The sequence below is a fragment of the Hemicordylus capensis genome, chromosome 1 (genome assembly GCF_027244095.1).
Source record: "Hemicordylus capensis ecotype Gifberg chromosome 1, rHemCap1.1.pri, whole genome shotgun sequence".
Lineage (NCBI taxonomy): Eukaryota > Metazoa > Chordata > Lepidosauria > Squamata > Cordylidae > Hemicordylus > Hemicordylus capensis.
In genome coordinates, this window is record NC_069657.1 from 26,910,946 (window position 1) to 27,055,124 (window position 144,179).

A 144,179-nucleotide genomic window follows, 5' to 3' on the forward strand; every position below is an offset into this window, starting at 1 on the left:
CCCTGTAAGGGTTGGCTTTGAAATGGGGCTAACCCCCATTCAGATCATGGGACAAGGCAGCATTTGGTGCCTTGCCTCAGACAACTCAATACTTTGTGCCGGCCCTGAGGTCAGGCCCACACAGTCTGGAATCATCACCCACCTCACCAGGGGCGGATTAAGCTTTTTGCCACCCATAGGCAAAAAGACTTTTGCCACCCTTTTACCGTAAACAAAAAAGGTTAGCCTTTTTTGTAATAAGATAAAAGGAGGGACTTTCTCCTTGCCCACTCCACCCTTGCTGTAGCTGCTGCTGCCCATAGAGAAGGGCAGCAAAATTTGGGGGGGGGGGGCAAAATTTGCTGCTGCTCAAATTTTGCCACCGTAGGCAAATGCCTACTCTGCCTCTCTGTTAATCCACCACTGCACCTCACCCTTGCCCAGGTTTTCCACATGCAGCTCACTATCGTTTTTGGTGGGGCTTACAAAGACCTGGACAGTGCCCAGTCATTTCTCCCACAAACGGTGATAGCAAAAGGCCCACAGCGATCATGGAAATCAGCTGTGCGTTCTCTCAAACTGACAAAAGAAAACCTGCTCATCACCAAACAATTCCTCATTAAGAAAGCAAAAAATAATAGAAAATTAAAAAATATATCTGCCCCCCTTCCCACCTATCATTCATTCCTTATAAGGGAAAATAACAAGGCAGATTTTGGTCTCACCGGTTCCTTTTGTCAGCATTTCTTGCAATGGATCCGCTCCAGATCAGATTTATTTTCCAGCCATCCCAAGGCCTCCAGCTATGAATGCAATCCTTAATTAAGGTCTCTTCCTAGGCAACATGTTAAATTTTACTGCTGTCCCTCCAGGACAGCCAAACATTTTTGTATTACAAAATGTTGGGAGGCTCTTCACTCATCACTGAGTGACACAAAGAAGGGGCTGAGAGCTATTCAGGTACTGTTGCACAAGGGTTATATAAGTTTCTTACATAGCTGATGTGAATGAAACTGGCAGCATTTGTGTTCTCTGGAACATTGACAGGTAGGAAATATTCAGGCACTTGGGAAGTAAAAGGACAAATTCCACAAAACCAAATCAATGTTTAGAAAATATGATGTATCTCATTTGCACCATATAGCCTATAAATCGTTAATCTGAAACTTTGATGGTGTGATTCATACCCCGTCTGCATCAAAAAGTGACCCCCTCAACAGGGCACCATCAAACCCTTCCCCCTCATATAGACTGGCACAAGCTTTACAAACAGAAGGTCCCAGATTTGAATCCTGGGAAAAGACAACAACCCTATTCACATGTTGTGTTCAATGCATGCACAATCTCGATCTATTTAGATATTACATTGTATGCACATACAGGTGTCTGTACACATGTACATGTTTTTGTGTGATCCATTGAACAATGTTGGTTCAACAGTCTACAGACCCTCTCAAATGCAGAATACAGATAGGAAGTGTACTGCTATATGTGCGTTGAACATAATGAGGTGGTTCCCATGATCAGTGGGAACTGCCAGATGGGGTTAAGCAGGGAGAGCGGGCTTAGCCTACTCTCCCTGCAGACAAGCGTCCGCAGAGCTCTGGGCGGCCGGATCGGCCACCCACATGACTGCCAGGATCAGGGGCCGTGTGGCCCCCGGAAGTTCAACCATGCCCTGCGTGAGTGTGCAGGGCATGTTGTAGAGACCCCTGAGCTGGGAGGCTGCTTTTTAGCCTCCTGGTTGGGGGTCTACTCGTGAGTTGCCATGGCGCAGAGCTGCGCCATGACAACACACGATCAGAAAGCCGAGGTTAGCAGAGCGCTCACTAACCTGGGCTAAGGGGAGGGTAACTTTAGCAGTGGAGTGAGACCGGGCTCAGCTGCAAACCCGGTGGTTCTCACATGCGGGCAAAACCGGGCTAGGCTCCCTTAGCCCAATTTCGCCCAATCATGAGAACCACCTCAGTGTGTGTATACATGTGTAAGCTGCACATGGATCGTAAGTGCGTTGAACATAACATATGAATAGGGCTTCCATGTACAGTATACACACCCATAAAGCTCTGTACACAAACACAGTTATTTGCACAAAAATGTGTACATGTGTACAGATATCTGTACGCATGTACAACATAATGAGGTCATTCACACAATCAAAAACTGTTCTACTCAGGTTTTGAGAGCTGTGTGTGCCCCCAATCTTTGGTTGTGTGGAAGCAAGGTAGGAGGAAAACATGGGTAGAAGTGATTGTATGGAAGCAAGGTAGGAAAAAAAAACACCTGGGTAGCTTTTCCTCCTACCTCGCTTCCACACAATCACTTCTATCCAGGTTTTCCTCCTACTTTGCTTGCACACAACTGATAACTGGAAGCACACACAGCTCCCAAATCTGGGTAGAACACAGTTTTTGATTTTGTGAATGACCTCATTCTCTGAACAGGACTAAGGTCCTTGTCTGGAACCCTGAAACGCAGCACCGGCTCAGTGACTTTCCATGCTTGAGGTGAATGCAACATGCCACTTACATAAGAATAGTTCAGCATCCTGTTTCGCACAGTGGCCCACCAGATGCCGCTGGAAGCCACAGGCAGGAGTTGAGGGCGTGCCCTCTCTCCTGCCATTACTCCCCTGCAACTGGTACTCCCTTGAGGCTGAAGGTGGCCCACAGCCCTCTGACTAGTAGCCATTGATAGACCTCTCCTCCATGAAGTCATCCAAACCCCTCTTAAAGCCATCCAGGTTGTTGGCTGTCACCACATCCTGTGGCAGAGAGTTCCACAAGTGGATCACGCGTTGTGTGAAAAAGTACTTCCGTTTGTTGGTCCTAGACCTCCTGGCAATCAATTTCATGGAGTGACCCCTTGTTCTAGTGTTGTGTGAGAGGGAAAAGAATCTCTCTCCCACTTTCTCCACGCCATGCATGATTTTATAGACTTCTATCATGTCTCCCCGCAGTCGTCTTTTTTCTAAACTAAAAAGCCCCAGGTGTTGTAGTCTTGCCTCATAAGAAAGGTGCTCTAGGCCCCTGATCATCTTGGTTGCCCTCCTCTGTACCTTCTCCAGTTCAACAATGTCCTTTTTAAGATGTGGTGACCAGAATTGTACGCAGTACTCCAAGTGTGGTCGCACCATAGTTTTGTATAAGGGCATTATAAAGTTAGCCGTTTTATTTTCAGTCCCCTTCCTAATGATCCCTAGCATGGAATTTGCCTTTTTCACAGCTGCCGCACATTGAATAGACACTTTCAACGAGCTGTCAACCACAACCCCAAGATCCCTTTCCTGGTCCGTCACCGACAGCTCAGATCCCTTGTTATAGTCCATTCATAGGTAAAGGAAGTGGACAAGTGTGATGCTGAAGAATCAGTGGAAGAGACCGAGTGCGCTTTTGCTGGAGCAGTGGCAGGGCTGGCAACGAGGAGAAACAGAAGGGTTGGTGGGCAAAGGGCCTGCAACAGGAAGCAGTGGCATGGGTCAGAGGGCAGAGAGTATCTGGGGAGGTGAGGCTGGTGAGGGTGAGGGGGAAGAGGGGAGGTGATGATTGCTGTCGTCAGAGGAATGGAAATGAAAAGTGTCAGGAATGCTGTCCTAATATTACTCCATGGAAAGAACACAATATTTTGTTCATTGTTATCTTAACCCTGACCTTAGCCCACGTGCATAGCAAGGTTGGAGTGGGCCATGGAACACAAAGTGAAGATAGGCCCCTGCCATCTTGAAGGACCCACTCTTTCTTCTTCAGAGAGGCACAAGGCAGAGAGCAAAGAACACGCCAGTGGGCCCTCCTCCCTCAGGGGCCCAGGGACATTTGTCCCTCCTTGTTCAATTATAGCTATGCCCCTGCCCTTACCCTTCCCTCTGTCCAAAAATGACTGCAATTTTACCCTCATCGTTTGGCGGTAGGGATAAAGAAGGGGGGGGTCCAATCTAGAAAGCCATGAGTGCAAGTATGCTATCACCTTTTTTCCATCTCTAGAGGTGTAGACATTGCCAGAAATCACTATGAGCATTTGCCTCCTGAGATGGAACTGGTTGCCATAATTGGTGGGCCTGGCTCATGGACAAAATGTTTTCTTTTAGGAAGTACGAACATGTGGACATATATTGTCATAAATCCTAAAGAGAACATTGTTCACTCTGGGAATGCCCTAGCTGCAATATTCATATCACCAGACTAATAGGTACACTCTGAGATATAGAGAATGCTCAGGGATTTCTAGTCTCAGGCATCTGGCAAAATGCCCTGGACTGAGGCAACTGTGTGTCCACCCTTTTGGACTTACACTTGTATGGTCAAGCACCGTGGTCTTTACTGAAGTCTTACTCAGCCAAAACTCCCCTTGACTCAATGGGAAGCTTTGTCTGAGTCATTGCTGAGTAAGGTTGCTGAGTAACGCTACCTTTGGTTAAATGGACTGGATGACCTGATGGGCTTTTCCATCTTTGGTTTTAGTGGGCAAAAGTAGGAGTGCTGGGATAATAGGCTGGAATATTAGGAAAGACAGCAATCAAGGTGAGGTGCCTCAAGGCCTTCAGTCATAGAGCATCGTCATTTTGTCTTCACTGGTACAGGGAGGGGCTCATTAGGAAGTTTTTGTTTCGTCCGAAACAAGTTGTACTCAGCACGGTTTCCTTAGATGTCGGCCGTTGCTTCAGCCCACACAGATGTCAGAGCCTTAGGCTGTTTTTGATGGCTTCCTTACCTGGCTGCACCCCACACAGCAAACCTATTAAGTAGACAAGATTAGATTCAGAGTCCATCTTGGTGCTTCAATGGAGCTCTGATTCAAATTGCTTTTTTAAGGGGGAGGACAATTGAGAACTAAAACTTCAGTGCCCCCCTCTGCTCACATCTCCTCTTCTCTGTTTACCTTACAGGGCTGAATGAGAAGCCAAAGGCTCCCAGTGGTGAGGGACCAGTAGCTGAGATGCATGGATGTTCTTCTAAACATCGAGGAAGAGGTGTTTTAAAAACAAACAAATAAAAAACAAACAAACAAACAAAAAACAACAACACCAAAATCTGCAGTCCTGGAAAGTATCAGGGCTTCTTAGGGGATATAGTCTCAGAGGCTTCTACAATGGCCTCTGAAAAGACTACATTTCCCAAGAAACCCTGCATCTTTCCCAGGATTGCAGCAATTTTGTTTTGCTTTAAAAAAAAAATCTTCCCTTGCTACTGAGAGTATCTCACTTCTTGTTCAGCCAAGTAAGGTAAATAAATACAAGTAGGGGAGATACAGGGGAGGGGAGGAAGCTTTGAAGGCCAGTTCTGAATGAACTTAACCAGATCTGGCTTAGATTCTATCCTGATGTGATCCAAAATAGATTGATTCATGCCAAACAGGGCTTACTGGAGTCGATTTGCTTTGGAATTGGTTTGGCCTACACAACTTCAAACACCCCTAACAAACTGCAATAGAGACTACACTAGCACAACCTGTTCAGTCTGTGATCACTTCGAGCTTATTTGTATATGCATGTCTCTCATGTACTTGCCAAGTGTACCATTGAACTGACTCTATAGAAAAGCACTGCATATGAAGCAGCATGGAAGCTCTATCTGTACTGTGAGTTCTGTGATGGCCAGGCAAGTCACTGTTTGACACTGCAGTCATTTGTGATGAGCACACATTTGTAAACCAGCCCTTAGCCTGGTTTGAATGTGCATGTGATGAAGCAGTTGTCAGCACATGCCACCACCACATGGACACATGCTGATATTGGGTCGCTGAAAATGGTCTTGTGGAAAGTGAGAGTTGTGAAAAGGAAATGGGTACCCTGGCATGATATAGATACACAAGATGCTACCTCCATACTGAAGTAAAACAGATCTGGTTCTGGTCAGACCCAGATGGGAAATTGCCTTGGAATGCCACCTTGAATTCCAGCATGGAAGAAAGTTGGGACATGTAATAAAATACGTGTGATAACATACGTAATTAATGTTTAAAAGTGTGATAACATCTATATATTTAATTCCCTTAAACGTACCCGTTGCTAATCCTATGCTTGGCAGCTCTCACGAGAGTTTGCAAGCAGCTGCAGGATAGGATAGTGATGGGGGACAGGGGAGAAAATAGCAATGCCGGCCAGCGGCTGGAGGTGGCGGCGGCGGGCCAGTGGGAGCAGGAGGCGGATGTGTGCTGGCTCAGCTGCCGGGAGCAGGAGGTGGCTGCTGCCGGGAGTTGGCAGGCGGGAGGAGGTGGTGGGCCAACTTTTCAGCCGGCCCGCCAGCCAGAAAGCTTGGGGCTGGAGGTGGGGTTGAGAAGCGGGAGGGGGTGAGAAGCGGGCCGGCTAGCCAGCCAGAAAGCCAAGCGGGCCAGTGGGGCGGGGGAAGGCAGTGGCCATGGGTGGGCTGGCTGGAGGCACAGATGCTCAGCGCCTGGCCCAGCTAGTATGTAATTAACGTATTAAAATTAAAATAAAAGGTGGGATATACATGCAATAAAATAAGTGTAATATCTGAGCAAAGAGGCATCTTTTAAAAGTGGCGATTCTCTTTATTGAGCAGGGGGTGAGCAACTGGCCCTATCCATCCCCAGCACAGCATCCCTCCAGTGGCTGTTGCTGGTGTCTATCTCAATGTTTCTTTTTAAGATTGTGAGCCCTTTGGGGACAGGGATCCATTTTATTCATTTATTTATATCAATGTAAACAGCTTTGGGAACCCGTGCTGAAAAGCAGTATATAAATATTGGTCGTATTCGTAATAACAATGTAATAACAATGTAATAACAATGTAATTAATGTATTTTTTAAAAAAAATCAAAGGTCGATTCGTAAGATGTGAGGGAATCCCACTCTGTAAAACTGGGATTCTTGAAGGGTCCAAGTGCAACAAAGCCTTATGGGTGATGCAAGTACTGAAGCCATACTGAAGTTAGTATACATTTGGGCATCTGAGTTCCACTGGATGTAGAATTACTGTTTGTAGAACTCTGCTGAGTTCTATTGTATGCGCATGACAGAGAATGGCGCTACCTGTTCACTGCTGCCCCCAATGGCAGTCCAGTGCCAAGTAGCCCAAGTGCTGTAACCCGCCTTGCCTTGCCACCTACTGGACCTTGTGGACTCTTGTTTATAGTACCAGACAGGGCCATATTCAAATAAATGCAGTTATTACATTCAGGGGAGGGAGGGTGGGCTGGGGTGGGAACTCACAAGTCTCAGATCTGCCTCCCGTCTCATCGTGTGGGGCAGCTGGAGTCATTTCTCTGCTGCTCCCAGAGAAAAGTCTGTCTGACTGACTTCTACAGGGAACTGTGGCGTCAGATCTAGGAGGAGCTTCATGACAAAGATTGCTACTACTGGGGCATAAATGAGATTAAGCTTTCAGTAATAAGACCTGCAGCCGACAGTCTCCATCCACAGAGCAACAAGGATTGTGTGCAGGTGAGAACAGGTAATCTTTGTAATTGCAAATGGAGAAAAGCTCCCTGTGTCAACTCAGACCGGTGACTAACCGATAAAGAAATAGCCCTAATGCTCTCATGTCTGAAAGCTGATGCACAGGTTGTTTGTGCCAAAGGTTTGTACAAAAGTTCCAGGTCCCTCCCCCTCCTCATCTTAATGAAAGTGGCGGGAGGGGGGGGATCACTTTAAGGAAATCTTCAACTTGGAAATAACTCTGAGCTGTGCATCTTTGCCTAGGGCACATTTTTCAATGTTGAGTAATGGCTTTTCTCACAATCTACCTTTCTTATTAATTCCTATAATGTTACACAGCGAGCCAGAACACCCTTAAAGGCGACGACAGTATCTGGAGAACCTTCTCTAAGTCAAAGAGGGCTATCATTGTTCTATATGTTATATTGCTATCATTCTCCTATAAAAAACAAGAGTACTGGAGGCCCAAGGGAGTGAATCTGAGCCCCTTTCAGGCATCCGCTTTGCACAGATTGGCTGTGTGGGGGTGGCGGAGCAGGTCCCACCCCAATCTATACCTTTTCACTGGAATACCTGAAAAGAGAACGAATGTCTGCGTGGAGGTTCTGTGCAACTGTAGTTATGGATGTACTGCTGCTGCGGCTGCAACTACAAATATTGATATACCGCTTTTGAGCAAAAGGGCACAAAGCAGTTTACACAGAAATGAATGAATGAATGAATGAACAAGCAGATGGCTCCCTGTCTCAAAAGGGTTTGCAGTCTTAAAGGGAATAGAAGTACACACCAGTAACAAGCACCACGGGAGGGATGCTGTGTGTGGGCTGGATAGTTGCTGCCCCTCTGAAGCCCTAGTGCTCTCCCCCTGCTAAATATAGGAGAATTTCCATTTCAAAAGGCACCTGGGTCTAGGTTGAGAGGTGGAGTCTGTTGCCACAATGCTGCTGGCTCTGGCACAAAAACAAACAACAGAAAAAGTCTTCTGTTGCTTCCAAGACATATTTATAGATACCATTTACCTTTGTGGCGCAGCGGGGAAGTGCTTGACTAACAAGCAGAAGATTGCCGGTTCGAAGCCCCGCTGGTACTATATTGGGCAGTAGCTATACAGGATGATGCTGAAAGGCATCATCTCAAGCTGTGAGGGAGGAGGCAATGGTAAACCCCTCCTACCAAAAGAAAACCACAGGGCTCTGTGGGTGACAGGAGTTGAAATTGCACACTTTACCTTTACCTTTACCCAATTCCAACCTGACGATCCATGCTAGACGCTGGCCAACATGTTACACAGCAGTACGTTGGCAGCAGAAGGGCTGCACGGTTGCAAAGAGCCTTCAGAGTTCCTGTGTCAAGGCTCCTCGTACAGCGGAGCGGGTGCAGAGGGGGAAGGGGAGGTGATTTTCATGTCTTTCCTCTCGCTGCAGAAGATCTTCCCACTTGCATAAATATGTGACTGAGGGTGGCACTATTTCAAAAATCCCTGCGCCTTTATGCAGCTACACAGTGTTCACCACAACTTTGCTCATTGGGCAAATGCATGGGGGCAAATGCAGTGTCCATCAGAATGTTAGCCTATGTCTATAGTATAAACCAAGCACAACATAGATCCTAGGGGCTGAATCTGATCCATGCAGTGCCTTGGTATACATCTGAACTGAGGGCGATGAAGCAAGCTGGGAGATGGCTGGAACGTAAGTGGAGGAAAACTCCGGGTGAGTCTGAGCAAACTCAGGTTAGAGCTCATTATTGAATTACCCTGTTAATTCTCTTGGATCTCCCAGCAGTTTTCAATACCATTGTCCATGGTATGCTTTTGAATAGGCTGGCCAAGTTGGGTGTGGGAGGGCACTGCTGGGAGGTGGTCCCACTCCTACCCTGAGGCCCATTTCCAAAAAGTGGTGCTGGGGGTTTACTGCCCAACCACTTGGCAGTTATGCTTTGGGGTTCCGCAGGGTTCCATGCATTCCCCTATACTGTTTTACAGCTACATGAAACCACTGGGAGAGGTCATCTGGAGATTTGGCCTGAAGTGTCATCAGTATACGGATGACACTCAGTTGTATCTCTCTTTTTCATCAGACGCAGGTGAGGTGGTGATTGCCCTGAATCAGTGCCTGGATGCAGGAATGGAATGGATGGGGGTGAATAAGCTGAGACTCAATCCAGACAAGACAGAAGTTCTGTTGGTTGGTAGTTGGTTGGTAGTCTGGTAGCCACCCAGAGACGTATAGCCGCCCAGAGACGTATGTTTGGGCGGGATATTAAATAAATAAATAAATAAATAAATAAATAAATAAATAAATAGTTCCTCTGCCCGAGTGAATGATGCCCAGCCTGTTCTAGATGGGGATGCACTCCCCGTGAAGGACCAGGTTCACAGCTTGGAGGTGTTCACTGATCCAGCACTGTCGCTAGAGGCTCAAATGGCCTCTGTGGCTCAGAGAGCTTTTTATCAGCTTCAGCTGATACAGCAATTGCAACCTTACCTGGACTGAGATAGCTTGACCACAGTTACTCATGCTCTAGTAACCTCTCGCTTAGATTGCTGCAATGCATTCTACATGGGGCTGCCTTTTAAAACAGTCCGAACACTGCAGCTGGTACAAACTAGGACTGCAAGATTAACAACTGGGACTGGACATTTTGAGCAGATTACATCAGTGCTTCATCGACTGCACTGGCTCCCATTCTGTGCCTGGGCCCAATTCAAAGTGCTGGTTTTAACTTTTAAAGCTCTAAATGGCTTGGAGCCAGGCTACCTGAGAGAATGCCTTGCCCCATATGTCCCTACCCGGACCTTAGGATCTTCTTCAGAGGCCCTCCTCTGAGTGCCCCTGCCAAAAAAGGTGAGGTGGGTGCCCTAGTAGAGGGCATTTTCGGTGGTTGCACCCCATTTATGGAATAACCTCCCCTGGCTTCATCACTTTGTTCTGTTAGATGCCAGGTAAAGACCTTTTTGTTCACCCAGGCCTTTTAAATTTAAATTTTGATTTTTAAATTTGATTTTTAAACTGATTTTAAAAGGGGTTTTAAATTGCTTTGTATTGTATTTTGCATGTTCTTTTATCTGCCTTTTGTTCTGTTATGATTCAATGTGTTATGTGTTTTTATTTTATGTTTTAATGCTGTGTTGTGAGTCGACCAGAGAACAATTTGTTATGGGATGGCTAATAAAGATTGTTGTTGTTGTTAGTATTAGTATTAGTATTATTATGCTATTTACACACAGTCTACCAGATAGCATTTACTAGATTTGGTATTTTGATTATTGGGCCCTTTCCAAGGGTCTAGGATAACTAAAGAAGAATTAACGATATCGTCATAGTATTCATGCTGTCCCGAGTACTGTGGCCTTCTGTAGTTGATATGTTGTAATTTTATTGATGCCCAAGGTGTTGAGATGGTGTTCAAGTTTGGTACTGCACCAAGGGCAACAACAACTATTGGCACCACTATTGTTTTCTTTTCCCAGAGCCACTCAATTTCAATCTGAAGGTCCTTGTATTTAGTTGTTTTCTCCAGTTGTTTTTCGTCAACTCGTCTATCCCCTGGAATTTCAGTATCAATTACCAGAACACGATTCTTCTCAATGACTGTCAGATCTGGCATATTGTGCACTAAATGTCTATCAGTTTGTATTCAAAAATCCCAAAGGATTTTTGCCTCCTCATTTTCTGTGACCTTCTCAATCAGATGATTCCACCAATTCTTGCTGGCTGGCAATTTGTAATTCTTGCAAAGTTCCAGTGGATCATCACAGCAACTTTATTGTGTCTTTCCTTATAATCAGTTTGCGCGATTATAGTAGTCCAGTAGTCCACCAGGCACTACTTTGAAGGTGGAGGGGCTTGTGAGCTTCGAGGATGCATAGGGCTATGCTGGAGCGTCATCCAAACCAGAGAGGCCTCTGCTGAGAAGCCGGACTAAATGTGCCTCATCCCATAACCATGGTGAGAACAAGAAAAACAAATTCTATACCAGATCGGTCATCGCCCGGGTCAACAAGGGCCACGTCAAGTGCTAGAGTACCTGAGCACTTGTCAAAAAATGGGTTACAGGACTCAGGATCTTCAGCTGAGCAACCAGGGCTGGAGACTGTAGAGCTACTGGAAGAGCAACTCAGAGTCGAAAGTATACTGTCACAGAAAATATTATTTTTGTTTACACAGTCAGACAGGTGTTATTGACTGGTTTGTTTTATCCAGACACTGAGTCCATCCCAAGTACCTGGGATGGCTGGATTTTATTATCAATGATGTTGCAGTTGTTATTATAGATATCATTGCAGAATATAGGCTGTTCCCAGTAAAGTTGCTTTTTGTAGTTGGCTGATGGTAATTTCTGTGGCCCCTATGGTGTTGAGGTGCTCTATCATCATCATCATCATCATCATCATCATCATCATCATCATCATCATCATCTTTCAGCCACTGTGCTACACAAGCCTTTAACTTCAGGAAGCCTTTAAGATCAGTGTGGAACTAAATAAAAGGGGAATTTGTCTTCACAATCATTGGTCAGTTTCTTGGTGAGTGTTGTTAAGTTAGAAACCTAGGAATGAGATGAACCAGCTCTTAAAAGTTCATGATAAATATACATACAGGCATATATATATTTTCTTTCAGTGTCTTGCACTTTAGAGAGTGACAGTTTTGCAAATTGCTAGTAAAGAACTTAAATGTCTAATTAGATCTTGAAGATGTACAAGAGTTTGAAGAACGTGATTGATGCCCGCAAAGGTACGGTTTCCTAATGGAGCCGTCCTGACAGCAATTGCAGAAGCCCATTTAACGGCTGATGCCTTGTTGTGATCCATGTTGTCATTTTTTCATTACTGATTAAAATTAAAAATCTGCTTGGCAAATCCATTGTAAAAAATTTCCTTCATGAAAATCGACGGGTACAAATTATTTTGTCAATCGCCTGGCAATCAAAATGTGAGCGGAGATTGTTTCATGCCTGTTTTATTTTATTTATCCCTTATTTTTCGCTCACACCAGTGATTTCTCATAAAAAAGTTTTTAAAAGCATAGGTGGCAGCATTGGCAACAATTAAAAAAAATACACGAAAGCCTTATGTGTATGTTTTGATTAAATGTTCTTTTTGTGTTTTCTTCCTTTATCTTAAGCGGGGGGGGGGGGAGGAATTTTCCTTATTCTAGAACTTATCCTGTACCACATAATTGTCTAATGCTGTGTAATGATAGGTGAATAATAGTAATAAAAGTCTTTATTAGGATGGAAATCTGCTTTGAGAAATGCAAGCAAAAAACCCCCTCCTTGTCTAAAATGCAAACATGCAGAACGGGGAAGAAAATTTCTGATACTCTCTGCAGCAGAATTCTTTCTCTCCCCACACCCTTTCATTTTAATAGAGTAAAAACAAAATCCTTGAAAGGGTCGAGGTGGCATTCAACCGTCCACTGTAGCTCCGTCCTTAACACCAGTTCTGTGTGAATACATTAGCAGCTGATAATGATCCCCATGCCATGAACAGTTACATCTGCTAATTCTGCATATTATGTATGTATGTATGTATGTATGTATGTATCTGTCTATCTATCTATCTATCTATCTATCTATCTATCTATCTATCTATCTATCATATTTTTAATTCCACCTCTTATGTACATCTCTAGGCGGTGTACAAAATTTAAAATAGTTAAAAATCAACGCATATTAAAATATACGAGACACAATTAAAACAAGAATATAAAACAGTTATTAAAATAAATTAATAAAATTATTAGAATTCTAATTAAAAGCTTGCAAGAACAGGATAGTTTTGAAGGTCTTCCTGAAAACAAATAGAGAAGGAGATGCTCTTATTTCAGTAGGGAGCATATTCCAAAGCCCTGGGGCAGCCATAGAGAAAGCCCAGTCCTGAGTTGCCATCAGATGAGCTGGTGGCAACCGTAACTGGACCTCTCCAGAAGATCGTAACAGGAGGCAGGGTTCATGACAAAGGAGGCACTCTCTTAAATAGCCTGGACCCAAGCCATTAAGGGCTTTATAGGTAATAAACAGCACTTCTCATTTCACCTGGAAACATATTGGCAGCACGTGCAGTTCTTTCAAAACCGGTGTTATATGGTCCCTTCGTGTTGTCCCAGAGACCAATCTGGCTGCCACATTCTGTTCCAATTGTAGTTTCCAGACCATGTACAAAGGCAGCCCCACATAGAGTGCATAGCAGTAGTCAAGCCACAAGGGCACAAGAATAGGCCTAGTTTGTTTTCTTCTGGTCAGCACATCAATAATGGGGAAAACCGACAGAAAAGTTATTAGATGACAAACAGAGCAAGGATGCACTGGTGCAGCAAGAAAGCAGCATACCAGAACTTCCAACTAACTGCACTGGTGCAGTGGGAAATACGTCTCTGAAAATATGTCACTGAGGACTGTGTAACCCTTAGGGACATATTTTTAGGTGGCACAGAGGGCTTCCTGGGGAAGGGGAAGGCATAAAAAATGGTCTTTCCCCTGCTGCACCAGTGCAGTTAATTGGGAAGTTCTGTTATAGGCTACTCTCTCATTCACTAGTGCATCTTCCTCTCAGTTCTGTATGTCAGCCACTGTTATGGTCTATGTTGTTTGGTTATTCCAAAAAGAAAAAGAGTCATTTCTTTCTGCTGATTCTTGTATGGAGCCAACATCAGGGGTTGGAAGCTGAGGCAGTGGGCCAGGGCCATCAAAGGGGCTATGACTGCCCTCTGAGGCACTAGATGATGGCCACTGAGAAACACTCGGAGCCAGTACTGCTACCACCACTGATAAGATGAACCTCCCTCAACTCTTGTTGAGGTTTACTTTGTGGCAGTGGCCAGCTGCTAGAGTGGTCTTCGGCAGCTGTGCTCCTGGTGTCCGTCCTGCAGCAATGGGGATAAGCACATGGCATGACTGGCAAACAAAGATGGGGAAAGAGAGACCCACAATGCTGAGGGCCGACTCAGACCAGGCACTGTCACTGTATAGCGAATGATAATACTAATAGTAATACTAGTAATAAGAAGGAGGAGAAGAACAACAACCGATCATTAGCTCCTTAAAAGCGAATTGTTCATATTTCCCAGAGCACCTGTGATCACAAACTTCATCTTGCATAGCTTCTACCCAAGAGCTAAGTATGTAATGTGTGCTGTCAAGTCGATTTCGACTCCTGGCGCCCACAAAGCCCTGTGGTTTTCTTTTAGTAGAATGCAGGAGAGGTTTACCATTGCCTCCTCCCACTCCATATGAGATGATGCCTTTCAGCATCTTCCTATATCGCTGCTGCCCAATATAGTACCAGAGGGGATTCAAACTGGCAACTTTCTGCTTGTTAGTCAAGCAAATCGAATGAATGAATGAATGAATGAATGAATGAATTCCCTCTCCACCTCTACTGATATCTCTTCCTCTACTCACTTGATGAAGAACATGGAGGAAGAGGAAGAAGAGGAAGATGAGCAAGAGGAGGAAGAGGAATGCTATTCAGCTATCTTTTTTTAGTATTTTGAATGTGAAGGTATTGATCTTTAGCTTCCCTTTGAGATCTGCCTTATAGATACACCCCACCCCACCAGTCAATCTGCTTTTGTTATACTTTGCCCTTGGTGTCTTTGTAGCAGTGTGAAAAATTGTGACAAGACAAACTATGGCAGTGAATAACATTCTCTTGCAGAGGTGACCCAGATGTGCAGTTCTGTCTCTTTTGAACCTTTCTTTCCCTTTGTGTATATCTGTTTGTGCAGGGTTTTAAAAGTGAAATGCAAAGATGTTCAGGATTCCCAGTTGTGAGGTCAGGGTGGTGGTGCAAGGGGGAGAGAGTGTGTTTTCTTTGCCAACTGTTGATAAAGTTGCATGCCGTTGTTGACGCATAGTCAAAGGACTATGGGATTTGCGGCTCCTTTCCAGACAATTGCACTGCATTTTTGCTGCTTCGTTGGTTTGTGTTCGTGGTGTGGGTAATAATGGAAGACAATCAGTTGAAGAAGAAGAAAAACACAAACAAACAAAAGGGCAACCCCAAAGCCTTGGATCCCTAAAGAAGGACATGGGGGCCTGTTTTTAATAATGATTTTACAACTTTGAGAGACACCAAGTAATACTAACTTATGTCACTGTTTATTCTTGCCTTGCCGTTGAGGAAAATGTTCAAAAGGGAGGGGGTAGGCAGGGACAGAGTGTCAACTTCAGCTTATTAATGAATATGATTTACGTGACAGAAGCTTCCAGAATATTCTCAGGGCACATGAACAGGCACCATGTAGAAGCTGCTTCTTATTGCTGTGTGTGGCAGCCACCTCAGTGCAACAAGCTGTTCTTGTGTACCAGCTCTCAATCAGTGGTTCACGTCCCCCCCCCCTTCGGGTCCCCCTCTTCCCTCTACGGAGATTCAGAGCATAGTTCAAAAGTCCTCTCTTTATAATCAAGTTTTATTATTATTATTATTATTATTATTTTTAACAGGAGCAATGTATTTTTCAAACATTTGTTTTGTCTCTTTGGCTGACATCCAGATTAACGCTGGATGCAATTGCTCTCCTTCTGCTAAAGAGAAGAGAAACACTGCTTTGAAAGGTGCCTTTTTTACACAGTTATCAGGGGTGTCACAGAGGCACAGAGGGAGGTCTTTCTCTTAGGGCTGTGCAGTCAGATAATTCCAACAGTAATACTGGGTCCAATAGTGCCACTGGCAGAACTGTTGGGGTTACCTCCACAAATGACTTTAATAGGTCCTATTGTGTCAAAAATGTTGGAATTGGTTTTCTATTATGTCAGATTTCCAGTTATAATTTCTGGCATAAATCAGATAATTTCCTTGTTGGGATTAATGGGAAATTTAAAAACAAACAAACCCCAATAGCTCCTGAATGGCTGGGCAGAGAGCTTTAAAATTTCACATGGTGGTAGTACATGACGACAATACTAGGTGTGTTTAATTTGAAAGCAATCAGGCCACTTGTTTTTTTAATGATGTGCAGCAAAAGAATTTATTTATGTATTTATTTATTTATTTATTTGATTGATTGATTGATTGATTTGTATACCGCCCTTCCAGAATGGCTCAGGGCGGTTTACAATTAAAAACAAACCACTAAAACAATAAAGAGCTAAAACAAAAATTAAAAACAATATAACAATAGTTAACAATTTAAAAACATTTTAAAACAAGAATTAAACAACTGCAGTAATTAAAAATTAAAACCCCCAAAACTGGGTTAAAATATTAAAACCGATTTTAAAACCCTGGAAAGCCTGGCCAAACAAATACGTTTTAAGGGCTCTCCTGAACGCTAATAGAGAATTCAAATTACAGATTTCTGCAGGGAGCGCGTTCCACAGCCCCGGAGCAGCTATAGGGAAGAATTCCCACTGTTTCTTGACAGAGTTTCACCATCAAGGCAATGGTAAAAAAATCCTTTAAAAAAATGTGATGTGCAAGGGTGTATTTACATACAAAATGTAATTATTATTATTATTATTTGGCATTTATGTGTCTATTCACTAGTGTCTATCTGCTGCCTGTGGTCAGTGCAGGGCCCCTGTGCATAGCTTTGGTCCAGGGCCTCCTGTTACCTGAAACTGACCCTGGATTTGTGCGTGCAAGGAGGATGAGTGAATGGCCCTCCTGTGTGTCTCTAATATCTAGTTCTGCCCTAACAAGAAAAGTACACCCAGCGTTTGATGCACATGTGTCAAATTGCTCTTCATTTCCTCTCTTTAATATTCAGACAATGCATTAGGGAAACATGCATGGCTTTGAGTTTTTTGAGCCTGTAAAAAAAAAAAGAAGAAGAAGAAGAGTGTGAAACCACAAAGCATTGTGTTTTTGCCACTTTTGTAAGCTAAAAAAAATAGCCAAATGATTTAAACCGTATTTGACAAAAAGCATGCTTCTCTTGCGTTGAGATTGTGGGTGCCAAGTTTCTGATCCTGGCAAAATTTTTATAGTCTGTGATGTTAACCTCTGAAAACCAAAGCATGTGGTGGAAACTTAGCCTACAGAGGGGTGAGGAGGTGTTATTCATTTCGCACCTAGGAAAGCCAGCCGGACTAACCGCTGACTTCAGATGCGTTATGCAGAGGCCTGCGTTTGTTGGTTTCAAGTCATTATGCAATCACTTGTAATAGTGCTGGCCCAGAATGGAATAGCTGTAGCAACCTGCATTGGTGTAGCTCCATAAATGTGATGTCAGTGTGGTTTTACTTTTATGAACGCTAATCAGAACACTTACGCAATTTAAAAGCTGCAGCTAATTGTGGTGGTATTTGGTGGTTTTTACACTAAGCCAGGACTGCACAACTTTGGCCCTCCAGCTGCTGATGGGCTAAAACTCCCATCATTCCCTGTCACAGTGACTATTCAGAGGGTTGCTGGGAGTTGTAGTCCAATAGCAACTGGGGGCAAAGGTGGCTCCAGAGTTGGGGACATGGATGGGTAAATGCCCCCTCAGAGAATGGTCAAACATCCCCACCTGACCCCCATTTCTGTGTTAGAAAACTAACGTGTGGGTCACAGTTTACCTACCCACACATGCACTCTGCCTCCTCAGTATTTTTCCCCCCTGGTCCCACCATTGGCTCGAGGGGCCAAATTTGTGCAGAATAAGCTAAAAGGATGAAGCTGGACCTTTAGGAGAGCAGGCCTGGGGTATTTCATAAAATTATATACCTTTTGAGTCATGGGATCACAGAAAGAATGAAAAGGTCCATCCTCCATCCTCCTGCCAAAAGAGAGAACCATTAACACATCGGAACAATCCATTATTTCCAACCGGCTTTAATGTCATTTGTGCAGCTTGAAGAACTTGTTTGCACAAAACGTTACTAGGATAACGTACCATTGCACAGCATCCAGCCTCCCCCACCGCCGTTAAGGTGGTAATGTAATTATATTAACTTTGATTATTTGATTGCATTTTATTGGGGTTTTTTATTTGGCAGAAAGGTGATACAGCAGTCTTAACACAAATATAGATAAATGGCTGCAGCAACAGTGCTGCCCCCACCAGATGCCCATCTTCTAAATACACCTTCAACATCAAATTGTCACCTCCCCAACCTTCTTTCTCTTCTGCAGCTTCTGTTTTTATATGTGAGACAAGCTCCCCCCCCACCTTGATTTTTGCATGCAGTCTTTCTCAATGCAAAACTGAAACATTCCCTTTGGTTTTCTTTATGCCTGAATTATCATAAACAATGAGCTGTTTACTTATCCCCTGGTTAGGGGAATTTTTTTCTGCTGTTCTGGAGCCATCTGTCAATGACTCAAAGCTTTAACGTGATTAAAAGATAGATGGTTTAGACAGTGATGGTAACATTCTCTCCTCTTTGACCACTGCTTTTGGCCCTTGCTTTTTGCTTTTTGTTTCATTCTGGATGACAGTCAGGTTATAGGTTAAAACTTGACTGTAATGTTGAACTTGTAAGGAGTATTTTTGCTCTCCTCTTCAGGTCAACACCAGTTTTCCTTGCCCCTATCCACTTTTGAGTGATATATAAAAAGTGTGTGTGTGTGTGTGTGTGTGTGTGTCACAGCCAGGAGAGTTTATATTGAGTCTGGGGAGCCTAAAGGTGCATTTTGGGAATGTGATGTATGCAATATAAATTAAATGGCTTTCAATTCTATTTTCAGGAGACAACAACAAGATGAAGTTTTGTAGATTTACATGAGGGACAGGAGATTCGTTTCAGGACAAACAGGAGCCATTTTGTTCTGTTGGGCATCCGCCCAAGCCAAATGCAATACAGTGAACCAGCCCCCAGGAAGAGGAATAGCATTTCATGCTTTGGGGCTCCTTGGATCTGCTTTATCTCCTTAATCTTTGGAGATGGGGCCGCAGCTCGGTGGCAGAACATCTGCTTTGCATGTAGAAGGACCCAGGTCCTGTCTCTGGCATCTTCAGGTAGGACTGGGGAAAACTCCTGCCTGAAACTGTGGGGAGTCACTGCCAGTCAGTGACGACAATTCTGAGCTAGATGGACCAATGGTCTGACTTGGTATAAGAGAGCTTCCTATCTTCCTAACCTTGCTTTCAATTCCTGCCTACACTGCAGTCGGGGATGGGGAGAAAATACATGGCAGGAGTGGGCATCATATCTCCCACCTTGACTGATTCTTGCCCATGCCCAACCATCAAGGGAGGGGGAAGAGGAGGAACTGGCAGCATCAGATCTGCTAAACAGACACACTCTTGCCTATGGGTTGGTTCAAAAGACACTTTGTCACCAACCCATCCACATTAAGGACGTGTGTGCGCCCCGAGCCTCCCCCACTTCTAGAGTGCGAGGCACCAAATGTTGCCTTGCCCCGTGACCCCAGTGGGGGGCCTGCTCCTTTTCAGAACTGATCTTTGCAAGCTTGGAAAGTGGTGTGGGAGGCAAGGAGGAGGGAAGGTTGCCAGAAGCCTCCTCTTCTTTCCTTGTGCTTCTTGTAAGCTTTGCGAGGAGCCTGAGGAGAGTTTCTCTTTGCAAAGCTTGCAAGGCTCAGATTGATTCCAATGATGCAGTGCGTGTGCATTTGGGGGGAGGGCATCTTGTCACCCTGTATGTGCTCCAATAATCTGCCACCAGAGCTGGTCTTGTGAATGGTCCTCTTTGCTAAGCAGGGTCTACTCTGATTTGCATTTGAGCACTGTAAGATATTCCCCTTAGGGGATGGAGCCGTTCTGCATGCTTGCTTGCAGAAGCTTCCAAGTTCCCTCCCTGGCATCTCCAGACAGGGTGGAGAGAGACTCCTGCCTGTAACCTTGGAGAAGCTGCTGCCAGTCTGTGTAGACAATACTGAGCTAGATGGACCAATGGTCTGACTCAGTAGTAGGCAGCTTCCTATGTTCCTCATTGCCTCACTTTGCCTCATGAATGGGCTGCTTCTGAGAAAGATAATTACACAGAAAAATGAAGAGGGGCTATTTAGTTTAGAAAAAAGATGACTGTGGGGAGGCATGATAGAGGTCTATAAAATCATGCATGGTGTGGAGAAAGTGGAGAGAGAGAAATTCTTCTCCCTTTCACATAATACTAGAACCAGGGGTCATCCCATGAAATGGATTGCCAGGAAATTTAGGACCAGCAAACAGAGGTTCTTTTTCACACAACACATAATCAATTTGTGGAATTCTCTGCCACAAGATGTGGTGACAGCCAACCACCTGGATGGCTTTAAGAGGGGTTTGGATTACTCCATGGAGGAGAGGTCAATCAATAGCTACTAGTTGGAGGGCTATAGGACACCTCCAGCCTCAAAGGCAGGTTGCCTCTGAGTACCAGCTGCAGGGGAGTAACAGCAGGAAAGAGGGCATGCCCTCAACTCCTGCCTGTGTCTTCCAGCGGCATCTGGTGGGCCATTGTGCAAAACAGGATGCTGAATTAGATGGGCCTTGGGCCTGATCCAGCAGGCTATTCTTATGTTCTTATGTAAGAGCGACAGGAAATGAACCTTTTATCTCCACTGCACACCTTTAATGTATATGCATATATTGCTGAGGCAACATTTTGCCCCAAGTAATGTTTGGCTGCTACATGACAAAGACCGATGTGAAAAGGCTATATGATATTTGCCAAATGTTTCTGGGTATTAAGGCAATTAAGTGGCTTTCAGCCAAAAAGTGACCCCTGGATTCAATGTTTGCTGTAGCACTGGATTGCATATCCGTGAAATTCAATGTCTCATACCTACTGGGGGGGTGGGGGGGAGAAGAAGAAAAAAAGAAGAAAAGAAAAGGAAGGAAAAAACACACACGTTTAATGTCACATACTAAGCTGATCTAAATGAAAGGCTTCTATCCTAACATTTAGTTTTTATAGAGCTTGTTACTACAGTAATAGAATTCTCAGCAAATTTCAAACTGAAATTTCCATCTGAAGTGTTTTTGGAAGGCTATTATTACCGACCTTCTAATTTCCACTGTAGCTAAGCATGTATTAATAACAAGGAGAGGTGAGGCAACTGCTGATACGTCCAATGGTGCTTGACATTTAGTAGATGAATTAAAGTTTACAGTCCAATTGGTTTTTAACCAGTAATATTAGAGATCTTTGTTGCAAGCTTTTCTTTTGCCATTCTGTTCTCCCCCCTCCCCTTATTATAATTAGCTGTTTCCATTATTTATATTTCTCTCTGCTCATTTGCCTTGCATTTGACGGCAGCCCGAGTGACAAGCATTGTGGACGGAGCAGCCAATCTGCCTTTTGCAAAATCACATTCTTGAACACAAAGAGCTTGGGTTAAATTCTGTTCTGATGTATACCCTTAATAATCAGGACATAAAGAGACGGAAGGCCTGCATGTTCAGTCTGAAATCCACCACAGATTTATTTAATAGTCCTTCCTCATCGGCAGGAACCCTCGGAGCTGTAGTTCTAAGAGAGGGATTAGGGTTATCGAAGGAAGAATTCCCAGCACCACCACAAAACTATGTTTTCCAGGACTCTTGAGGATCGCCCATGGCAGGAAGAGGAACATATAGGGTTGAGATATTCAAGCTTCCCAAATCCGGCTGGCCTCATCTGCATCAGATGCAAACTGTGCGGCAACTAATTTGCATCTCATTTGTTTATTTTTCAGATTTGTATACTTTCCCCTCCTTCTCTGCCCTCCCATGTGATCAGATCCAGAGTAAAATCCGGGCAATCTGGGCAGCGCATTTGAAATCCGTGTAAATCCAGGTGGAATTTAGCAGCCGGGTGGAGGAGCCAAAATCCAGGGGCTACCCTAAATTCCGGGGGACAGGGCAATCCTAGGAACATAGGAACATAGGAAGCTGCCTTCTACCGAGTCAGACCATTGGTCCATCTAGCTCAGTATTGTCTGCACTGACTGGCAGTGGCTTCTACAAGGTTGCAGGCAGGTACTCTTCCCACAGTGGCCTCCATCCCCTAAGGGGAATATTTTAGTGCTCACACATATAGAGACTATTCACATGGGCAGCCAAGCCCAGGCTTGGTCAGTTGATCTTGGCACTGATCGAGCCTGATCCTGGCAGTGCCTTATCCCCAAACCAGGGAATTTATCCTAGGATTTAACCTGGGTTTAAGGGTGCAAGTGCGCCCTTAAATGCAGGTTCAGGGTCATGTGTGCACGAGGGAAATGCACACACAGAGCCGGCAGGCAAGAGCGTCCGGCTGAGGAAGGATCCCTCAATGCACCGCATTCCTGCTACATTGCACTGAGTGATGCCAGAGGACAACACCCACTAGTGGCCAGGAAATTTAGGACCAACAAACGGAAGTACCTTTTCACACAACGCATAAGCAACTTGTGGAACTCTCTGCCACAAGATGTGGTGACAGCCAGCCACCTGGATGGCTTTAAGAGGGGTTTGGATAACTTCATGGAGGAGAGGTCTGTCAACGGCTACTAGTCGGAGGGCTATAGGCCACCTCCAGTCTCAAAGGCAGGATGCCTCTGAGTACCAGTTGCAGGGGAGTAACAGCAGGAGGGAGGGCATGCCCTCAACTCCTGCCTGTGGCTTCCAGCAGCATCTGGCGTGTGAAACAGGATGGTGGACTAGATGGGCCTCCTTGGGCCTGATCCAGCAGGGCTCTTCTTATGTTCCTACTTCCTCCTCTGGCTCCATGCTCTCCCACTTGCCGCTATGCCACTTGTGTGCTGCAGTGAGTGCCAAAGCGATCGGGGAAGGGAGATCATGTTTGGATCTCCTGCCTGCCTCCCCTCCAGCCCCCTCCAGTGCTGGCCTGTTTGTTCATGTGCATGACCTCATAGTCTCCCATTCAAATGCAGACCCTGCTTAGCAAAGGGGACAACTCATGCTGGGCAAAGAGGCACCTTTTTAACATGTGATTCTCTTTATCGAGCAGGGGGAGAGTGACTGGCCCTATCCATCCCCAGCACAGGACCTCCAGTGACTGTCGCTGGTGTCTATCCTATGTTTCTTTTTAGATTGTGAGCCCTAAAGGGAGAGGGGTTGATCTTATTTATTATTTATTATTTCTCTATGTAAATTGCTTTGTTCACTTTTGTTGAAAAGTGGTAAATAAATACTTGTTATTGTCAAGGTTGTTGCTAGTACAAGAGCAACTCTCATCTCATAAAAATGTGACCAGAAATGCCTAGTGCAGATGTGCTCCAAGGGGTCAACTGACCACCCACGGAAGCTGATCAAGTCTCCCACACTGCGCTGGAACCCCCACCCCGCGTACTTTGTTACGATGCTTGCTTGGATCACGTGCACCTTGGGTTGCATGTCGGTGAGGCACTTCACACGACACATGTGACGTGCCTGAGGGGGTTCTGTGGGGAGAGCGGGCTTATTCCGCTCTCCCCACAGATGAGCAGTCGCTTGTAGCTCGGCGGCCGGCTCTGCCACGGATCTGGCAGGGGCTGCGGGGATCGGGGGCTGCATGACCCCCAGATATTCCAGGATGCTCCGCGAGAGTGCAGAGACCCCCAAGCCCGGGAGGCTGCTTGCAGGGGTGGGTGGGTTCTGCTTGTGTGCCACCGCATGCCGCAGCAACACATGAGCAGGAAAATGAGGTGAACGGAGCACTCGCTCCGTTGACCTCATTTAAGGGGAGGGGGAATTAGGCGGGCTAGTCGCCTTGGGAGCAGCAGGCTCACCTGCAAGCCCAGTGGTTCCCACAATCCCTGGAAAGCGGGCCAAGCTCCCTTAGCCTGCTTTCCGGGGATTGTGGGAATAGCTTCAGTATATGAAAACACGGGGAGCTGCCTTACACCGAGTCAGACCATTGGCCCATCTAGCGCGGTATTGTCTGTACTAACTGGCAGTGGCTCTCCAGGGTTCCAGGGAGGAGTTTTCCCCTGAGAATGGACTGGGACCTTCTGCATGCAAGCTTGATCCACCAACACACTCAGGAGAGTCAATTGGGCATAGCTAGGGGAGAGGGGACCCCTGTTCACCCCTCTCCCTGGCAGCCCCTCAGACTGAGGGAGATAATAAAGAAATTAGGGCGGGGTGGAGCTGGGTGCCCTCGGGAACTGGGCCCCCTGGGGTCTTTGAATCCATCCGCTCAATTACTGTGACACCCCAGAGAGTAAACTTTGAATCTAAGCGGAATGACTCGTTCCTTGGGGGGAAGTGTTTTGCCTCCTACAGTTGACTCTGCTAGTCGCCAAAGCAGGCAGCTATCCTCCTGGTAGCATGAGTCCTCCAGAATTCCTGGCACTAAATCTGCAAACATAGAGAACGATCGCAAAGTTGACCACCTAATGGGGAGCAAGGAAGTTGGGAGGCTGCCTGGGGAGAAACCTCAGTCCAGGATTGCAAAGTAGCCAGCTGCTGGGCAGACACTGCATTCTAAGGCAAAGCTAACACCCTCTGTGTGCTGACAGTCAGTTGGGGGTCACTGGGTTCTAGGGCCGTCTAGGAGCAGGGGTTAGCCCACTGCAAGCCCATCAGTGGCGCTCTTTGGACTGGACTTCCAGGTGGATGTCCAGTCCCCTGCAGGCGTGGGGGGCCTCCATATGCTGGCCTAGGGGGCCTCCAAATGCTGAGTGGTCCACTAATTTAAGCGGCAGGATTGTCCATGCAGAATGTGGTATCTCTTTGCAAGTCAGCGAGAAGTATCTTATTCAGAATATCTTCTTTTTTTAAAAAAAGAAAGTTAGTTTCCAGCTTTCCCTGAACATGTTCTGGTATAAAAAACAACGCATTGCTGCTTATCTGTTGTCAGCAGCAGCAGGGGGCTCCCAAAAAGGCCTTTAGGTCCAGGCTCCAAAATTACTTAGGTGCACCTCCGTCTAGAATGGCCCAGCCTCAATGAGTCCACTGAAGGAGCTAGAGACTCCTAGGGGAATCTCATACAGAGCAGTCCACAGGCAGCTCCACTTCTGGGTCTGGTCTAGTCTAGTGCTTCAGCTCCATGACGACTTAATGATTCAACCTGCAAGTTCCGTGATTTGCTCAGGGAGAGAATGCAGCTTCTGGCCTTGGATAGAGACAGGAGACTGAATGCAGGCACGGACACTCGTCTGGGCAGTTTCAGGGCAGGAATGAGCAGCCACCACAATCCCACGTCTGAAGTCAAGCACTTTGCAAAAAAGGCTGAAGGAGCAGAGACTATGTACAGGTTTTTCCTTTGGGGGGTTCCTTCAGGGGTAAAATGCGGGGGCTGCAAAGGCTGGGAAAGAGTTTACCGAAGATAATCTTTTGATGAACTTTTATGGAAAGGCCAGGGGAACGGCACGAGTATTATTCAGGTCAAGATGCCAGGAGAAAAAGGCTCTAATATGCCAAATCTAATTAAGGAACTCTGGAGTTACTTTGAGTGCATTTCTGGATGCAGTTTGCTGAGCTGCTGGGCTGTGACTATTGTCCTGGGACTCTGTTTGTTTCAAAATGGAAATTTAGCCTTATTTAGAACGCAGGATTCTTGGGTGTGGTCTCTGCCTCTCTCAGGCTCTCTGTGTTGGGGATGTGATTCCATAGGCATCCACCAATATCTCCTATTTCCTACTAGGGACATTAGGAATAGAAGAACTGAGTGTGCCTTCTTGTTCCTCTCTATAGTCTTGCATCTCTGCTCTAAGGCTCTTTTGATGGGTTGACAGATATTCTTTGGGCATTCTCTCTTCTCAGTTCTTTCTGAGGGCATTCACACGAGCAGTCCTACCTGGGCTTACACAGCCCTACTTGGGTAGGGTTGCTAATGTGGAGCACTGGAATCGGTCCCGGTCCCAGAGCTGGCCTCCCGGGTAGCCCAAGTTTTTTACCTGGTAAAAAACCAGGCAAATCCTTCTACCCCAGTACCCTTTAGCCCAAGCAGCCACAGAGCCGGGCAACTAGAGCACCCAGAAGTGGGGAAATCCCCCAAAGCACTGAGTTCCTCTTGCAGTGCATTGTGGGATTTCTGGAGGCTGAGCTGCATTTCCATGGCTTCCAGATGGCCATGCCTCTCCCAGCAGCACTGCTTGTGTGGGCATGCAAGGAGTGCTGCCAAGAAGAAGACAAGGATCATCTCAGGGAAGGTAGGTGCAATCCTGCCTTCCCCTACCACCCTCCCCAGCCCCGGACCATTAGGTCATGTGTACAAACTTTCTGTCTTCTTTCTACTTCCTTCCACCATGAGGTAGCTAGCACAAGGTGCAGGCTTTTCTATCTACATTTTAAACTTCTTAAATTTGTCTCCGGATCTCTTCTGTGAGCTCTGTTCTCATCAAAACTGGGTTTCCCTGATAAATAAGGGGTTGACTCAAATTCTCCCCTGCACTCTGCATCCATTTAGGGATGCATGGTGCTCTCTCTTTGACCTAAAATGGAGGACTGCCATCCCATTTTTGTCTCTGCAATGGTCTCGCTTCAGTGTAGTGGCTAAGTCCAAAATGGAGGGGAGCTGTTCTGTAAGAACTCCAAATGGCCCCCTCCCTTCTGACTTCTTTCTGACGGCGCTCAGAACTGTTTTATTTTAAAGGGCACTGGGGTTATGTGGTGTTTCTTGCTGGTTATTTATCCTGTTTGTGTTCTGCTTTGATTGTATACATTCTCTTTATTGAGGTTTGAAAAATTTGTGAGCCTCTTTGATTACCTTTTAGATGGAAAAGCAGGATACAGCTGATTAAAGGTAAAGTGTCCCGTCGAGTTAGTGTTGACTCCGGGCGACCACAGAGCCCTGTGGTTGTCTTTGGTAGAATACAGGAGGGGTTTACCATTGCCATCTTCCACACAGTGTGAGATGATGCCTTTCAGCATCTTCCTATATCGCTGCTACCTGATATAGGTACCAGTGGAGATTTGAACCGGCAACCTCTGGCTTGCTAATCAAGTCATTTCCCTATTGCACCATTAGGTGGCTGAAGGTAAAGTGTGCCATCAAGTCGATGTCAACTCCTCGTGCCCACAGAGCCCTGTGGTTGTCTTTGGTAGAATACAGGAGGGGTTTACCATTGCCTCCACCTGAGCAGTATGAGATGATGCCTTTCGTATCTTCCTATATCACTGCTGCCTGATAAAGGTAATTCCCATAGTCTGGGAAACATACCAGCAGGGATTCAAACTGGCAACCTCTGGCTTGCTAGTCAAGTCATTTCCCTGCCGCTCCATTAGGTGGCTAATACAGTTGATTAGGGAAGAATTAAATAAACAATGAGAAGGGGCCGGTGGTCACTCTAATTTTTTTCATCTCTGTGAGGAATGAGTTTTGTTCTGTATGGCAATATCAAGGCAGTGTGTGTGCACCTGCATTCAGACTAGGGCCTTCAAACCTGATTCAACCTGAGCGGGATCTAAAATGAACTGAGCGGACATCCAAAAACTTGTGAGTGCATGCATGCACACACGCCTTAGAGGGAACGGGGAAGGGGCTGGCCTTGGTGTATTTTGTTAGTCTCAAAATTCAGTGAGACTTAGTGGTAAGAAGGTGGTTGAAGGACCCTCAAATCCCCTTGTCTATTACATAGGAACATAGGAAGTTGCCATATACTGAGTCAGACCCTTGGTCTATCTAGCTCAGTATCGTGTTCACAGACTGGCAGCAGCTTCTCCAAGGCTGCAGGCAGGAATCTCTCTCAGCCTTATCTTGGAGATGCTGCCAGGGAGGGAACTTGGAGCCTTCTGCTTTTCCCAGAGCAGCTCCATCCCCTGAGGGGAATATCTTACAGTGCTGCTCACACATCCAGTCTCCCATTCATAGGCAACCAGGGTGGACCCTGCTTAGCTAAGGGGACAAGTCATGCTTGCTACCACAAGACCAGCTTTCCGGCCAAGGCAGGTTCATAGCAAGGCTGGAGGGGGCCTTAGGACAAAAAGTGACGATGGGTGCCTGTTTCCCCATCTTCTTCAGAAAGGGGTAAGGGGGGAGAGCAATGGGCAACCTTTCACTTTGCCATTAAGAACCTCCCCCTCCCTCAAGGGTCCAGGGACATTTGTCTCCCCCTTTTTCGATTATAGTCACATCCCTGGACCAAGGGTAATTTCTGCTATGGGTCTAGTGAAATTTGAGCGGGCCCTCGCTCTACCCTCAAGTCTCCTGTCAAGTAGAAATGATACATCCAATGCGGGTCTGGAGAGCAACAGAATAACAGCTATATGACAGCTGTCTTCAGTGAATCTTCTGATTCTGGTAAAAAGGCAGCAGTATGTGAACACGTGGGCGGAAGAGCTGTCTCTGTCCTTAGCTCCATCCCGTCCTTCACAGATACTTGGATAAGTTAATTATAAATTGCTATTTAATGACATAACTAGGCTCCCTGATTCCCACAGCATGGCAATCTTTGACGAAAATGCAGCTTCTCGGGGTTTCGCACCTTGCTGAGGAAATATAATGCCAAGTATTGGTGCGGGTACATATTACCTCAATCCTTCTCAAAAGGCAGCAGCTGACACAGGATGCCACTGGGGGCTCTTCACACAGAACATTGGGTGCGTTCCTAAACATGTCAAGTGGTAGGAGAGGAGAGCTGGTCTTGTGGTAGCAAGCATGACTTGTCCCCTTGGCTAAGCAGAGTCCGCCCTGGTTGCATATGAATGGGAGACTAGAAGTGTGAGCACTATCAGATATTCCCCTCAGAGGATGGCGCCGCTCTGGGAAGAGCATCTAGGTTCCAAGTTCCTTCCCTGGCAGCATCTCCAAGATAGGGCTGAGAGAAAGTCCTGCCTGCAACCTTGGAGAAGCTGCTGCCAGTCTGTGAAGACAATACTGAGCTAGATAGACCAAAGGTCTGACTTGGTATATGGCAGCTTCCTATGTTTCTATGTGAATGTGACAAAAAGGTGTTGGAAAACATGTGTATCACACAGGTACACTTGTCTGGCAGGTCCAATGGGCTGCAGTTCTCTGCTGAAAATGCAGACTCAGTGTCAAACCCAGGTTTGTTGCTGTGTAATGTGTGAAACAGTTCAAAGGTTGCAATCCCAAGCACACTTGATGGATTGGATCCAAAGTGGATCTTGTGCAAATAAAGGTCACTTCTGTTCACACAAGGCAAGGGTGGCACTTTCATGAGGCAAGGTGAGGCAATTGCCTCAGGTGGCAGATTATTGGGGTAGCAGCAGAGCAGTGAGATGCCCCTGTATGCGGCCATCAGAGCAGCTCTTTGGGACCATCTGACCATTGCAAGCTTTACAAGGAGAGCCTTTTCTCAAATGCAAATCTTGCAAAAAGCAGGAGGAGAGACAAGGAGGCTGCTGTTAAGCTTCTCTCCTCTCTACTCACTCTGCCACTTTCAAAGGTCAGTTTTGAAACAGAGCTAGCCCACACCAGGGTCATGGGTTAAGACAGCATTCCATGCCTCACCTCAGGTGCTGCAATTTCTGTTGGAGAGGAGAAGTTTAGTTCACCCCAATTATAGCAGAGCAAGTGTGTGTGATATATTCTATCTAGTAATCCTTTGTGTTTTGTTCTTTGGAAATTTGTCCCAATGGGGGTCCTATAGAGTCAGAAAGGAAAGTGGGGGGAAGGGGAAGGAGAAACTGGAGTGGTTTTTGTAATAAAGTCTTAATTAAATCCACATGAGATTGTTTTGTGTTTATGAGGGAAGCAATTTTAAAATGTAAGAAGAAGCCTATTAACAGCAAGTAAGGTTTATTGGGGAAGTTACATACTTGGGCAGAGAAGCCTGTGTTCCTGAGCTTTCCATCTTCATAGTGGAGAGAGAGAGAGAGAGCAAAGTGAGCAAAGAGACATCTTTTAAAAGTGGTGATTATCGTTATTTAGAAGGGGGAGAGCCACTGGCCCTAACCAACCCCAGCACAGCATCCCTCCAGTGGCTGTTGATGATGTCAACCTTATGTTTCTTTTTAGACTGTGAGCCCTTTGGGGACAAGGGACCATCTTATTTATGCATTTTTCTATGTAAACTGCTTTGAGAAATTTGGTTGTAGAGTGGTATATTATTATTATTATCTCTTGTTTGCACAGTCAAACAGGTGTTATTGACTGGTTTGTTTTATCCAGTCATTGAGTCCTTCCCAAGGACCTGGGATGATGATGATGATGATGATGATGATAATGATGATGATGATAATGATGATGATGATGATTAGAGAGAAGCCGCATGGCTAATAGTGTGAGAGCAAGAAGGAGGAGCTGAGACCCTTGAGAGTACAAGTCTACCAATCAGAGAAAGCCAGAGCCCAAGGAGAGACAACAAATAAAGGGGAATAAAGAGGGAGACAATTCATTGCTATCTCTACTCCTAATGCCCCTAGTGGTCATGAGGATAGACTGTGCAAACTGGCTATGCAACTTGAACTGTACTGTATCTCCAACAAAGTCTTGGGCGACCCCTGACACAAGGAGGGATTTTTGCGGATCCGTCCTCCCTCTTGTAGCTCTCCATGATGCATACTATCTGTTGTGGAGGAATCTCCAACTCTCAGGAGCAGATTTATCAGGAGGCGGGGGTACAGGGTGGGGTGGTGGTGCTATATTGAGGAGGGGTGCAGAAATCTTTTTGCATGATTTCCTTTTGCTCACACTCCTTGGGAACCAAGCAGTTGAATTCAGTTGAACTTCCTTCTGAATAAGCATCTTTAGCATTGTGTCCTAAAACTCAAGGTGTGTGTGCCTTTTCAGCAGTATGCAGTTTAGGATGATCAAGCATTCAGAAACCTTTTTATGGAGCTTTCCTGGAAGCAGTGTAACCCTTGTAAGATTTGGGCAGGCATTTGGTGACTGGGAACAACAAGTACCATTCATTGCAATTTGTATCCCACTTCTTCCAAGGATTCCCAAGTGGTATACTCAGTGTTATCCCATTCCAAAAGGTATGTTAGCCCAGTAAGCATCATAGATGAGCAGTAAGTTGAACCTCGGCCTTTTTAATCTTGCACTTTGTATTCATTTCACCATTCCAGCTCTGAAGAACAGGTGAGATGGGGGATGGGGGCTGTAGCTCAGTTGCAGAGCATCTGCTTTGCATGCATAAGGTCCTAGGTTCAATCCCTGGCATCTCCAAGTAGGTCAGGGAAAGACTGCTGTCTGAAACCTTGAAGGAGCCACTGCCAGTCAGTGTAGATGGACCAAGGGTCTGACTTGGTATAAGGCAGCTTCCTATGTTCCTGTGAGTTTAGTCCAATGGTTCTAGCTGGCAGAAAGCTACACAGAGAGGGGCAAAATATATAGACAGAAATATAGGAAGCTGCCTTATACCGAGTCAGACCATTGATCCATCTAGCCAGAGGCGTATCTAGGGGAAATAGTGCCTAGGGCAAGCACTGAAATTGCACCCCTGGTCCAAGCATCTGACACCCATCTTTCAGATAACTTTACCATAATATCAGCTGAAAAATACAAGTCAAGCTCGTCAATCTTTTAAAATTTCAAAAACTATTTAGCAGTGGACGTAGCCAGACCAAAAAAAATGCTGGAAAACTACAAATTTCAGTATGCTGGAGCTCAAGAAATACCCAAATACTATGTGGAGGTGTACTTGGAAAACTAAACAGAAGTGCCTGTCTAGTTCTCTACTATGCATTGTAGCATCACTATTACATAAGTTTTAAAAGTAAATGGAGAATTTGGCTTTTCCCAGATATTCTGAAAATAATTAAAGGCTATGCAGAGTAAACTGTGTCACTGCTTGGAATATATTCTAGTATTTCAGAAAGACAGTTAAAATGAGAGAAAGAGAGCAAGAAACTCCCAGTGGGCCTTAATACTAAGGATTTCACACTGATTCAAAGACAAACTCACCATTAATAGCCATATTATTAAGATGCCACATTTAACTCACTTATCATAAGAAGCAAAGTAAGAGCAAATGAATACCATCCTAGCTCATAAGCTTCAGCTCAGTATTCACAAGCCCTGATTCTCTGTATATAGTGCCAAACTGAATATGTGTACAGTGACTTATATTATATTAAATTAATTTTTTTTACCTGTAGCCCCTTTGGGGCACTACCTATAGGCCGTGGGAGGGGGGGGGCATCTGCAAAGGTTACCCCTCCCACTGCTGGCCTCTAGGGCCTCGCAGAGACCATTTGAACATGTGCTGTGGCCATTTTAAAAAATAATTGTTTTTTTTTTAAAAAAATGGCTGCTGAAAACAAAATGGCCACCGCGCATGCTCAAATGGCCTCTGTGAGGCCTGGCATGGCCTAGGGCCTCACAGAGGCCATTTGAGCAGGTGCAGTGGCCATTTTGTTTTTGGTGGCCATTTTTATATTAAAAAAATAATGTTAAGAATTTGCGCCCCCCTTCAAGTGGCGCCCAGGGCACGTGCCCTGCCTGCCCTACCCTAGATACATCCCTGCATCTAGCTCAGTATTGTCTACTGGCAGCCTCTTCTCCAAGGTTGCAGGCAGGAGTCTCTCTCCCAGCCCTATCTGGAGATGCCAAGGAGGGAACTTGGAACCTTCTGGATGCAAGCAAGTAGATGCTGTTCCCAGAGCAGCCCCATCCCCCAAGGGGAATTAGGAATGTGCTCAAAACACGATTAGAATCGTGGGCACATCCTTTTAAAAATGTGGGCTTACACAGCCCCTTTAAAGCAGAGGAGAGCAGGTCCATACCTGCTCCTCCACTTATTGCAGCCATTACCATAATCCTGATGTTCCTTTGAGCTATGCTTGCTCACTGGCTGGGCAGCTTGCAGCTGTCCCTGCATGACACTGCCACACACATGGCCACCACACATGAGTGAAGGCCATGTGTGAGGCAGTGTCACTGCCGGGGACAGCTGCAAGATGCCCAGCCAGTGGCAAGCATAGCTCAAGGAACATCCGGATTATGGTAATGGCTGCAATAGTGGAGGAGCAGGTATGGACCTGTTGTCCTCCATTTTAAAGGGGCTGTGTAAGCCCTCATTTTTAAAGGGACATGCCCTTGATTCAGATGCTAATTGTTATTTTGGCACATCCCTAAGAGGAATATCATATAGGGCTCACACATGTAGTCCCCCATTCTACGGCAAACCAGGGCAGACAATTCATGCTTGCTACCACAAGATCAGCTGTCCAGTATGTGTAATATAATGCTGTATTTTTAAAACATTTGTCATTGTTTATTGTGAGCCTAAAGGATAGGGAGGGGTATACTTGCAGACAGACAAAGAAGCAGAATTCAAAACCTACATAATTGCTTTGCAGCTGATCCATGATTTTCAATATATATGTTCTTGAACTTCTAAATTTGACATCACTGTCCTCACCCATTCATACATATTCGAGCCAGTAAATCCAGCTGTTGACTCAATAAAAATGTGAAGCACGTAATGCTCCGGTTATCAGAGATTCATAGAAATGTGAGGTGGAAAATAACAATTGTCATACAGTATATCTCCCTGTTACGGCAGGAGCATTCTCTACTATATTAGGTGTTCTACTGCTCTGACCTTCCTGTTCTTAGAAGCCAATAGAAATGAACATTCCGTTATTATGTATTGGTTATCCTTTTGTGTAAACATGCATGGTACTCATCCTATCATTTCTTATAGATGTTTTTGATGGCCTACGTCTGCATATTCACAATGATTAAAGCATTGGGTGGGTGAATGGTGGTCTCAAGTTTTCTGAGCTATAAAACAAAAAATGGGAGTGTACATGCCTATGGAAATCAAGTTCCATAGCTCTATAGTCTTGAAAAATATTTCTTGAGGAGAGTGAAAAATTGGCTCATAGATTGGTTTAAGAAACAACACCCACATTCAGTAGCTCTTGTTAATGTGTACTTAATTCTATTCTGGTTGATCAGAAAAATCTTATACTTCAGAATCCAGATATTGGTGAAATATGTCACATAATAGCTGGTTTGGTTTAGTGAACCGCCTGGAGCCTCTGGAGTCAGGAATATATCAATCAATCAATCAATCAATCAATCATTATTCTAAATCAGCTATCAACAAAGTTATAGTGAAGAACTGCACCAAAGCTCTCCTTTTTAGCTGCTTTAATTGTTGATTGCAGCAGCATTCTAACCTAAGTTGGACCACATTCAATGCAGCCTAGGCTGGGTTCAGACATAGCACAGAACTGCGGGTCCAATGGACCTGCGGTTCCGCACCCCCTACCCCTGCTCTTCCATCCATGTTCAGATAGTGAGACTGCAGAGAGCTGGGAGAGTGTGCTGTGTGGGCTTCCTTCTTGACAGAAGGACAGCACACACAGTCAATTAGGCCAGAGTGAGGGAGGAGCTTCCTCCTTCCCAAACTGCGGTGCCCGTGTTCGAACCAGAGTTAAGGGCGGCAAAATTCCACTCTGACCAAAGGTACAGAGTGGAGTTTGGTGAGGGGAACCACAGGTCCCTTTTCACCCTTAACTCCAGTTTGCTGAGTTCAGAAGTGCAGTTTCGGAAACTGGAGGTGAGGGGACCTCCGTTTCCCTAGTAAGTCCGAACTCAGCCCTAGCATCTCCCCCAGACTTCATTTCTTCATTTCCATGAAAAAGAGGACTGTTCTTGAGGACAGGTAATCTTTCTGGTACTTGCGCACCCCCACATGCAGGTTGCCTGGCAGATCTGGCCCACTTTAAGCCAGCCACCAGGTCTACTGGTTCCCAGAGACAAGGACTACCAGTCCAAGCAAAAAACCCAGCAAACAGACATGGCCTGGCCACCTTTATGCCAGTGGGCATGGGAAGCCAGGTCTACCTACAGCCCACAGGAAGCCCTGGGTAGACCTGGTCTCTGTTGCTGCAGTGGCCAGGTCTACTGGGTAGGTGAGGTGGGTGCATCTTTGCACAAAACAATGGGTGGACCTGGCTGGCCAGTGCTCTGGACGCCAGGGCTACTGCCACTGCTGCCCCTGGCTCATTCAAGTTAAACTTGGCCTCTGCCACTTCAACAGCTGAGTCTACTGCCACCACTTCAGTTATCCCAGTCAAGTCGATTGGAAGACCTGGCCTCTGCACAATTTATTTAATTTAAAAGGTGATGGGGACCGTGTCCTAATTTTTCAGGTGGAAGATATTTTGGTCCTAGCAAGCTTCCTTCCACATGGAAAAGGGGAAAAAAAACCTGGCCGATAAATAACCTAGTGGGCCCTTTTAACCTAGAACCAAGGAAGTTTGTCCATTTATGTCCATAAGCCTCTAGGAAAACGCTATGTTAACTAACCTTGTGAGGTTAATAAACAGGCAGGCATCGCCTGTAACTGAACCCAGGTTGACTAGAATAAGGCAAATACAGATTTATGCCAGTGAATAATTTGCATACAGTGTGCAAATCCATATACTTTAAAAAACCTTTTTCTACCATCAGCACTTACTGTTCATGTGTGGATTAGATAGAAGTGTCCCTGCTGCGAAGAGCTTCCTGAGCTCTGCAATTCCATTGCACAAGGGTGGGTTTTGGGGTGGTTTTTTTTGATGATCTCTCATTTCCTGGAAATGCCCTATGCCACCCAAAAATATGTCCCTGCGAGCTGCTGAATGCACAGATATCAGGGGACTGACTCAGATGTTAGGGAAGAGGGTCATAGAAATATAGGAGCATAGGAAGCTACCTTATACCGAGTCAGGCCATTGGTCCATCAAGCTCAGTATTGTCTACACAGATTGGCAGCAGCTTCTCCAAGGTCGTAGGCAGGAGTCTCTCTCAGCCCTATCTGGGAGATGCCAGGGAGGGAACTTGGAACCTTCTACATGCAAGCATGTGCGTGCTTTTCCCAGAGCGGCCCCATCTCCAAGGAGGAATATCTTACAGCGTTCATACATGTAGTCTCCGATTCAAATGCAAACCAGGACAGACCCTGCTTAGCAAAGGGAACAATTCATGCTTGCTACCACAAGACCAGCTCTTCTCCCCTCAGAATATGTGGTCCTGCTCCCCCCATGCATGCAGTGTACAAGTGGAGTAAGAGTATTTCCTTCCTTCCTTCCTTCCTTCCTTCCTTCCTTCCTTCCTTTCTTTCTAACACAAAAGAGATCCAAGGTGACTTACAGTAGTTCCCACCCCGCCAATCATAAATGTAATGAAACAACATTATGTAAGTAAAGCAGACAGCCACAGCTGATACCAGCAATATCACTGCCAGTGGACAGTGTGCACTATCCTTCAAAGCTCTCCTGAAAGCCGTGCCTGGACCATTCACTGAAGGGCCAACAATGCATCAGCTACATGCCATGGGCCGGCAGGGACAAGTGTCAGGTGAAAGAGAACCCTGAAATCCATTCTGTCTCGGCAAGCCCCAACTAGGAAGTCCCCACACTAGAGAGATTAGCAATAGCAATAGCAATAGCACTTACATTTATATACCGCTCTATAGCTGGAAGCTCTCTAAGCGGTTTACAATGATTTAGCATATTGCCCCCAACATTCTGGGTACTCATTTTACCAACCTCAGAAGGATGGAAGGCTGAGTCAACCTTGAGAGCCCCTGGTCAGGATCGAACTTGTAACCTTCTGGTTACAGGGCGGCAGTTTTATCACTGCGCCACCAGGGGCTCAATTAGGTATCACTCCCAATTAAGGTATCACTCCCAATTAAATTAGATTAGGTATCACTCCCAATTAAAGATCAATAAGGCCTTTAAAGTGATTTATAAAAATGGATTAGGAAGAAACTACTGTGAGTAAAATTATGATGTGCTCCTTTGTATTGATGGGTCCTTTATGTCTAAACACACATTAACTTGGGCAGACAATAAAAATTAATCCTCTTCTTTTGTGAAATGGAAGGTCATTTTCCCCTACCAGCCCTAAGGGGGGGATGATGTCATTACGCATGCTACGAAGACATTTTATTAAATCTGACTTGGCTGTTTGTATGAAAGTAAATTAGTGACATCGATATTGAGGCAGAAAGGGATTTTATGCCACAGGAACTGCGAGTATATTATTTATAGAAAATATCTCGCAGAATGGATGCACAACTAGGAATGAAGCTACTGCATTAAAACTAGGTGAAATAACTGGCTTAAATTAGTAAAACCAAGGAGTTCTAAGAACATAAGAACACCCCTGCTGAATCAGGCCCAAGGCCTAACTAGTCCAGCATCCTATTTCACATGGTGGCCCACCAAGTGACTCTGGGAAGTCCTCAGGTCGTTTCTCCTGCTGTTGCTTCCCTGCAACTGGTATTCAAAGACATCCATATGTACGTTGTATGTATGAAGCTGCTTTATACTGTGCCAAACAATTGGACAGGGATTTCCCCTAGTCTTAGCTGGAGATGCCAGGGGTTGAACCTGTGATTTCTGTATACAAAGCATGTTCTGTCCTAATGAACTACCACACCAACTTCTGTAACCTATGTTATATAGGCATCATCATCATCAATTTTATTACAGCCTTAAGCCAAACAGAAAAAACAAAAACAAAAAGAAAAGAAAGAACATACAGAAGTGCAATAAATAATGCTATATAGGCATAACCTATAACCCACACACATGAGAATTGTGGGGTTTTCTACGTAGTTGGTGTAAAATTGCTGTTTTCCAGCAACTTCAGGTGAGGACTTTCAAAATGCAAAGGTCCTCACTGAATCACAATACCACCCCACTCTTGCATACCATTTCTGGAAGAAAGATAAAACAGGTAGAGCTAAATATATTTTCCCCCCTTCTCCCCCTGCCCCGTGAATTTTGATGCTGAATATTCTCTTGATATTCTGTGGATGTGCCAATATTCGGCAAATAGCAAATACATCATACAGTGTATGATACAAAATGATTAATGGAAGGGAACTCAAGTTAAGGAGAGCAAGTTTCCTGGGGGGAAACTGTTTTCAGGGGATTTGCAGTAACAGTCAGTAGTATTTGATGATATTTGACAACTGATATGCAGTAGCAGTCAGATGTAACAGTATTCACTACGTACATAGTCAGTGTTTGACAATATCTGAAGTTAATGTGCAGTAGCAGCAGAATTTAAGAGGATCCATCATTTTAAGTCAGTTTTTAACAATATTTGACTGCTGACATGCAGTAGTAGTATCTGACAACATTTAACATGCAGCTGCCATTATTTGACATGCAATAGAAGCTAGTCAGTTTTATGTTAAATATATTTATTTAGTCATTCAATAGAGTTTTGTCCTTACAGTGGGAGTCACAATGTGAGATTGCTTTCAAGCCCTGCTTGTGAACTTCCTGGAGGCATCTGAATGACTACTGTGGGAAACAGAATGCTGGACTTGTTGATCTTTGGTCTGATCCAGGAGGGCTCTGCTTATATTCTAATTTTATAGGTTCTATTTCCTTGTTTCGTTACTTTCCAGCATGGGGGTGTGGTGATTTACTCCTCAGACTCAGGGCTGCTCAACTTTGGCCCTCCTGCAGATGTTGGCCTACAACTCCCATAATCCCTGGCTATTGGTCACTGTGGCTGGGGATTATGGGAGTTGTAGTTCAAAAAGAGCTGGGGGGGCCTAAGTTGAGCAGGCCTGCCTTACACCATAAGTATGAATATGGCAATTTAAGAAGTGCAAATCTTTGTGTTGTTCCAGTGTATTTGGCAGTCACACACTAGTGTCACAAGCACCTATTGGATGGTGACTATGACACCACTTTCAGGCATGTCATTTCCCTTTCCCTCGCCTAGCAATCTATTCTGGGTTTTCTCCCTTCCCCTTCCCCTTCCCTGCCCCTTCCTTAATGTTAACAAAGCACTAGCTATCTGCTGGGCTACCACCACAGGAAGCCACTGGCCATCTCAGAGCACCCTCAATGAATTAGATCAAAAGAACAAATAACTGTAATATGAAGTATATTACTAATTTTTAAAGTGCATTCCCAATCTTGAGAACTCAAGTTATGACATCTGCGGAACAGTCCTTTCAACTAGAGTTTTCTGTTCCGTTATTGAGAGCTAGTTTGAGTGCTATAATGTATATGCTGCATTTTTAATGTTTAGTGATGAAAACACTTAGCACAGTAGATAAGTTGCTCCCCCCTTTATTTACAAATCCAAATAAAATAAATGGCATCAATTTTATTCCTGATAATAGTACATGGCATGAGAGATTATGCCCAGTTCTGCTACCAAAAAATGCTTTGCATATAGTATAGTATAGTATATAGTGTAGTACAGTATATAGTATAGTATATAGTATAGGATATAGTGTATAGACAGAATAAGTTGAAAACCCATATTTCTTCCTTCCCCGCCTGCCCGCAGTCTGTTTTCCCGCCTGCCCCTGCCTTCTTCCTTCCTTGCCCACCGGCAGTCTGCTTCCCAACCTGCCCCCTTCCCGCCATCTTCTTCCTTCCCCACCCATCTTCTTGTTTTCCGAACCGCCCCTGCCCGCCGTCTTCTTCCTTCCCTGCCTGCCCACTGGCCACCTGTTTTCCCACCCACCCACCCACCCACCCACTGCCATTTTCTTTGGCCAGTTGGTGCCATTTGCAACCATTTTTTTGCCCTTCTACCCACCGCCTGGCCGGCCGGCTGCCACTACCATTTTCTTCCCCCCACCCGTCCCGTGGATATCCGGCAGCTCTCCAAAATCTCACAAGAGCTTCCACACATGGGATTAGCCACAAGTATGCCTTAGAGAAATATATATAAAGATTTCAACTGGTTAGAATATCCTAGCAAGAGTTACCATTTGTGTGCCCCTCTGAATTCAGTAACCGACATACAGAGCAAGGATGCAGCAACAAGAGAACAGCCTAAGTGATCTTCCCAACTAACTGCACTGGTGCAGCAGGGAAGTGGCAATTTTTGACACCTGTCTCTGTGCCACCTGAAAATATGTCCCCAAGGCATTAGTTGCACTACTTCCTTCTTGACACAGCCCAGCAGCCACGAATGGATGGGTTGGAGAGGTTTTCACTGTCCTGCTCTGAAAGGACTATTCACTTTTTGTGTCCCTAAAGGATGTGTCCTCAGGGATACATTCCTGCAAGTGAGCAGTCATTTAGGAGGGAGGAGAGAGCATCAAAAATGTCCCCCTCTCACCCTTCCACCGGGCTGTGGGAGAAGCAGCAGCACAGGTTTTCAACCTCTTTGCATCCCCACAGGACTTCTTCCATTGTCCTAGCACCGCAGGACAGTCAACATGTCCCACACTGAACTTCCCATTTTAACTCTCAAGTATTCATTTCCGTGTATATTCTTTGTCTCTATTGATCACATCACAATAAGGTGTGTGATTTATATTTGAGTCTTCCATTAGAACGTAAGAACAGACTTGCTGGATCAACCCCAAGGCATATCCAGTCCAGCACCCTGTTTCACACAGAGGTCCACCAGATGCTTCTGGGAAACCCACAGACAAGAGATGAAGGCATGTCTTCTCGCCTGCTGTTGCTCCCCTGCAACTGTTATTCGGAGACACCCTCCTCTGAGTCTGGAGGCAGCCTATAGCCATCAAGTCCAGCAGCCATTGATAAACTTGTGCTCCATAAATTTGCCTATGCCCCTTTTAAGGACATCCAAGTTGGTGGCCATCACCACATCCTATGGCAGCAAATAGAGGGGCGAGCATAGCATAGTGGTTAGAGTGTTGGACTAGGACCAATAAGACTGGAGTTCAAATCCCCATTCAACCATGAAACTCACTGGGTGACTCTGGGCCAGTCACTTTAACTCTCAGCCTAACCTACCTCACAGGGTTGTTGTGAGGATAAACATAACCATGTACACTTCTCTGAGCTCCTCGGAGGATGAACCGGTGAGGATTCCCCTAAAGGGAATTCCCTAAAGGGAATTCCCTAAAGTTAATTCTAGGGTGCACCGGGGTGGGGGGAGAAAAAATTTAGTATTCGCTTTAAAAATAAGATGGTGGTGGCTGAGTTGGCAGAGGCAGCTGTGGTGGGAATGGCATCAGGGACGCCTTCAACCGTGCCCCTGCTGGCCTTCCAAATGACAGGCCAAGCAGGCTATGGCCCTGTTTGGGCTTCTGTGTACACACAGAGGCATTAGATTGTACATATTCTGCATATGTACAGATGCCATCTGCATCACCACGTGGTGATGCAGATGGCAACTGTGCATGCGCGGATGTCACTCTAATGACCTCCGTGTGATTGCAGAGGCCCAAACCGGGCCGTAGCCTGCCATGTGGGAGGCTGGCGGGGTGTGGGTGGGTGGCTGGAGGAGCCTCTGTCACCACGTCCGCCGTCCCCACAATCTTATTTTTAAAGGCAATACTACGCTTCTCCCCTCCCTGCCCCGCCCAGCCCAGGAATTAACTTTAGGGAATTTCCTTTACTTGTAAAGGGGAATCCTCACTGGATTCTCCTTTAACAAGAATACCCCTCCAGCCGGCTCGGGAGGTGGCCCAGCTCGGCCCAGCTTGCTGTCTGGACTGGAACTGGCCCTGGCTTGAGCCGAACTGGGAATGGTGGCTGGAGCAGTGGTACAGCACACCTTTCCCCCTTCTGTTTAGCCTCGCCTTTTCTTTCCCACCTCTTAAGATGGATAATTGACAAAAGCCGTAAACGAGACAATAACAACTCTGACATGACAAGTAACATGAGGCGCTCATAAATAATTTGCTACGCAAATAATTCCGAGGCAAGAGCCATAGCACACTCAGAAGAAGATCATCCAGACCCAGGCATTGTATACTCTAAGCACAATGTGCAAACCAAGCACCCTGGAGCATACAGATGGCGAGTGTCCAATTTGAACACGTTAATCCAGCCTAAGTCTGAGGTTTTATTCCCCTTCCGTCGAGCTTCAATATGCATCTGATCTGAGGATATTGGATTTTTTTTTTCTTTGAGGAGAGAAATAAATGACTTATCTGGGGAATAAATTCAGTTCTACTCCTAACATATTGCTCACCATATACACGGGGCTGAAATAGGGCTCGCTGTTTCTAATGTAAATCTCTAAAGCTGAACCGTGATAATGAGTTTCTGCATTTTTCTATGGTTGGTAGGTAGGTTGGAGGCTTCCTTGGGAGGGAAAAAAAAAACAAGATTAGTGTTTACCTTCGGAGAAAGGGTTACAGACACAAATACCTTTAGGGTCTGTATCTCCTTGATATGGTAGCAAATACAGGCTACTAGAACACATTTGTTTGGGTTTATATTTGAACAGAATTCTGCAATATGACTTCTTGGGATTCTTGCTCCCAACCACCCCAAGACGGTTTACTTCTGGTATTTGGAAAACGGCCTGCATAGCACTTGTCAGGCAAGGGGGGAGTTTTAGGAACATAGGAAGTTTCATTATCCTGAGTCAGACCATTGGTCCATCCAGCTCAGTATTGTCTACACTGACTGGAAGCAGCTCTCCAAGGTTTCAGGCAGAAGTCTCTCTCAGCACTACCTGGAGATGCAAAGGAATGAACCTGGGACCTTTGGCATGCGAGCAGGCAGATACTCTTCCAATGTGCTATGGCCCTATTCCCTAAGGGGAGTATCTTTGTCCCCTTACTCACATGTAAGCTCACATGTAGTCATAAGAACAGCCCTTCTGGATCAGGCCCATCTAGCCCAGCATCTTGTTTCACACAGTGACCCACCAGATGCCTCTGAGAAGCTCACAGGCAAGCCCCATTTAAAGCCATTCAAGCTAGTGGCCATCATCGCATCCTGTGGCAGAGAATTCCATACATGAATTACTTCTGTCACTCGTGCCCACTTGATTTCGTCCTGCCCCCTGGGATAGCAGAGAACAATTATTTGCCCTCTTTTGTATGGCAGCACTTCTGGTATTTGAAGAATGCTAGCATATCTCCACCTCACCCTCCTCTTTCCCAGGCTAAATATGTCCAGTGCCTTCAGCCTTTCCTCATAGGACTTTCCTCACAGTCACCCATCCATGTGCAAACCGAGGCAGGCCCTGCTTAGCAAAGGGGAAAATCCAAGCTCACTACCACAAGACTGACTCTCCTCCCCTAGACCAGGAACATAGGAATATAGGAAGCTGCCATATACTGAGTCAGACAATTGGTCTATCTAGCCTTGTATTGTCTACACAGACTGAAAGTGGCTTCTCCAAGGTTGCAGGCAGGAATCTCTCTCAGCCCTATCTTGGAGAAGCCAGGGAGGGAACTTGAAACCTTCTGCTCTTCCCAGAGCGGCTTTATCCCCTGAGGGGAATATCTTGCAGTGCTCACACATCAAGTCTCCCATTCATATGCAACCAGGGTGGACCCTGCTTAGCTATGGGGACAAGTCATACTTGCTACCACAAGACCAGCTCTCCTCTCTGTCATGGTGAAGTGAGGCAGTTGCCTCCGGGAGCAGATTATTTGGGTGCTAGCAGGGTGGCAAAATGCACCCCCACCATTGGAGCAGCTCTGGGATAAGCTTTGCAATGAGTGCCTCTCCTCACATTCCTTGCAAAGCTTGCAGGAATCATGTGTGGAGAAAAGAGGGAGCTACTGGACACCTTCCGTCCTCCCTGCCCCCTACCTCACTTTCAAAGCTTGAACGGGTCTGTTCTGAAAGGGGACCGCCCCCCACCAGAGGCATGGGGTAAGGTAGCATTTGGTGTCTCTCTTCAGGTGTCACAGTACTTTGGGCACCCCTGCCACCAGGACAGCTAATATAGCAATGGAAGAAGCTGCCCTTTCAATTGTTTGGTACCAAAGGCACCAAAGGCATGCCTTTTTGACCATTTTCCTGACTGTGGACATCTGCTACTGCAATCCAAAAATACTACTACTACTACTACTACTACTACTGCTACTATTGATTGATTGATTGATTGATTGTTAAATTTATACCCCGCCTTTCATTAAGAAAATCCCAAAGCGGCTCACAATAAAATTTAAAAACACAATTATAAAAAAGACACATTAAAATATTGAGCTAAAAAGTATAAAAACAAATCTGATTTTTTTTTTTAAAAAATTAAAACTCAAGCATAAAAACAGTACAAAATACAAGAAGCAGCAGTGGAGAAAATCATATAAAAGCCTGGGTTAAAAGCCATGATTTGACATGCTTTCTAAAAACTGTGATGGAGACCGAGGAGCGAATAGCCACGAGGAGAGCATTCCAGAGTTTGGGAGCAGCAACAGAGAAGGCCCTGTCCCGAGTGCACGACAACCGAGCCTCCCTCATTGTCAGCACCTGGAGCAGAGCCCCCTCAGATGACTTCATCAAGCGGGCAGCAGGCGGTCCCGCAGGTATCCCGGGCCCAAACCGTTAAGGGCTTTAAAGGTCAAAACCAGCACTTTGAATTGGACCCGGAAACACACTGGTAACCAGTGCAGCTCTTTCAGAATAAGTGTGATGTGATCACACCAGGCAGCTCCAGATAGAACCCTAGCTGCTGCATTTTGTACAAGCTGCAGTTTCTGGATATTCTTCAAGGGCAGCCCCACGTAGACAGCGTTACAGTAATCCAGCCGTGACGTGACTAAGGCATGGGTAACTGTGGCCAGATCTGCCTTCTCAGGGTTCAAATTGGAGGTCCAGAAAGAAAACTTCAGGTTGGTCCTATCACGGAATGGGAGTTGCACACATTCAGATGTAACAGTATGACAACCTCTGGCCCCTTAAACTCCGGTTCCACGTTACGTGTAAATGCAGCCTATATAGAAGATTGCTTCAGATGCCCAGGAACTGCATGGTGGACCAAAATTCAATCAATGCAACTCTGCAGAGCCTGGAAATACATCACTTGTGGATTTTCAGCCACACATAGCTGTTTAAAGCACTGGCCCTAAGCCAGGCAGGAAACTTAAATGAGAAGTACCAAGGACCCCGGACACTCAAACAGAAAAGAGAGCCATTTAGCCTCTTTACTGAAGTCTAGGATTCTTGCTGAGGGATTATTTTTCACAGGCCTCTGTTTTGGCTAACAGGGCCTGGTTTTCTCTCAATGCCAAGCAGCAGATGTCAGGCCTAAGAATTCCGGACAAAAAAATGGTGACCTTGCTGGGTCAAGGCCCATACAACCTGCTTTGCCTCAAGCTGTGTTGAACAGAAGCAGCAGAAATGCACCCCCTGGCAAGCCTGTCTAGGTGACCAGCTATTTTCAGTTCCCCCTAGATGGAATTCCTCGTGAAATTCTGAAGCTCTGAGGGAAAATAAAAACCCTGACAGTTCACTTGGCCTTTTCTTTTTATTTAAGTAAATGAATAAGGCAGCAAAGGTTTTTTTTGTTTTTTGTTTTTAAGAGGATAGATGTCTAAACTATTAGGCAAGTTTAACTTGTAGTAGCAATCTATACCACCAGGAATGTTTCCTACAAATTTCCTGGTAAGGCTGACACCAATTTACAATCTATACTCATTGTTCATATTTAGGGAGCTCTGCCTAAAATAAGTTGTTGTTTTGATAGGGGTGTGTGTGTGTGTGTGTGATAAGAAACAGAAGCCCAATAGATACCATTTTGTGCGTGTGTGCTTTATAAGAAAGAAAAGTCCACTCAGTTATGACTAGATGCTCCTCACAATGGGATCAAGGCTGGCTAAATTCACTTTGCCCGAGGCTGTTGCACTGCACACTCTGCAATGGAGAATGCACCCCCTTGCTTCCCATGTCAGAGGGAAGACCAAAGTGTAGTTCTCAGAGTTTAAATCTGAGAATTGTGTCCCAGCATCCTCTGGAACCTTAACAGTGATCCAGGAGTACAGCTCTCAGATTGCATAGTACTTCCTTGAAACATCTAAAAGTACCAACATCCAAACTTGAGTCAGCTCTGTGTACTGTGGTTGCAGTCAAGAGCTGGTCTTGTGGTAGCAAGTATGACTTGTCCCCATAGCTAAGCAGGGTCTGCCCTGGTTGCATATGAATGGGAGACGAAGTGTGAGCACTGTAAGAGATTCCCCTCAGGGGATGGAGCCGCTCTGGAAAGAGCAGAAGGTTCTAAGTTCCTTCCCTGGCTTCTCCAAGATAGGGCTGAGAGAGATTCCTGCCTGCAACCTTGGAGAAGCCGCTGTCAGTCTGTGAAGACAATACTGAGCTAGATAGACCAATCGTCTGACTCAGTATATGGCAGTTTCCTATGTTCCTAATGCACAATTAATTAATTAATTAATTACATTTGCAGGGCCTGTATCCAGGTTCACTTTAAAAATGAACACAGATACAGCCATTCACACAAACACATGTATGAGTGTATAGCATAATGTCTTAATCGGGTTAAGGTGATTAATGTATGAATGGCAGAGCAAAGCCAGTTGGCACGTCTTGGAGACTGTAGCATCCAGTAGCATCGTCTGTTTGCACCTTCTTTCCTAGTGGCCACTAGAGGCATTTGGAGTAGAAATAGGAGAACCTTTCTTGTTGTCTCTCACTCTACACTGGCTTTCTTTGATTGGTAGGCTGATACTCTCATGGGTTTTCCTCTCCTCTTTCTAGCTTCCTGCTCTGCTGCATTGCCTATAAGCCATGCAGTTTTTTTCTCTCCCTCTCTGCAATGCACTATGCATATAGAAAGCACAGAGACACAGGCTTTTCTATCCAAGTATGTAACTTCCACAATAAACCTGGCTTGCTTTGGAACCTTAAATGTCTGTCAAGATATTCTTTAATGGGCTTGCTCTTCTCACACATGCTTGCTCTGCTATAATTGAGGTGAGCGATATTTCTTCCCTCCCAATCCATGATGCTGCCTCTGCCCTATGCCTAATCATTGGACTTGTGCATAATGTATGATGAAAGCTTCACACATACAGTTGTATTTTGTTGTATGTGCATAGGGCATTCTCCACATGATTTGGCTCCCCAGAAAATAGGATGCCCAGCCACTGAGAAGGAGCCCTACATTTGTACAGGGGTATTCATCTAGGTTCTGTCTATGCAGATGATGCATAGACTATTTATTATTAAGGAATTGCACTGGTTGCCAAGTCGCCACCATGCCCAATTCAAGGTTTTCACATTGATTTATAAAGCCCTGAACAACCTGGCCCCCAAATACCTGAAGGAACACCTTCTCCCATATAGAACTGCCCATCAGTTAAGATCTGTAGGAGAGGCCTTCTTGGTAGTGCCACCATTGTCAGCAGTTAAAGGGGTAGGGGCACCTGAGAGGGCTTTCTCTGTGGTGGCCCCTCGGTTGTGGAATGCCCTCCCCTCTGAGGTGCGCCATTGTGTACATTAAGGAGAATAGTGAAGACACACCTCTTTACCCTGACCTTTGACTAGAGATGTAGTGGTTCCTCCCCTCTCAGGCATTGTATTTTTTTTAAACTGTATTTTTAATTTTATGATGTTGTATTTTAATTATGTTTTATATTGGTTTTATTGTAACCCACTCTGAGACCTTTGGGTATAGGGCGGGCTAGAAATGTAAGTAAGTAAGTAAATCAATCAATCAATCAATAATTAAAAACTATCGGCAAAATCCAGGGCAAAACTGGTGCAATACAATAATTGTAGTAATAAAAGCTTGCTCCTCTCATCCCAGCTTGTTTTGGGGTCTAGTTCACTCACTAGTTAACTCACTCACACGAGCAGCCCAGCCTGGGCTCTTTCCAGATTAGACCTTACAACGGGGTCATGGTGTATCTAAGTGTACTTCTTGTGTTGTGACACGGCACTCTCTACTCTGTCAGCAGAGTGCCGTTCACATTTTGGATGCCTTGCTTCAGATTTAATCGCTGTGATATTGTGCTATAACGTTGTATATGTGTGGCAAAAAAGTTGCTGTATTGTAGGATGTTTTGACTCTGGGGATCATTGTGAATACGATCCTGCCTAGCCAAAGCATTTTACTGCGGTTGTAGTGGGTAATTGCAACTTCCTCTTACAACTTTTAAAAGGGCAGTCAAGACGCATTTGTTCACCCACACTTTTAATTAGGTACTGTTTTAATTGAGTTTTAATGGTTTTAACTTTTAATTTCCATTGTTGAAATGTTTTAATCTTTTATTGACTGGTATAGAAATGTAATAAACAAACAAACAAACAAATAATCTGGAAAGTGCCCTGGTGCTGCCTTGGCTCCAAAGCTTGGGAGTTTACCCCAGGCTTTAACCTGGGTTTAAACAACAACAACAACAACAACAACAATTTATATTATAAGGAGAGGAGAGCTGGTCTTGTGGTAGCAAGCATGACTTGTCCCCTTAGCTAAGCAGAGTCTGCCCTAGTTGCATCTGAAAGGGAGACTAGAAGTGTGAGCACTGTAAGAGATTCCCCTCAGGGGATGGAGCTGCTCTGGGAAGGGCAGAAGGTTCCAAGTTCCCTCCCTGGCTTCTCCAAGATAGGGCTGAGAGAGATTCCTGCCTGCAACCTTGGAGAAGCCCCTGCCAGTCTGTGAAGACAATACAAGGCTAGATAGAACAGTGGTCTGACTCAGTATATGGCAGCTTCCTATGTTCCTATATATCATTTCTCAACAAAAGTTTCCAAAGCAGTTTACACAGAGGAATAAGAAAAAAAAAATAAGATGGCTCTCTGTCCCCAAAGAGCTCACAATCTAAAAAGAAACATAAGACAGACACCAGCAACAGTCACTGGAGGTACTGTACTGGGGTTGCAGTTTACTCTCCCCCTGCTAAACAGTGATAATCATCACGTTAAAAAGGTGCATCTTTGACCAGTTAGCAGGGGTTAACGTGAGCGTGCATTTAACCCCAGGTTTGGGGTAGTGTGTGCGTGGGCTGCAGACAGGCCCCCCCCAAAGAGACAAGCTAGGCAGCAAGAGCGCCTGGCTGAGGGGGGATCCCTTAAGGCACCACTTGCCTGGCGTGTTGCATGGAGGTAGGATTTCCTCCTCTGGCTCCCTGCTCTGCTGCTCTCTGTGTCTCTGATCATGTGCTGCAGCAAGCAGCAGAGCTGGATGGTTGATCATGTGTGGGGAGGCAGGCAGGAGCCTTCAGCCCCACCAGCATTTGTTGGTCATGTGCATGACCTTACTGTGTTCTTGAGATGATGAAGCAACATTAACTACTGCATCCATCCTGCTGCAACGCCACTGGTTGCCAGGTGGCTTCCAGGCTAGATTCAAAGTGCTAGTTTTGACCTGTAAAGTCCGGCACGGCTACACAGTCCTACACAACTTGGGCCTGGGGGAACCTGTTGGGCCACATTCGCCTATACAAATTTGCCAGGGCCCTGCTTACGGCCCCTCCATTGACTGAGATTTGGTTGGCAGAGACTAGAGACAGGGCCTTCTCTAAATACATAAATAATACTGCCTGAAATCCAAATGCTGCAAAACTGCTTAAAAACCGTTCAGTAGTGTTGGCATGAAGTCGTCTGCTGAAAGTAAGACTCGGCAGGATGGTGCCAGAGTATAATGTGGCCACTTCGTGGGCAACTAAAATGGGTTAGCCTCGTTATTCAACCACAGCCATGAAAGACAGTAAGAAATACATATACAAAGGACACAATGGGCTGTGTGTGAGTGTATGTGTAGGCATTGTTCTCCAGATGTAAATTGTTCTTGTATGCTGAGTTTTATCAGGGCAAAGAGTACTCCCCATGACTGAGAACAGCAAATTACATTTGTTATACTTATTGGATTATTGGGAAATGTTCAGAGATGAAGGTTTAAAAATGTAATAAAAGTGGATCAATATGTGTTCAAGGATTTCATCAATCGTGTATTAACAGCACCAGTCCCTTTGACCTTTTTTCTTTACACTATTCCCTTGATCACAGCAAAAAACTGATATAAATTACATGTTATATACATCTCTGTTTTGAAGTCCATATTGTGCTCTCTTTGATCTTCCAGATGGAAATGGGAAGAAGATGCAAGATTGCTAAACTTCTAAGATAAAGGAGCATCTCATATATGGTAAGACCAAAGGCTCACCCAGTTCCATATTGTTAGCCTTTACTGGTCACAAACCTGCAGGGTCTTATCAGGGTCTCATCTGGAGAAGCTTTCTTATTTTGTATCTTGTAATATGTTAATCTAAGCTATGGGGAGGGGGAGAGATGGGCAATAGAGGAGAGGTGAAGTGATGGGTGGGAGTGAGGAAGTCATAGTTCATACACTGGCAGTGGGCTGCCCTGCAGCCTCTGCTTTCCCCTCCCAAAATGCTTGAGCTGGCTTCCCTCCACAATGGTGCGGAGTCTCCAACAGAGGTCTTTCCTATCCCTACCTGCAGATCCCAGGGATTGATCATGAGGCTTCTGCGTGCAAACCATGTGCTGTAGCGCTGAGCAATGGCTACTTCCCGAGGTGCCTGATGGCATGAGGCTTCCCCATCTACTCCACCACTATAATTTTATTTATTTATTTATTTATTTATTTATTGTTAAATTTATATACCACCTTTCATTAAAAACAATCCCAAGGTGGTTTACAAAAGTTAAAAAACATATAATAAAAATGACAGTTAAATATGAAAACAAAAAATATTCATAAAAATATGAAAACAAATCTGATTTAAAATATATAATATACAAACGCAAAAACCGTACACGGATAAAAACACACAGAAGCAGCAATAAAACAATCATGTAAAGGCCTGGGTAAAAAGCCAAGATTTAACAAGCTTTCTAAAAACTGTGATGGAGTCTGAGGAGTGAATGGCCACTGTGTCATGCCCTCAATCTCAGATAGCGAGGAGGAAGGGGAAGCTGACAGCCTTTCAGCTGATGCAGGGATGCCTGGGGGGCAGAGCCCGGCTGTCAGTTCCCAAGAGATTGCTGAGGAAGGTCCGGCTGATGTTTCAGAGCAGGCACAGCAGTCTGAGGCAGCAGAGACAGTGACGGACAGACTAGAAGATGAGCTGTGCAGGCAACCCCCACTGACTCCACAGCAAAGGAGTGTCACAAGGAGAAGAGCACAGCTAGAAACTATCAGGAGGAGTAAATGCCTCCTGCAGAGAGCTGATAAGCCTTGAATCCCTGCCAGCTGAGCGTTATCAGCTTGGACTATAAAGCACATCAACAGCTTTCTGTTAGCCGCTGGAAGACAACATTTGTCAACCCTCGTGTTGACAGCTTTCAGCCCAAGCCTGATATAGAGACCTATTCTGAGCCGTGTTTCGTTTCTGCAGCCCAGTTTGTATTGTGGACTATCTTCCTGGACTTCCCTTCTGGGTGGCCAGATTGCTGACATACTGGGAGAGCATTCCAAATTCTGGGGGCAACAACAGAGAAGGCCCTGTCCCGCGTGCACGACAACTGAGCCTCCCACGTTACCTGGAGCAGAGCCCCCTCAGATGATGAGATCCCTGACACCAAAGTATGAACTGAATCAACTGCACTCTGGGAAGATTCTCCCATAGCACTGGTGAATGTGCGTGTGTTAAAGACATTTAAGATGTTGACTTCAGACCTCTAGTTGTACATTTATTCTGTAAAGGTTAAGTATGCCATCGGATCAGCGTCGACTCCTGGTGACCACAGTGCCCTGTGGTTTTCTTGGTAGAATACAGGAGGTGTTTACTATTGCCTCCTCTCGTGCAGTATGAGATGATGCCTTTCAGCATCTTCCTATATTGCTGCTGCCCGATATTGGTGCTGTAGTGATCCTGAATGTGGAGATGGTATAGGATATAAAGTTTGTATCTCTAGACTAAGCTAGACTTCATTCATGATTCAGTCTTCCTTTTCTAGACTTCTATGAGGATTTAGATAACTGTGTTAAAATCGGTTACTTTTTTTTTAAAAAATGGACACATCAAAAATTTACAGTAAAATCAAAACTCACTACATAATCTAAAACATCTAGAATGGATTTTGTAGCCTTCTCCATTCCTGTTGTACTCGTTGCATTTACTTAACTCTCTTCCATATAACTCAATGGAAACTAAATTTTGGCTAAAACATACTCTCATACTTGCTTCTTCGTTTTGACTTAAGAGCTCAGATATTCTTGTTTAACACCACACAAGCCTCCTGGCTGCTTGAAACACACTCCTCGTCTGTAATATGGGGAGAATAATCTGCCTATTTTACTGGGCAGTCATAAGGAATGGGGCCATAGCTCACAGGTAGAGCATCTGCTTTGCATGCAGAAGGTTCCAGGTTGAATCCCCGGCATCTCCAGGTAGGGCTGGGATGGACTCCTGCCTGAAAACAAGAAGAGCCACTGCCAGTACAGGCCCATACAGGCAGAGCAAGGGAGGCAGTTAACTCTAGATATACAGGCTGCTCATTCGCCCGGGTTGGGTAACTGTGCAAATGTGCAGCCTGTGCACCTGAGGCAAAACAAGGTGATCAGGGTGGGAAGAGGAGAATGAGAACGAGCCACTCCTGCAGATCATTTGCTGCACTCCTCAATGGTCCTCGATGCACTCCTCAATGGCTCAAGCTGTACAGACCATTAACTTGGCTGCTGCCAATCAGTGTAGACAATATTGAGCTAGGTGGACCAATGGTCTGACTTGGCAAAAGGCAGCTTCTTATGCTCCTGTGTTCAGATGGCTGAGACCATGTGCTTTGAACATTTGGAATGAACCATATGAATGTGATACATTAAACACATGAGCTGTTAGAATCTGTACAACCATGGATGCTTGGAGGTTGATTAAAAAAAAAGATGATGATGATGATGATGAAGAAGAAGAAGAAGCTACATTTCTCAGAAATCTATATCTGTTTGGTATCAGTGCTAAGAATACAAGATTATGCTCATGTGGAATACTGAAAGAAAACCAGTCTGCTTACATTTATCGCTATCTATGTATAAATCAGCCCAAGATCTACTGAAGTGAGTGGAATTACACATGCTAATTTGGTCGATTTGGCTGCAGGCCTTAAACCACTCACTCCTGAGTGTTCCTCTTAGAGGCAACTAAGTGGTTTAATGATTGCGGGCCCTGGCTGGAAGCCACATACCACTTACTCTGGAGTAGTCCCATTGGCACTGAGCAATGAGGTTCATTTTTTTCTGCAGTTGTTTGAATTTGGCTTACTAGAAGTGATGGCAGAAAGGAAAGTGAAAATAAAACATTGCATGTAATACTACAATTCACTGGGCTGATTCCTTGATGAAGGACTGACAGCAAAAGTCATGTATAAGACCAATAACTACGGGGAGTTTTAACCAGTGCAAAACTGGACTACAGGGCTGCTGAAGTCAGATTAACATTTCATTTGAGAAAAAGAAGAAGCTCTTATGCCTGCCTGATTCCAGCCCTCAGCATGACTGGGCAAAGGCCAGGGCCCACTGGGGTTGAAAAGCTTTAAATCCAGAATTTATCTTTCAGAAGACCAGGAGGGTGGGTGCATTAAGGAACCCAGAAGGGCAGAGGAGTGAGTCTCTTGCCCCAGGGTTACAAAACCTGGAGCTGGCCTTGCTATTATGAATACTTTTGCAAGCTACATTTAGCTTCTTAGAAGCAAACCTTCATGCAGCAGTTATTGCTGGTCAGTGACCGAAATAAAGCTGTCTATCAATCAATCAATCAATCAATCAATCAATCACTCACTCAATCAATCATGCAGCAGTTCTCATTGCCATTATATTTATTTGATATTTTGAGAACTGTTTGAGAAGAGTCTTCAGCAATTTATAATGATGGTCTAGGGAGGCCATAGGCAGCAGGTTCTTCCAGACTGCAATAAACCACAGGCTGAGAAAAGCTTGCGAGAAAAGTCAGATGACCAGTAGCAATTTCCACAGTGCCACCTGCCAGCCAATTCTTGCTTTCTGAGATTAACTCACCTTTCCCCACATTTGCCAGAAAAGTAGTACCAAAAACTGGTGAGTTAATTTCAGAAAAAAATTGCTGGCCAGCAGGTGGAGCTGTGGAAATTGTGCAAGGTCCCACCGGACTTGTGAATGGGATCCTGTTCAAAAAGATGATGAAAGTCTGGAGGAGTGTCTGGATGCTAAGTAAGCTGTCGCCTAGAACATATAAGCTCTTCTCAATGCAGTTTATTGCCATCTGGAAGAACTCAGGGATCTTTGGTTGGAGAATAGGGATGTTACAAGTTTGTCCCTATTTTCAGCTGCAACATGTTGGACAGGAAGAGATTGTTCTGTTCCATAGGGCTGTGCAGGAGTACATTATTAAAAGATGCCAATTTTAAAAAGTTCTCAACCCATTAAAAATGGCCTTAAGCTCTGTGGAAATGGACAAAGGATGTACAGATGTACATGTGGCAGCAGTGATGTAGCAAACTGATGGTGGCTCTCAGGAGGGATCTGAGGCAGCCCCACCCCCAGCCTCCCTCCCTTTGCCAGACTGCAACATGATCTAATGGCACGAACGTGTTGCCTCATCCCAGCATGAACAGGCTCCAGCATGGTGACATCATTAGACTGTGTTGCTGCCCAGCAAAGGGAAGTAGGCTGGTGGTAGTGGTGGGTAGATGGCCGGGTGGCTGATGGGGGCCACTAAGGCTTACAATGGTGGGCAACCCATGCCCTGGGGGTGGGTTGGAGGGAGGGGTGGCAGTTGTACCACCTCTCCTTATTATATATTATATACCTGTGCGGAAGGGAGTCTGCACCTGCTGTTCCTTCCCCGGACCTTCATACATCCAAAGGCCTGTCTGAAAGGGGGTATACATGAACAAAGTGGCCACCTTTGGATGCAACGTGGACCCATGGTTCCACCCCTCCTCCCCACATTCTCCCATCCATATTCGGATGAAACAGAGAGCTCTCTCTCTGCAGTCCTGCTGACTGCAGAGAGGAGGAGGATCTGGCTGCCGGAGCTTCCTTCTTTAATGAAGGAAGCAGCCAGAGTGAGGGAGGAACTTCCTCCCTCAACTCCAGTTGTAGAAGGGGGAAACTGCGGTGCCAGCGGTCAGATGTAATGCTGGAACCATGAAATTGCTGTTGAAGGCGACAAAACAGAGAGATAATTGAAGGTACAAATTGGAGTCTGGTGAGGGAAACTGTGGGTCCGGGTTTTTTTTGGCTAAACTCTGGTTGCCCACATTCGGAAGTACAGTTAATGAAAAGTGAAGGGACCTTATACTGAGTCAGACCATTGGTCCATTTGGAACATAGGAACATAGGAAGCTGCCATATACCAAGTCAGACCATTGGTCTATCTAGCTCAGTATTGTCTACACAGACTGGCAGCGGCTTCTCCAAGGTTGCAGGCAGGAATCTCTCTCAGCCCTATCTTGGAGATGCCAGAGAAGCAGCTCCATCCCCTAAGGGGAATATCTTACAGTGCTCACACTTCTAGTCTCCCTTTCATATGCAACCAGGGCAGATCCTGCTTAGCTTAAGGGGACAAGGCATGCCTGCTACTACAAGACCAGCTCTCTTCCATTTGTCTCAGTATTGTCTACCCAGACTGGCAGCAGCTTCTCCAAGATTTCAGGCCTATCTGCCTAGCAGGCCTCCAGGGTTGCAGGCTTCTCCAAGGTCTCTCAGCCCTATCTTGAAAATGCCAGGGAGGGAACTTGGAATTTTCTGCCTACAAGCATGCAGGTGCTCTTCCCAGAGCAACCCCATCCCCTAAGGGGAATATCTTACAGTGCTCACATGTAGTCTCCCATTCAAATGCAAGCAAGGGTGAACCCTGCTTAGCAAAGGGGACAATTTATGCTTGCTGCCACCAGACCAGCCTTGTGCAAATGTGGCCATAGACCCAGTACACACCTGAGCTTAAATGGGTTGAGATATACACATTTAGTCCCCTGTGCAGACAGGACCTCAAATGTGGGGAGGCTGGGATGCAGGGCGTGATCCTGACCCCCCTCTCAATGCTTCCCTCCGCACACCCTTGCACCATCTGCACAGGGCTGTGCTGTTTCCTGAAAGAGCCCTTCTCCATATCTGTACATGATAATGAAAACAGCATTACAAAAAAATTCAATTAGATTAGCGGTGACAAGCAACTGCTTGCCCCACCATTCCTGAGCAACAATTTATTCCTAGGGTGGTGAGAGGGACTCGAGCCAGCGGTCAGCAAGCTGACAAATCTGTCTTCTTTGCTGGGTGGCTGTCACTCAAATTGGGCGCCTGCTGATTGTTGTGGCGCTCCCTGCATTAACACCCTGCTGGGATAATTCTTTTTTATCCTTTTTTTTGGCCACCAAGAGGGTCTGCCACCACACTGCTGTTTTTCATCTTGTTAATTGAGTCATTTATTTCTTTAAAAGGTGAAACTTTATCAGGCTTTACGTGCCAAAATGTGAGAAGGCATTTTTAATGATACATCAAATGCTAGAAGCATGTAGGTGCCTTGGTGAGGGGAGAGTAACGCTCTTTAAAAAATGCTGAGAGGCAAGTCAATGAAAACTGCCCAATAGGCACTAACAAAACATTAGTTTATTTTATTCTCAAGCTAGGCGGCAATTGAGCCATATATCAAGTCCTATTTTCTTTCTTATAGAAATCAGCTTATAAACATCAGCTGGGAACTGATTTTTGACTATCTCCTAGCCTCCCCACTCACTGGCTGAGTAGGTACAGTGTCACAGAATGTTCACAAACATTCTACGGGGATAATGAAGTGAAGGGTCAGTTTGGCTGAGGGCTGAACAGCACACAAAGCCTGGGGGCAAGAGCAATCCTGTGCTGTTGGAAATGGGAATTGTAGAATAGGTGCCCAAGAGTTGGGTAGCTGTGGGAAGAAAACCCAGAAGGTAGGGTGACTGAAGGAACAGGGTAGGTAGTGGACTGAAAAAGAGGGATCTAGGGAAGCATGAACAGAAGAATCAGAAGGTTGGATGAGAGAGGGGCAGAAAAGTAAGGGAGTTGAGGAGTAGATAAGCAAAGAATATCTGGGTTGAGGGGGAAATATAAAAGTGGGGAGAAGAGCTGGTTTAATGGGGGGTGGATTGCTGGTCTTACAGTAAAGTGTACCATGACGTTGATGTTGACTCCTGGTGACCACAGAGACCTGTGGTTGTCTTTGGTAGAATACAGGAGGGATTTACCACTGCCATCTCCCACGCAGTATGAGATGATGCCTTTCAGCATCTTCCTATATCGCTGCTGCCCGATATAGGTGTTTCCCATAGTCTGGGAAACATACCAGTGGAGATTCAAATCAGCAACCTCTGGTTGCTAATCAAGTATTTCTCTGCTGCGACAGTAGCAAGCATGAATTGTCCTCTTTGCTAAGCAGGGTCCATCCTGGTTTGCATTTAGATTACATGTGAGCAGAGATTTTGGAGCCTGGACCTAATGGCCTTTTGGAGCTCTCCCCCTTGCTTGAGGCCTGCCCCTGCCCCCCGCTGCATGTTAAGCATCATCCCCCTACACACACAAACACACACACGCGCACCCTGTGACAAACACAGTATCTTTTAGCATGTGGGTTCTCAAGGGCACAAACAGCAACTGAACTCATGTAAGAATATAAAACAGGTATATTTATGCAAATATGCAGTAGCAGAAACATTTCAACACACAATTTAACATATTTCCATCCCACATATTTCTGTCCTCACTCTCTGCTCTGTCTCTAAAGCACCCGGTACAGGTCATAATCACATTCGGCCACCTGGAACTTTTACTCACAGCAGTCTTTATCACGGGTTTACTTGGAGGCTTTACTGCAAACTTGAAGTTGTCTCAAAAAACTGAATGCAAATAGTGGATTTTTAAAACTCCAGATATAAATCGGGCTACATACTAAAACGCAGTGAAAAACCTAAATTGTGTGTGAACTGCTCCCTAACTCCAAGGGACTTCTGGGTAAATTTGGCTATGGAATGCACCCCTTCCATTCTGGAGGAGATGTGAGTTAAAGGGCTTTAAAAACCTGTGTGAAAAACCTCCTGGCACAGTGTGGGCCAGCAGCAACCGCACCACCTAGGGTAGATGAAAGTGGATTTGGGGGTCCCCAGGGGGTGTAGAGGCCCTGGACCTTGCCCTCAAATTCCAGGGGTAAGAGCATCACTGCATGTGAGCACTGTTGGAGCTAGGACCCTGGCAGCATCAGCTCTGGCTGCAATGTCTCATAGTGACCACAGGAGTTTTTTTTAGGGTCGTGGATAGAAGTGCTGGACTCTTTGTTCTTCCATTGTTAGTCTCTGTCTCTCCAGAGATGACTGTTTGTTTTCGTCTCTCCCTTCAGCCATGAGGTACAGCTGAAATAAGCTGCAGGCTCTTCCACATTGGTTTGTAACCTTTTCTTTAAAGAAATCCTTGTAGTTCTTCAGTATGAAAGGACTGTCTCAAGACCTCTTGCTTTGCTGCTTTTTCACCAAACTGGTTGTGCTCTGCTATTTGGGGACTGAACTGTCATTCCCTTCCCTGCAAGCACTGGCTGCTCTAAGGTATTCCTCTTAGGGGATGGGGCTTTAGCTCAGTGGTGGAGCTTTTTGCATGCAGAAGGTCCCAGTTTCAGCCCCAGGCCTTTCCTAGTAGGACTGGGAGAACCTCCTGCCTGAAACCTGCCTGAATGGCAGCACACACCATTCTATGTCAGGTGTACTTGGAGGATAGAACATTATTATGCATTTGCTGTGGCTTCTAATGGTCCTCACTGCACCTCCTTCCTATAGAATGCCCAGTTTTGATTGCTCTTGAGCTCTCATATTCCCCTTGTGTAGGAGAACCTGCCACTGGCCTGTGGCCCTCATGGCAGAAGGTTGCTTTGAAAGGAAATACATGAGATGAAAGAGCACAGATGGCATATGGATCAGTTCAAGGAGGGCATGGCACCCTGAACGATCAGCATGGAGGAGAAAGGGGGTGGGGAATAGAAAGACATTTGCAGGCAGAATAAACAAGCAAGACACTGAAGCTGGCAGTACTGACAGAGCAGAGGGTGTGGGGGTGAGAGCCAAATGAATACGTGACAAACATGATCCTGTAGGAGGGACAAAGCTAGGAAGGGCCTGGAAGCTTGGAAGTAGAAACTAGAACCTGGTATATCATGAGGGAGGGAGATAGCCAAAGAGCATCGAGACTCAGAAGCAAGTAACTGGGCTCAAGATGTTTATAATAAGCTTAGTAGGTATTAGCCAATACCCACTAAGGTATTTTACTGACTCCAATGAGATTTGTGCTTTCCAAATTTTGGAGAACCAAGGTACGTGCCTCTAAAGGACACTGTGCATGTCGTTTTCTGTCCATTTTCTGTACTTGTCAGTAAAGGACACTGTAACTGTTTGGGGAGCAAGGCCAATTATTCTGTCTTGTCTCCTTGTCACATTCTTCTGTGACCAAGTAATGGAGCCCAAGTTGGGACTAGGCCAATGGAGATGGTTCAGTTTGGGGCAGTCAACAGACCTAGCTGGGGGAGCAAAGTCTACCACCTGGTCCATACCCCGAGGCTGTTCTCATGCACAGCCAAGACTGGGTTAAGGCTGCCAAGCCCAGGCTTGGCTGTGCGTGAGAAGCAGTGGGAGGCAAGTGGCTGCCAGTGGCGCTGCGGAGTCAAACCCTCCTGCAGAGCCTGCCTCTTAAATGGGGTTAAGGGAGCAAGCATTCCCTACTACTCGCCAGAGGGCTATATGCCACCTCCAGCCTCAAAGGCAGGATGACTCTGAGTACCAGTTGCAGGGGAGTAACAGCAAGAGATTGGGCATGCCCTCAACTCCTGCCTGTGGCTTCCAGCGGCATCTGGTGGGCCACTGTGAAACAGGATGCTGGACTAGATGGGCCTTGGGCCTGATCCAGCAGGGCTCTTCTTATGTTCTTATGTGATTGTCTGTCAGCACTGGCTACTTGCAGCCGACCCTGAGAGACTGCGGGGCTCCTGGCTGGTGCAATGCATTGTGGGATTTCTGGGGGCCAGGATGACGCACCTGGCCCCTGACCCTCCATGCTTCCAGGGTGTGAGGGAACCGTGGGGTATGAGGCAGAGGGCTGGGAGGAGCAGGCAGATGCTCAGGGCAGCCTGAGGTCCCTGACGCTGCAGCCTGTGCCAGGTGGGGGCACTGACAGCTCACCCACCCATGGCCTCCACCTGGACTGGCCGTTGAAGGGAGACTGGGGAAGCATCCCGGCTGTCAGTGAGATCTTGTGAAATGTTGGGAGCCTCTCACAAGGACCCGCGATGTTCTTACAAGAGTTTGGGCTGAGATCTCGGCTGGGGCCGAGATCTCGTTATAACTGCCCCCAGTGTCAGGGGATTTATAAGGATCAGCCAGCCCATGATAAGGGGCCAGTACCTGAGGAGGGCTCGGATGAGCAAGAGCCCTATGATTCAGAGCGGTACCTGCAGCGGTACCTGCCATAAAGGGGAAATGGTGAATTGAACAAGCCCCTGACAGGTGTCAAAGCTCCCTCCCTGTTGAAAGCTCTGAGGCTTGGCTGTTCTGTGGGAGCCCTTGTGGGGTTGTGGAAGCATAAAGGGGAGAATTGACAAGGGGCAGCCAGCAACCATCTGGGTGGGCAATCCACCTGCCCAGGAAGGACGGAAGAATCATCTGTGGGGAAGGTATGCTTGAGCAGCCTTCCCTACCTCCCGCTGCCAAGCCCTTCTCACTGATCAATGGAACGCGGGCATTCTTGGAAGCAGCATAGCCCCTGTGGGTCTCCAAGCTTGGCCGGTCTTGTTCTCTTGAATCAGAGTACAACTACCTTTCAGGACAAGACACTCTGGAAGTGCTCTGTTAGAGCGGAAACACATTGCTTGACTCTCAGTGACATGTTTCCACTCTAGCAGAGCATTTCTGGTACATTGGCAGGCTCCAAAAAGTATTTGCACCACCAGGGCTAGCCCTGAGGGTTTTTGGCACCCTAGGCAAAGTTTGAGTTTGGTGCCCTCCCAGCCAGATGTACAGAGCCCTGGCATTAACTTGAGCTGCACAGGCTGCTCATCCGGCAGGAGAGGAGAAAGTCTGGGATGGGAGAGAGAGCAAGGCAAGTCAAAGTTGGCTTTGATTGCTCACCAGGGGCGAGCCACCTTTGTGCAAACAGGTTCAAAGAACCCAGGCCGCCAATGGAAAGAAGCCCCTCAGCCCACATGTGGGTGTGGCTCAAGCTCTGGAAGAGCCCTGAGCAAACTCACCCCACCCACGCCCGGGCTCCAGAGAGCCCGGAGAGAACTCCCCCCTGTCTGTTTGCTGCCTGACAGCCTTTATTTCCCTTTCTCTCCCTCCAGTGAGGGAGAGAAAGGGAAATAGATGCTTTCAGGCAGCAAGTGCTGCCTGAAATGACAGGGGAGAGCTTGGTAGGGCTCTCTGGAGGTCGGGCTCTTGGTCGGGCTCCCCCGTGCACGTGACATGGGGCATGGCGTCGAGCTCCGGAGAGCCTGATCGAACTCTCCCCTATCATTTCAGGTGGCGCTTGCTGCCTGAAAGCATCACTGGAGGGAGAGAAAGGGAAATAAAGGCTGTCAGGCAGCAAATGGACAGGGGAGAGCTCGCTTGGGGATCTCCGGAGCCCAGGTCTGGGTGGGGGGAGTTCTCTCAGGGCCTTTCCGGAGCCTGAGCTGCGCCCGTATGCATGATGTCATGCACACAGGACATTGTTAGAGGGGCCGCTGGGAGGGGCCGAACCCAGGCCGCCATTCGGCTGGCTCCGTGCCTGTTGCTCACTCTCTCTCTCTCTCTGTGCTCCCTGCTGCCCCTTTGGAGAGGAGAGCAAATGAACACTCCCAGCAGGTCAGACATGTCAGTGGTTGGAGAGGGAAAGGGAGGCATGTAGCACCCCCCAAGAATTGGTGCCTTAGGCGACGGCTTAGATCTGGCAAGTTGATAGGCCGAACCTGTGCACTGCCCACGCTTGGAGACCAGCATGGGGGCTAGTGCTATGGGGGCACTGCTGTTAGGAATGCCCACACCGCTCCGGATGTCAGGCAGTGTTTCCAGGGCAGGGACCTCTCTAATATACAGTCCCCCTTTACCTTTCTACCCATTAAAGTGACAGGCATTTTGCTAGTTTTTAAGTAATTCAGATGACAAATGAAAGCAACAGCCCCGGTGAAAGCCAGCACTGTGTGAAGAGAGTGAAAAGTCTAGCATTTTATAAATGCCATGAAGAAAGACACAGCAAGGTTTTAAGACAGTTTGCATGGCTTGAGGAGGGGGTGCATATGGTTTTGTGTTTAAGATATTCAGTGTCAGAAAGCGAAAGAAGAGGTAGAAACTGGCAAATCAGTAAGCACTTGAGTAGGAAATTGAGACAGCTATATTTCACTCAATTTCACTTGGCATTTAATAGCAACAATTATAATTGTGGCTAGTGGTAGAAAAAAAAATGCTGCTGGCAAGCACAGAGTCCAGAGATTCAATTCTGTCAACAGTTCATCATGCAACTTCTCCTTCATTTGGGTTACTGAAAGCAGCTCTGTGGAGGTAAATGGTGGGTATTACTCCTTCACAAAGGAATTTAGAATCAGGGTGTATGAATAGGTTGGTGGGTGCTGTTTGGTGCAATGAGAAGAGTGACAAAGTTATACATGTTACAGAAAAGCTAATTTTGCTATATAGCTGCAAGAGGTGGGGTGAGGGGAGGGAGAAGTACCAGAAATAAAAACAGTGGCTGATATCCTGCCCGGTGAAGTACAGTGCAAGGGGAAAGCAATGGTGCCTCTGAACAATTCCAGACTAATTTTGCGTTTATGCAGCAATTTAAAGGACTTCCTCTTTCCCTGGAAGCCCTCTGTGCCACATGCAAATATATCCTTGAGGGCTGTGTGACCCTCAGGGACATATTTATGGGTAGCACAAGGCACTTGCTGGGGAAGGGAGGGCATTGAAATGTGCCCCGACTTCTGAACCAGCAATGTAGCTGAGTTAGTTGAACTTTCCGGAAGCACTGGTGTTTCTCTCGTTGCACAGGTACTTCATTAGTCAGAATGCCAACCACTGAATAATAATGATAAATAAGAGCAATAGCCATTATCCAAAGCACTTGATCTTGATCTGTGCTCTACCACACTTTTGGGGGGTCTGTTTCCTTCTCAAAAACTGACCCTACAGAATGTGCAACCTGTTTCTCATACCCCCAAGACACAGACACACACAGACACAGACACACAGACACCCCTACCTTTCCAGGGTTTTAGCAATAGCAATAGCACTTACATTTATATACCGCTTTATAGCCGGAGCTCTCTAAGCGGTTTACAATGATTTAGCATATTGCCCCCAACATTCTGGGTATTTTGTATGACAGACAGCGGGCAAAATCAGAAAAATATATTGTGGGAGGCCCAAAAGGGGCAAGCTGCTTTTCTAGAGGGCTCCTCTATTATGGACAGCAGGGACTGTACTCTACTGCTGACAGCACAGAAAAACACGCAATTGAGTAATTCATTTTTGTATTAACAGTCACTCTATTAAGTGAAGGTTGTGTTCTGTGTTAACCCCTGCTCAGGTAAGGGGTTCTCAGTTAACCCCTTCAAACTGAGAACCCCTGATAACTGATCCCAGAGGCACCTAACAAAGTGGCAATTCTCTTATATTTATCTGGGGAGAGCAACCGTCCCTATCCAGCCCCTGCACAGCATCCCTCCAGTGGTTGTGGCTGGTATCTGCCTTATGTTTCTTTTTAGATTATGAGCCCTTTGGGGAGAGGGAGGGGAACTATCTTATTTATTATTTAATGTTACAGTTCTTTTAAAACTGTTGAAAAGCTGTTTATACATATTCATAGTAGTGGTAATGATTAGAGTATTTGTTTTATTGTGAAGTTGCTATTGCTATGTTCTGTGGACAGCTTGGGAGAGTTGGGCTAGCACTATAAAAAGAGTGGATTGTTGTACCCAAAAGCATGCACAGGAAAAATGCATAGAAGTGCTGAAGCGATGCACACAATGAACATGAACAATGTAATACACACTTGTACCCCACTACATCCCACCAATGCCAACATCCACCAGTTGTAGCTGGAAGGGACTTTTCACATGACCATTTCAGTGAGGCCATTCACACAATCAAAAACTGTGTGATTGTGTGGAAGCAAGGTAGGAGGGAAAGCTACCCTGGTTTTCCTCCTTCCTTGCTTCCACACAATCACCTCTACCCAGGTTTTCATCCTACCTCGCTTCCACACAACCAAAACTTGGGAGCACACTCAGATCCCAAACCTGCATAGAACAGAGGACCGGGTCTCACGATCCGTGAGATCTGGTTTGGGGCTGTGAGCGGGAAGGGAGCCCTGGGCGGCCAGATCGGCCGCCCACATGATTTCCAGCGCTGAGATGGAGCCAGTGGGGGCTGGGGAGCTCAGGGGCCATGTGACCCCGGAAGCCCCAGTATGCCCTGCATGAGTGCGCAGGGCATACTGGGGAGACCCCCGAGCTGGGAGGCGACTTTTCACCTCCTGGTTGGGGGTCTACTTGCGAGTAGCCACGGTGTGGAGCCGCGCCACGGCTACTCACGAGCAGATAGCCCGGGTTTGCGGAGCGCTCACTCTGCAAACCCGGGCTAAGGGGCGGGCTACAGGAGTGAGTTAGCCGCTCCAGAACCACCGGGCTCAGCTGCAAGTGTGGTGGTTCTGAGGATCAGCAAAAATCGGGCTAGCAGAGGCTAGCCCGATTTTTGCTGATCGTCAGAATAGCCCCAGAGTTTTTGATTCTGTGAATGACCTCAGTGTCTGAACATTGTCAGCAGGACAGCAAGATGTCCCCTACCACTGCTATCCTTTCAGGACTGATCTGACCCTTGCCAGCCTGGCAACTCGTGGCTGTCCTCAAACCCTTGCAAAGCTGGCAGAAAGGACAAGGAGAGAAGAGGAGGCTGCTGGCAGCCTTCTTTCTTCCCCACCTGGTGCCGTTTTCAAAGCTTGCAAGAGTCACTTTGGGAAGGGGAGTGGCCCCCACCAGGATCATGATGCAAGGCAGCATTTGGTGCCTTGCTTCAGGAGAATATCTTGGACCAATTCTGCTGTGGTGGCCTTGTATTGGCGGCGGTCTGACTGCCACTCTATGTATCACATAGCTTTTGCCAATAAACCAGATCCTCCATGTGATGGTAGGTTACCATGGTCAACTTGCAGTGGGTTGACGGAAGCTGGGAATAAGAACATGCCCTTGCTGTGCTAACGTCATTCATGACTGGCCAAAGCGATGGCACATTTAGACCAGTTCATACCAGAGCAGACAGGAACCACTTCCCCATAGTCCAGTCCCACTCTGATTGGCTGACATCCATAGGGAGGAAGCCATTGGCTTGACCAAAGGCTGTGGTTCTTTTTCACTCTAGTGCATTATGAGTTTTTTGTATATATTTTTAGAGTTTATTGTGGTTTTCCAGCATGACTTGAGCATGCTGGAAAGGCAGGATATAATTGTTGCCCATAAATCATCTTGTGCTGCCTCTCCCTGATAGCTAGTGAAGCTGGCATGGGAACCAAGTGTGCCATTTAGCCATCCCATTTGGCTCCCCACTGCAACTGTTGCCACAAGGAAGTGGCTTCTATGTCACTCTGGGAACTTATGACTCAGGCCATAAAATGCTCCATTTGAAGTTTCCAGTGCACTTATCGTCTGGTGCCAGAAATATGCGACACGTACTTGTTCTCTCCCCCTCCTTGTTTGCTCAGCAATGTGGCACTGTATTTATATATTAATTACATTTATATCCCACCCTTCTTCCACCATGGAACCTGATATATCAAATATGGAGATCATGAGCCCTCCAAGACCAGGACCAAAATGCATACAGGCCAATATTGTATTTACATAATTCTTTATTCAAATTGATGCTAAAACATGCAAATATAATTCAATTAAAACATTCCAAAAAACACAACTTAATAGAAGCAATAGTGAAAAATTGAATACAACAAAATATATCGAAATCGCAAATAAGTTCTGAATCTCGCACGATTAATTACAAAAGAATAAATTCTTTGCCAGACACATTTCGACCTACTCCAGATTTTCTTGAGTGGCTTAATGCATCAATTCCAGAGCCAAAGTCTACAAACAACTTGTATAAATCCCCAGTACAGAGGATTCTCAGTTATTGTCACTCTCTCCAGCAGGTTAATATCCCTGTTGTAGAATATATTGATACAACATTTTCAAGGTAGACTCCGAGTTCTGCCAAATTTAGTTCGATATTTTAATTTAAACTTTTATATGTTTTAAATTGTTTTAATTTTTTGTGTGTTTTAATGTTGTAAACTGCTTAAAGACTTTGGAAGTGGGCGATATACAAATATCCTAAATAAATATCACATGTTCTCTCCTTCAGATTCCTATGAAGTTTCCCAGCAAGCATCTATCCAGGCACTGATCAGAGCTAGACCTGTATAGCTTCGGCAAGGTGGCTCACCAGGTGCCCATAGATCCAGAGCTGCATATAGGTCATTTTGGAGCCTGGACCTAAAGGCCTTTGGAGCCCCCCCTCTTGCTGGAGGCCCCCCACTCGCTGTAAGTTAAGCATCATCCCCCTACACACACACACACACACACACACACACACACACACACACACACACACACACACCATGACAAACACAGTATTTTTAACATGTGGGTTCTTGAGGGCACAACCAGCAACCGAACTCACAAGAATATAAGAATATAAAACAGGTACATTTAATTAATCAGATATGTAGTAGTGGGAACATTTCAACACACAACAACATATTCCTATCCCTCATATTTCTTTCCCCACTCCCCGCTCTGTCTCTAAAGCACCTGGCAGAGGTCATAAAAAAGGAGGAGAGCTGGTCTTGTGGTAGCAAGCATGACTTGTCCCCATAGCTAAGCAGGGTCTGCCCTGGTTACATATGAATGGGAGACTTGATGTGTGAGCACTGCAAGATATTCCCCTCAGGGCATGGAGTCGCTCTGGGAAAAGCAGAAGGTTTCAAGTTCCCTCCCTGGCTTCTCCAAGATAGGGCTGAGAGAGATTCCTGCCTGCAACCTTGGAGAAGCCGCTGCCAGTCTGTGAAGACAATACTGAGCTAGATAGACCAATGGTCTGACTCAGTATATGGCAGCTTCCTATGTTCCTATGTTCCTATAATCACACTCGGCCACCTGGCACAGTCTGGACCAGCGGCAACCACACCATCCAGGACAGACTAAAGAGGATTTGGGGGGCCCCAGGGCCAGGGATGTGTGGAGGCTCTGGACTTCAGCCCCAAAGTCCAGGGGTAAGAGCGCTACTGATTAGATCATGTCCTGTAGGGATGCTAACTTGGTAAAGAGGCACCTTTTAACGTGGTGATTCTCTTTATTTAGCGGGGGAAAGTTACTGGCCCTATCCACCCCCAACACAGTACCTCCAGTGACTGTTGCTGGTGTCTATCTTATGTTTCATTTTAGATTGTGAGCCCTTTGGGGACAGGGATCCATCTTGTTTGTTTGTTTGTTTGTTTGTTTGTTATTTCCCTGTGTAAACTGCCCTGAGCCATTATTGGAAGGGTGGTATAGAAATCGAATAAATAATAATATTAATAATAATAATAATGTCCTGGAGGGAAAAAACATTCCCACCTTTCTCCAGGATATTGTTCACATTTCCAGTTCAAAGCCACACCATCCAGCCAGTACTGAGGAGCTGCACTATGGCCAAACTAATCAAGATGTCACATATGTGTGCTTTGTATGTGGGTCCCTCATTCTGGATCAGACTATGGCGTGGGGATTTCCTCGGTCGTGATGGAAATCACCTTCCCTTCTAAAGATGCTCTTTGCCTTGTGATGGAAGCTGACATTGATGGTGTTAGAAAATATACCAGCCAAATGGGCATCGCTGGTCAATTAAATACAGCAGATCCAACATTTGAATGGGAGCCTTTGACTAATGAAACAGAAAGCTCTTGGAAGGCTTATTTCCATAGCATGTTATATAGTTTCAGGTTTTTAATGCTTTCCCTGCTCCGATTAATGCTATGCTAAGGTTAGGTCAACTAGCTGCTGATACGCAAGCTGTATTGCATGTAATAGAGTTCAGAGATACCATTCCAACATGACACTGCTTGCACTAGGTAAGTGAAAAGCTATAATCCTGACAAAAAGCTATGCCTGGAGGCCTTTTCCTCTAGATGATCATGATCATGGCCATGATCAGGTAGGCTGCAGTCCGTAGTAGCCCATCAGGCAAAAAGCTAATGATTTTTTAAAACGTTGCCATTAGTTTTTCCAGAATGGCTTCAGGCCATCAGACAACAGCTGATTTTGAACTCTGCAGATAGCTTCTTGGTCTCTGTTTCGGAAGATCGGTGGCAGCTAGCCTTCTGTTAAAAGGCATCATTGAGCCATCCTCTCTGACAGTATTTTTTTAAAAACAATTAGTTTGACTGAGATAAAAGAAACAGTCTCCAAAGCTAACCCTGCATCGCAAGTGCATAAAATGTTTTTTTAAAAAGAGTTTCTTCCCATGTAAAAACACTGACAAAATACCACATGTCAGTCGCTTTGCTTTAGGAATATAGAAAGCTGCCTTCTACTGAGTCAGACCATTGGTCCATCCAGATCTACTACTACTCAGGCTGGCAGCAGCTTCTCCAAGGTATTGCAGGCAGGAGTCTCTCTCAGACCTATCTTGGAGATGCCAGGGAGGGATCTTGGAATGATCTGCTCTTCCCAGAGTGGCCCCCATTCTCTGAGGGTGTTCACATGTGGTCTCCCATTCAAATGCAAATCAGGGTGGACCCTGCTTAGCAAAGAGGACTACCTTTGCTATTTTAGCATGCTCACATGTAGTCTCCCATTCAAATACAAACCAGGTTAGACCCTGTTTAACAAAGAGGGTCATGCTTTCTACCACAATACCAGCTTTATCTTTACCAGCTTTACCACAATACCAGCTTTTTCTTTATGCTTTCTACCACAATACCAGCTTTATCTCCAAGCCCTCTTCTGTTCATTGTTACTCTTGTCATAATAATAATAATAATAATTATTATTAATTGATATGTCCCAGATTTTTTCTAACTATTTTTAGAGATATTTCAGAAATTTGGAAGTTCCCTTGACGTTATGCAACGTGTGCAGACAGGGAAGGCCCAAGGTATTGTGGCAGCTGAGGCAAAGCACCAATTGCTCACTTGCCCCACATCCCTGGTGGGGCCCAGCCCCCTTTAAAAAATGACCCCTTCAAGCTTTTAAAGTGGCATGGGGGACTGGGAGGAGAGAAGGTTGCCTGCAGCCTTCTCTCATGTTTCTTGTAAGCTTTGTAAGGAATGTGAGGAGAGGAGAGGAGAGGAGAGGAGAGGAGAGGAGATTTTTGTCTTTTTGCTCCACTCCTTGCAAAACTTGCAAGGGTCTTGGTCCCAAAGAGCTTACCCAATGGTGGCAGCAGGGTAAAGCTTGCTGACCTGCTGGCATCCCAATAATCCGTTGTATGAGGCAGCTGCCTCACCTTACCTCATAAAAGGGCCACTCCTACTTACACAAACCATCGATTAAGGACGAAAATAATCTGTAGGATACCATAAGACAGGCAGACCATATGCATCTTATTTGTTTGTTATTTGTCTATGTAAACTGCCCTGAGCCATTTTTGGAAGGGTGGTATAGATATCGAATTATTATTGTTGTTGTTGTTGTTGTTGTTGTTGTTGTTGTTAATACACATCACCAATCGACAATATTCAGATGATGGTGTGTGAGCAAATGTTAGTGATCAATTTTATTTATTTATTTATTTATTTATTTATTTATTTATTTATTTATTTATTTATTTATTTATTTGAAATAGTTCTATGCTGCCCAAAACTCGCATCTCTGGGCAGTATTAGGCCTGACGTCAACGTAAATAACAGTTTAGTCAAAACAATCCAGTTGGCTCATGATAGTGTGTCTACACTCTTCAAAGGCTACTGGACTATTTGACCTCTGGAGCAGCTATGGGTGCAGGCCCATAGCTCAGTAGCAGAGCACATAATTTGCATGCAGAATGTCCCATTCCTTGGCATCCTTGGAATTAGGCGGTATAGAAATTCAATCAATCAGTCAATCAATCAATCAATCAATCTCCAGCTAAAAAGTCCCAAGGAGCAGGGCTGAGAATGACCTCTCCCTGATAATCTAGAAAACGGCTGACCGCACGAGGTAGCTCCATAGGTTCCTTTCTATAATACAAAATAGGGCAATCAACAATACCTTCAGCCCATCAAGCATCACTGCTCTCTAAGCACAAAATTTCAGGGCTGCTCAACATATGTTTGCCTGTATATAGATATTCCAGAATTCTGTCATTAGCAATGGCAGTGTCTACTGCCTCAAAGGAGTGGAGTTACTCTCATTAAGCTACAGGTCGTATTCTTGCCTGACCCCAATAGGAGAGATTAATAGAGCTGATAAGCATGTTATTAAAATGAAGAAAATAAGGATGGTCATTCTAGTCTGAAATATATAAATGAGGCATTTTTGTACTAAAGACATTCATAATCTTGTGAGGAGCTATGATGAGCTAAACAAAGATGTTTTGTTAAAAGCACAAAACGTTTCTTAGGAGAGTGACCATTGGATAATTCTACTTCTCCTCTAACATTTTACACAATGGTAATTTGCAGTTGGTTTAGAACAGTGCACTTCCATGGGGATATGCATATTCATTAGGAACATAATTCCCAATATGGTTCAAACGACAGAGTTCTTCTTCAGAGAAATAATTATTCAGTACGAGAAAGTTATTTATGTACTGGAAAGTTTGACTTTTTAGTTTAGAAAATAGCTGCTATCATGACATGAGAAGGGTTTATAAGATAATGAATAACATGGTAAGAGTACATATATCCAGAGCCTCAATACTTCACTGACTGGCAGAAGTTCTGCTGAGGTTCAGATGAGGGGTCAGGAATTGAACTTGGGAATTGAACCTGGGACCTTCTGCATGGGAAGCAGGTGCTCTGCCATTGAGCTATAGCCTTTCCCCTTCCCTGCTCATATTTATGGGTCACCCAATGAAATTGATTGGTAAGGCTAGACAAAAGAAAGTACTTCTTCATACAATGCATAAGTCATTTATGGATTGGCCAAAAGATGTGGTGATGGCCACTAGCTAAGGTAGCTTTTTAAAAAAGATACTTGGGAAAAATTAATGGAAGAAAGGTCTGTTAATGATTATTAATAATGATAGCAAAATGGAAACTCAGTGCTGAGAGACAAGATATCTCTGATTATTGGATGCTGGAGGCAAAAACAAAATTGTTGTGTCACCATCTTACCATGCTGATGAGCTTCCCAGCGGCACCAGCTGGCTGTTGGTGTTGAAAACGAAATGTAGGAGAGGCTGGACAGTTGGGCCTCATTCACACATAACATGAAACCAGAGGTTGAAGAACCCACAGTTTCAGTTTTAAACCATAAATCACATTGTAGACATTCATCCAACTGTGGTCCGGCAACCTCCGCTTTTAGGAGAGCTGAGCCCCTCCCTCTTCCTGGTCCATCGACCATTTTTCCTGGTCTTACGATCTAAAACTATTTCAATATAGGAGTAATATGGTCTCTTCGAGATGACCTGGAGACCAAACTGGCAGCCGCATTCTGTACCAACTGCAGTTTCCAGACTACATACAAAGGTAGCCCCACAAAAACCACATTGCAGTAGTCAAGTCTGGAGGTTATCAGCATATGTACTACTGTTCTGAGGTTATTTATCTCAAGAAATGGACATAGCTGGTGTATCAGTCGAAGCTGATAGAAAGCACCTCTGTCCACTGTCTCAACCTGAGACACCAGGGAGAGGTTTGGGTCCAAAATCACTCCCAGACTGCATACTTGTTCCTTCTGGAGAAGCCTCACCCCATCCAGAACTGGCAGATCAAATTTGTCTCTGGAGATCTGACCTCGCACAATAAGTACCTCCATCTTATCTGGATTCAGTCTCAATTTGTTAGCCTTCATCCAGTCCATCACTGCCTCCAGGCAGGCATTTGGGGAGGTCATGCTTTCTCCTGATAATGTTGACATGGAGAAATAGATTTGGGTGTCATCAGCATACTGATAACACCCTGTATCAAATCTCTTGATGATCTCTCCCAGCAGTTTCATGTAGATGAGGAGTCCTCTGCATGCGTGCGCAGAGGACTCCTGGGAGCTTTTCATAGCGAAAGGGGGGAAGGGGCGGCAGGGAGGTATCCTGCCGCCCCAATTACTACTAAAATTACGGGCGCCAGAGCGGGAAAGCGGTGGGAGGGGTAAGTAAACCCCCCCGCTCTTAAAGCAACCCTCCACCCCAGTGCCAGACCGCAGTTTGGCGGTTCCGTGCACACCTCTAATTGCATGAGCACAGGTCTTCAATTGCACTCTGCTTTCTAATCTGTTGGATTCGAGTTGAGTGTTTCTCCACTTGTGCTCCAGTCATCTAACTTGCTGCTTGGTCTCCCATAGTTCTTTTGTATACCAAGCAGCCAATTTTGAAGCAGGTCAGAGAGGACGCTTAGGCGCAATCATGTCTACTGCTCTGGTGAGTTTGCTGTTCCAGTTCTACACCAGGGCATCAACAGAACCACCGACAGAGCCAACACTATATTATTATTATTATTATTATTATTATTATTATTATTATTAATTTACACAGTCAGACAGGTGTTATTGACTGGTTTGTTTTATCCAGACATCGAGTCCTTCCCAAGGACCTGGGATGCCAGAATTTTATTATCAATGTTGTTGCTGTTATGATAGATATCGTCGCAGAATATAGGCTGTTCCCAGTAAAGTTGCTTTTTGTAATTGGCTGATGGTGATTTCTGTGGCCCCTGGTGTTGAGGTGCTCTTCAAGGTCTTTTGGAATTGCAGCTAGGGCGCCAGTTACCACTGGGATTATTTTGGTTTTTTTCTGCCACAGCCTTTCAATTTCAATTTGTAGATCTTTGTATTTTGTGATTTTTTCTATTTCTTTTTCTTTCTATTCTACCCTGTAAAGCTGCTTTTTGTAATTGGCTGATGGTGATTTCTGTGGCCCCTATGGTGTTGAGGTGCTCTTCAAGGTATTTTGGAACTGCACCCAGAAAAAGAACTGTAAGACTGTTGGAAAGGACTGTAAGACTGTGTCAAGCTTAAGAAATGGGGTACCGGTACTAATGTTGTTTTGGAGGCTGATGAAGCTTTGTGGGCGAAACGGCACATATCCGGAAGAGCCGTTTGACTTTGATTCATGAATGACATTGATTCATGAAGTTTGTTTTTCTCCACAAGGACTTGCAGTGGGCTTCATCTCTGATCCAGGTCAGCTTATTTATGGAAGCATGCTCGACGGGTTGTCTGCTATCAGCACGTTTGTGATTTTACATCTTCACCTCTGTGCGGACGGTATTGAGCATATCGCCATTGAGGACGTCCACACCTCTTTCTGAGACCATGTCTGACGCAGTGCTTTTGTCATCTGCCACTTCCATTTTGATTTTGACTTTGCCTATTTCATCCTGCAGTCTAATCTTTGCCTGGCTCAGTTACACCTCCTTCTTTAACTTTTGACTGTTATTGCACATGCCTTTGTTTATGTATTCTGCATTATGAGAAGGCAATTTGAGTATTGTTTATTAATGTTATGGATCATTTATTACTGACTTATTACTTCTGAATATATATTTCTAGTGTTTATATTTTCAGTGTTTGGTCATTATTATCTGCATTTTTTTGTTTTGTAGTCACGGTGGGATTTCCCCTTTCCCCTCTTTATTGTTTGTTTCATTCTGTGACTGCCCCTGTCCTTTGCTTTGTTTGTTTTTAGTCAGTCTGTGCGATCTTTTTACAACAGCTGATGAGATGGTCCACTCTTTCATCTGCTTCTTTACAAAGGCAGCACTTGCTGTTTGTTGTGGACTTTTCGACTTTTGCTCTTATTGCATTTGTTCTTAGTGCCTGTTCTTGTGCAGCCAGTATTAAACCCTCTGTTTCTTTCTTCAAGTTGCCATTATTAAACCATTGCCAGGTCTTGGTGATGTCTGGTTTTCCACTTATATTGTGCAAATATTGACCATGCAGGGGCTTATTTTTCCACTTTTCTGCTCGGTTCTTGACTTGTTCTTTCTTGTAGTCCTGCTTGGTTTCAGTGGTGTTGAATAGTTTCTCGTTATTGACCATTTGAAGTGCATCTTCTTCACTGTCCTTGATATATTCTTCAAGGCCTCTTTTCTCCTCCTCTACTTTTTGATGGACTTGCAGCATTCCTCGTCCACCTGAGCTGTGAGGGAGGTATAGCCTATCTACATCACTGCGGGGGTGCAGAGCATGATTGATGGTCATGATTTTCCTGGTCTTACAATCTAGCATCTCTAGCTCTGCCTGGGTCCAGTCTATTATTCCTGCAGTGTATCTGATAACAGGTATAGCCCAGGTGTTTATGGCTTGTATGGTGTTCCCACCATTGAGTTTTGGACTTTAGGATTTTTCTAACCCTCCTGATGTATTCACTTCCCATTTTTCTTTTAACTTCAGTGTATGTGATGTTATCAGCCAAGTATTTGTAATGTTCTTCCTCTTCCAGGTTCTTGATCTTGCTTCCATTGGGTAGTTCTATTCCTTCTGTTTTTGTTATTTTTCCTCTGTGCATTATTAATGCAGCAGACTTGTCTAGTCCAAACTCCATTGCTATATCGCTACTGAATATACGGACAGTGTTTAGCAGTGATTCAGTTTCTCACTGGGACTTTCCATACAACTTCAGATCGTCCATGTACAGCAGATGGTTGATTTTACTTGATGTTTGAGATGTTTGGTATCCCAGGCCTGTTTTGTTTAGTATTTGTGAAAGTGGGGTCATGGCAATTACAAACAACAGAGGGGGTAGTGAGTCCCCTTGGAAAATGCCTCTTTTGTCCAAGTGTCTCGCCATTGATTGTTAACTGTGTACTCCACATGCTCATTGCTTTTTTTATAAATATCTGAATGTTTTTGCTGACACCAGTTGTTTCTAAACATTTCAGTATCCATGTGTGAGGCAATGAATCGAAGACTTTCTTGTAGTCAATCCATGCAACACTTAGATTTGTTTTTCTTCTCTTGCAGTTTTCTAAAATCATTTTGTCAATCAGCAGCGGGTCTTTTGTGCCTCTGGTGTTTGGGCAATTTCCTTTCTGTTCAACTGGAAGCTGTTTGTTAGTTAATAAGTGTTGCATCACTTCATCTGCTATTATTCCAGTTAATAATTTGAACATGGTTGGCAGGCAGGTTATCAGTCTATAATTACTTGGAACTGCACCTTTTGCTGGGTCTTTCATGATGAGATGTATTTTCCCAGTTGTTAGCCATTGTTCAATATCACCTCCTTGCAAAATGTGATTGAACTGTTTTGATAGTTGTTTATGAAGGCTTGCTAGGTGTTTAAGCCAAAAGCCATGCAGTTCATCGTCGCCTGGTGCAATCCAATTTTTAATTTTCTTTGCTCTTTCACTTATTAATTCTGGTGTTATTATTAGATCTTGCATTTGTTGGTTACATTTTTGACCTCTTTCATCCAGCCTGCTTTTTTATTATAATCTCTTGGATTGTCCCATAATTTCCCCCAGAATTGCACTGTTTCTTCTTTATTTGGTGTTTCTACGTTTCTTGCAGTTTCTCCTTCTATGCTTTGGTAGAAATGTCTCTGATTCGACTGTGTTGTGTGATTCTGGCTTCGTATCTGCTAATCTTCTTTGACTGCTGTTATTTGCTGCTTTATTATATCCAGGACTTCTCTAATTTTCCTTGAATCTAGGTGGTATTTTTGGATCAGATACTGTTTGGTGTTTTCATTTTTCAGCTTCTTGTCTTTCATATCTTTCAATTTACTAGCATCTGATCTAAGGCTGGAGATTTTATATTCTAATCTAATCTTCCATTTAGGTGATGTAGTGCTTTCTTTTTTTACAGGTCCACTGATCTTATATCCGAGCTCTTGTGTTGTTACTGTTGCTGCACTGTACATTAGTTGGTTTGTTTCTTGCAAATTATTGGTTGTTATTTCTGCAAGTGCAGCATTGACATCTTTTAATGCCTGAGCAAGTTGTTTTTTGGCAACTGTTTTTAGAGCTGGAAGTCAAACCCTGGTGGTTGTTTGGTTCATGTGCTCAGTTATTTTTTGCTTTAGTTTTTTATTTTTTGCTTTAGTTCTTGTCTTCACATTCAATATAGCCAGACACTTCAGCAGGGATCCTGTTATAGAGCACAACCACTAAGGATGTGCCCGAATCGGCTTGAGCAGCTGCAGCAGCCAGGTGCGTGCCAATGAGCAGTGCTGCAACCACATGCAGCCTTTTGGAAAGCAGGCACTGCACCTGGAAAAGCAGTGGGGTGGTGGAGCAGTAGGTAAGGACATGCTTGCCTGGTTTTATTCATCAAATTTTATCTATCTATCTACCTACCTATCTAATTTGTACACCACCTCAAACTTTCATCTCTGGGCGGTTAACAATAGAGACTGGAGACGGACCTCCTCAAATGACCTCAATGGGCAGTGGGGCTTGTAGTGAAGAAGACGTTCTCTTAGATACCCAGGGCCTAAGCTGTTTAGGGCTTTGTAAGTTGTAACTAGCACTTTTTATTTTGTCCAGGAACCTATTGGCAGCCACTGTAGCTCCATCAGGAACCGATTCCTGTCCCGCCAAAACAGTTTGGATGTGGGCGCTTGAGCTGGTTCAGCGCTGCCCTAAGGAGGCACTGAACTAGACCAGGGACATCCCTAACAGCCACTCCACCTCCGAGCCCATGTCCTCTCACCTGAGCCTCAATAGAGTACCCTGGTGGAAGACGCTGGTACCAGACTTGGCCACCTGCCTCCCTCAACCAAGTCTCTGTGATGCATACCCGATCAGCCCCTTCATCCATAATCAGATAATGGATGATTTCTGATTTATTCTGGATTGACCTGGCATTACAAAGGAGTCGGAAGGGGAAACAGCTATTAAATTTCTGATTTCCCTTCCCCTGTAACAGCCTGTTGACCTGCCAATGTTACTTCTTCTATTCCCCACCACCACTGGGAATATTACAATTTACAATTACATATTGTGTGATAACCTTCTTCTTCTTCTTCTTTTTTGAATAATACATCTCACAGCATCTTACCATTTGAAATTCCAAAAAGAAGGTCCAAATCTAAAGGAAAGACTTAAGAGTACATTCCATTTCAATGGTGAAATTTGTATCTTGGGAGGCAATTTTCAGTTTTTTGTTGCATAATTTGGGTCTTGGTACTTGGCAGCATGACCTGAATACATGAACAAAATCGAAATATTCTGTTTCAGATTCTAAATTTTGGTTCTCAATTTTTTCATTAACTAGGCAGCATTCAAATCTGTTGATATTGCATTGAAACTCATTTCTCACATTTGTTTCAGCTTGAGTATTATTTTGTTAATGTTCTGGTAATTTATAAGGATACCCTTCAGGGATTGCAGAAACGTAGGGTTGTTTTTTTGTTTTGTTTTTAAAGACAGTCCTTGTCTCCAAGAGTGAACAGATGGAAGGTGAATTTAGAAAGGACTGTACCTTTCTTTAAATGTCAGTTATTGTGTTGGATCTCATTATGTCTCTTTAGGACAGATGGTAATGGTTAGGATCTGGACTAGACATACCTTTCATTGACATTGTGATGCTTAGAGAAATTGTCTATCAGCTTAGATGCTTATTTTGGTGATTTGTCATGATGAGAGTATATGCAAATATTGCATAGCACTATATGCAAATCGTAATGATAAAACTGTAATGTTGGCAAATTATCTCTTGTCCATTAAGCAACAATGCTGTATGCAAAATCACCATGTAATAAAAAAAAATGATATTGGAACAAACTGAAACAGAATGTGTCCTGTTCTGTTTTGTTTTTAAATGAAAGGTTTTCATTAAAAGGGCTGGTTATTTGATGGAGTGTGTGCACAAGTAACTTGGGAAAGGTGGGGGCAGCTGACCCTCTTCCAAATTTCTACATATTCATCAGGAGGTCTGAATGAATGGAATCTACATGTGTACAACTCTGTGTGCACATAAGATTTATGAACACAATAGGAACCCTACGTTCCCCTTGCAAGGAGAGAATCTATACATCTATAGTTTGTGCATGCATAATCTCCCTTTGGGCTATGTGCAGAATTTATGGAAGCTGGGGAGATACAGTCCCCGCCCCCCATTCCCTTGCCCATGCATTTACAGCCATGGAAATGTCCTATGCACGTGGCCAGAAAATTCAACTATCTATCTATCTATCTATCTATCTATCTATCTATCTATCTATCTATCTATCTATCTATCTATCTATCTAAAAATAAATCATAAAAATACCAGTACCTGGGTGCTTCCCCCCCTTTCAAAAAATGCCCTATTAATTTGTAATTTTACATGTTATTGGCTACAAGAGGACTACAACTAGAGAAATAAAAACAACATTCTCACTTCTCATACTTTACAGAGAATTTCTTGTCAAATCTAAGGCACTAGAGAGAATGAAAATTCATGTTGAGGAATGCCAATGCCCACCAAGAACCCATGGGAATTATGTCATCAGGAATGTACGGCATATACAGCCACCTCAAAGAATAAAGTTTGGCTTTTAAAACATTGTGAGGTGTTTTCACACTCAAGCATCACACTCTAATGTGGCCAAGGATAGAATGTGGCAGGGCCTATGCAAATGAAGGATGTGGCTATGCAGATAAGGGACTGCCGAGTTCTCACAGTGCAATCCTATGCTTACAGTATATCCTTGGAAGTGCCCTCCCCGTATCCAGTGGGCTTACTCCTTGATCAATGTTTTTAGGATTGCGGCCTCTATGGCTTTTGTTTAGTTGCATGGAGTGAACAACTTGGACTGAAATCAAGGACACCCTTGATTGAGAAGGGGCAAATGTTACCATTCCCGAGGCAAAGCGTTCACCAGAGGTAGGGGATAAGCGCTCGCTCCATTAACCTTGTCTAAGGGGAGGGGTAATTAGGTGGGCTAGCCACTTTGGGAGCACCCAAGGGAACCTTAGTGGTTCCCACAATCCCTGGGAATCAGGCTAAGCTCCCTTAGCCCGCTTTTCAGTGATTGTGAGAATAGCTTCACTGTGTTGGTTCTAAATCTGCTTACCTGGGACTGCGTGGCCCAGATGCTGCTGGTAGGAAAAAAAGTGTCCCTGTAATATACAGGCTCTCTCTCTCTGCACTCATAATGACATGCATTTCAACAACAACAAAACAAAACAAAAGAAAACAACAACATTATTTTGATGCTCCTGTCAAGAGGTTTCCCAGACAGCAGGCTTTACTGTGCGGTAGGGTGGCCTCCAAAGGTCTTTCGGTCCAAAATTACCTATGTGCACGTCTGCATCTGAAACTGCCCTATATGGTGTATGGCATTATCAGGACTCAGGAAATCCATTCATCTGCTTGTCTGTGATGAGTGAAAAATGATGCCTGATGAGTGAAAAATCTCCTGATGAGTAATGTACCAAATATAGCTCGAGGAACCATCTGATGAGTAAAATTTGTATTGGCTGGTAAACTGAGCCAACGTTTCTTGAGTCCTGGTTGTTACTTAAAGTAAAGTTGTGCTGTTGAGTCAGTGTCGACACCTGGAGACCACAGAGCCCTGTGGTTGTCTTTGGTAGAATACAGGAGGGGTTTATCATTGCCTGCTCTCACACAGACTGAGATTATGCCTTTCAGCATCTTCTTATATTGCTGCTGCCTGATATAGGTGTTTCTCGTTACTTATGGCATGTTAATTTATCACAGGACCTTCATTTCAGCAGCGTTTTTTCATATTGGTTAAACAGATCCCTCACTGTAAAAATAAATTATCAATTTTAAAACTTTAGATAATTATGTTTGGTACTTCTCACTTCCGTAAGCAGCACAAAATTCCAGGGCAGCATTTTTCAGGATCAGTTTACTTGTGAGGACTGTGTATTAAAGACAGATGGATGCTGTTTTTGTAATATATTTCTTACCTTACTGTTTTATATATTACTGTTGTAAGATATTTTTTACCCTACACGCTGAATACTAGAATTTCAGCAAACATTAATTCTATAAAGCAACATCAATTTCCCAACGTGCACTTGGACGTTTCCCTTCATGGCTACTTTTCACCTGTCAAGTGTGAAATGCAGGCTTTTGTGTCTTTTACTAGTTACATATCAACTGCCAAACTGTTTGTCTCAAGCCTCCGTCCAAGATGGTGGGGTGTCTCATGGCCAGTACTCACCAGTCACCCAAATCCATAAATATAATTTAAGCAAACATTTCTTAGTCACTAGTGCTCATTAGAGAAGCATCTTTAGCTATTAGCTGTATAAAAGCCTAGAGAAAAGGTCATTTCTCATACCTGAAGAGGAAGCATGTATGTTAAAGCGGGTGTGGGGGGTAAGAGTGGAGATGGGGTGGGTGGGAGTGTCAATTCAAAGGCAATACAAGTGACCACTGAATAAATTCCTTTGGCCTATGTTCACTACTGGCTTAGAAAAATAGAATAGTTAATTCAGTATTACTGGTCACCGTTACCTTCACCCTTACTAGCTGACTGTCTGCCTAAACTTCAACCCTCTTTTCAGCAAAGCTGCACCTTCACCATGTACCTTTCCTATGCAAGCCACAGGGGAAGGTAATTAAATTTAATAGATGGTACCCTCATTTGAAGCCACCCTCAATATAAAGCTGCACAGAGAAGTAATTAAATTTAATAGCGGCCTCTGCTTCTAAACAAGGATCTACACTCTAGTCTATAGACAGTTCTTGGAAAAAGAGCCATTCCATGGGTAGCAGCCTCCTCACCTGAAATATTCATGCTTTTGTAATTGTTCAAATCAAATCTCCATCTACAAAGGAACGTCCTCTGTTTCAGAAATGATGGAATGTGGAGGCGGCTAAGCCTGTTCCCTGATTGGGAGAGTGGGGGTGGGGGGTGGGTGGGGAGAGAAGGACGCCTAACAAAATAAGATTATAAAAGAAGCCCCAAAAAGTCACACTTTAATATTCTACTCTCATTTTCATCAATCACTGAAGCAATACCCCCTAGATCAGTGCATTAACTTGTTTATCTTTTACAACGAGAGAGAGAGAGGGGAAAAACTTCATAGCTTCATCATTCATTCCAGAGTGAGGGGGGAAAAAACAAAAGCCAGCCACCGAAATTTGCATGGTGCTCAATTATACATTAGTGAACATCACTTGGCAATCTGTTCATATCAATTTAATTGGATTTTAATACTGCCTCTGATCTTGTTTTCTAATTAACAGCAGTGCCTGGCAATAAAGCAGAACCATGCACCCAGCAACACCTTTGATCTCAACCATATGGAGCTCCTTCGTGCTCTTGGAAAAAAAGGCTCCCTTTCCTCCGATGCAGGCCGAGAAAGACTGGGAGCCCCCAGATGGCTGTATACCACTCATGACTGCGACTTCATTGATTATTTTCTCTTCTGATTGGTCCTGATTGAAAATAAATAAAACATGCACTTGGAACTGGATGCAAATTGGTGTCACAATCTTTCGGTTATGTTGATCGTTTTTCTCAGCTCCTTCGTTGGATGACAAGCATTTTAAGTAAACATTAATTGACTCAATGGTCTGTATTTAGGAGCACAACTTTTATCACCAGGACCTTGCATTTTTCTCTACAGCTACTGTCCTCCAAGCACAACGTTTTAATTAGGATTGAAAAAAAACCCTAACTGTTCGTTCCTTATCTTTCTGATGCTATCATCATAGGCAAACCATTTAAGCCTGATTTGAGCACAGCGGAGTGTGATTTATATCTGCTTTTTGATGGCTCGCTGTCGACAGGCAGGTCTTTTATTTTTCGTGAATTCTTTTCCTCTCTCCTTCCCAGGTCAAACTTGGAGTGCAGTGTACTCAAGGAGTGCAGATGCTGGCACGTCAGATTTCATGTGTTCTCTCGAGCTAGTGTTCTCATCAGGTTTCTATGATGTGGAAGGAATGGATTAGTAGGGTTTTGGTTTTGATATGTGCAAAAAGAAAGAAAAAGAAAGAAAGAGAAAATGAAAAGAAGAAAGGAGCGGAGAGAAAGAGAGAGATCTGTCCTGAGCCAGAAATTCTTACCAGTGCAGGGACTCCCATCATAGATATGTAGAATACTGAGTCAGACCATTGATCCATCTAGCTCAGTTTTGCCTGGTAGTGGCTGTGGCTCTTCTTTCAGAAAGTTCTAGGTTCACTCCCTGGTATCTCCAGGGAGTAGGGCTGGGAGAGGCTCCTGTCTGTAGCCTTGGAGAGCTGCTGCTAGTCAGTACAGACAATACTGAGCTAGATGGATCAAAGGTCTCTCTGGGTATAAGGCACCTTCCTATGTTGCTCTTTTAAGGGCTTCAGGCAGGGATCGTTCCCAGCTCTGTTTGGATATGCCAGGGAGCGAACCTTCTGCATATATAGCATGTACTCTATGATTGAGTTATGGCTCCTCTGCATTGAATCTGGAACCTTCTGCATAGAAAGCATATGCCACAGAGCATGTGCAATGGCCTCCCCTAGAAGATCCATTTATTGCAATAGAAGGAATATATGATCCTTTTGCAGAATATCTTCATCTATGAGGATGAAATGGGTAGCTGACAAGACAAGAAATCTTGCACGTGAGTACACAAAAGTCTGGTTTGGTGCACCTTAAGACCCTAGCATCTCCAATTAAAGGATCTCTGGCAATACTATCGAGAGAAACCCCTGCCTAAGACCTTGGAGAGCTGCCGCCAGCAAGAATAAACTAAACTGGACTAGATGGACCAATATTCTGACTCCGTATGAGACGTCTTCTTCATACATTCAACACCTGAAGAGGCTTTTTATAAATTAGTGCTGGGCACCTAGCTTCTGCCTTCTGCTGATTATTGCAACCCATATGGAATCCTGCTGAAGTTGTTCATGGAAAAAGGAGAAATGCAGTGAGGAACACTTCAATGTGGGCTTGGAGGGGAGGAGTGAGTTTTGGCGTTCCCCCCGTATTATTTATTTATTATTTATTTCACATATTTGTATACCATCCGCTATCAAAGTCTCTAGGCAGTTTACAACATTAAAACAAAACAAAAAAAATTTAAAATTTAAAACATAAAAATTCCTAATGAAATAGCTGAAAACCACTAAACAGCTAAAAAGCTTGCCTGGTGTGTCTTTAGTTGTTTCCTAAAGGTCAACAGGGATGGACATCTCTAATCTCAGCAGGAAGTGCGTTCCACAGCCCTGGGGCAAATACAGAGAAGGCTCGCCTCTAAGTGATCACCAGATGAGCTGGTGGCACCCTCAGACAAATCTCCCATGAAGATCTTAATAGGTGGAAGGGTTCATAACAAACAAGGCATTCTCTTAAATACTCTGGGCCCAAGCGGATAAGGGCTTTATAGGTAATAACTAGCATTTTGCATTTTGCCCGGAAACCTTTTGGTAGCCAGTGTAGTTATTTTAAAACCGGAGTAATATGGTCTCTTTGGGATGACCCGGGGACCAATCTGGCAGCAGCATTCTGCACCAATTGCAGTTTCCAGACTAGGTACAAAGGCAGCACCATGTAGAGAGTATTGCAGTAGTCAAGCCTGGAGGTTACCGGCATGTTCACCACTTTTCTCTGTGGCTGTACCTCCTGAGAACTTGTTTGAAGGTCCCATAACCATCAGGCACATATTTTTAGGACCCACAAGTGGCTGCAAAGGAAAGGAGGAGATTGCTGAAAAGCACTCATCCCCTCTGAACACATGCAGATGTGCACAACTCATTATTTAGATGTAGGCCACTGCAAGCCCTCTCAGAAGTCCAGAGAGGCCTGGACCACTTCTCGCTTTTGAGGCCCCTAGCCATAATATAAATTAAATATGACGATACACAAACACGGAATAAGACCCTGAAAAAAGAGTGAGTCAAATTTGAATATTTTTAATTTAATAAATGCTTTTCTAGCCTTTTTCTGTGCCAGACATTAGCAAGTATTTATGTATTATTTATTTTTTCTATGTAAACCGCTTTGAGAATTTTGTTGAAGAGCGGTATATATTATTATTATTTCTTGTTTACATAGTCAGACAGGTGTTATTGACTGGTTTGTTTTATCCAGACATTCTTCTTCCCAAGGACCTGCGTCTTCTTCCCAGGGACCTGGGATGCCAGAATTTTATAGTCAATTGTTATAGATATCGTCGCAGAATATAGGCTGTTCCCAGGAAAGCTGCTTTTTGTAATTGGCTGATGGTGATTTCTGTGGCCCCTATGGTGTTGAGGTGCTCTTCAAGGTCTTTTGGAACTGCACCCAGGGAGCCAATTACCACTGGGATTATTTTGGTCTTTTTCTGCCACAGCCTTTCAATTTCAATTTGTAGATCTTTGTATTTGGTGATTTTTTCTATTTCTTTTTCTTCTATTCTGCTGTCCCCTGGTATTGCTATGCCGATTATTTTAACTTGTTTTCTTTCTTCTCGACTACAGTTATATCTGGTGTATTGTGTGGCAGATGTTTGTCTGTTTGTAGTCGGAAGTCCCATAATATTTTTACATCTTCATTTTCTACCACTTTTTCAATTTTATGGTCCCACCAATTTTTGGCTACAGGTAGCTTGTATTTTTTTGCAGATGTTCCAGTGTATCATCCCTGCTACCTTGTCATGCCTTTGTTTGTAGTCAGTCTGTGTGAACTTTTTACAACAGCTGATTAGGTGGTCCACTGTTTCATCTGCTTCTTTACAAAGGTGGCACTTGCTGTTTGTTGTGGATTTTTTTAAAATTTTGATCTTCTTGCATTTGTTCTTAGTGCCTGTTCTTGCGCAGCCAGTATTAAACCCTCTGTTTCTTTCTTCAAGTAACCATTCTTAAGCCATTGCCAGGTCTTGGTGATGTCTGGTTTTCCACTTATATTGTGCAAATATTGACCATGCAGTGGCTTCTTTCTCCATTTTTCTGCTCGGCTCTTGACTTGTTCTTTCTTGTAGGCCTGCTTTGTTTCATTGGTGTTGAATAGTTTCTCGTTATTGACCATTTGAAGTGCATCTTCTTCACTGTCCTTGATATATTCTTCAAGGCCTCTTTTCTCCTCCTCTACTGTTTGATGGACTTGCAGCATTCCTCTTCCACCTGAGCTGTGAGGGAGGTAGAGCCTATCGACATCACTGCGGGGGTGCAGAGAATGATTGATGGTCATTATTTTCCTGGTCTTACGATCCAGCGTCTCTAGCTCTGCTTGGGTCCAGTCTATTATTCCTGCAGTGTATCTGATAACAGGTATAGCCCAGGTGTTTATGGCTTGCATGGTGTTCCCGACATTGAGTTTGGACTTGAGGATTTTTTTTAAACTCTCCTGGTGTATTCACTTCCCATCTTTCTTTTAACTTCAGTGTGTGCAACATTATCAGCCTGGAGAATGCCCAAGTATTTGTAAGGTTCTTTCTCTTCCAGGTTCTTGATCTTGCTTCCATTGGGCAGTTCCATTCCTTCTGTTTTTCTTCCCCCCCCCTCTGTTCATTATTAATGCAGCACACTTGTCTAGTCCAAACTGCATTGCTATGTCACTACTGAATATACGGACAGTGTTTAGCAGTGATTCAATTTCTCACTGGGACTTTCCATACAACTTCAGATCATCCATGTACATCAGATGGTTGATTTTACTTGATGTTTTAGATGTTTGGTATCCGAGGCCTGTTTTGTTTAGTATTTGTGAAAGTGGGGTCATGGCAATTACAAACAATAGAGGGGATAGTGAGTCCCCTTGGAAAATGCCTCTTCTAATCCTAACCTGTCCAAGTGTCTCACCATTGATTGTTAACTGTGTACTCCACATGCTCATTGCTTTTTAAAATAAATATCTGAATGTTTTTGCTGACACCAGTTGTTTCTAAACATTTTAGTATTCATGTGTGAGGCAATGAATCGAAGGGTCTCTTGTAGTCAATCTATGCAACACTTAGATTGGTTTTTCTTCTCTTGCAGTTTTCTAAAATCATTTTGTCAATCAGCAGCGGGTCTTTTGTGCCTCTGGTGTTTGGGCAATTTCCTTTCTGTTCAACTGGAAGCTGTTTGTTAGTTAATAAGTGTTGCATCACTTCATCTGCTATTATTCCAGTTAATAATTTGAACATGGTTGGCAGGCAGGTTCTCGGTCTATAATTACTTGGAACTGCACCTTTTGCTGGGTCTTTCATGATGAGATGTGTTTTCCCAGTTGTTAGCCATTGTTCAATATCACCACCCTGCAAAATGTGATTGAACTGTTTTGATATTTGTTTATGAGGCTTGTTAGGGGTTTAAGCCAATTTCTAATTTTCTTTGCTCTTTCACTTATTAATTCTGGTGTTATTATTAGATCTTGCACTTGTTGGTTACATTTTTCAACCTCTTTCACCCAGCCTCCTTTTTTATTATAATCTCTTGGATTGTCCCATAATTTCCCCCAGAATTGCACTGTTTCTTCTTTATTTGGTGTTTCTACGTTTCTTGCAGTTTCTCCTTTCTTCTTTTTCTTCTTCTTTTTCTTCTTCTTCTTATTATTACATTTATATCCCGCTCTTCCTCCAAGAAGCCCAGAGCAGTGTACTACATACTTGAGTTTCTCTTTCACAACAACCCTGTGAAGTAGGTTAGGCTGAGAGAGAAGTGACTGGCCCAGAGTCACCCAGCTAGTATCATGGCTGAATGGGGATTTGAACTCGGGTCTCCCCGGTCCTAGTCCAGCACTCTAACCACTACACCACTGTGGTATATAAAGATTTGTAGTAGTAGTGGCGGTAGTAAATTTGAGGCCTCCTTTAAGCTTGGGGTCCAGTCGAAGTGTGGTCAACTGCCACTTCCCCTGAGTTAGACTGCAACTTTCCATTCCCACCAACATGATGGAGGTTGGGGCAGAAATATTCTTCCTGGTTAGCATAATTTAGATTGCCCCATATCTTGGCTAAGGGGTACTGATTGCCTAAGAGGATGCTTGCCTAAGGCATACTTTCCCTCCCCTGCTCCAAGTAAACACTTCCCCCTCCTTATTAGTCATGTTATTCCCTTGTTTTGGTCCAAGAAAATAGAAAGAAATGCAGAAGCTGAGGATAAAAGCTCTGTATTTTTATTCCACTTTCGATTTGCTGATAAATTAACAATATGCTCGCTTCTATGGAGTGCAGTGACATTTTACCGATGAAGAAGCAGAGCAGATAAACAACGAGGGTTTCCTGTTGCGCTCGGCGAGGAAGGCTCTTCTGATTGGCTGCTTCATGCCTAGATTACTCTTGTGGTCTCCGTGTGCCCTGGGACTTGTCGCCCTTGTCATCATTAGTATGCTGAGACACCATTTTGATCTTTATTGCAAATTTCCTTCCTCTGATAGCATATCAGAGATGGGGTACAGTGCTGCCTGATTTGCTTGCTAAGCTGCTGCTGTAGCTGGTGTTTTTGGTAATGAACTACACACACACACACCCCTATTGAAATGACCACATTCTCCTACAGTTATTATTGTTTAAAAGCTTTACATGCCTTATTAAAGTTGCCCTGATTATGATGGCATTATTATCTCTATCTGGTTTCATTGACGGTCATAACTCATAATTTTCACACTGAGGCCGAAATTGTTACACTGCAAGTTAAAGGAAGGTTCGCGTGGGTGCTGCAGACCTACATCCCCTTCTTGCTTCTCTCTGGCAGCATGTAGCTGAATAAGAACGTGTGACATGATGTCATTGCTTTCACATTTCCGCACACTCCTGCAAGAGACAGCCAATGTTGCAGTGAGCGAGAGGGAGAGGGAAAGCTCATGCAATGACATCAGATCAACTATAGATTATCAGGGAGGCCCTGGAAAAGGCACTGACCCGCAGTAGCCATGCATCAGACTGTCTTCCATAACTTCCTGCTAACTGGGGCAAAGAGGCACTTTTAAAAGTGGTGACCCTCTTATATTTATCAAGGGGAGAGCAATTGTCCCTATTCAACCAAGCACAGCATATTTCCAGTAGCTGCTGCTGGTAGTTACCTTGTATTTGTTTTAAGCTGAATTATATTTAGGCTTTAAATATTGTTTTTAATTTTTTTAAAAAAAATAATTATTTTGGTTATAAATGATTGTGAACCTTCTTTATATAAATATATTAAATATTTACATAAATGTATTAGATAAATATTTCTTTTTATATTGTGAACCCTTTGAGGGCAGGGAACCATCTTATTTCTTTCATTATGTAAACTGCTTTGAGAACATTTTTGGTTGAAAAGTGATATATATACATATGTTTAATAATATTTTTTTAAATTTAAACTGATTTATGTCATAGGACTCCTTCTTTCCTTTTTGGTTTAATATAATAATTTAAATTGTTTTTCTTCTTTTGATTTTATTTATTTATTAATTATTTCATTTATTTTTTCGCTTATATCCCGCTCTTCCTCCGAGGAGCTCAGAGAAGTGTACATGGTTATGTTTTTTTAAAAAAATTGTTTCACTTATACATATCATAAAGATTGGGATTTGATGTTATAATATTTAATATTTCTGGATTTCTTATATTTATAAATTAAACAATTTATAAAAAATAAATATGCTTCATTACTTCATATAGTAATAATAGTGCATAAGTTGAGTCTGAACTACAATAAAATATTTATTTACTTTTCAATTCATTTCCAAATCCATATTAGGTTTGATACCAGTTCTTTTTATAGATACTAATGGTGCTAAATACATAAAAGTTGTTTTATTGTTTCAGATTATATACAGTTTTCAAAAGGATTTAATGAATGAAATGACTAAATAAATACACCAAACTGGACAAATGGCATATGAACCTTCCCAGATCTTAAGATCAGTTTCTCAACCCCTGCCCTCTGTCCCTGCTCTCTGACCTGCCACTATCTTATGTTTGGTTGGCAGTGACCAGAGACAGGACATTTCTGGTGGTGGCACCACGATTGTGGAGCACTGTTTCTAGAGAAATCTTCCAGGCATAGTTCCTGACCTCATTCAAGAAGGTTATAAAGACTTGGCTCTTCTAGAATAGAGTGGGCAGACATAAGGATTCCGGAAGCTCCCGTCCACTTTTTTGTTTTTGTTTTTGCCCAAACTTTGGACAGTCAGCCAAAAAATGGTAGCCAGCACAAAAAAATTAGAACATTAGAACAGCCCAGCTGGATCAAACTCAAGGCCTATCTAGTCCAGCATCCTGTTTCACACGGTGGCCCACCAGATGCCTCTGAGAAGCCCACAGTCAAGAGGCGAGGGCATGCCTTCTCTCTTGCTGTTGATCCCCGGCAACTGGTATTCAGAGGCATTGTGCCTCTGAAGCTGGAGGTTTTTCAATTACAGAATGAAGGATCATGTTAACATCAACACCTTTTAATTCCAGGAGAAGTTTGCTGCAAGGGAGCAAGACAGTGGCCCAAGCGCTGTTCATGGTTACAGCACTGAAAGGGGTAGGAAGTCCTGCCCCAGCACTGTCTTATCCTGGACCTCACTGCTCATGGTTTCAGAGGCATTGGTGTGAAAAGGGAAGTGCCGTAATGGTGATGGCTGGCCACCACTTCTGAGCATCCCTGCTGTGGAGAGTTTGGTGTGTGTGTGTGTGATTTCAGCCAACCTCTCTTTCTCCAGGCTAACCCAAAGCAAACAGTATACACTTAGAGCAACTGGTAAGCTGCCAAAGTCTCACTAGCACTTTCAAGTTGCTTAATTATTTGTCTCTAACCATATACACAGCCAGAGCACTGCTCTCATCCTCCACACTGATAATTCCTCACACCTGCAAAAGTCATTGAGCAAACATGGAGTCACTTTCCCCTCCTTCTTTAAAGGTAGAATTGGAATGTCGGAAAGTTCCAGAAGATCTCCCTACCTGACTTCTTACCTGACACTTCTACAAAATGTCATTGTAGGAGATGTGGAATATATACACATAGAGGGTATTCTCACGGTCAGTGGACCGGAAAATGGGCTAAGGGAGCTTAAATCGGAGCGTGGGAACCCCTGGGCTCGCAGGCAAACCTGGTTTCCCCAAAGTGGGTCACCCGCTTAACTCCCCCTCCCCTTAGCCCAGGTTAGCGGAGAGGAGCTAACCCGTTTTTTTTTTTTTGGTCATGTATTGCTGCGGTGCAGCTCTGCGGTGTGGCACCACACAAGGAGACCCTCAGCTGGGAGGCTGCAAGCAGCCTCCTGGGCTCGGGGGTCTCTCCAGCATGTTCCAGCATGTTCCAGTTCCAGGAAGAGCCTGGAACTTCTGGGGGCTGCATGGCCCCCAATCACTGCAGCTACCGCCGGCTCCATGACAAAGCCAGCAGTCATGTGGGTGGCCAATCCAATGTACATATGGATCGGCCACCCACATGTACATAAGCCCACTCTCCCCACAAACCTGCTCTCAGCGAGTCTCACTGATCATGAGACTCGCCTCATACCAAAAGATATATCACCTGGTTTCTGTATGCACTTCAGACTATAAATCTTCTGGTGGTTCCATTGTTTTCTCTTAATATTTCTACTATGCTGACTCTACTATTAAATACGCACCTGACAAACTGGCATAGATAGGTGTTTGTTCCGCTTCTATCAGTCTCCTGTCATTCTGATAGAAAGGAAGAGTTTGTACATGTGTTTAAACAAGCTGTCAGAACATTAACCTGTTTGTTATGATGTAATAAAACTCTCTGTCTCTGAACCTTGGAAGTGAATGAAGAGATCTATTATATTTGGAGGTGTTTTTGGAAGCCTAGCAACAAAAGTCCCGTGATGTGCACTTACTGCTCGTTTAACAACAACAATTAGAATTCTGACCTTTGTGGTGGTTGAGAAAAAAATAATCATACTCCATCCACTCTCGCATTATGAAAGGAGGAATATATAAGCAAAATCAGAGAATTCTAAGGAGGGATACTATTGAAGGTCAATTTCCCACATTGAAGTTGTTCTCACGACTGGGAGGGCAGGGTGGTGGGGAAGGCTGCAGAAGCCCACCTTCTCTGCTGACGATCTCTGAGGGCCATCTGGGTGTGCAGATCATGCTCCCAGACAGTCTGCTGGTGCCCCAGGGAGCCTGGAAGTATAGGGGCTGGGATTCATCGTCCTGGCCCCGGAAAAACCCACAATGCACCATGAGGGTGCTCATCAGGGCTTCAGCACCACAATCAGGGCAACGTGGTTAAGGGAGCGCTTGCTCTCTTAACATCATTTACGAGGCGGGCTCCCTAGGCAGGTTTGCTGCTGAGGTGCTGCTGGGAGCCGCAACCCTCCCGGTGGTTCTTATGCGTAGCCAAGCCCGGGCTTGGCTTCCTTAGCTTGGTCTTGGCTGCAAGTGAGAACAGCCTCATTGACTGATTCAGTTCAGCTAGGATTATATTTGTGTAGAAGTGGGTTTCTACAGTTTCCTCTAGCTAGCAGTGGTTACAGTCTTTCCTGTTCCCTCCCCGGAGGTTTTCCAAAAGGCTATTTACTCCTCCTTCACTACACATAGTGTAGGGAGGAGTTCATACAGGGGAGGTATTTACAGTACGGTAACAGCAGTGTTTCCCAATAACACATCAATGTTATTAAACACAGTGAGGCAGTTCCCACGATCAGTGGGAGCTGCCTGGGGATGGTCAGTGCGGAGAGCAGGCTTAGCCTGCTCTCCCTGCAGACGAGCAGACAATCTGCTCTGGGCGGCCGCAGTGGCCACCCACACAACTGCCGGCTCCATCACGGAGCCGGTGGGGGCTGGGGAGTTTGGGGGCTGCACGGCCCCTGGAAGCTCCAGCATGCCTTGCACGAGTGTGCAGGACATGCTAGAGAGACCCCTAACTGGGAGGCTGCTTTTCAGCCTCCTGGTCAGGGATCTCCTCATGAGTAGCTGCGCCACGGAGCCAGCCCGTGGCAACTCATGAACAGAAAAACCTGGTTCACGGAGCGCTCACTCTGAAAACCCGGCTTAACTGCCGGGCTACTTAAGCGGGTGACCCGCTCAAGAACCACCGGGCTTGCAGCCGAGCCCAATGGTTCTCACGATGGGAGGAAATCTGGCTAGCCTCTGCTAGCCCGATTTCCTCCCATTGTGTGAATAGCCTTAGTGTTATTCACTGAAACTATTGCCACAACCACTACGAACTGGGCTAAGGGAGCTTAGCCTGCTTTCCAGTGGTTGTGGGAACCACTGAGCTTACGGGCGAGCCTGCTGTTCCCAAGGCGGCTAGCCCGCCTAAACCACCATTCCCTTAAATGAAGTTAATGGAGTGAGCAGTCCATTAACCTCATTTCATTGTTCGTGTGTCGCCGTGGTGCGTGGTGACATGAGTAGACCCACGGCTGGGAGGCTGCATCCTCTCTCCAGGATGTCCCGTGCACTCATGCGGGGCATCCTGGAACATCTGAGGGCCGCACGGCCCTCGATCCCTGCAGCCCCTGAGCTGGCAGTCATGTGGGCGGCAGACACGGCTGCCCAGCTACGAGGGGCTGCTTGACTGCGGGGAGAGCGGGCTAAGCTTCAGGAGCTTCACATGTGTCGTGTGAAGCGCCTCACTCTATTAAAATTGATTATTATTGAATAAAGTGTTGTTAGTTCACCGGTGTTCGTTTGCATCCTGTGAGAAATATGGTATGGGTTCGCATGATCACTCCAGGGTCGGTAACCAGCATTTAACTACGATTGCAGTGACCATGAGAATATGGCCACGATCACACTAACGTTAGTAACCACATTAAACCTGGATTCAAATGACTGAGGCTATTCACACGTGCATGCAAAACCAGGATAAGGAAGCCCAGCCTGGTTTAGCATGTCCGTGTGTACCCTTGGGATTGGGCCCAATCCTGGGGGCACTGCGGTGGCAAATCCGCCTATGGAGCCATACTTCAAAATTGAGATTGAGGGAGCAGGATTTCCCTTAACTTAGTTTTTCCGGCTGTCCGTCAGCCATGGCTGCAAGTAGCTGTAGCTAGCAGACTGCAGTGCTCTTGGGGAGGGGGGAACCCCATGATGCACCGTGCTCTGGGGGGACGGGGTGATGCGAGCTGATGGGTCCCAGCACCCTGACCCTCAGAACTACCAGCTGTAACCGGTGTTCATCTGGGCGGGTGATCTGCCCACCCACGGAAAGGAAACTGCTCATCTGCAGGGAGGTAAGCTCTTCAGGGCTTCCTCCCTGCCAACCCTATTGCCCTTTTTCATTGGTCAAGAGAAAGGGCTCATTGTGTGAACCAGGCCAATGTTAGTCTGAGTGGTAGCCTCAAACCTAGTGAATCTGGGAGGCTGGATCAAGTTAGCCTTTTTATTGCAGACTTGTACAGAACTCCTGCCAGACCGCAGGCCCCACCCTGCCATGATAACAGATTTAATTCTATAATAAAATCAATGCCTTATCCTTGTGTAAAGGAATGTTGTATAAAAGAATAACATCCTTGAATGATATCTATCTATCTATCTATCTATCTATCTATCTATCTATCTATCTATTTTTACGTTTATATCCCGCTCTTCCCCCGTGGGATATACATGTAGAAATAGAGCCCAGAGTAGTGTACATGGTTATGTTAATCCTCACAATAACCCTGTGAAGTAGGTTAAGCTGGGAGAGAAGTGAATGGTCCAGAGTCACTCAGTGAAGCTCTTCTCACAATCAGTGTGAAGCGCTTTGGGGCTAACTGCGGGGAAGGAGGGTTAACGTTACCTTCCCCACAGACAATCATGGCGTGGTTCCTGGGTGGGCGGATTGCCCGCCCAGACGATTGCCCGCCCAGACGATTGGCAGCTCTCCCATGGGCTGGCAGCTCTGGGGATCAGGGGCGGGGAAGTCCCCTGGAGCCCCCTGGGAGCCCCCCTCCCCCCCAAGTGTGCCTGCCGCAACTGCAAGTGGCCGTGGCTGACGCACGATCATTTAACCCAGTGTTTGGGCCACTTGGTAGTTCTTACGAGCAGCAAAAACTGGGCTGGGCTTCCCTAGCCTGGTTTTTGCCACTCATGAGAATAGCTTCAGTGAGTTTCAAGGTTGAAAGGGCTTTGAAATCAGATCTCCCCGGTCCTAGTCCAACCATGAATGGGGGAGCTTAGTGGAAAGCAGAAATGAAGTCCTTTTTTTTTTTTTAAGACAACCTTTTAGTTGTTTACATTTATATGCCATCATCAAATAAACAGACTGCTTCTATGATGCCCCCACCCTGACTCCCCAAGCACCTCCAAGAGCCTCCTGCTCACTTGAAGGCACAAATTTTAGTGGCAGTCCACTCTACAAAGGGTTAAGGGAAGCAAATAAAGTTCTTAAATTGTTACTAATCCTCCCAATTTGATCTTGTTCTCCCCCCCCCCCACAAGCAGTAAGAGGATAAGTGCAAGTGATAGCCAGATTTATAAATTATTTCTCGCAAGCTGAATGCTTTAAAAGGGAATATAAAAAAACGGCGATGTGTCAGGCAATCCATGGAGGCATTAGCGAGCATAGCTGATTTCTCAGTCTCCCTGAAAGCAGGAGTGCGAGTTTGTAAATCTAGAAACTGAATGAGCAGAATGGTAATTTGTCATTAGTCAGATTAACATGATCAAGGGAAAAGAATAGACGATTACGCACAAAAATACAGAAGGTCACTGATTTGGCCTTAGCGAATAAATACATTCCAATAAAATTATGTCAATATATTTTAGGGATCGGGGCAAGCATTCTTAAGCTGTCTTGCAGCACTGGGAGTTAGCTTTTATGTGGTGTGAAATGCATTGCAATTTGAGAGTGGTTATGTAGGAATATTTTTTCCCCTTTGATTGCTCAGTTTAAACAACATCCAAAACAGTCCTTTTGATTCAATTAAGGTGAAGTCCCAAATTGTTTTTCCTTGGGTTGATTTTATATTAGAGGTTTTTTAAAAGCACAAATTTAACATGGGATTTAACACTAGAAGTACGTCAACCACAAAGCAGCTTGCAGTTACCAGTGCTAATCTATCAACCAATTCAAACATGATATTGTTTAGGCACAGACCTAAGATATTTTTAAAATGTGTACGTTAAAAAATATCATGTGTGATTGTGGCAAACTTATGTTTGGAAAATGTTCTGTATATTGGAATGATGCAAGTTGGTGGGTCACACTCTGATGACATCCCCAAAGGTCCTATTTTAGCACAGCTGTACTGTGGAAGAAGCCTAACCTTTTGTTCTACCGAGCTTCATGACTCTAAGCTCCTTCAGTTAATAGAAGGAGAATTGCATTCACATGAGGACCAGGCCTGCAAATGTTGGCCATCTCAGAGGACTATTGCTCATAGAGGTTTTTGTTAATGTCTACCCCCCGGAGATGGAAAATAGGTGATAGCTTTGTTGCACCTACGGTGTTCCGTGTATTATCATCTCTATCCCCTTATGATTAGGGTAAAAACAACCAGGGGCAAAGTTATAATACGGTAGAAGGATTCAAAGAGCCTGGGTTGCCCAGATCCTGGGAGCCACCTGACTCAGCCCTCCCTGTGGCCAGAACTCATTCTCAGCTGACATTTGCTGGCTAGATGTACGTTTTCTTTGTTCTCTCTGCGAGGGAGAAAATGAACGAAATGTACACCCAGCCAGAAAACGCTGGCTGGGAATGAGCTCCAGAGGCAATGGCGGATTACCAGAGAGGCAGAGGAGGCATCTGCCTATGGCGGCAAATTCTGCCCCCCTCCCCAGGACAGCGGTGGTGGCTGCAGCAAGGGTGGGGGTGGGGGGCAAGGAGAAAGTCCCCCCTATGGCTTAAAAAAACAAACCACGCCACTGTGCAGTGGTGGCAGTAGCGGGGTGGGTGGGGGGCAAGGAAGAGAGAGCTCGCCTTAACCAACTCTTTTTCTTTACCTCTAGTTTAACCCAGGGAGGGAGGGTGGGATGGGGTGGCAGAGGCTGCAGGGAGTGGGAGTGAGGAGCAGAGAGTTACCCTTTTATCGGGACGGGAGGTTGCGAACTCCTTCCAGCTGCCCTCCCTCCTCCCAACTGGTTGCACAGGCCTCGAGAGGTGGGACTTGGGAGTCCCAAATCCCACCTCTCGAGGCATGTGCAGTCACCTGGGAGGAGGGAGGGCAGCTGGAAGGGGCTTGCAGCTTCCCGTCCCCCCAAGAGACAAAGAAAGTCGGAGCTCGTGGCTGCGGTCATGTTTGGTTCAGAGAACAAACTTGGGTCTGGCATCCAGTGATCTCATTGCGGGTCTGTAGTTTTGCTATGTAAAAGAGTTCATCAAAACAAAACCAAAATGGGCCTGCAATTTTTCCTTTTCTGAAGCGGGGCTCCAAGTGTGGTTCCGTGGTGGACAAATTGGGGAGCCGGGGTCTATTGATCTGGAACTGCTTTAAACTTTTGTTGTTGTCACAAGAAGCTTTTGGGGGGAAGCACAAAAGGGTGCTGGGACTTTCTCCTTTCTCCCCACCCCTGATGCCGCCATCATGCATCAGTGGTTGCGGGGGGGGGGGAGGAGAGCTGGTCTTGTGGTAGCAAGCATGACTTGTCCCCATAGCTAAGCAGGGTCTGCCCTGGTTGCATCTGAATGGGAGACTACATGTGAGCACAGTAAGATAGGGGATAGAGCCGCTCTGGGAAGAGCTTAAGGTTCCACGTCCCCCCCACCCAGCATCTCCAAGATAGGGCTGAGAGAGATTCTTGCCTGCAACCTTGGAGAAGCCGCTGCCAGTCTGTGAAGACAATACTGAGCTAGATAGACCAATGGTCTGACTCAGTATATGGCAGTTTCCTATGTTCCTATGCCCCAGGCAAAGAGGGAAAGTTTCCCCTCGAACCCCCCCAACCTACTGCCACCATACAGTGGATTTTTATTTTATTTTTAACAGTCTTTTTGACTGTGGGTGGCAATAAACCAAATCTGCCCCTGTCCAGAGGACTCATGAGGCCCTTTTGAGGCTGTGTCCATGCCCCTTGCATGTGGCATCACATGCAGAGGGGCATGGCCAGAGTTCCAGAGGGCCTGCACGAGGCTTCTGGAGCTCATTCCTAGCAGGCATTTGCTGGCTGGGTGCATCTAATTCCCTTTCTCTCCCTCAAGTGTGGGAGAGAAAGGGAAATACATGCCCCCAGCTGGGAAATGCCAACTAGGAATGAGCTCCGGAGGGTTTGCGGGGGCCCTCTGGAACTCTGGACATGCCCTTTAAATGTGACATCACATGCGAGGCATAATTGATGCATGCGCTGTGTGCACCTGGCAGGGCCGCTGGGACAGGGGCAAACATGGACCCCCTTTCTCCTTGTTTCACCACTAAAACACCATTGCAAAATTGGCTGCTGCAGTCCTGATGGCCAGGACAATAAACACATAGTAACACACTGAAACAACAACAACAAATATTTATATACTGCTTTTCAACAAAAGTTTCCAGAGTGGTTGACATAGAGAAATAACAAATAAATAAGATTGATCCCTTTCCCCAAAGGGCTCACAATCAAAAATGAAACATAATAGACACCAGCAACAGTCACTGGAAGTACTGTGCTGGGGGTGGATAGGGCCAGTTACTCTCCCTCTGCTAAATAAAGAGAATCACCATGTTAAAAGGTGCCTCTTTGCCCAGCATGAGTTGTCCCCTTTGCTAAGCAGGGTCTGCATTTGAATGGAAGACTACAAGGTTGTGCCTCGAGGTGCCTCTTTGCCCAGTTAGCAGGGCTGAAAGATGAAAGTATTGCAATGCTATCATCCATTTTCCAACTCTAGGGGTGTATACCGTGTCAAAAATCATAATGAGCATTCAATGTTAATTTATTGAACACATTGAGGCTCTACACACGTTCAATGTGTAGAACCTCATGGGGTTATGAGGGGAGAGTGGGCTTAGCCCTCTCTCCCTGCAAACGAGCAGTGGCCAGATCGGCCGCCCAGATGAAGGGTGGCTTCAGTGGGGCGCTCCCATGCCTAGCCACAGCTCACTGGGGAGCTCCAGGGATCGGGGGAAGGGGAGTGCTGCCGCATGGCACCCCGGCCACTGGAGCCCCAGGAAGTGGTGATTCTCTTATATTTAGTAGTGATTCAAAGGGTGATTCCCTTATATTTATTTAGCAAGGGCAGAATAACTGGCCCTATCCAATCCCAGCACAGCATCCCTCCAGAGGCTGTTGCTGGTGTCTACCTTATATTTCTTTTTAGCTTGTGAGCCCTTTGGGGTCAGGGAGCCATCTATTTATTATTTATTTTTCTATGTAAACTGCTTTAAGAACTTTGGTTGAAAAGTGGTATATAAATTTTGTTGCTGCTGCTACTGACTTAGTTAGCTGCCCCAAGCAGTAGTGTAATGGAGGGGTGAGATATACATATTGTCAAATAAATAAGTACATAGGTAAATAAAGAAAGAAATATTATTTATGTATAAATGTAGAGCTATACCAGTGACCCATCTGAATGTAGAGTTAGAAACATAGGAAGCTGCCATATACAGAGTCAGACCATTGGTCCATCTAGCTCAGTATTGTCTACACAGTCTGGCAGCGGCTTCTCCAAGGTTGCAGGCAGGAGTCTCTCTCAGCCCCATCTTGGAGATGCCAGGGAGGGAACTTGGAACCTTCTGCATGCAAGCAGGCAGGTGCTTTTCCCAGAGCGGCTCCATCCCCTCTGGAATATCTTATAATGCTCACACATGTAGTCTCCCATTCAAATGCAAACCAGGGTAGAACCTGCTTAGCAAAGGGGACAATTTATGCTTGCTAACACAAGACTAGCTATCCTCCCACTAACCATGAACCCTAACTGCTAGACCATATGGGAGAAGCATGCTGCATATGGGAGAAACACGCTGCATTTCATTGGGGTTACACCAGAGCTGCCTGGTATAGGAGCTGGCTAATATGGTAAACCTGAGAAGGTGCGATAGGACAGCTCAAGAGGTCAGACGCTCCACCTGCCCTCACACCTGCTTCAATGCCCTGTTGCTTGGATTGTTCTTCACTTTTTCTTCCATCGGAATCTAGGGATGTGCAAACAGGTTCAATGTCGACTGTTCGGGGTCTAACTGAACCACCCCCTGTTCGGTCCGACCTCAGAACAAACCCCCTGGGGGTTCATGAATTTATTTATTTTTACACTTACCCCCTCTGGGGAGTTGTCCAAGGCGGCGGGGGTATGTGTATGTCTGCAGAGGTTCTCCCTCCCCCCGCCTCCCTTATTTCAGAAATTGACAGTTTGGCTGCTCTTTGGCTGGTTTTCAGCCTCCCCACTCGGTGCGGTGGCCATTTTGGAGGCTGCTGCACCTGCGCGATAGGCCTCTGCATGGCCTGGGTCATGCCTATTTCTGAAATAAGGGAGGCTGTGGGGGGGGAGAACCTCCATGGACCCGCCCCCTGCTGCCTCGGACAATTAAAAACAACAACTTGTGACCCTGCCCGGACCGAACTGAGGGGGTGGGTGGGTTGAGGGGGTGCTGGACCAAACTGGCCCAAACCTGGTCCAGTTCGCACTTGAACCGAACCGGACCAGCCGGTTCCATGCACACTCTTATATGAATCTTCAAGTTGCAGAATAACGAATATAGATTTTATAAAGAAACCCAACATTTTAATCATTATTTGTGGTTTAATAGTACCAAGATTTATCCTTCCCCCTCCACCGTGGTGATTCACAAATATTTCTCCATTTTCAAAGGCGAAACTGTGGCAATATTATAATGTATCTGGATCATGTTTTCAGTGTTGGCTGCTTTACTATTTCTGACATGGCTCATTTCCTTACACAAACTGTTCTTCTGCTTAGCACTGTTGTTTGAGCATATACAATATCAAGGTGGAAAAATATTGCATGGCTTCAGTAACATTTAACCCTGGCCACAAGACAACACAGAACGGAATCTCTGTTGAATATTTCTCCAGGTGGGTTTGCAAATCTAGAGAATGTGATATGTCTTTAACTCAGTTTCATTTCTTCTGTGAACCACTGAGGCTCAGTGAGGCCGCTAATATTTGTTATTTGGACTAATATCACCAAATATCCACCCTCAGAAGTTTTCTGCTCCCCATCTCAGCTGGCTAGCTCTCCATTCACCCCGGCGCCCTCAAATTCTGTGGCTAGATGTTTCTCTGAATCCTGTCTCCTGTATTCAGAAGGGTTATTCACATGTCTTCTATCTACCTCTTGGAAAATATAAGGCCAAAATACCCATATTGGGCCAGCTTGGAAAATAATCTGTCCACCTGCCCCACTACATGCAATGAAGATAAGGATGCAGGCCAAGCTTACGTGGCCTCCCCCCTCCTAGCCTGCAGGGGTGCCTCTCCCCATAGGGAAGTTCAGCCAAATGGCTCTTCTACATGCAAAAGGAATGCCATTTTAAACCAGTCTTTCTAATGCATTATAGAGATTGAAGCTATTCATACGCACACCAAAAACCGGGCTAATGAAGGCCAGTCCAGTTTTTGGTGCATGTGTGTGCTGCCCAGAACTGTGCTTAGGGAGCCTGCTGCTTAGCCGGGGTTTGGGGTGCAAAGGTACCAAAAAAGCAGGCTAAATGCTCATTTGTCGGTGCTGTACATCTTTGCGCAGCACCTACACACAAGTAGCCTCCAGACTGGTATTGGGAGGCTCCCCAAAATGCTCCGTGCGCCAGGGGTAGGCAGGAGTGGGGAGAAGGATGTGGAGAGGATGCCTCCTACCCACCACGGGCCTACTGCCAGGAACAAGGACGAGGACCAAGCCTGCTTTTCCAGATTAATTTACAGATATTAATATTTGTGTTAATATTCCTGATTCAGGTCCACTGCCTTGTCCTTGAATGCCACAACACTCTCCCTTGGATTCTATAAACCAGAGATTACGAATTAACTTGAGTATCACGCCACTATTTCCCAAAGGATATATGTGACCCTTTCCTGGGTTTCTGCTTCTTTTTCAAGTATTTTGCATCTTTTTCTTCTTTCTTGGCTTGGCTTTACTGTTTTCTTTGTAACGTCTTTCAACATCATCTTCAGAGTTGTCGACAGCATTAGTGTTTTCTTTGGCAACCTCTTTTTCCCTCTCCTCTTCACTGGCATCTTCTTCAGCATCTTTTTAAAAGCTCTGTTGGTTCTCATCCCCATCAGTATACCATGTAGCCATCACTACCAGGGGGGAAAAACCCACCTTAGTTTCCACTGAAGGTACTTAAATAAGTAGACCTAAAGCCAATGAGGCGAGTCTAACGATTGGCAGTGATCCCTGGACAGATGGATTGGCCACCCACACAGCTGCTGGCTCTGTCACAGAGCTGCGGGGATTGGAGGCCGTGCGGCCCCCGGAAGTTCCAGGATGCCCTGCGCGAATGTGCGGTGCATCCTGTAGAGACCCCCAGGGCCAGGAAGCTTCTTTCAGCCTCCCGGTGGGGCTCTCCTTGTGTGTTGCCATGGCGCGGAGCCAAGGTGTGGCAACACATGATAAAATAGACAGGTTTAGTGGAGCGCTCGCTCCGCTAACCTTGTGTAAGGGGAGGGCTCCGTAAGCAGGTTACCCGCTTTGAGGACACGAGGCTCTCCTGCAAGCCTGGTGGTTCGTACGCTCGCCAAAAAGCAGGCAAGACTCCTTTAGCCCGCCTTTTGGCGATCGTGAGAATTGCCTCAATGGCTGACATACAGAGTAAGGAAGAACCGGTGCAGTGAAAAAAGCAAGCTAGCAGCACTTCCCAACTAATTGCACCAGTGCATCAGGGAAGGAACAGTTTTTGATGACCTGTGTAGCCCTCAGGGACAGATTTTCAAGTGGTATAGAGGGCTTCCAGGGGAAGGGGAGGTAGTAAAAAATGGTTGCTTCCCCAGTGCACTGGTGCAGTTAGTTGGGAAGTGTTTTTAGCCTGCTTCTTTTGATGCACTAGTGCCTCCTTGCTTTGCATGTCAGCCATTGATTTGGAAGGAAGCTCCATTCAACTTAATGGGGCTAACCTATAACAACACTGAAGTGCTGGGTCTTCTTCAAAGAGGGTAAGATCTACAGATATTCTATCATATTTTACATTTTAATTAGGATTTGTTCAACTTTACTCAAGGTCATTAATTATCGCCTTATCTATCTATGTTACCTTAGATCTTCTTTCTTTATTCTTTGGCAAGCCAGGAGAATAGCAATTTTCTGCATTTTCACCCTGAAAGACACCAACTATTTCTTCCTGAAGAAATAGTATGATCTAACTTCCACAGATACAGATCTGGAGTAACCATTTCAATTAAATGTCATAAATGAATAATTACTTCCCAAAACTAAACATTTCGATTTAATAGGATACTTATTGTATGTTAATTAAAGATTATTAAAATCATATGGCATGGAGGTTGAAATTTAATATCCATGTAAGAGATATGTAGATAAAACTAAGTGATACATATTTTGTGTCGACTTGTTAAACCTCAATAAATATTGGTATTAATTTATCACACAGTTACCGCTTGACTTAACGCTTGCACAATGGAGAAAGTAAGGTTTAGTCATGGTTCATAGAGCTATATTGTGGGATTCGGTGCATTGCTGTGCCAGAAATTAAGGGGTCATTGTGGAATGTTTAGTGTCTTTGTTCATCGTAATTTGTGCTGTTGTCACTACCATCGTGATCTAAGCCATGAAATTTTGTGGTCATATCTGGGTAGAAGTGATTGAGGCTATTCTCACAAGCATGCAAAACTTGGCTAAGGGAGCCTAGCCCAGTTTTGCATACTCATGAGAACCTCTGGATTCAAGGGCATGCCCAGTGGCTCCACAGCAGCAAATCTTCCCAAATAACTACCCTCTTAAACGAGGCTAAAGGAGAGAGTGCTCCCTTACCCTCATTTCTTTGATCGTGTGTCAGCAGCTGCAGGGGAGGGGGTCTCCCAATAATGCACCACACACTCATGCAGTGCATTATTTGGGCTCCGGGGAGTGGGGCACCGTGCGGCGACACGTCCCTGATCCCGACCCCCGGAGCAGCCGAGCGAAGCGCGGGCAGCCCTCAGGAGAGCCAGTGCTCATCTGGGCAGGCAATCCGCCCGCCCTGCAATGTCCCTGTGATCGTTTGCAGGTTGGTAAGTGCTTTTGGGCTTCCCCGCCGCCAGAGGGTAGCCCTTCTTACTGATCATGGGAAGCGCTTCATAGTGTGGAAGCAAGGTAGGAGGAAAACCTGGGTAGCTTTTCCGACTAACTTGCTTTCACAAAATGGACCGGGTCTCACGGTCAGTGAGACTCGGTTCCTAGTCGTGAACGGGAAGAGCGTGATAAGCCCGCTCTCCCCACTCACGAGAGGGCAGGGAGCCCTGGGCGGCCGGATCGGCCACCTACATGATGGCCGGCTCCGAGACGGAGCCGGCGGGGGTTGGGGAGCTCGGGGTCCGCGCGAGCACGCAGGGCATACTGGGGAGACCCTCGAGCCGGGAGGCTGCTTTTAAGCCTCCCAGCCAGGGGGTCTACTCACAAGTAGCCACGGCGCAGAGCCGTGCCGCAGCTACTCACGTGCAGATAGCCCGGGTTTGCGGAGCGCTTGCTCCGCAAACCCGGGCTAAGGGGCGGGCTACAGGAGCAGGTTAGCCGCTCCAGAACCACCGGGCTCGGCTGCGAGCCCAGTGGTTCTTACAATCACAAAAATTGGGCTAGGATTTTCCTAGCCCGATTTTTGTGATCGTAAGAATAGCCCCAATATATTTTATTTTATTTATATACCGCCCTTCCAAAAATGGCTCAGGGCAGTATACAATCCCTTGACCTTGTAGTCTCTCATCCAAATGTAAACCAAGGCAGACCCTGCTTAGCAATGGGGACAATTCATGCTCACTGCCACAAGACCAGCTCTCCTCCTTCTCTAATGGATAGTGTTGACGGCAGAGCCATCACTTCTAACAGACACAGTTATAATCAACACAATTATTTAGCCTTTCCCTCTCATCAATATTTCACCTTTATCGGCACAGAGAAACCACAGGCGGCATTTTTTTTGGATGGTGCACACAGAAAGACGCACATGTAGCCCAGCTAAGCATTTTGGAAGACTGCAACAGAATTCCGAGAAAAGCCGTTGTGTCATACATTGCACATGAATAGGCTTCTTCCGTATGGCCATTGTAGGACAACTTTTTGTTACAAAATATTGGATGCGTCCAGCATTTCATTTGTAGTTTGAGTTTTGGCTTGTGCCCCTGTTGAATACGTGTCAAAGAATTAGTTGTTCTTGCTCAGGGCAAGAAAGTTTGTTTGATGCTAAAGCCAGGGGATTTCCTTGTTTTCAAAGAGTTGTAATTGTACAATAAGGAACATTTCATGGACCAAATATCTATGTGAATGGACTGGAAGTCCTTCTCTGAATCTCACCCAAAGATGTTGCTAATGCTTTAAAAAAAAAGAATCCCTCTTTGCTCTATGAAAACAGGCAGCTAGACAATTCAGGCTTTATTGGAAAGGAGCATGGTCTGTTTGATGGAGCTGGAGATCTTTTTCTGCAACGTGACTATTGGCAGGAATTGGCCAAGAAGTTGGGCAGGCAGCTTCACCTGAATCCAGACTGGGAAGACACAAGCCCTTCTCTCATGTAATTTTTCTCTGCATTCACAGAGCAGGGGGGTGGGGCTCACAGGCAATGCACCTACTGGCCCTGCCCCCAGAGGCCGTGAGGTCGACCTCACAACTGGCTCTTTCTGAGTAGGAGAAGCATATTCCAGGAAAAGAGGCTTCTCTAGAGCCATGCCTCTCCTACCCAGTGCCTCCCTAACTGAGTAGCCTAGCTTTTGTACCCAGGCTTAAACCCCTGCTGGCCTATCTCAGTGTTTGATCGTATGGGTGATTGTGCTGGCTTCTGCAACCCCTGGGAGCCAGAGGCCATGTTGACTAATGAATCTAGTGGAAAGTGGGGCCAGGGAGAGGTACACTGCTGCATGGCTGAGGATTGCCTCTCCACTGCCTGTGTGGTGCATTGTGGGATACTGGAGGACTCCCAGCTCCCAAATGCAGCCCTGAGGAACACTTGGTGTGGGCGTGTGAGCAGCAGAGCCCAACCAAGACGCCAGTTGTGTGGGAGGAAGCAGGTAGGTTCCTGCCTCCCCTCCAGCCCACCCCTGTTTGATCATGTGAAAGGGCTCAGAGTTTTCAGCCCTCTTGAAGAAAAAGGCATACCCCATGGAATATCAGAGTTCCTCCTGGAGTGGTCTATGCAGGTATCTCCACTTGAGAATGAGGCCACAGTCTCAGCATTTATGGACAAGTGTGATTAGAGATGTGCACAGAACCGTGGTGGGGAGGCTCGAAGGCGGCAGGGGTCTATCTTTAAGAGTGGGGGAGGGTACACTTACCACTCCTGCCGCTTCCCCCCCACCGGCGCCCATGTCTTTCAAAGCACATCGGCAGCGTGCACATCGGCAAAGCACAGGGCGGCAGCGTACCTCCCTGTTGCCCCGTTGCCCTCGTCTTCTGGATATGACTAGAAGTCGCCGACACGCCTGCATGTGCTGGCATGGGCACATGTCACACACACATGCACCCATGTGCCGGCATGCGCAGGTGCGTTGGCGACTTCTGGTCATATTTGGAAGACAAGAGCAATGGGGTGGCAGGGAGGTACCCAGCCGCCTTGATGGTCTTTTAAACACATGGACACTGGTAGGGGGAAAGCAGCGGGAGGGGTAAGTGCACCCTCTCCCGATCTTAAATATAGACCCCCCTGCGGCCTTTGACCGGTGGAACCGCCTGTTCTCGGAACCAGTTTGGAGGCCCATAAAGGGCCTCCGAACCGGTTCCGTGTACATCCCTAGCGGTGATACCTGCATTAATCCCATTAATGGTGTGGAGGCGCAATGTGCAAAGTGCGTGTTTAGTCATCCAGAGTTGCACCATGTGTGCAAGGGTGTGTGTCTGTTTTTGCCAATCCTTCCACTTCATCCCAGAAGTGCTCCCTTTGATCTGGAAGTAGGTTCTTAAGGGTCGCACAGTCCTCAGGGACCTATATCTGGGCTGCGGAGGGTGGGGGTGGGTCGGAGCAGAGCTCAGTGAAAATCGCCCTTCCTCCCTGTGTGCAGTGCGAAGCTGGACTACGAAATGTTGCGGAGGTACTCTGCATGCTGAGCCTCTGTGGATCGAACGATCCTCATTGTTAGTGAGCATGTCAGCTACTGTTTTCAGTGAATGTGGGGAGAATTGCACGAGAAGAGGGCTATACTCTCCAACAGTCCTCTTTTACCAAGGACAGTTCCTATTTTGAGGTACTTGACTCCAGTTCCTAGTTTAGTCCTTGTTTTCTGGTACTTGCGTCCAGTTGCTAATCACAGTCTCTGTTTTGCCTTTGGGGGCCAACGTGGGAGTGCCTTTGGAAACTTTGCAAGTATGGAACCCCCCCCCCCATTGCTTATGGCCGCCATCTTTAACACTGTGCAGCTGACATATTGTGCAAGGAAATGTGGGTGGTTTGGGTGACACCCGGAAACACCTCCGATGGGGCTGCACTGTGTCACACAACTGCATGCACAGAGCCTTACCACAGAGTGCTGCTGCACTACCGTGCAGCCCCATCAGAGATGCATGCGCACAGGGGCATGCGCGGTGGTCAAGCTACCTGCCTTCCTTTGCGCAGCATGTCAGCCATACTTATGCACATATTTTACCATATTTACCCAAATCCAAGATGTGGTCCCCCCCCCCACCACTTCCTTGCTATTAAATATAGGGGGCTCATCTTGAATTCAGAGTCCTCTTTTTTTGGGGTGGATACAGTTATAACCTGTATTTATCTTGTAAGGCACTGTCAACTTTAGAGTCACCTTTTATTCGAGTAAATAGTCATGGTGATCTGGGTTGCAGTGGCAAGGACTATTATGAAGATGGACGGGGAAGCACCGTCCCTTATGGTTTACCACAGCAAAAACAGGTGGAACACGGGTTCACCTGGGCTGCTCCCTAAGCCATGAGGCTGTTAGGAACATAGGAACATAGGAAACTGCCATATACTGAGGCTATTCACACGATGGCAGAAAATCGGGCTAGCCTCCACTAGCCCAATTTTCTACCATGGTGAGAACCACTGGGCTCGGCTGCAAGCCCAGAGGTTCTTAAATGGGTGGTTCTTAAGTGGTGCTCCACAAACCGGGTTTTTGCAATTGTGAGTTGCCATGCCGAGGCTCCGTGCCACAGCAACTCACAAGTAGACCCCCAACTGGGAGGCTGAAAAGTAGCCTCCTGGCTCAGGGGTCTCTCCAGCATGCTCTGCGTGCTCGCGCAGGGCATGCTGCAGCTTCTGGGGTGCGTGACCCCCAATCCTCCCAGCCCCCACTGGCTCGGTAATGGAGGCAGCAGTTGTGTGGGCGGCTGCTTCAGCCGCCCAGAGCAGACTGCTCAGTCTTCTGCAGGGAGAGCGGGCTAAGCCCACTCTCCCCGCTAACCCTCCCTAGGCGGCACCCACTGATCGTGGGAACCGCCTCACTGAGTCAGACCATAGGTCCATCTAGCTCAGTATTGTCTACATAGACTGGCAGTGGCTTCTCCAAGGTTGCAGGCAGGAATCTCTCTCAGCCCTATCTTGGAGAAGCCAGGGAGGGAACTTGGAACTTTCTGCTCTTCCCAGAGCAGCTCCATCCCCTGACGGGAATATCTGACAGTGCTCGCACATCAAGTCTCCCATTCAGATGCAACCAGGGCAGACCCTGCTTAGCTAAGGGGACAATTCATGCTTGCTACCACAAGACCAGCTCTCCTCTGCTGTTCTCATGCAGATGCTGTTCTCATGCACAGCCAAGACCAGGCTAAGGCAGCCAAGCCTGGGCATAACCACACGTGAGAATCGCCAGGAGCCACACAGCTCCCTGCGGTGTGGCGGCGGCAAATTCACTTAGGGAGCCCACCTGTTAGCCAAAGTTAAGAGTGCGCTCACACCCTAAACCCTGGCTAACTGCTCATGTGTCAGTGCCATGCAGTGTGACACAGGAGTGGGCTCCCAGACAGTGCCGGGGAATCCCCAAAATGCACCGCAGACTCATGTAGTACACTGTGGGGTTTCCAGGGGCTGGGACAACACATCAATACAATATGTGCTGCCTGAGGCAGTCGGTGACCATCTGGGTGCACGATCAGCGTACCTAGCAAGGACTGAACAATAATTTCCGGGGCAGGTAAGTTTACGCAGCCTTCCCTGCTGCCTGCCTGCTAGCCTGATTGTGAGAAGGGGCCCCATGGGGCATGTGGAGACCCAAATCTTTATATTATAAGTACAATGGAGATTTCCATGTGTTACCATCAACAAAGTATATAGTTTTGTATTCTGGGTCACTTGCAATTTCCCAGCTCTTTCCCAGCCATATACTAAATGAAAATGCATGATATGGTGACAGCAAACAAATAGGCTTATTAAAGCTACATTTTGCTAATGTTGGTCTATAGTGCTTTGCCATGTAAGTCAGGTTTAGAGACACTAGCATGCATAACATGAAGGCAAATTACATGTATATGGCATTACATTTAATTACCTGAAATAACCTTGTGTGTTGAGTGAAAAATACAGTTTTTATTAACACCATATTAATTATTGTTGCTAAAAGCTGTAATTGACTACTGCTATGTGTGTCTCAGCTCATGACTCAATGGTGACTAAATGTTTTCCTTAGTGCTTCTAAGTGCCTGCACATAACACATGTTTCCTCTTGAAATTGCCAAGGTCCGGTTTCTGCTTCTTGTTTTACATGAGCCAACCCTAAATGTTTGCATTTGGTTAGCAGGAAAACAAGGAAGCATTTGCACTTATGCAGAAGATGGACCCTACATTTTTATCTTTCCCATTCTAGGCCACCTTGATCTGGGTGATCCTATTTTGATAGATTTTGAGATTGTATGATTTATACAATGGGCAAGAATTGTGTTGTGTTCTTTTCAGTATCTTTTACGTTTTGTTGTTTGGAAGTTTGTTCCAGAGGGGATCCTGTAGAGAGTGTGGGGGGTGGAGTCAGAAAGGGAAAAGGGAGGGAATGGAGAAGGAGAAAATGGAGTTGTTTCTGAATAAACTCTTAGTTCAATCTATATAAGATTACTTTGTGTTTGTGAGGGAAGCTGCTATAAAACAAATTGTGCATGTAGCTTCAGTTAGCTAGAAAGTGGGAGCCTGAGGAAGGAATGGATGGTGGAAACATAAAGGCCAGGTTCCACATCATATGTACCTTGAGCTTCCAGCCGCCCGAGACATGGGGGGAACTTGAAGTTGCTGCTGCAGACAATCACATATTTTGGTTTGGCTCAAATAGCTGAGCCGAGCCAGAGGTATACCCCCTGGCTGAACCTCCCAGCAAGGCAGTAGATGCTATCCCAGCCTGCCTTGCTCTGCCCTTTGACTAGAAAGAGAGCCAGCATGGTGTAGTGGTTAGAGTGCTGGACTAGGACCGGGGAGACCTGAGTTCATAGGGACATAGGAAGCTGCCATACACTGAGTCAGACCATTGGTCCATCTAGCTCAGTATTGGCTTCACAGACTGGCAGCGGCTTCTCCAAGGTTGCAGGCAGGAATCTCTCTCAGCTCTATCTTGGAGATGCCAGGGTGGAAACTTGGAACCTTCTGCTCTTCCCAGAGCGGCTCCATCCCCTGAGGGGAATATCTTAATCCCCATTCAGCCATGAGACTAGCTGGGTGACTCTGGGCCAGTCACTTCTCTCTCAGGCTAACCTACTTCACAAGGTTGTTGCGAGGAGAAACTTAAGTATGTACTATAGTACACCGCTCTGGGCTCTGGAGGAAGAGCGAGATATAAAATGTAAATGATAAATAGTAATGAAAGCCTTCCCTATGACATTGCTTTGCAGCCATTGGTCTTGATTGCAAAGAAGGGAAGCTCACTTGAAATGAACCAAAGATTCTTGAAGAGCATCGGATCGCACACACCTCGGGGCAAACTTGGTATGGCAAGCCAACTTCAAAACTTGGTTACACATCTAGGTTTGAGATCCTATGTGAACCTGTGATTCCTGCCTTGGTGTGAGTTCAGACAGTCACAATTAAATTGGTTACTAATTTTTCAAGTAGGTTCCATGTCATGTGTGAACCTGCCCAAAGAAAGGAGTCAAGAAAACAATAGGCGTGGGGGAAACCTCACATTGGCATAGGAAGGAAGATGTTGGGGCAATTCTCACGACCAACAAAAATCGGGCTAGGAGAGCCTAGCCTGATTTCTGTTGGTCGTAAGAACCACCGGGCTTGCAGCCTAGCCCAGTGGTTCTTGAGTGGGTAATCCGCTCGAGAACCTCTGCTAAAAAGCAGGTTTGCTGGAGCGAGCGCTCCAGCAAACCTGCTTTTTAGGCTCGTGAGTAGCCGCGGCGTGGCTTCACGCTGTGCCTACTCATGAGTAGACCCCCGGCCGGGAGGCGAAAAGCCACCTCCCGGCTTGGGGGTCTCCCCAGTATGCCCTGCGCGCTCACACGGGGCATACTGGGGCTTGCAGGGGCCGCACGGCCCCCGCTCCCGCGACCCCTGCCGGCTCCGTCACGGAGCCGGCCATTGTGTGGGCGGCCAATCCGGCCGCCCAGGGCTCCCTGCCCCACTCGTGAGCGGGGAGAGCGAGCTTAGCCCGCTCTTCCCGCTCACCAGGAAAAAACGGGTCTCACTGATTGTGAGACCCAGTCCAAAGAAAAACTGGAGGGCTGGGGACTGCGGCTCAGAAAGCCCGGGGGGTTTCTCCCTCTCTCTCTTTATCAACAACCCATTGATAGAACTAGGTGCTTAACATGGCTGCTGTGCCTTTAAGAGCTGCATAGAAGAGAAATTCTGCCCACTGTGACTTCTGCTGTCACTGCAGCATTGTGACCTGGCTTTCTTAAAGGGACAGCACAGGCCAAGAAATGTGGTGTCTGCCTGGGGGGTGAATGTCACATTTTGATTTGAACTCATGAGCCAATTGTTTGGCCACAGGCTCCTCATTTCTCTCCCTTCATTCTCTCCACACGGCTCATGATTTTTATAATTGATTTCTCTCCTGATGACTTCCAAATGGGTTATCGGAGAGAGAGAGAGAGAGAGAGAGAGAGAGAGAGAGACTGTCTTTTTAAATTCTCCATCTAGATTGGTTGCAGGCCTCTGGGAGACTGTGGTCAAATCTAAAGCCAAGGAGAATTCCCGTAATGAGTACAGCTCAGAAGGCACGGTTTATTTATACAGGGGAAATTATTGAAATCATGTTGCCCGAGACTGGCCAGGCCTATTTACAAACAGTAATTCTAAGATGAGCAATATACTGGGACCTTCCACTACATCTTTAAAAGCTCCACACTCATCCCCCCTTCTCCATGCTAAAGCCCTGGCCCCATGAGACATGCCACATGAAAGATACATTCCTTTCTTGTTAAATTAAAATCTAATCATACTCCACAGTAAACAAGACACAAAGAGCTCACTCGAAAATTGTGGGATGAAAACCAGCATCACAAAAGGCCAAACTTCAGATCTATACTACAGATCTCTCACAAGTGCAATCAGTTAAATGTTTGAGTGCTTGACAACAGCCGCCCCACTAAACTTTTGATCTGCTTGGGATTTCGGCTTTCCTCCATAAATTATGGATCCTTAGATCTACATGTCCTCCATGTTTGCAATGGCAGGTCTCCAAAGGGGAGATAGCTTGGGAAGCAGTGGGGATTTTCTCTCGAAATTTTCAAGTTGTTTCTCTTTTAATGCCTACGCAAAGTGGATCTGGAACCAATTAAATGTGCGCCAGTCACACACAGCCGGGTTTGAAAGGAATAACTTTCACTCTTGATCCTCCTCAGACATGTATCCAATGAGAGGCCATCTGCTTTCCATGAGTTTTCAGCAAGAGCAGAGATCACAACACTGAAATCTCTCCTGGTTAACAGGCTAGCCGGATTGCTAACTATCACTAGATATGGTTCAGCGTCTAAACTTGCTGCACCAGTTCACTGCTTGATGACTATGGCTTCGGGTGATGACTTGTATGTGTGGATGATCAGTCATGCCACTGAAAGAGCTCTTATAGGGTATCACATCACCTCCATCACAATGCTTTTCCCTGGAGTCTATGCCCACATTTTAGTGGCGAGTCAACATAATCATTAAATGATGAACTCAAATGTATGTTATTTATATAAGGATTGGTTGCATTTATATCTTGCTTTTCTTCCATGATGGAACTCAAGTCATAGAGCCCTTCCACACAATCATATGGGGTGGTTTCGGGAGAGAGTGAGGTAAGGAGCTCCTACTCTGGTCTTTCCAGACAAGCAGAAACTCTGTTGGCTCTGCAAACTCAACACACAGGCAGCCATGGTGTATTGAGTTTGAAAACTCCATTTTTGAAATTGGGAACTGGGTCCTCTGAGGAATGAAAGAGCTATTCCAGCATGCATTGCACTACCAGGAGACCAAGAACCCTCAATACATAATCAGCTGTCCCCTATTACAATCATGGCTGCTGTTTCCCCAAGACCTGCTACCAAAGGCAAATGCATCCATATGACCAAAGCATTGTGGTAGGAGCGCTCACTTTTTGTCCTACCTTGGTTAAGAGCAGGGTAGAGGATCTGGATTACCCAGATTTGAGCAAGCTGGGTTGGAGAAATTATCTTGGGTTAACATGGCCACGAATCCTTGGTTATACTTCCCTCTTTTTCATGATTGTGTGAATGAGCTCATTGGGTTCCCAGGCAGCCTCCCATCCAGGCACTGAAACCAGCTTATTCCATTCTTCCATAGCTTCAACAAGGTAGCTTTATCATAGGCCTGGATTCAGACTATGCTCTAAAATGATGTATATGCATGCATGGACTTCTTAACCCCTGTTAACTGAGCAAAGAGGTATCCTTTTAATGTGGTGACTCTCTTTACTGAGCAGGGGGAGAGCAACTGGCCATAAATCCCATTATCCCCAGCTGCAATAGATTGTGGCTGGAGATGAGGGGAGTTAGACACAACTGAAGAACCACAGACTGGACACACCTGACTTACCACATGCCTACTGCTGAAATACACGTGGTTTCCTAAGCCATTCTTAGACAACCCTTTCCCACATGTTGGCTATTGATGGCCTAACTACATGTGACATTTACTGCAAAATGGGATGCATAGAGATGTCTCATAATGGAGGTTCTATCCACATTTCAGGGCTTACATAGGAAGAAACTGAAATCCTGATATACTGAAAACTGAAATTCTGAAATTCTGCATAAATGGAATGTGGAGAGATTTATCTAAAGAAGTTCTCTCAAAATTTCAGGATTCTTCCCCAGGAGAAATATCAAAGAACTTTCTTAGGCATCTCCAAATCCCAGTTTGTGTTATTAGCCCAGACAAAATTAGTTCCCCACCCCTTTAGTGCCGGTAGGAGCTTTTTTCTAGGGTAACGATTAGCTGGATGCTACTATGGTGTGAGAAAGCAGCAAGGGTTAAGGTTTCACTGCTGTCCTTGTCCTGTTCCCCAGAGGCTCAATCTGGTTGTTGTTGAGTAAAGAAAAATGAAGACCATCAGGGCTAATAATGCTTTCAACGTCAAATGTGGTTTGGCCCATAGAAACTTCACAGCTCTCCAAGCTGTTAAAGCTATCATGTAGGGTGCAGTTACAATTGAAAACAGCTACCATCATAAGGTTAAAAGTTTTCCAAGAGTGGCTTTGGAAGAAGGACAGGAACAGAAAGGGTTAGGGCAAGTGTCCTGCATGACCTTTCTCAACTCCCTCTTCTGCAAAACAGATTTTTGGCTACTAATTTAGGTTACCAATATTAGCATGATTGTGTGAACCCATGCCAAGGTGAGGATCTCAGATTAATCCCAGGACATATCTCACCTTGGCATGGGTTCACAAAATCACACTAATGTCAGTAACACACATTAAACCTAGGTTCAAATGACTGAGTTAACCAGACCTATGTCCTAGACCTATGTCCCAGACTTCCATAGGAATAACACCACTTCATATGAAGAGAACCATTTATTTTTCAAGGTTAACTACAATAGTGGGCCCCAGAATCACGACTGGAAACAACAATAGCCATCTTATAATTTCTTCAGAACAGCTTCTTGTTCCCAGAATCATCTAGGAATTCAATGAGGCTATTCCGACAATCAGGAGGAATCGGGCTGGGGAGCCTAGCCCGATTTCTCCTCACTGTGAGAACCACTGGGCTCGCAGGTGAGCCCAGTGGCCTCCAGGCAGTTAACCCGCCAAAGTAACCCTCCCCTTAAGCACTCTGCAAACCTGTTTTTAAAAATCGTGAGTAGCCGTGGTGCGGCGCCACGGTGCGGCTACTCACGAGTAGATCCCCGACCGGGGGGGCTGAAAAGCAGGCTCTCAGCTCGGGGGTCTCTCCAGCATGCCTGGTGTGCTTCCACAGGGCATGCTGGAGCTTCTGGGGGCCGTGTGGCCCCTGAATTCCCCAGCCCCAGTCAGCTCCATGACGGAGCCAGCAGTTGTGTGGGCGGCTGCTGTGGCTGCCCAGAACAGACTGTCTGCTCGTCTGCGGGGAGAGTGGGCTAAGTCCGTTATCCCTGCAAACCCCCTAGAGGCTCTTCACACTAATCGTGTGAAGAGCCTCAGCGGCTCCTTCCTCCAACATTAATTCTGAAATCCCCATCCAGAACCAGTTCACTGCTTTGAGAACTTTTTTTGCTTGAAAAGTGGTAAAGAAATGTTCATAACATCCCTTGTCACATAAGAACAGCCCTGCTGGAGCAGGCCCAAGGCCCATCTGGTCCGGCATCCTGTTTCACACAGTGGCCCACCAGATGCCACTGGGAGCCTACAGGCAGGAGTTGAGGACATGCCCCCTCTCCTGCTGTTACACATCTTGAACATACTCTATGAAGCTGCCCTATATTAAGTCAGACCATTGACATACCTAGGTCTGGTAGTATCCATACCAGAAGTTCTCAGCTAGGATCAGCCCTGGGTTTTTGGTGCCCTTGGCAAAGTTTGACTTTGGTACGCCTTCAGACAAGAAGTCCAAACCCAAGTTTTAACCTGAGCCACACTGGCTGCTCATTTGCCAGGATGGGAGAGAGCTTAGGACAGGACAGAGAGCAATGCAAAGCAGGGTAAGGTTGGCTTTGCTCACTTGCACTTTTCCCCCTCACATCCCCTTCACTCTATCTCTAGGGACAAGAGCAAATGGGCACTCCCAGCAAGTCAGACATATCAGTGGTTGCTTGGAGAGGGAAAGGGAGGCATGTAGCTCCCCCTAGAAATTGGTATCCTAGGCAGCAGCCTAGGTCTGACTAGTGGATGGGCCAAGCCTGTTCCCAAAAATGAGTCTCTAGGTGTTGCTGGACTACAATTGCCATTATCCCCAGCCACAATGGCCAACGATGTGTGTGTGTGTGTGTGTGTGTGAGAGAGAGAGAGAGAGAGAGTGCTTCTTGTGCTACTACTATTACTACGAATATTTATATACTGCTCTTCAACCAATGTTCTCAAAGCAGTTTACATAGAAAAATAAATAATACAAAAATAAGATGGCCTCCTGTCCCGAAAGGGCTTACAATCTAAAAAGAAACATAAGAAAGACACCAGCAACAGCCACTGGAGGGATGCTGTGCTGGGGCTGTATAGGGCCAGTGGCTCTCTCTGTGTGCTAAATTTAAGAGAACCACCGCTTTTAAAAGGGGTCTCTTTGCTCATTTAGCAGGGTTAAAGTCTCTGACACTGATTAGCTGCACTGATATGAAGATATGGAATCTTGTTCACAAACATTCCAACAAAGGCTACTGTGGCTGAGGATGATGGGGATTGTAGTCCAACAACATCTGGAGTCCTATGGTTGGGAACCCCTGATCTGTACTGACTGACGGCAGCTCTTCAGGGTTTCAGATAAGGGCTTTTCTCAACCTGACTTGGACATGCCAAGGGTTGTATGTGGGACTATTTGCATGCAAAGCATGAGCTCTCCTGCCTGATTTAAAGAAGTGGTGATGAAACAGGAAAAAAGTAACATTACAGTCCCCTCCCATCCACACCGAGACCTTTATTGCATGGCTGGCCCTGTCATGGTCTCCACCCCAACAGAGGCCAACACAAGGAAGGACTTTTTAGTGCAATGCATAATTAACCGATGGAATTCATTGGCACAAGTTAGTGCTGTGACCACAAGCTGGGATGACTTTCTGTAGAAAGGGATTAGAAAATGGCAACAAACTAGATGGACTTTTGGACTGATCCAACATGACACTTCATATGTTCTTAATAAGTCACTGGCAATGGCTATAGTGAAGTCACATCACTCCCGCGGTGACATTTCCATTTTACCCTTCTTTCAAAGGCCTCTATAATGCATATCTATTTAATACAATGGTCACATTTTTATACTGAGATGATGTAATGCTCTTAAAGGGGAATAATAAATTATTACTGTTGTATTGGTCGTATTTGTCCAACAGTAAAACTAAAACAGTAAAACTGGAGCAAACCAAGATTAATCAAAAAGGTCTTCAGCAACAGACAAAGTAATGATAGCAGAGGAGCGAGATGGATTTCCCCAGGGCAGGGACCCCGGGGGCTGCCATGAAGAGCCTCATGCATTCCCACCAGCCACACATACAGGAAAAAAGAAAACTGCCATATACTGAGTCAGTCACCTTAAGTGGCGCAGTTGGGAAATGCTTGACTAACAAGCAGAAGCTTGCCGGATCGAATCCCCACTGGTATTATATTGGGCAGTAGCGATATAGGAAGATGCTGAAAGGCATCATCTCAGACTGCACGGGAAGAGGCAATGGTAGACCCCTCCTGTATTACAGGGCTCTGGGGGTGCCAGGAGTCAAAATTGACTTGACAGCACACTTTACCTTTACATATTGAGTCAGACCTTTGGTCCATCTTGTTCAGAATTGTCTACATTGACTAGTGGCGGCTCTCCAAGTTTTCCGGCAGGAATCTCTCCCAGCCCTATGTGGAGATGCCAGGGAGTGAACCTGAGACCTTGATGATCTTCTACTGAGCATTGGCTCCATCCCCTATGGGGGATATCTTAGATCACTCATGTGTCGTCACTCATCCAAATGCAAACCAAGGCAAACCCTACTTATTAAAGGAGGCACTTCATGCTTGCTAGCACAATAACAAGACCTCTCCAGGTAAAGCTGGAGCTTGTTGCAAGAGGATTGATCTTAAAGGCTGGAGGATCAAATGCTATTTGATTACTTTAAAGACAAATTCCTGTGGAGGTGAAGAGGCTGATGAAAGCAAGAAGCAGGGACCTAGGATAGAGGCTAGTGTACCTAACCCTGCAAGGACCACGTATCAGTGTTCTGCTCTGATATCTCCGACCCTGAATTATTTTAAAAAATGTATATTGTCAGGGATTGGCAGCTGGGTCTTCAAGTGCTCACCCGCAGGTGGCCATCCCTTTTCTGATGGGCTGGGACCATCCACACTTCAGCGAAGAAAACAGCAAGCAGGGATTTAGCAAGGTTGGAGGGGACCCTGGGACAAAATGTGATTTTTAAATTATAAATTTTAAAATGTTTTAATGTGTTTTTTAATCTAAAATTTAGATCTTTCTATGAATTTTAAATGTGTTGTATTGTATGTTTTAATTCGGTGCACCGCCTAGAGATTTTTATACTAGGTGGTATATAAATTAAATCAATCAATCAATCAATCAGATGGGGCCGTGCCCCCCTCACCTCCCCACCTTCTTCTTCAGAGAGGTGGGAGAGGGTGAGTGAAGTGCAGGCTGTCACTCAGCTGGCAGGTCCCCCTCTCCTTCATAAGAACAGCCCTGCTGGATGAGGCCCAAGGAGGCCCATCTAGTCCAGCATCCTGTTTCACACAGTAGCCCACTAGATGTCGCTGGAAGCCACAGGCCGGAGTTGAGGGCATGCCCTCTCTCCTGCTGTTACTCCCCTGCAACTGGTACTCAGAGGCATCCTGCCTTTGAGGCTGGAGGTGGCCCACAGCCCTCCGACTAGTAGCCCTCCGACTAGTAGCCGTTCTCCTCCATGAAGGAGAGGTCTACTCTCCTCCTAGATTTCCTGGCAATCAACTTCATGGGATGACCCCTGGCTCTAGTGTTATGGGAGAGGGAGAAGAATTTCTCTCTATCTACTTTCTCCACACCATGCATGATTTTATAGACCTCTATCAGGTCTCCCCGCAATCGTCTTTTTTCTAAACTAAAAAGCCCCAGGTGTTGTAGCCTTGCCTCATAAGAAAGGTGCTCTAGGCCCCTGATCATCTTGGTTGCCCTCTTCTCCACCTTTTCCAGTTCTACAATGTCCCTTTAAAGATGTGGTGACCAGAATTGTACGCAGTACTCCAAGTGTGGTTGCACCATAGTTTTGTATAAGGACATCACAATATTAGCCGTTTTATTTTTAGTCCCCTTCCTCATGATCCAGGGGCCCAGGGACATTTGTACACCCTAGGGGCGGAGCTATAATATGGTGTATGGGTTCAATAAACCTGGGCCACCCAGCTCCTCCTGACTCAGCCCTCCTCCTGAGCCTCATTTTCCAGCCGTGTTTGTTGAGGGTGCACGTTTGTTCATTCTTTCCGCGAGGGAGAAAGTGAATACAATGTGCACCCAGCAACAAACACAGCTGGGAAATGAGCTCTGGGGGGGTTCATGCGGCCCTTCCAGGGCTCTGGTCATGCCCCCTTGCATGTGATGTCACGCACAACGGGGTGTGACCAAGTCCTGGAAGGCTTGCACTAGCTCTGGAGCTCATTCCCATCTGGTGTTTGCTGGTTGGGTGCATGTATTTCCCTTTCTCGAGGAAAGAAACACCTTGGGACACCCTGAAGCATCACTGGCATGTGCTGTGCATGCCTGGATGGGCCACCAGGGATGGGGATGAATGAGGGTCCCCATTCCCTTCCCTAAGTTTCTGATTGATTGATTGATTGATTAAGTGCCGTCAAGTCAGTGTCGATTCTTAGCAACCACATAGATAGATTCTCTCCAGGATGATCTGTCTTCAGCTTGGCCTTTAAGGTCTCTCAGTGGTGTATTCATTGCTGTTGTAATAGACTCCATCCACTTTGCTGCTGGTCATCCTCCTCTTCTCTTTCCTTCAACATTTCCCAGCATTATGGACTTCTCAAAAGAGCTGGGTCTTCGCATAATGTGTCCCAAGTATGCTAGTTTGAGCCTGGTCATTTGTGCCTCGAGTGAAAATTCTGGATTGATTTGTTCTATGATCCATTTGTTTTTTTTCCTGGCTGTCCATGGTATCCTCAAAAATCTTCTCCAGCACCAATGTTCAAAAGCATCAGTGCTAAGTGTCTGGTCCACCCTTATTGAATTATTGCTATGTCCTTGACAGGAAGGAGTGGTTCCCAGTTTCTACAGCAACAAGGCCACATTCAAAGGAGTGTCCCATTCCAGTGGGTTCACTAGAGGAGAAACTTTTGGGAGACATGAGCTCCCCCCCTTGCCATGACTGAGATGTGCCAGGCCCTATTTAAGTTTCTGGTGCCCCATGATGAGATTTGTATGTAAGGAGGAGGGCAATGGGGCCTGGAGAGGTGCGGGATTCTTGTAGCATGGCCAAGGGGACTATGGACTGGAACAAGTTGAAAGGTGAAGCCCGGTGAAGAGAAAACTGCCTGCTCCCTATAATATGCTTTGAGGCTACCAGGGGGTATTTAAACAAGGCAGCCTGGAGGTCTAACATACCCTGTGGAGAAAAGTTCCAGTATGGTATACAGCAAGCTCATGACAACCCTTGAATGTGCTATTTTTAAATGTAAACTGAAGTGGTGTGACTCAACCCATGTTCCTTCAGTAAATACAACAAACCCAACATTCATCTTCAGATTCACGTCTTTTCCAGTATAAACCTCAAAGCATTCCATCTATCTTCTTATACTATAAGACATGCTTTTGTATGAAAAAAAAATCATTGTCAATTGGTCGGTTAATGAATTATAACTAAAAGGTTGTCATTGGGAAACTTTTTGTTTTAAATTATCTAAATTAAAGAAATAGTTCCTTCTATTTTTTTTTTTGGCGTGTATAAAATCATTGCACTTTTCATTTAACAACATAGCTTTCATTGCTCATTATCAGAATCATAAAAAAGATTGAAGTGATGGATTCTTTTTAAAATGCAAAGTGTTTCATGCCAGAAGTTCTGAGAAATGAGATTTGCTTTTCCCTCCCCCTCTATTTGCAGGCATATATATATATATATATAGCTCCACTTTATTTTTATTTCACCCCCCTAAAGAACTATCTCTTCTGTTTATAAATAAGAGGAAGAAGTTGTCCAAAATTGCATTTTCACAAAACAAAGAGGGAAAAAGTGAAATAGTTGAAATGAAAAGTTCTACATGTATGAAGCCGAACAGAGAAGTAATTCACATTAATTCAAAGCAGAGTCGCTTTATTGGATTATGGGCTGATTATGTTTACAAATACATCGCCAGAAGGTTTTTTAATTTTGGGGCAATTTCATTGTTCATAGATAGATATATCTCTCTATAGATACATATCTACAAAATTATGTGGTTATGTGTTTTAAATGAGATACAGCTCCTTCCTGCTTAATGTAATATATGCTCCCATTTTTATGGCACAGTGCGAAAGCTGTGCAATTTTATAACTATTTTTATTCGAAATATCATCATAAGTGAAAGATGTAAACAACATTATGTTTATAGACTGGGTATGAGTTTCCATTCATGGCAACTTAGTGATTGCTGCATCTTAGGCATGCCGATTGCAGGAGGAAAAACATGATCATCTCTATTATGATCAATCCCTGCATTTCCAGACTTCTGCTATGTCCTAAGCACAGGTAGTTATGTTTTGCTTGTAGGGGTTTAAAGATGTTTTGTAAACATTACCAAAATGCCCTCAACCATGCCTTGCTAAAAATAATTCCATCTACTGTAATGAAGTGAGGAAAAAACAGTTCTACAAGTTCTCAAAAGTCTAACCAATTCAAGAGTGTTGGCTTAGGGCAAAACTACAAGTTGCGTTAAGTGCAAAGCTTGGTCCTTCGTGCTTGTTTTTTCAAGTTCAAAACGCGTATTTACCCGAATAGGAAATGACCCTGAATTTAAGATGATCCCCTTAAAAAACAGAGGTTATCCAAAAGGAACAACCCTCTGAAGCTATTCACATGACCACACGAAAGTGGGCGGGATTGCATTAGCCCGCTTTCACGTGGCCATGAGAGAACCACTGGGCTTGCAGGTGAGCCCAGTGGTTCTATGGTGGCTAACCCACCTAGAAACCCCTACCCCTAAACAAAGTTAATGGAGGGAGCGCTCCGTTAATCTCATCCTTTTGATTGTGCATCAGCTGTGGTTGCCTGCAGCCATGGCTGACACACACAGAGTGGGGGGTAGAGGGGACGGGGGACCCCAGGAAAGCACTGCACACTCGCAGAGACACTGTGTGGTGGTGCTCCCCTTTCCCCAACCCCTGGAGCCATGTCTGGGCAAGGGAGCACCTGACCGGAGCAGCTGCTCATCCGGGCGGCTGTCATGGCCCAGACCTCTGAGTCAGAAGAGTCAGAGGAGGAGCGGGATGACTTGGTTGGGAGAGGAGGCTCAGAAGCACAGCAGGAGGACCTGGCTGTGAGAACAGACTCTAGAGCTGAGGTGAGGCAGCAGCAGACAGGGGAATCTGAACAGCTGGCAGAGATGAGAGCTGAGGAGACTGATCAGGAGGAAGCTGGAATTTCACCTGTGTTAAGAAGACATCTCAAGAGAAAGGCTCAGTGGGAGACACGCAGGCGCAAGATCTCACAGGAGAGGAAACAGAAATGCTGAGTCAGGAAAGCCTGATTGGCTGCCGGTTATCTCGAGCCTTATAACAAGCGGACGCTGTTCCTGAGACGGTACTGTCAGCAACGTTGCCTTCCGCAGACAGTGTTCCTCGTACTTAGAATTGTTCACCCTTTCTTGTTTCAGCCTGTCCTTGTTCTGTTCTTTCCTTGCTCCTTTGTTTCAGTTATTGCTCAGATATGTTAGAGGGGGGTACCTAGTTTAGTTTCAAGGGACTTTATTTTGCTTATACTACTTTATCTTTGGCAGTCATTCTTCGCTTCATCCATGCAGCTAAGCTGCTACAGAAGTAGACTCACAGAAGTAGAGCTGGAGGGATCGTAAATCCTGTTGGGTCAGCCGTGCCAACAGATTTACGACAGTGGCTGATCCAGCCACTCAGCAACAAGCGCCTGCTTGTGTGTGGGGAGAGTGGGCTAAACCTGCTCTCCCTGCCAAACCCCATCTGGCGCTTCACATGGGTCATGTGAAGTGCCTCTCTGAATCTCAGACAACCCCTCAATTTCTAACATGAAAGAACTTGGAAAAAACCTAGTCTTGGATTCAGGGAAATAAAGTAGCAGCTATGGGGTGGGGTGAGGGAGATCTCATCAGAATCTGGGCTGCAGCATGGGGTAGGGGGACAATAAGCCTTTGTCCCACAGATAGTCCTGTCTGTTGCTTATTCCTATTAAGTAAAGAGATCACCTCAAAATAGGTTGGCTTTATTTGCCTCTCCTCCCACAATATCCTGCTTATTTGCATCTTCTTCAATAATATCCTGCTCGCAAAGAACATACCTCACACATAGAAAAGTGGCAAAGGCTACCATGTAGCCTGTTAGGAAAAGGTTGTGAATGAGCGTCACCACAGTTGCTGCTCCATGAGCCCTTTCTCACAATCGGGAGACTTGAGGGAGAGTGGGGAGGAGGGATGCTAATACTTATCGCCCTGCAGATGACCCATCTGTATTTGCTGGGCAGGCGGATCGCCTGCCCAGATTATTGCTGGCTGCACCCAGCAGTGTGGAGGGTTGGGAAGCTTCGCTCTACCCCCAAAACTCCCATAATGCACCATGTGAGTGCGCGGTGCATTGTGGGGATTCTCATAACGTAGCCAGGGCTGGCAGATGAGCAGAAAAACAGGGCTGAGAGAGCACCTACTCTCCAGAAGGGCTCCAGAGGCAGATTTGCTGCCACGCTGCAGGTGGGAACTGAGCGGCAACAATACCAATGACAAAATATTTATATACCGCTTTCCAACAAAATTTTCCAAAGTGGTTTTACAGAGAGAAATAATAAATAAATAAATAAATAAATAAATAAATAAATAAATAAATAAATAAATAAATAAGAAAGATGGCTTATTCATAAGATAGATAGATAGATAAGATAAAGATAATTTATAAGATAAAATCAATCAATCAATCAATCAATCAATAAATCAAAACCGGGCTGGGCTTCCTTAGCCTGGTTTTGCCTGTATGTGAGAACAGCCTCCATATGTGCTTCCACCGTTTCTTGGACATTTTGTTACTTACTGTACCTTTTGTCTTTCTTTGCTGCCCCTGACTCAGACCTCTCTGATTCCTAAAGCATGATGCATAGAATAAGAAACCAGGAGGTTGTATATTTGGAAAAGGATGCAGATCTTTCCTTGCTTTGGGGGTCATATGTAAATAAGAGGGGGGGGAAACTCTTTTTGTAAAGTGTTTGGGGATCCTCAGAGCCCAAGCACTGCACCAAGCAATCCTATTATTATATGTAATTGCAAGACAGGATCATACTGAGATTGGATTAAATTCAGAATGATTTTGGAAATGCACAATAGCTTACTATGGCTACATATTTTTTGCAAAATATGTGTGCGTGCATAAACTGTGTGTGCGTGTATAAAACTTCAATTACCACTGAAATGGAAGATATGGAGAACAGATATGGTCTCATCTGACTTGAATGCTTCTCTTTAAAGTTATGTAACTGATTTTGGTAAAGATACTATGATATTTCCTATCACACTATATTTAAGTATTAATGGATTTTTCCATGAAATCTCTATCTCTCTTCTGCAAGGTAACCTTTGCCCATCACACTTGTTTGATATTGTGGGCCTTTCCATGGCAACCAATTGTGATGTCATGCATGGAGAGATTATGAGGTCGAAAAGTGCCCAAAGCAGAGTTAAAAAACAAGAAAATGGGAAAATATGCAGGGGGAAAAAAAGCACACATATTTAAAGTCAAGTATTCAAAAGAAATAGGAAACAGGCTCAAAACTTGCCACAGAACTGAAGAATATGCATTGGGGTGGAGGTGGTGGTCAATCCAATAATTATTTAATTATTTTAAATTGCAAGTCTCTGTGTGTTCTGAGGAGGGGACCCGAAGAAATACCAGATAAAAATCAAATAAACTTGCATTTTTGTACCTTCTTCATTCATTCAGGTAGAATAAATGTGCATTGGGGTATCCACTTATTACCATGTGTTCACGATTACAAACGCAAGAACCCGTATATATTCAGAAAGAGCCCTTTTTGCATACTGCTACACAGGTGAGACTCTGTGTAACAACAACAACAACAAATATTTATATACTGCTTTTCAACAAAAGTTTCCAAAGCAGTTTACATAGAGAAATAATAGAAAGAGAAAGAAAGAAAGAAAGAAAGAAAGAAAGAAAGAAAGAAAGAAAGAAAGAAAGAAAGATTGCTGTCCCCAAAGGGCTCACAGTCTAAAAAGAAGCATAAGATAGACACCAACAACAGTCACTGGAGGTACTGTTCTCGGGGTGGATAAGGCCAGTTACTCTCCCCCAGCTAAATAAAGAGAACCACCATGTTAAAAAGGTGCCTCTTTGCCCAGTTAGCAGAGGTGTCTTATAATGTGCATCTTATAATGGACATACAGATGCTGGAGCTTGTCTTTGTGACTCCTCGCAATTCTACCTAAAGGAACATCCAAAAAGGGCCAATTATGGTCCAGTAATTGCCCATAATTATAATTAGAAACATCCAAAAAGGGCCAAGTATGGCCCAGTTTTGCAACTTGATGGTTTTTGGGTTTTTTTGCAGAGAAGCAGCACTGTGAGAAGTGTCCTAACTACTATGCAACTGCTTCCTTGCAAAAAGCCCACTTGGTACTCAAGAGGCAGCTGCTACAGCTTCTTCTAATCTCCTACAGCTTTAGTAAACTGCTACAGCCATCTTACCTTCAGACTACTTATGTATAGAATATCTGGGAAACAAATGATTACACCCAATATTATTCATCATTGTGATTCCCACTTCAGATCAACAAGATCTCCTCTCCAGTGCTATCTAAACCATTAACCATGCTCACGAATTTTGGCCATAGATTCAATCTCCGGGGACTAATGCTCATAGTGATTTTTGGCAGCATCTACCTAAGGTAAAGGTAAAGTGTGCTGTCAAGTCGACTTTGACTCCTGGTGCTCACAGAACACTGTGGTTTTCTTTGGTAAAATACAGGAGGGGTTTACCATTGCCTCCTCCCGCGCAGTCTGAGATGACGCCTTTCAGCATTTTCCTATATCGCTGCTGCCTGATATAGTACCAGTGGGGATTCGAATTGGCAACCTTCTGCTTGTTAGTCAAGCATTTCCTAGCTGTGCCACTTAAGGTGACAACATCTACCTACTTACCCTTTAAAATAAACAATTGTATTGTTGCACTAACAGCTTTCTCTGTGTTATCACCAGTGGCATAGCAAGATGAGCAGAGTCCCATGTTCACATGGATGTAACATTTAGGTCACATCTAATAGCAATTTCAGGGTGTGTGTGATTTAGATGGGGGGAAATGGAGGGATGGAGGATTAAGCATGACTTTTATTATTATTGTGCAAGATCAGAGACCCCATAGTTGCTTTCAAGAGGAACAACAACATGATTGGGAGATCCAGTAGTCTCCCATCACCTCTGCTTGGGTCCCAATTTAGGTGAAAAAATGTCATTGACTTTCATTGAAACATGTACTCTGACATTGCTTGAAAGAAGAGAACTTCACCTGGCTTGTAAATCCAATGTGGTACATGAAAGCCATCAATCTTGAAAATAGCTGAAGGGAAGGTTTCGCTCAAATTTAATGAGTTTGTTCAACATGGGCCAGGGAAGAGGGAACAGAGAATTGCAGTCTATAAAGTGAATGTTTCCAGACGTTCTGTGCACTCTTGAGCATGGAGAGCAGAAAGGGAAACTCTTTTGCAACACCGACTGAACAGTATGGAAATGGGAGTTAATCAGGCTGCAAGTCTTAAAGCAAGGTGAGAAGAACAGCAAAGCTTCTGATCAACATTACGCCACTGCCCAGAAGTCATGGAGGTGAACTACCCTGTGACTGCCTGCTGCTGGCAAGAATAAAAAATGCATCCAAGAGTTCTCCAAGGTGAATAACCTTCTAGGGTGATAACCTCTGGGGAATATTTTTTAGTAGACCTCCAAGACTTGAATTGCTATGGGGGACAGAAGAGAGGGAGTGCCTTCAGGAGAAAAAGCACTTCAAAGAAAAAGCAGAATACAATAAAAATCTTCCAAGAGCAACCCATCTTCTTCCAACAAGTTAAAATTGCTTTGTTGGAGCCAAAGCGATCAGTGTTGTGCTCTTTCCACTTGCCCTGAGTGTCAACAGGCATGTGAATAAACGTGATCTGGTTGACATAGAGGCTATTCACATGGCTGTGCAAAAATGGGTTAAGGAAGCCCACTCCAGTTTTGAACATGTGTGTGAACCACTCGGATCGGGCCTGATCCTGGCTTCACCATGGCAGCAAACCCGCTTGTGGAGCCACCCCTTGAAATGAGGTTAGGAGAGTGAGTGCTCTTCTAATCCCATTTTGGCAATTACGTGTCAGCCGTGGCTGCTTGCAGCCGCGGCTGGCACACTCGGGGGTGGGGGACGGTCGATCCCGATAATGCACCACACACTTGTGTGGTGCATTATTGGAGCTCCGGGGGGTGGTGATCCCCAGCACCAAGACCCTGGAGATGCCAGCAGGAGCTGGTGCTCATCTGGGTGGACAATCCACCCACTCTAGGAGGCAGAACTGCTCATCTGCGGGGAAGGTAAGTTTAACCCACCTTTCCCACAGACCGTCCTCTAGCCCTTCTCACAGATCGTAAGAAGATCCGCTCATAGTATACTTGGATTTCCAAAAAGCTTTTGACAAAGTTCCCCACCAAAGGCTCTTGCGTAAATTTAGCAGTCATGGGATAAGGGGACAGGTTCATGTGTGGATCGGTAACTGGTTGAAGGACAGGAAACAGAGGGTAGGAATAAATGGACAATTTTCACAGTGGAGGGAAGTAAGAAGTGGGGTCCCTCAGGGATTTGTTCTGGAACCTGTGCTCTTTAACTTATTCATAAATAAGTTGGGGGTAAGCAGTGGAGTGGCCAAATTTGCTGATGACACTAAACTGTTTAGGGTAGTGAAATCCAAAACGCTGTGAGGAGCTCCAAACGGAACTCTCCAAACTGAGTGAATAGGTGAAAAAATGGCAAATGTGGTTCAATGTAAGCAAATGTAAAATGATGCATATTGGGGGAACCCCACCACCCCCTGACTTCACATATACACTGATGGGGTCTGAGCTGTCAGCGGAGCTCTTCTCATGATCGGTGAGAAGAGCTCTGGGGTGGTCTGGAGGGAAAATGGGTTTAACTTACCTTCCCCACAGATGATCTCAGTTCCTCCCCTCAGAGGCGTAACTATAGGGGGGGCAGGGGGGGCACGTGCCCCGGGCGCCATCTTTTCCGGTCACATGGGGGGCGCCGCCATGACAAAAAATATATTATTTAATTTTTTTTAAAAAAAATTGACAATACAAATGTTTCCTGCTCAGTGCAGCAGCGCTGCAGCAGTCAAGGGAGCGCGTCGGCACCCCCTCCCCCACGAGCGGTCCCTTCCGCGCCACCTGCGCCCCCCCTCATTGCTTTGCTGGCACATGGTGGCCAGTCAGTGGCCTGGCTTGGCGGCGGCGGGCACTTGTGAGGAAAAACCTAAGTATAATGTAGTATGTTGGGGGGCGGGGGGGGCACCATTTCAGTGCTTGCCCCGGGCACCGTTTTCCCTAGTTACGCCTCTGCCTCCCCTGAGTGGACGGATTGCCCGCCCAGATGACCGGCGGCTCACCCAGCAGCTCTGGGGATCGGGGTGCTAGTACATTGATTTGGATAACTTCATGGAGGAGAGGTCTATCAACGGCTACTAGTCGGAAGGCTATAGGCCACCTCCAGCCTCAAAGGCAGGATGCCTCTGAGTACCAGTTGCAGGGGAGTGACAACAGGAGAGAGGGCATGCCCTCAACTCCTGCCTGTGGGCTTCTCAAAAGCATCTGGTGGGCCACTGTGCAAAACAGGATGCTGGACTAGATGGGCCTTGGGCCTGATCCAGCAGGGCTGTTCTTATGTTCTTATGGGACCCCCCCCCACCCCACACACACATGTTCTAGCCACAGCTGCTGACACACAATAAAAAAAATTAAGTTAAGGGTGTGCTTGCTCCCTTAACCTCATCTTAGAGGCAGGCTACTTAGGCAGGTTTGCCGCTGTGTAGCCACCGGGATCGGGTCCGCCGGGATCAGGTGGGGTGAGGGAGCACATGCTCCCGAACCTTGGGGAGTCACATGAGACCAAGCTTAATTGTGGTTCTGTGTTATGTCTGAATAAGCTCACTGCCTTTGTTTGTTTCAAATTGCAAGCTGCTGTTCCTTCACATCACCTCACTTTGGAGAAAAGGGTCACTGCTTTCAAGCTCTGATGGCTATCAGTAAGAACAGATTTCTGAACCTAGAAACCATCTCCTAACAATTAACTCCCAGCCAGAAACATCTAATGACCACGAAGAAACATGGACATTTTTTGGTCAAATCTCAGTCCCCGAGCAAGCATAGCTTTATGGCAAACCTATAGTGACAGGTCTATTCATGGTAATCAGACAGTAAAACCATAATAATATCCAAATACACACAGAGGCTATTCACACGCATGTGCAAAAGGAAGTGTGGGCTAAGGAAGCAAGGTTGCAAGGTAGCTTTTCCTCCTCCCTTGCTTCCACACAATCACTTCTACTCAGGTTTTCCTCTTACCTTGCTTCTACACAACTGAAAATTGGGAGCTCACACAGCTCCCAAACCCAGGTAGAACACAGTTTTTGATTGTGTGAATGGCCTTGCTGTGTAAGAGCACATCCAAATGTTTCTTATCTGGGGGATTACAAGCAATGCTTCAGGACTGTTTTACTCTGGCAGTGCAAAGTGCTTCACCAGTTGGTCCTCACGAGTCACATGGCTGACAGAGACTGAAACTAGCATAGGCTGTGTGTGTGCTCCATACATCTGACTTCCTGGGCTAGGTACTGGGGCATTCTGCAGGACATTATGTAAGCATGGTCTTGCTGAGTGTTTTAAACATTGCTTGATTCATTTTACACAAGAATCTAGATCATGAACTGAGACCTGGCGGGGGGCATGTTGAACATATGAAGCTGTCTTACACTGCTTGTAAGACTATTGGTCTATCAAAGGGCTGCTCAAATCCAGCCCTCCTGCAGATTTTGGCCTTTAACTTCCATAATCTCTGGCTATTGGCCACTGTGGCTGGGGATTATGGGAGTTGTAGTAGGGGCGTAGCTAGGGGAGAGGGGGCCAGTGTTCACCCCTCTCCCTGACGGCCCCTCAGAGTGAGGGAAATAATGAAGAAAATAGGGAGGGGAGGAGCTTGGGGCCCCACAGGAGCTGAGACCCGAGGTTCTTTGAGCCCATTCGCTCAATTATAGCTACACCCCTGAGTTGTAGTCCAAAAACAGCTGGGGGGGGGGTGGCTAGGTTGAGCAGGCCTGGTCTATCTAGTCCAGTATTGTTACCTATTACCTATGAGTAGCAGCAGCTCTCAAAATGAGGAGGATCTTTCCCATCATCTCCTGTGGCTTTAACTGGAGATACCAGATATGCAACCTGGGACCAACACGTGCACTCTACCGCTGAGCTCAGTACCTGGATGCAGAAAGTATTGTTATATCAACCAATCTAAAGCTGAAGGCAAGCTTCCACTATCTATAACAGTGCTGCATAATTTCAGCCCTGTCCCCACTGTTTATGAACTACAACTCCCATCATTCTCAGCCAAGTGGGCAAACAGAATTATGGGAGCTGTAGTCCAAGATCTGCAGGCGGGCCAGAGTTGTGCAGCCCAGATTTATAACAAGGCTGGTCAATCCAGAGGCTTCAACCATACCACCTGTCAATAGCAGTGGTCATTTACACATTGCCCTATTCTGTTGTGTGTCTGAAGGCAGCTCTGAGGTTACAGCACACATAGTCCACCCCATCTCATCAGGTTAGGACCCAGCACCAGGGGCATATCTAGGGTAGGGCAGGCAGGGCACGTGCCCCGGGCACCACTTGAAGGGGGTGCCATTTTGTATTTTTTTTTAAAAAAAAAATAAAAAATGGCTGCCAAAAACAAAATGGCCACCGTGTATGCTCAGATGGCCTCTGTGAGGCCCTAGGTCATGCCAGGCCTTGCAGAGGCCATTTGAGCATGCACGGTGGCCATTTTGTTTTCAGTGGCCATTTAAAAAAAAAGATTATTTTTAAAAATGGCCACTGCACATGCTCAAATGGTACCTGCGAGATGCTTGGACAGGGGAGCGCAATTTCAGTGTTTGCCCTAGGCGCTATTTTCCCTAGATACGCCTCTGCCCAGCACAAAGTTTTTGAAACAAGTTCTGGAGCCTCTGACCACTTTGTATCTGGCTATTCCTAAGAACATTTCTGCAGTCTAGGCTGGATGGAACAGAAGCCGTGCCAAACTACCCCCTGAATGTTAAAATATCCCTTGGTTGACCTGATCTTTTCGATTTACGTTAATGTAGATTAGTTTTAACTCTCCTCCAAGAATAGCCAAGATTGTGAGAAGAGCAGAATTGTTATAAGTAGACTTTTGTGCAGGCAATAAGAAGATAGCCATCTCTTTTATTTCCTTTGTTGGTGTTGCTTCTGCCATAGATTAAGGCAGGCAGAACCTCCAACAAACCTTTATTGCTAATTCCGTTGCCAGCCATACACAAATCTGGGATGAGGCGTCCAGCTGAGATAAAGGGATCTTTTAGGGCAACTCCCACGTAAATGTCCCAATCAAGCCAGAAAATAGAGTTACCTGATAGGAGGGAGTGGTGCTGATAGGCCCCATTGAGAACAAATGTAGTAATTTCAGGATGCCTCCCTGAAGGTAATTGGCAGAGGAAGCGTGCCAGGAATGTAATTTTGCTAGACGAGGACTAGAGGTGCTTACTTCCCTGTTACACAACCCTTGCAGGCAATAATGAATGGAAAAGCACTGTCATCCTGTGGCAAGCGATCAACACTTCTACCCTTTCTTTTCTACTACTAATACAGAAATAGGGATGTGTCCGCCATGAAACCACATATACATGCTCCTTTATATAGAGAGATTTCCATCCGACTATCTGCTAATTGAAAAGTTTTAGATGTTTCCAAGTTCATTTGGATACAAAAATGTTGTAGTGGTTCTCGAACTCTCCAGTTATCAGAGTAATATTAAATTAGGAGGACAAAGACCTAGATATGCATCACTGTCAGCAGTTTATTCTTGCAGAGACAGGGGAAAAATGTGTTTTAGCTCCTGCAATTCAAGGCTGAGGTTTGGCCCACCCGACACATTTTAGCAACTAAACCAGGCTAATAATAGCACAGGATAGACAATAATTAGATTCTAGAGAAAGCACTGACATAATCCCTCCACCCATCTTCCAGAGGGCTGTTTTATATTGTCCCACATGTGGAAAGGTTTATGGGTGGTGGACCAAGCTATCTGCATGGGTTTCCTTTTCCATGTTCATAACATAAAACATGGATCAGAAAGGGATGGAAGGATTTCCAGAATTGTATGGACACAGGGGTGGAACCACCATTGGATGAAGGGCAGGCAAATCTCCTTGAGCTGCTGGGGTCTGGGGGGGGCCACCATAGAGCCTCTAGCCCATTCCCCAGGGTATCCCCTTGCCCCCTTCCACAACCGAAGTGATCGTCAGCTAGGAATGCAACACACGGCTCCTTGCCCACTCCTACTTGGCCTAATGGTCCCTTCCAGCTGGTGAGTGCTTTGTTGGGAAGGACAGAAGGGCCTTGTGCCCATTGCTGGCCATGCCCCCTGTGTTGGCATGTGTCTGACACTGGTACAAGGGGCTTGGCCAGTGTGGGTAGGCAGGTGGCCAGCAGGGTGGCAGCTTGTCCCTGGGCTACTGCCAAGCCCACTACGCTACTATATGGATACATATAGGGATGTATACATGATAGATGGTAATGCACATGTATGTTGTTGTTGTTGATGATGATGATGATGATGATGTCTTATTCATGAAGGTGGGGATATACAGATATGAACCATAAGTGGAAGTGTGTGATGGGAATGAGGTATCCCAGACTTAAGGTTTTTCTGTGTGTTGTTTCATCCAGATCTAACGCATAAGATTGGGTGTAAGAGAGGACAAACATGAAAGGACAGGACAGGGCTTGATTCAGGAGTGTCAGCAAATAGCCCAGAATAGGTGAGGCTGTGAACGTCCTAGAAAGGCTTTCCAAAGCAAGCACACTTTGTATACAAATTGCAAGTCGGACAAAGAGCTAGTTTGAAAGGCAGAGAATTTGCTCTAGAACTGGGAAGTGGCATAGCAGAGAGGAGGAGTCAGCAAGACAAAGGAATAGAGAGAAACAGCACAAACAGAAGTTGGGTTCAGCTGGGACTAACAAGAAGCCTTTAGGCCAGAGCATTGGGGCTCTTTGTGTTGAGTCCTTGCAACAGAGGAACATAGGAAACTGCCATATACTGAGTCAGACCATTGTTCCATCTAGCTCAGTATTGTACACACAGACTGACAGCAGCTTCTCCAAGGTTGCAGGCAGGAATCTCTCTCAGGCCTCTCTTGGAAATACCAGGGAGGGAACTGGAAACCTAGATCCTCTTCCCAGAGCAGCCCCATCCCCTAAGGGGGATATTTTACAGTGCTCACACATCAAGTTTCCCATTCATATGCAACCAGGGCAGACCCTGCATAGCTAAGGGGACAAGTCATGCTGGCAACCACAAGACCAGGTCTCCCCTCCTCCAAAATGGAGAAAGAATGGGCAATATTATCCCTGTAGGCCACATGGCTTTCCTCCCAAGACCTCTCAGTTCAGCATGGCTTCCCTTCCCTTGGGGCATCCCATTGGCTTTTCCTGACCTAACCTGCCTATATATCTTCCAGATAAGGTCAGGGGTTTTGCCTGGGTGACAGCAAAATGTTGGTCTTGCGTGTGTGGCTTTCTAGTAATTTCCAGGTTTATGTGGCTTACAGGCTTGCTCAGTGCCTGTCTAGCACCTCCCACTCTGCCAGCTTTCCTGTCTATTTGTTGGGATATTTACATTTACACTGCTGCTTAACTGAGTCCTTGTTCTGCTCCCCCCTCCCATTCTGAACAACTCATCTTAAAACCTGCAATTGGATGCAGAATGAGGCCTTCAGAATGACCCATGCATAAATCTACCCCAGTGCACTAATCAACTCCAGGCCCAGTTTAGCTGGTACTTGCACTAGCCCCCTGAATCCTTGGTTATCTACCGTAATATATTGGCAAAGAGTGGAAGAAGGGGACGGGGAGAGAGAAGGTAAACATGGAATGGATATGGCAAAAGCCATAACCCCTGAGCCCCTGGTGGCGCAGTGGTAAAACTGCCGCCCTGTAACCAGAAGGTTACAAGTTCGATCCTGACCAGGGGCTCAAGGTTGACTCAGCCTTCCATCCTTCCGAGGTCGGTAAAATGAGTACCCAGAATGTTGGGGGCAATATGCTAAATCATTGTAAACCGCTTAGAGAACTTCAGCTATAGAGCGGTATATAAATGTAAGTGCTATTGCTATTGCTATAACCTATATAACTTTTATGTATGTTATTAGCTATACTTAGTACCACACACTTTTGGTACCAGGGACCACCCTAAGGCAATTTACGGAAAATTATTAAATCACAAGATCATTTGTTAGACTATTGATAGACTGCTCTTCATCAGCAAGAACAAAAAGTTCATAAAGTGGATGACAAAATGAAAGGAATGAGCAGAAGGAGCTTCTCGTCCATCTCAAAAGCAATGCGAGGGAAACATCAGCAATAGCTAGGGGCAGCTTAAGGTATTACACTGCCCAAGGTGAGGCGCTCTTTCTCTCCTCATGCATCAGCAAGTCTTACAAGAGGTGCTCCTTGCAAAGTTGGACGTGGTCAGATCAGTCCCAAAGAGCTGCTTCAGTGGCACCAGTGGGACAATGTTTCCACCTTGCTGACACCCCAGTAATCTGCTGCCTGAGGCAACCACCTCACCTCGCCTCATGAAAGGGCCGCCTCTGACAACAGCCACTGGCAGGAATACTATGCTGGGGTGGCTCTCTTCCTTTTTAAGTATGACAGCAACCACTTTAAATGAGCCTCTTAGTGGGCAGGAAGGCAACGTTGCAGATAGAGCCAGGGCTCTATCCTGTACTGCCTGGGCAGGAAGATGACAAAGCTATTCCCACGATCACTAGAAACCAGGCTAAGGGAGCCCAACCTGGTTTCTACTGGTCATCAGAACCGCGGGGCTCATGGGCCAGCCCGGTGGTTCCACCAGCTAGCCCGCCTAAAAAACCCTCCCGCTAAATGAGGTTAATGGAGCAAGAGCTCTGTTAACCTTGTCTCTTGGCTCATGTGTCAGCTGCAGCTGCTTGCACTCGGGGTGGGGGGAGAGGGGAGGGGGACCCCAGGAAGGCATCGCACACTCACGCCATGGAGGTGGAGCCCCCCTTCCCCCGGAGCTCCTCAGTGACTGCTCATTAAGCCTGTTCTCCCCGCCAAACCCCTTGAGGCTCTACACCTTGATCAGGTGTAGAGCCTCAACAATTCTTATCTGAGTCCTAATTAAGAGAATTAAACTTCTGAATTTATTTCCACATCTTACTGGAGCAAACGGATAAAATACTGTTGAGTAAGGTTAAGAATGCCACACTCTTTTCACTGCAGTACTAAAAGCAAGAGTGGTGACCTGTCTCATTTTGCAGGCAGGCTGAAAATGTTGCATTGAAACGAATGTTCCTCCAGTAATTCTGTATTTTCATTTTCTTTTCTTTTTTTCTTTTGCTAAGGTCGCTGAGAAAAGCAAATTATATGAAGCTTCACTCAAAGACTGACCACATCCTGTTAGATTGTGTTATATTAGTGGGAGATCGCTGTAGCTAACGTAGCATTTACAGGAGGAGAACTGGTCTTGTGGCAGCAAGCATGAATTGTTCCCTTTGCTAAGCAGGGCCTGCCCTGATTTGCATTTGAATGGGAGACTACATGTGTGAGCACTCTAAGATATTCTCCTTACTTAAGATAGTCCCCTTTCACTTACGGTTGCTGGCTGGGTACACTTACACTACACACAGAGGTCCCAAGAATGGAGGAACACAGGCAGAGTGGAGAACAGGTAGGGGGAACAGGTCTGTACTGCAGAATCGGCAGAAAGGGAATGCATGGAAAGAACAGGAAATTCCTCTCCTCAGAGGTCCACAATTTTGGGTTGGCCATGGTAGAATTCTCACTGCTCCTGAAATCCAGGGTAAGGTCAGAGATTAGTGCCCACTTATTTCTTGTTTTATGTTGTTATTAAATTTAAGGAGGTAGACAATTTTAGCAACCTGTCCACTGCATCTGTGGATATTCCTTCCTTCTCTATCTTATATATCTATAGGACTGAGCTATACATTATAGTTGACAAAAAGAAATTCAAGAGAACAAGAGTTCTCAAACTTGAGCCCCCAGATGATTCTGGACAACAACTCCCATCATTCCCAGACCCAATGGCCAAAGGGTTGCTCAACCAATGGCAAGCGCTGTTTGGGAAGCTCATAGGCCATCCAGGGAAGAGGAAACGGCTGTGTGGGTTCTGCATTCTGCTGTTTTTGTTATGCATATGAGCCCTTATTAAGATTTTGTCTGGCAATCCTTTTAAACTTTCCTTCTCACAAACTGACTGGGGTACAAAAGGTATTGACAGCCCAATGCATGTTTGCTTGTAAGAAAGCCCTATAACGTTTAATAGGGTTTACTCTTAGGTAAGTGTGCATAACATTGCAGCCTAAATTTCTTTTTCATATAATGGTGCTCTCAGGGAACTATTTCATTGCTAAATAAAATAAAGTTCCTGTTAACATGATCACAGAAAAGTCATCCCAAGCAACTTTTCACATGGTGAAAAACATCTGCATAGTGAGGATGATAATTAGAATGTTCTGAAAAAGTTTACAACGTTTCCAGTTATGCACACTAATTGCACAATAATTGTGTGGACAAATGCAGAAAACAGCCTCACCATGACAAAAGTTGGTGGGGAAGTCCCCTTCTGCTAACGAGTCTGTGTCATAAATGATTCCATGCATTAAGTAATCATGAGCTTAGAACAGTGTTCTTTCGTAAGGCCTCGGAGCCAGCGACAGTCCCCATCTTCAACCCTAAGTGTGGCTCCGATTAATTGTTGATTGGGCCTGTGTTCAGATTTGGAGTATTCAGCCAAATCTGAATAGTCTGCATGGGAACATAGGAACACTGGAAGCTGCCTTATACTGAGTCAGACCACTGGTCCATCTAGCTCAGGGATTCTCAGTGCTGGTGGGTCCTCAGATGTTATTGGATTTCAGATCCCGTAATCCCCAACCAAAGGCCACTGTGGCTGGGGATTATGGGAGCTGAAGTCCACTCACATCTGGGAACCCAGCACTGAGAATCCCTGATAGCTCAGCAATGTCTACAACACCTGCTCAACTTTGCCTGCCCCACCCCCTGCCACTGTTTTTGGGCTAAGCTTCCCATAATCCCCAGCCACAGTGGCCAATAGCCAAGGATTATGGGAGCTGTAGGCCAACATCTGCTGGAGGGCCTAATATGAGCAGCCCGGATCTACACTGACTGGCAGCGGCTTCTCCAAGATTTCAGGCAGGTGCCTTTCCCAGTCCTATCTGGAGACGTTGGGCGATTAAACCTGGGAGCTTCCACATGCAAAGCAGATGCTCTACCACTAAGCTATAACCCAATCCCTGCACAATCCCTCTGGTACGATGTGGAGACAACAATTCTCACCATGCAGTGCTGTGCTTTGCCCAGCATTGGTGGTGCTCCTTTAAGGGAAACGGAGCCCTCTTGAGGTCCTGCCCCATCTTGAAAGGAATGCACAGAGTGCTGGGGCGTGTAGCTCCTCCCACTGCTTTCTTCCTAGAGCTCTTAAGAGAGAGCTCCGTCTCTCTTAAAGGGCCCTCACAGCACTGTGAAAAGTGCAGGACTGTGTGGAGGTTAGGGATGTGCATGGCTCCGAACCGGTCCGGTTTGGCATGGGGTTTTTTTTGTAGCTTTAAGGGCGGTGGGGTAGTACTTACCCCCCCCACCACTCTTCCCCCTCCGGCGCTGTGGTTTCTGTTAAAGTTTCTGGGGCGGCAGCGTTCCTCCCTCCCTCCCCTGCCCCCGTCGTTAGCCTGCCAGAGCCTAAGTAAGTAACACACATGAGCCCGTTCCGGCGTGTGTGCGCACCCACCGCCGCCGTGCACACACTCTGCATACGTCACACGTTGACGTGTGACATATGCGGAGTGCGCATGCGGCAGCGGGTGCGCATGCGCACCAGAACGGGCGCATGCGTGTTACTTACTTAGGCTCTGGCAGGCTAACGACGGGGGCAGGGGCGGCAGGGAGGAATGCTGCCGCCCCAGAAACTTTAACAGAAACCACAGCGCCGGAGGGGGAAGAGTGGCGGGGGGGGGTAAGTACTACCCCCCCGCCCTTAAAGCGACAACCCCCCTCCGTTCCGAGCCGCCGGACCGGCTCAGATCCGGACCAGTTCGGAGGCCTCCAGCATGGCCTCCAAACCGGTTCGGGCACATCCCTAGTGGAGGTCAGCATGGCGAGAAATGGCTCTCACAAGGAAGGCTTTTTGCCAAAGTGATCCCCGCTTGAAAAATAGTGAAGACCACTGGCTTAGGGACAACGTTCAGCTCAGCATTAGGACTGGTGGGATTCTGAGTGCCCTCAAACAGGGGACACTTTCAGAGCAGAAGCAGCAACATTCAGGGAGGGTTTTCCTGAGTGTCACTCTCTCCCAGGAAAATATTACCAGTTTGCCTCATGTGAATGGGATGATGAATTTGGGAAGCTATTTCATCTCAGCCCTAAATTAAGCCAAATAAGAAAGAGGAAAAGCAGTAGCAGTGGGAAGGGACCAAGTCCCCAAGTCTTGCCTTGGCTCCATACCTGAACAAATATATTGGGAAAAAATCTGATGCCATGTGAATTGTTGTGTCCTCTAATAAATACTGCTGATGGTGATCACTTGCAGATGAAACATAATGAGTAATACATGCCTTATGCCAGTCTTTGAGTTTGGATGCACGGGGAAGGGGTAGAACAGGTTTTGAATGGTGAGAAAGTGCGTGCCTATTGACTTCTTCTTATATTCATATTGGCTCTCATCCTTGTTACTGTGGGAGGATTAAGCTCTGTTTCCCAGAATGCCAGGCCATGGGTCACATGAAAAAACCTGCCAACATTTGCATGAGGATTCACACAGCAGGTCAGTACGGAGGAGAATGGTGTGCTGGAAAAGATGGATCTCTGCAAGATATTGCAAGCTAGGGCATTATTTACATGCTCTGGTGCCAGGGGTATGATAGATTGCTTATATAATTATCCAACTCATCAGCATGATCGGTTTTCCACTCCTGGTACATCCTGAGATGCAGTGGTAGCTTTGCATATATTTGTTACTGAAGCCGCACGAATTCACTGAGCTACAATCTGAGATTAAGCACTTTACAGAGAGTGGGTGAATCAAGTGTTGGCCACGAACCTGGATAATCGGGCTTCACATTAATAAGTTGCCATGGACATGGTGAGAGACCTTTCACAGTGGGCTAACGTGAATAATGCAAAGCACGTAAGAAGCCCGGAGAGAAGGTTTTTTTTAAAAGCACATATGCAACACCCCTACTCATACAAAGTTCCCCTGCTGATAAATACAAGGGGAATCTGACCAGCCCATGAAAACCACCCCATTAATTTCCATGGTGGTAGTAGACTGCACAGGAATTCCTTTATTAGCACTGGAGGGCATACAGACTGGATCAGAACACAAATCTGCTGATATAAAAGTCAAAAGAACTGACATACCCTACAGTCAACTGTCATTCTAAGTGAGATGCACTCAAACTGCTGCATTGTACAGGAGACCCCATTATTTATGGGGGTTCTATTCCACGGGAGGGGGGACGCAGATAGAGAATCCATGATTGCTGGATCATGAGGAGTATGGGAATCTGGAGGTTAGGTTCCTGGAATGCCCAAGATTGCCGAAAAGCAGCCAAAAATAGGTGTCCCCCCACCAAATAATGCCCCAAAGTGCCCAACCATGCTCCCAAGTAGTCTACCATTCCAAAAATTAGCTGAAAATATGTTTCTGACCTTTTTTTTTTTTTAAAGCAATAAAATGGTTCCTGAAAACAAAATGGCGGCTGGCAATGACCTCTGAAGTCATTTCTGGCCACTCCCGACCTACAGATATGCGGGTTTAAACCTTTCCCTTTGGTTTTTCCCCCACATATACCGAGGCCGGGTGCTAATTACCTGACCATAGATATGCAAAACTGCGAGTGCTGAACCCACGTATAACGAGGTCCTCCTGTACTCAAAAGAATGCAGGTACTACTTGTGGAGGCAGGGCACCGCCGTGCCTACTAAGCACAGCATCTGGGGTATGAATACGACAAATATTTATATACCGCTTTTCAACAAAAGTTTCTAAAGTGGTTTAAGTAGATATAAATGCATAAAATAAAATGGCTCCCTGTCCCCAAAGGGCTCACGATCTAAAAAAGAAACAGAATATAGACACAAGCAACAGCCACTAGAGGGGTGCTGTGCTGGGGATGGATAGGGCCAGTTGCTCTCCCCCTGCTAAATAAAGAGAATCACCATTTTTAAAAGGTGCCTCTTTGCTCAGTCAGCAGGGGACCATTTAGTGGTAGCTAACTGGTTAGCTAATTTAGCAGTAGTGAGCATAAATTGTCTCCTTTGCTACACAAGGAGCAGGGTCTCACGATCAGTGAGACCCGGTTTGGGGATCTAAGTGGGGAGAGCGAGCTAAGCCCACTCTCCCCGCACACAAGAACGGCAGGAGCCCTGGGTGGCCGGATTGGCCACCCACACGATTGCCGGCTCCGTGATGGAGCCGAAGGGGGCTGGGGAGCTCGGGGGGCCACGTGGCCCCTGGAAGCTCCAGTATGCCCTGCGCGAGCATGCAGGGCATACTGGAGAAACCCCTGGAGCCAGGAGGCGTTTTTTTGCCTCTCCTCCGGGGGTCTACTCGTGCACCGTGGCTACTAACGATCAGAAAAACCAGGTTTGCGGAGCGCTTGCTCCGCAAACCCAGTTTAAGGGGAGGGGTACTTCGGCGGGTTAACCGCTGGGAGGCAACCGGGCTCGGCTGCAAGCCCAGTGGCTCCCACGATCATCCAAAATTGGGCTAGGCTCCCCCAGCCCAATTTCAGATGATCGCGGGAATAGCCTCAAGGTTTGCCTTGGATTGCATTTGGATGGGTGGCTACATGTGAGCACTGTCTGCTATAAGATATTCCCCTTAGGGCAGGGGTGCACACAACTCTAATGCCCCCATGGGCCAGAAGCAATGATTACTTGATGAGCAGGGGCCGAGGTCAAATTTCAGCACATACAGTAATACACTTCCAATCGATACCCTTCATTTGAAGGTACCAGTACCCAGGGTTACTTTTGAAATGAACACATGTACATGACAAAAACATGTACATTTACAGACACCTGTACGCACATACAACATAATGGCTGAATAGGGTGATCATCCTGGGAACTGGCTTTTAAAGGATAGATTACCATCCTGTCTTCTTTAATCATTTACTTTTTTATCTGGTTCTAAAAATCTGGTTGGGTGATTTTATTCATATTTATTATGTAAGTACTTTGAATACCAGATTTAATTTATTATATTATGTAAAATGCGGTGAGTTCCAGCCAGTGGGGGTGGGCAGCACAATATAAATGACATTATTTCCATCATTTCTGTCATTTAGGAGAAAATTTAAAATGTTTAGGGCCAGATCCATATGTCAGATATGCCCAGGAGAACAAAATAAAAAAAAGAACATAGTGCCTCGCATACAGTAAAGTGTGCCAGCCATAGAAAGGGGACACACGTGCTGGCTCCATATTGCTCCAAATTGTGTCCTCACTGCTGGGAGCTTGAAGAGCTTGCATGGCTTCTAAGAACCGCATCACTGCTGTTGTGACACTGCTCCAATTGCAACGTACTACCGTATGGGTATTAAACATATTGTGCGAATGATAGCCCTCCTCAGATGTAAATGGAGAACACTGCACACTAGCACAGCATCCTCAAGAGCTGGTTCTGAAGCCCCATTCCCATGCTGATGCTCCTAAAAGCCCCTCAGAAGCAGGGAGGAGAGCTGGCCACGTGGTAACGAGCATGAATTGTCCTCTTTGCTAAGCAAGGTCTGCCCTGCTTTGCATTTGGATGGGTGACAACAGGTGAGCTTTGACTGCTGCTAAATATTCCCTTTGGGGCCGTAATTCAGTGGAAGAGCATCTGCTTGCACTTACAAGGTCCCAGGTTCACTCCCTGGCATCTCCAGGTAGGGCTGGGAATAGGGCCTTGCACGAACCATTTGCCACCAAACTGGTTCACCTCAGGAGCTCAATGGCGGCTTGATGGCAAACCGAACTGGTGCGGTTCCGTCCATGATCATACCAGACCAAGTCCAGTTGGGGCGAACCGGTTTGGTGGCCAAGGGGCAGCCGGCCGGGGGCAGTGAGCGAGGTAGAAAGGTCCTTACATGGCCAGTGTGGGTGCTGGCGCAGCTACTCCCCCCATGACGTGGCCCCAGGTACATGCAAAGTTGCCTGTGCGGCAGTGGTGCAGTTCTAGATCCCACAAAACTGGCCTCTGGGCCCCTGCGGAGAGCAGAGCTGTGCCTCCACCGTATGGGCAGCTTTGGAAACAGCTTCGCACACACTTGAGGCTGCGCCAGGGAAGGTGAGTGGAGGAGCCAGCAGCTGCACTGGCCAGGTAGGGACCTTTCTACCTCCCTCGCCCCCGCCTGACTGCCCTTTAACATGCCCTGGACCCCCCCACCCCTTTACAAGTAGTAGCCACCTGAACCGCTGAACCAGTTCGGTCAAACTGGTTCTACCGGACTGGTTCGGCAGCATACAGTTCATGCACAACCCTAGCTCGGAAAGTCTCCTGCCTGAAGACTTGGAGAGCTGCTGCGAGGCAGTGTAGACAGTACTGAGCTACATGAACCAATGGCCTGACTTGGTATGAGGCAGCTTCCTATGTTCCTGGGTTCCCACCTCCCCGCTATGTCCACAGTTAGAGCTTTAGCAGAGGCAAATGCTGGACTCATGGTCAGATTCTTCCCATGATTAGAACAGTTTTATAGAAGTTGAAAGGACTTTTGGAGGAAGCGGAGAAATGTGAAATTCATTCCTGCACATCATGTTAGAACACAGAACATAAGAAGAGCCTTGCTGGATCAGGCCCTGTGAGGCTTCCCTGCAACTGGTATTTGGAGACCATAATTTTTTTTTAAAAAAAACATTTTTTAAAAATATCCCACTCTTCCTCCAAGGAGCCCAAAGCAGTGTACTGCATACTTAAGTTTCTCCTCAGAACAACCCTGTGAAGTAGACTAGGTTGAAAAAGAAGTTACTGGGCCAGAGTCACCCAGCTAGTATCATGGCTGAATGGGGATTTGAACTCGGGTCTCCCCAGTCCTAGTCCAGCACTCTAACCACTACACCACGCTAATGTTGCCCATTATTACTGTGAATATTTATATACGACTTTTCAACAACGACACTAGAATGTCTCAACACAGACTGCAGAGCACACAGAATGAGAATGGGCTCAGTCCAAATGGAGACATCATGGAGACAGTAGCACCCACTGGAAAGCACAGCAGGCTGGCATGAACGGGGACAGCTGCTCTCCCCTTGCAAAACATGAGAGCCAGACGCCTCTCTGCCCAGTTAGCATGACATTGTCTCCCACACTCGTTGCAATGTGGTTGGCTTTCAACACTTTCTCATTAGAGATGGCTTGATAGAAGGATGATGAGCAGGCAGTAGGATGCTATACTGATGTTAATCCTCCTTCCCGAGTGAGCCATTCTGGACTAAAAAAAATACATTAAAATGAAGTGCTACTTAATTTCCTTTCTTAAATAAACATGTCACTGAAAAGTTCCTCTTCAGCTACTTTAATATATTGTCCACATGATGCTGGAATAGTCAAAATTAATGACAGCCGGCCTTAATAAAATATCACCAACTGCTTTTGTTACCAATAAATATTTAAATATCAATTTTCCATAGGCAGTCACAGCTTAGAAACAAATCATTTCAATATGCTAAGATAGCTTTCATGTGCTTGCCACTCTTCCTCTATTGCTCTTTCAATCAGTGGATAACCATTAAAGATAAAATGGTTGTAATCACTATTGAAATAGATCTCTCTCCCCCCCCACACCACACACTCTGTACAATCATTCTAATAAACTAGCCCTAATCCTCTGCTTTTCTCATTGTATTTCAATCTTCCAAGATGGAATAGGAAGAGATGACACAAAAGATTATAACTCATCAGTAAGAAAGTGTAGGAAGAATAGAGAGAAAAGTTGATCTTTATATAGAGAGGCTTATCAAACATACAAGCTGGGAATTTCAGATTTGAAAAACAACACATAATTCAGCATAGCCATGTAAAATTAGTCTCTCTCTCTCTCAACATATATGTATGTGTATGTATATTTTACGGAAAACAGAACTTAATTAGGAAAAAACTGAACTTTTTATTATTTTCATCCTTCAAGGGGATAAAATAAGGTGGTACAGTATGCATACAAACGGTGTGAAATAATTTATAGGACAAAGTCCCCATAAGACCATACAGAAAGAAGAGTGGGAAAAAAAAGTCCTGGCTCTTGACACTGAAGGCTTAACATCAAATGCGGCCAGAAATCCATTTTCACAGTTTTATTGCCCATTCTGGACGCTTCATTTCAAAGGGAAAGAATTTGAATTCAGACACATAAAATTCCCTTTGTTCTCTTGCCCTCCAGCCTTTGGTGCCAATGTGGACGGTTCTATAGGGAGAGGTGGAGATAAAAAAAAAAATTGCAGCTTAGATACCTGCCCGCAAATCGCACCCCTTTGGCATTGCTAATTAAATCAGGGTTGCAATAAGCTTGACAATGCACTGTCAATTATAATCATTTACATTAGCAAACCGAGCAAGCAGGCTTTGGGGGGAAAAACACAAACCCACTTTGGAATTACTTTAGCGCTCCTAAAACTACATGTTACAATTATAAGTTATGGTAGGATATTGGATTGCAGGTCACATGGCAGTCATTTTAGGTATGGTGGACAACCTGATTGATTATTTTTTAATATTATGGCCTCCCTGGGCTAGCTCGAATGACCCTGACGTCATTGTAGGACATCCTGATATGCTTTTGGGGTGTCTAATCATGTGAGAGGGGTGCTCATCTGAATTACCCCTCTGCACATGCTCCAAAACTCTGTTTAAATATGGTTTTGGAGCATGGCTTTGGACCATGTTCAGATGAACGCCCACTAAAGAACACCCTGACAGCATGTTTTGATGTCCTCCTGTGATGTCAGGGCAGATACACTCTCGGCATGGCTCCATACTGATTGTCTGTGCAGGTGAACGATATTCTGAACCAGCCCTTTGAAGGGAAGTTTTGGGTTAATTTCATATTGATTGTGTTTTTTCTTCCCATTGTAAATTCTTAAAGTTCTGTAAAGTTATTAAATAAAATTAGGTAACACTT

The 144,179-nt window shown here is 45.6% G+C and overlaps 1 long non-coding RNA gene across 1 annotated transcript; it reads left to right on the forward strand.

The window, feature by feature from the left end:
* Positions 1–26,176: 26,176 nt before the first annotated feature.
* Positions 26,177–81,130, forward strand: LOC128340866 (uncharacterized). Its single transcript, XR_008314041.1, has 3 exons — positions 26,177–26,303; positions 49,754–49,816; positions 80,901–81,130. It is a non-coding gene; the product is annotated as an uncharacterized LOC128340866 (long non-coding RNA).
* The last annotated feature ends 63,049 nt before the right edge of the window (positions 81,131–144,179 follow it).